General features: G+C 38.7%; 2 protein-coding genes across 2 annotated transcripts; one reads left to right on the top strand and one right to left on the bottom strand.

Moving 5' to 3' along the window:
• The first annotated feature begins 31780 nt into the window (after positions 1–31780).
• LOC139716535 (vang-like protein 1) lies at positions 31781–79787 on the top strand. Its single transcript, XM_071628073.1, has 4 exons — positions 31781–32117; positions 57593–57752; positions 60778–61017; positions 77840–79787. The coding sequence occupies exons 2-4, from the start codon at positions 57690–57692 to the stop codon at positions 79229–79231; spliced, it is 1695 nt and encodes a 564-aa protein (XP_071484174.1). The 5' UTR covers positions 31781–32117; positions 57593–57689; the 3' UTR covers positions 79232–79787.
• A 15606-nt stretch (positions 79788–95393) lies between these two features.
• On the bottom strand, positions 95394–121304 carry LOC139716534 (ubiquitin conjugation factor E4 A-like). The gene is made up of 20 exons (XM_071628072.1): positions 121207–121304; positions 118282–118390; positions 116878–116968; positions 116035–116156; positions 114982–115146; positions 112931–113078; positions 111973–112175; positions 110380–110562; positions 108903–109020; positions 108058–108279; positions 106606–106875; positions 105081–105344; positions 103656–103809; positions 102140–102332; positions 101594–101707; positions 100739–100913; positions 99815–99891; positions 98362–98613; positions 96815–96972; positions 95394–96169 (listed from the first exon to the last, which is right to left on the bottom strand). Exons 2-20 carry the CDS (start codon positions 118354–118356, stop codon positions 96052–96054), a joined length of 3102 nt encoding a protein of 1033 aa, XP_071484173.1. The 5' UTR covers positions 118357–118390; positions 121207–121304; the 3' UTR covers positions 95394–96051.
• Positions 121305–131954: the final 10650 nt, after the last annotated feature.

Here is a 131954-nt window from a genome sequence, read left to right as displayed (position 1 = left end):
TTACCGACACGAATATTGTACACTGTCTGATGTGGAATAAGAATTGATGTGGTAAATACGATCACTAACTTGAAGGTTTTCATGCACTAGAAGAATTTATCGATCTAGTTTAAACCGCGGTTTTCATGACCTTATTCTGTAACACAATTTTCATATACAAGAATACACTGTTTGCATGTCGGATATTGTCATTGTCTTTATAAACTATAGGAAGCGTATATGACTGATGCAAACACTCGAACGACTGGTAATTCCGTAAAGTGACGTATAAAAGGAATGGATTATGTCTTTACACACTATCTTCTTTATGTTCGAAATGGATCCATCATATAACAGCGTGCTGAATAGGCATAAGCTAAGGGTTTCGAAGAAAAAACAAACACGATACAAGTGCACATAAAACGACTACAATATTTTTTGTGGAACAACTTAGGCCTACGCATAAAACAAAACATGTAAAAGTCATAGCAAGTTTTCTTTCTTGTCAATATTAGGAATGTATGAGACGTTTTACTCGTGCCATGTGAGGTGAATAAAGAAAAAGAAAAGAACAAGACAACTTATAGCGCAAGCCATTGGTATTGTAATCTTCCATTATGATAGAGCATGCGACCCTCGCCACAAGGCCATAACCGTATCCTCAATCGAGGAATTCTCAACTTCAATTTCATAGTCTCCTTATTGTTTTGCTCTTCCAAAAGATCATAAGATTTTGAACACTATGTTATGATTGTAACCATTTGAGAGTGTATCAATCATTTGTTTTCAAAGTATTTTTTCCTTTTTTTTTCCTTTTCACGTACACTTTACATGGGTTTTTTCTTTGTTTTGTTTTGTACTTTAATAACTTTCTGTAGAATACCTAAGTTAACCATCTTCGTTTCCCATACGTCACTGTATTCTTGCTAATACAAGAATGAACATTTTTTAACGATGGCACTCTTGACATTGAAATTAGGAAATGTTTCGTGTCGGTGTGTGCCGTCCAGCTGTCGAGGGGTCGCTTGAGTGGCTGGAGTGTAAAATGGCGTGCTGCAAACGCTGCACAAGTTTGCCCCTGTCATGAAGTCACCGCTAGGTGGCGTCTTACTGCATGGAGCCGTTGAGCACATGGATTTGAGTGACTGAGATGTCGAGGAAAACACAGGCCAATCGTAGAATCCAGTTTGTTCGCCTTCTAATTCTATCCCCCTCCCCCGATTCTGTCAGTTCTTCCTCCCTTCTTTCTCTCTATCAAAATGTACTCTTATTTTACTATATTTTCTCTTTTTCTGTCACTCTTTTATCTTTCTCTCCGTCTCCCAATCGTCTTTCACATCTCTTGTTTTCTAATACACGAGCAGATTATGAGAGTAATTCCACTTATATCCTTCGCTTTACAAAACGAATAGCAGAATGAGTAGGGAGAGAGAAATAGTCAGAGTGATACACATAATATATTGAGTGCAATCATAAGCTGCCATGAGCTGCTAAAAACGCATAGAGAGCACGGAAAGATCCTTTCTTTTTTAGTCCTTTATACTTCATTTCGAATTATCTAATTATGATATCGTCGGCACAGCCTGCCGCTGCCAGTATAGTCGCATCACTAACTCGCCGGCGCATATTTTGAGCGCTTATTGCTAGTATTTAGTTGTAGATCAGCTGTGCGTCAAATCTGTCTAACAAGCGTTAATAATGTGCACACACATTCACTGCATGCTTGATCACGTCATCATGTACGCTCCAGTTTTCAGTGTGAAACGTTTGTAATTTCCATGCAGGGGATGTTTTATTTGATGAATAATGTGGATGGTACAGTGTAATTACGATTTCCAAATAGTGGTCCTGAGATTGTTAAATTGCTTATGCTAATATTCTTGCACTTGAAAAATATTGAAGGTACTGTCATTATGAGGATTAATTGTATGTATTTATAATGTAAATGAACACATGACCTGCCTATTACGAAGAGACTGTATTATAAATATGAGTGTGTGATTCCAACCAATGATTAATCTGACTAATTACAGTCCTACTCTTACTATGCCTTGTTATGACTATCTGTATCAATGTGTGTGTTGACGAACATTTATTTGAATTATTGGCGTAAATGATAAACAGTTTTGTATCTGACTGTTCTAGTGGTTGTGTAATATGTCCAGTAAATACTTTTTTTTGTTGGTATTGGTTTATAAGATAATGATATGAATAAGTTTGGAAAGCTAAGTGGAATGCTTTGCACTCTGCAGTCTTGTTTTCTCCGTTTTTTGAATCGTTTGTGTGTTTTCGATTTAGTTCTGTAATCGTTCGATTCGATGCCTTTAAGACTTGCGTATTCCGTCGTAAGAATGATTTTTTTTTTCTTCCTTAGATAAGATTACTCTTGCCTATCTTCGTGGAGTGGAATCTACCTTAACGAAAAAAGAAAAAATGACACTCGTAGAGTATACAAATCTATGAAAAAATATCACACTGAATATAATATTGTCAGTATACAATGATACTATTATACAGGGCTCGACATTAGCAATTGTCCAGGATCACTAAAAATCGATGTCGGGCCACCAAATTTCGAAAGGGTTATCTTTTGGTGGCGCGATCGGACAACTATATAGGACGGACGGATATCCTTATTATACGTTTGCTCTTATTTCTGACCACTACATTTCTTTTTCGGGCCACCGAAATTTCAGATTAAAGATTTTAGTAACCCAACCGGGCCACCAGAGAAAAATGTTAATGTCGAGCCCTGTATTGTGTTCTGCAAAACATAAAGATGTTATATTCAATATTACATAGTGCATGTGGGCCAGAATTTGCTAACAATGCATGTCAGGCATATTATGCACGGCCCATTTTCTAATTTTTCTGAAGACCATTCTTGATATAACTAATTTGTTCTGCCTTACAGCTAGTTTTGAACTTCGGTGTGCTTGGCACTTGTCATAATATAGTGAAAGAAAAAAAAGAATGATGTACTTATGTGTTATACATCCAGTCGCATGCTTAGTCGTATACGAGATTTTCATACCCATCTATAGTTTTCCTTAAATGAGATGAATAATTCAAAATATTGTGATGTGTATTCCAAAAAAGTCAAAAGATTGCTAAATTTATTTGCTAGATAATGTTATACACATGTTAACACGTTGTGCACCTAACACTTCACAATAAATGTGTGTGCCAATGAAACGAACAACAACAAAGAAATGAAACTGGAAATAAAACGATGACTAAACAGTCCTCAGGTACTAAAGAAAATAATAATGCATATTATATAACAATTACTTTGCGTTCGAATCCGTATATTAAAAAAAATGATAGTGTATTCAATCGAATAGTCCGTGATGTAGACTAGTTGTTTACAGTAGGTAAGTCTTCTTCCTATTTATGCTATAATGGAAACATTTATGTTTACTTGATGTTTTTTCACGTGCATTTAGTGACAGATTGGAAACATCCGTTGTGGATGAAATCCCCAGGTTGAAAATCGACTCTCTAGAGTTATTTCAACTAATTGATGTTTATACTGTCAATGCTTTTGGCTATAATAATCATTGGCTGCGAGGTATAGCCGTGAATCCATCAACACATTTTTTTTTTAAAGCTTGAGCAACGTTAAATTTATCAATTTAGAAAAAAGGAAAAGCCCAAGACAACTATTTATGTGGTTTTGCGATCAAAATCTAATATGTCATATTTCTCTTAAACCGGCATTAGGGTCTATCTTCATCAAATATGACAACATAAGAAAGCCTGATTAATTATCTTAAAGATGACACCTCACTTGCTATGACTGGGACCGTTCCCAGAATGTGCAAAACAGCTGAGTATGGGGACATATAAAAAGTGAAAAGTTGTAACAATTCTGGTGTTGATAATGACTATTTCGATTAAAAAGGGCTACTGGCGAATTAAGGCCAATTAATCCGGCTTTCTTGTGACGTCACATTTGAATGAAAATGATGTAGTTTTAAGAGAAAATAATGTGATACATCAAACTGGAATTGCAGGAGGTTTTGAGAGGTTTATAACCTATGAGGGTCTTTACCGTTTTTGTGTGCTCCCCTTTGACTACCTGTTGGCACAGAAAACCCCTATTGCATTTTCCCCACCATCTAAATATAATCCCTGTTATAATATGGCACGGAAAGGGGTTAGGACATTGTGTTATATATTGACAATATCATTGTTCGTGTAGTTGACAAATTAGGAATGTCATTGTTTGATTGGAGGCATGGCAAAAACTGAGTAGATAATAATTGCACTGCTTATGAAATTGCATGGCTTGATTATGCTTATTGATACAAACAAAACAAAACAAAACAAAGCAAAACAAAACAAAACAAAACAAACAAAAAAGAACACTGTTTTCCTAACGTGTTCTTTGGATATATTTGCAATTGGCGATGGTTGATGTTTGCGCAATATAATTAGCATATTAACTGTTTTTGCTTCTGATATTAAAGTCCCCTCGACGTCAGCATGTATGAAAAATCATTTAATATTTACAAATGTGCAATCACTTTTCAAACGCTGCGTATGCCGAGGTGTTTCGAAATAAAAACACCGTGTTATCTTGGACAAATCAGTAGCCCCAACGGAATTTATTTCAAAATGCCTCTTATATGAATTTTACGGTTCAAACAGTCTAACGTGATGTTCGCGAGCTCTATGACATCACACAGGAGTGAATGCCGGACTTTCGCTTTTCGTAAAGGACAGTGACCTGTACAACTTAGTGTAGTGTAAACAGTTTACTCGCTTAAGAAAAAGAAAAAGAAGTTTAGGTAATCGCTATGATAGGATATTTATTTATACTTTTTTGTATTGATATTTGTTTTATTGTATATACCTATTGATGTATGAAACACTTCCACATTAAACATTCACAGTGAATACATTATGATCAAGAAATTTACGTGTTTGACATCAATTCCTTGCCTCCCTTATCTTGTTTCTGTGGCTGTTCAGAGTACAAGTCAGTCACGTCAGTGCGGCTAAGTTAGTTCTTCAACATTAAAATACATCATAAATTTCGCCATTCACTGCATATCGGTTAACAGCAGTACAGGCTGTACACAGGGTGTGCAGTGCTGTGAAGTGTGCGTTGTGTTGTGACGATGCTGATCTATAGAACATGTTCAAGGTATGTTGGTGTGATATGAGAATTGATGCAGGTTCTCCTCTTTCTGCATCATAACAATAGTATATGAAGAGTTTAATCGCAAAATGAGCTAAGCGAAATTTGTCAACATTTCAAAGTAAGCCCATAATCAGATAGAGCAAAATGAAACCTTAATTCCCAGTAATACTTCACTTGCAACCTAACAAGGAATATTCTAGAAGTTGTGATTAAAAGTATCCTGTATTTTCGTATTATTTTCTTTGTATTTAAGCAACTTTTATCACAAATATCTCAACTTAGCAAGAATGGAGTTAGCTTGTTTTGCGATAAAACTCTTCATATTTGAAACAAGAGTCATCGCAGAGATCTCATTCTAATGATGACAAGGTTATCATTTCATTAGTTTGATCGCATGATAGCATTATATGAGTGCCATTTTTATGCAAGCATTTTTAAAATTGAATCAATCAGCATAGAAAGAGAGAGAGAGAGAGAGAGCAAAATAGAATCTTTCCAGCTATACCTCAATTGTGTTAACAAGGGATATTCTTGAAGTTACAGGGGTGGTATAGTTTTGGTTGAGATGGGGGATTCAGATTTTGAAATATTTTGCGAGATAGTTATAAACCACTTCTAAGAGGAAATCTAGGAGTAATTCAAAGTTTATTTGACGAAAGTTAGTTTCGAAATGGCTGAGATATCCAAAAACAGAGTAAAACAAAAGGGTCCTTATGAAAGGTGGGTTCCATCTGTTAATAGGACCTCTTTGTTTTGGATATAATATTATCAGCCATTTCAAAGCCAAGTCGAATAAACTTTGAATTCCTCTTTGAATTATAGGCTCTTTCATAAGAGGTTTCTCATTATCTCACAAAAAAGTTGGAAACCTGAAGCCCCATCTCAACCAAAACTATACCATCACTTTAAATTTAAAAGTTCCAGAAATTTTCTTATCATTTGCATAGTTTTCTATCAGATTTGATTTTAGATATCTCAAATAATTAACAAGAATGGAGTTGATTCTCCATTTCTTCATCAATGTTTCCCCAGGGCGTTTATTCGTTAATAGGATTGTCAAGCTGGCTTGTTCCCTCGTGGAGTCCAATTTGAGACGACACATTGGAGATTGACGTGTGGCGTCTACAAGTAAAGCGTATTTTAGATGCACACCTTGAAGGGATGGTACTCTTTAAAAAAATCGAGTGAAAATTTTCACTCTAAAAAGAGTGAATACAAAAAAGAGTGAATTTCGAGTGAAATTGGAGTGAATTTTGAGTGAAAATGCTCATTTTCACTCATTTTGGAGTGACGTCAGGGATCACTCCAAAATCTTCGAGTGATTGACGTTTGAGTTGAGCATTTTCAGAGTAGATGAGTATCGGTAGAGATGAGGTCCGGGCTTTTAACTTTTTGCGAGATACTAAGAAAGTACTTATAAAATAGTACAGAGCATACCATTCTGAGAGGAATTCAAAGTTTATTTGATGAAAATTGGATTTTGGAATGGCCGCGACATCCAAAAACAAAGTAAAACAAAGTGATCGTAATAAACGGTGGGTTCCCCCTTTTATTAGAATTGCTCTGTTTTGGATATCTCGGTCATTTCAAAACCAATTTTCATAAAGTAAACATTGAGTTCCTCTTGGAATTACATGCTCTTTCATATTTTATGAGAGGTTTCTCATTAAAAAATGTTTCTTACCAAAAATTTTAGAAACCTGAATTTTGGTCTCAACCAAAACTATACAATCACTTTAACAATATGAAGCATTGCGTGCCAAGTACAATGTACACTAAAAGAAGCATGTGTATGCAGATTGAGTGAATGCAGAAATATTAATACGACAAATCAGTGAAGTATGAGGAAAATCAAAAGATATTTGAATTTTCAAAGTAACACCATCTCAGGATCAGAAGACTATAACATTCAACAGTTCATGATGTCACAGTCGGACGAGGATATTAAAAAGTTCTGATGAGAATTCCACAAAAAATGTTCTTTTTTTTTTAAATGAAAAGTATACAGACATTCCTTCTACTTATTATATACTGACCCATTATGTTGATTGTAATAGTGTATTCCCCCTGCTTTTTGAAAGAGGTATAAAGCCAGGTGCTCCTTCATTATACTTGAGGGGCCCACATTCTACAAGCAATGTCTTTTTAGTGGGTCCCTCCATTTTTCGATGTCTTACGTATTATATCGTCTTTATCACTTCAGTCAATTTTCATTACAACGTATTTCTTATCCCAAGGTTCCTCGATTATATTTTTCTCAATTTACTTTGTTTTGACTATGCAACCTTATTCTCTGTTACCAAAGAAAGTGAAATGTTTATGTTCTTTTCGAAAAATGAACTAAAGCATGAACTGAAATGAATTGAAAATTATAGTGAATATAACAATGTTGAATTCTCTGTCGGGATGTTTTCTCATATCGTGATCCAAATCGAAATGTGACGTCACGATACTGGCTGTATACTAGTAGTCTCCTTATCCTGCGATGATGACACGGAAACTCTAAAAATTCATAAAGTTTGAACGAATTTTTCTCAAACTTTGCTTGTGCATAATTTCTGCATTTATTGCACTCAATCCACAAAATGATTTAGGTTCATGTATTCAGAGCGTGCGTGTATTAAAGCAAGTGTAATATTTAGGATGATGCGTGTGCATTAGAATGTGTACTGTATGTGCGAAGTTTTTGTGTGAATGTGTGCGTTTGTAATTATTTGTATGTACGTATATGTATGTATGTTTATGTATAATGTGTAGGTCACTGTAGGCTCTATCTGTTTGTATATGTGTGTGTTTGCGTGTGCACGTAATAGTGTGACTATAATCAACATGTATGTATCATGTAATTAAGTACTCTTTTTTTATGCCACGCCATTCATCATTGTTCATTATGACACAGTTTTACAGGTCCATATACAACATGACAAAGGAACACACACACGCACACAACAACAACAACAACAACCAAAAAACCCCAACAAACACTAACACCAATTTAGTCCCCCCCCCCATACTAGTATAAATGAAAGTTTGTGTGTTAACATTTCACTCTTCTTCTTCTTCTTCTTCTTTTTCTTGTTTCGAAGAAAGCATTTAGCGAGTGCATTATAGTAGGCCTATTGATTTCACGCAAGATATTCAGACAGTGTATACTCATGTCGCTTTTAGAATATAATGTGGAATGTGAATAACTTTTATTTCATTTAATTTCATTTCAAAATGTGCATATGCCCAATGCGTTTTTTAATATATTTTGCAATGGCGCCACCTCTTGTGTTTGCGGATGTGGTGACGACGCTATGCAGCTCTACCATGTACCAATGCACCTGTGCATCCAGTCGCATCCTATTACCCATGCACGGATTGCCACCAACGCAGCAGGAAACTCAACCGCTCGATACGCGTCACTGGTTACCTCCATCGAGAAGCCCTTCCAACAGTCCGACACCTTCTGTTTGGTGTGTGTGTGCCAGAACCGAGCATCCATCCAGTGATCGAGAGAGACAAAAGTTCAACCCTCTGTGATTCAACTGCTTTCTCTCGTCAAAAGCGGTGAGTATGACTAAATATTGAAAGTCCCGAAAATTCCCATGAAGTATCGTGGGTTATTTTGTGACAGCCGTTTCGCATTTCTGATGTACCGGGACCGTAGATCTACTTTCTTTCAAGTTAGCAAGTGCCAAGTGAAGTAGCAAGTAGCAACAGACCAACTTGTCGCCCAGTCGGTTAATGTCGCATTATTTTAGTCTGTCCATCAATCCATTATCATCGTCATCATCATCATCATCATCATCATCATCATCATCATCATCATCATCATCTGTAGCTTCTTCCTTCGTTTCCTTAAGCTACATGATGAGGTTAATCGGAATGCATCGCACGCACTCGGTTGTAATGAAAACTTAGCAACATTCGATCATTAAGTTAACAGTCCAGTTTATTAATAATTGGGTATTATCCAGAGCTACCAAGTCTCACGCATTCTGCGTGAGACTCAAGCATTTAGGGGCCGTCTCACGATCTCACGCATGGCACCCATTTTTCTCACGCAACGGGCGAAGTCTGCAACTTTGGCCTATAATAATGAGCATAGCTCAAAAGATTAAAGTGATAGTTGCGATTGAAGGTACATTTCCCTTTTGTCTTTCAAAATAAGTAAAAAATGGTCACTTAAGTATGCACCTGATCGCACCATTAAGAGCTAAAAATTGAAAAAGCTCCCTACTGTGGGAGGCCACAGGGGAGAAAAACCCCTCCCACACCCTCGCTCGCTGGCACATTCGCGCGCCGAGATGCCGAGCGATGCCGAGTCATGAAAATCTCACTCATAAAATTTTTTTGAACGTGGCATCCCTGTATTATCACTGTTGAGTATGGCAAAACATCAGTCAAACATCATATAGCATACAATGTATGTTGAGTCGGGCGTAATCATGTGTAAAGGAAAGATTTGAGTGTAGAAAAGCGTAGAGTGTTGTTGACTCAGAGTGTCGGTGACGGTGTAGATAACGTAGAGTGTTTTAAACGAAGAGTGGTTCACTGAAATGCAATAGACATGTATACAGTCATGATGAGGATAATGATAAAGAATTACTAATCAATGATTAACTACATTACTTATATATTCAATATGAACACTATTAAACTGAAGACATACGTATATATCATACTTGTTATACTGCATCATAATGTATACTTCATCTTGTATTTGATCCTCAACTATATCGGTACTAACTTTCATCTGAATACAACAGCTTAAACTACTGTGTGAACAAGCCCTCACTTCTCAGAAGGCCGTCCCCATGGCAACGCTATCAATTCTTGTCACTACGAGAATATAGAGCAGTGCAAGCGCACCGTGAAACAAAGGACCTACTGGTACAATCTCTAACCCTAAACACAATAAGTATGGAACACACAAATAAGTCAAGAGAGGCTACAAATTCTGCCTTTTTCTGAACTTACCTTCAACATTAAACACAGTGTTAATACATTATACAGTAGTGAATGCTTAGGTAGATATTTCCTCCTTCTTCTACACAATCATCACACAGCAGCATTACCTTTACAACAGGAAACTTTGATATACAGTTCTCAACTGATCTGTCTCTCCCTGTCTCTCCCAGCTCTCTCTCTCCCTCTCTGACTCTCACACACACACAAACACACACACACACACACTCTCTCTCTCTTTCTATCTCTCTCTCTCTCCGTAGAGTGCATCTCTTATGGGTCATCTACGTATTGGGTGTGTATTGTACTTGACCATATGTACACAATGTTTGCCAAACTTTCCCAAGGCTAGGAAGTTTCTCAACTTTCTTGGGTCTATGTCTAATAAATGACAGTTGTATACATGATTATACATTACACACAAATGCAAGCATTGAATATAAAAAATCTATAGTGAAATATTTGACATACCAATTGTTTGTCACTCTAGAAATCTCCAATTTTGCTGAACATTCCAAGATAGTGGTGGGATAGATGTACTTTACCGTTGAACTTCCTTTTGCTTTGTGATGCCGTGCAAGGTGAAGGTTGGCATCTCCCCTCTGCCTTGGAGCTAATCTGCATGTTTGCCCAAGGTGTTAGCCAATAGATAAACTGTTGCTATGCCTAATTGAACTTGCTGAGGTGAAACTGACCAGCCACAGGTCCTATCATTATCAGCTGGACTGTGGAATACTGTAAGGGAAAGTGGGTTTCTTTGGCCAACTTGTATTGTCTTTATCTTAAATTAATACATAGTACATATTAATTAAAACTGTCAAACTGATAGTCCTGATTTTCAGCACTTATGCCGCAACATCATCATCATCATCATCATCGTCATCATCATCATCATCATCATCATCATCAGTATATGGAAGTAAGGTAGTCATGTCAAGACTTCCGGTTGTTCCTTCGGATTGTACATGAGCCTACCTAAAACTTGATGTACATGCGTGTGGGTGAACAGACTATACATTTTTAGGGAAGAGATTGGAGTAGGGAGGACCAGTGCTTGTCCAACCCAAACTAGAAGGAGCTAGGATTACCGATGAAGGGAGACTGTTCCAAGAGTCGACCACTCTTTGACTGAGTGATCCTCATGATCACGATGATCACTCATACTCAGCATCAGATCATGTTACATGCGTTCACCACCAAGTCTAGAATAAAACACAATGTTTAATAGAATTTTAGAGCTGTCCTTGTCATCTTTTCTAATAAATATCAGGCCATTCAATTGAAAAACAACAAAGTTTCAATGAGCATTCATAATTTGACTTTCATAAACAAAGTATTTAAATACCGATCATCAAAATCAGTCACAACGATCGGATTTCTGTTTTTGGAATACTCGTAGTTGTTTGTAGTGTAATGTATCGCCTATCATCTGCCGAAATTTCGAAGTATTTATGATCAAAGGAAAGGCAAGAAATTCGCGTTTTTCAGGGCCATGATTTTCTGACTTTCAACAGATCAGAAATGTGTCTGAATCTTTGGATTTAGCACTGCAGATAGACTCTGCCCCTAGCAATGAGGGAGTGATCTTATTTGTCAGTGCATGGCACCCTGGTTACCATGATTGGTCATGCATAGACTGCTAGCGCTAAGCTTGAATGAACATCGCGGAGGTTGCTATGAGCAGACCTTCTACTGTCAAGACGTGAAAACTGTCTTACCTCCCCTTGATCACGATTGCGTCGGAAAGAAAACTTTAAAGGCGGTTTCCTTGAAATGCTAATTTCCTAGACCACTCGACATGGCCTCCTAAAATCACCAATATCTCTGCAACTGAGTACCTTTATGAGTCGTGATATATACGAAATTAAAGCGGAAGAGAAAGGGAATAATGTAATGTCATTTTTGGAAAATCATCCTCCGGCCGGCCCCTGCCTTTACTGTAGGATCCTATTGTTGTTGCGGGTCACACTTTGAGTACCGTGGTGGGGTATCATGTACTGGGTATATCTCAGTACACTATTATAGATCAAGGTGCTACATAGTGAAGTCAAGACTGGCTCCTATGAACTTTTGTATCCATGTGGATATCTTGAATTCTGTATGCCAAAATTTGCACCAAAATCACAAGAAATACTATATTACTTTCAATCACTGACATTAGTTTTAACCAAACTGATCACAGGGAAATGTTCATTTTGACATTGACTTTCATGTCATCACTCAAAACAAGTCACTCTTCACAAGCAATGGTGATATACGGTGTACACTGTCTACACACTCTGAAACTAATGTTAGCCATGTAAATATTATGCGAGATATATCTTTCAAGTAGGATACCTAACTGGGAGCTAAAAATCAGCGCACAATTTAATGACTTAAATGGCAACTTGAATGACGTCATCCTCAGTTGAGACATTTTCAATGCAGTTCCGAAAGTGCACATGAACACACAAAGACAGACCTATGGACAGACAAACACACACAGGCAGATGCATGTGTGTGTACACACGCACACATTTCTCAACCAACTTCTTTCAACTTGCCATAATCATTGTACACTGATTTCTGTTGAACTTCTTTACTAGAGACGAGGTATGAACCTTAATTTGGGTATGGTAGATCATTTTTGTACTTTGTGCAGTGCTGAGAAACTTGTGTGCTATGGTGCATTGTTTGACCCTCAGTAAAAATTCATTAGGTTACCAGGCATGGCCATACGGAGCAAATTTTAACTCGCCAAAAGCAATACACCTCGAAGCCTCATTTGCATAAAGTAGACAGCTTGTGTATAATGCAAAACCACTGGGGAAGTGTTGCAGGACAATCGCAATATCTCACCTCAGAAGCCATCAAATGATTAAATCTATACAGCAAATTGAAGGAGAAACTATTCTCTAACTCGCAATGTTAGTTATTTTGGGTTTATTGAGGATAAGGCCAAGTAAAAAAAGAAACCAGTTTCTCGTCCTCGCGCGCATCGATTTTGGCCGCCGCATCGATTTTTTTACTATTTACTATTTTCAAAATGGCGCTGAAAATACCAAGAAATTCATAATTCTCGTCCCAGCCCGCTCCCCGCCCGCATCGATTTTCAGTTGCCGCATCGACTTTTTTGATATTTACTATTTTTTCGGCCGCCGAAAAAAAAAAAATTCGACAATTCACCTACCAATCGTGATGTCTCATTTCTAATTTAATACGCCTTTCGTCTTCTACTTAGCTGGAGTACAGCTATAGCTTCTGTAGTGCGTATGTAATGCGAGCTCGGCAAGAAGGAATGACCCACAAAGCAGTCGAACTGTAGTTGGATGGGCGCGCGGGCCTGCGCCTGGGCTGTGATGTACAGCGCACTCGGTACGTCGTGAACGCGACAGCGGCAACATCTTTTGCGAACAATCGCTGATATTCTACGCATATTTCGCACATTGTTCGTATTTTTCCCCGTTTCTCATATTTTAAGCGGATGAATTGTACTGTACAAATGCTTGTGAGGATTGTATCGAGTTTGTATAAATGTATACATTTTCATGTCATTGTGACTATGTGCATGTGTGTGCAGTGTCGGAAGGTACGGTGCCAGTGCAGTGGCCGTGCCGGCCGCGTATACGTATGCGTGTCTGTAGCTGTCGGGGTCCCCATCCTCCTCATCTATCAGCTGTCTGCACGCACGCATGAACACATTCGAATGTGCGATAGGCCCAAACACTCTGCTCTGTAACGTTGCATCTGACGGCGATGTATTGTTCTATTTTGAAGAGAAAATGAATGCGCTTTTCCAGCAAATGTAGAATTATTAAATGGGTGTATCTACAAAATAAATAACTTTTCCAAGGACTCTGGTTTGTCTCGTATTTCTGCGGGATACTTTTCTTTACGATGTAAATTCACGGACACGGCCGTGAGTCGTATCACCTGTAGTGTGATACAATCATTCATCATCCAAATGATGAGTGATTATCAAATGTCTTTTTAGAACATGAAGAAACATCTTTAAATGTTTAATGCTATAATGCCATATCAGTATCATTTTGACATCCATCTGCAATTGTACCAGCCAATTTCCAGTTGAATGTGCTACAATTGTGCTGTGAAGAGATGCAGATACATACCAGCTGTGTGGACATAAAAAGTCACAAACACCAATGATAAATAAAGCAGTGTTTTGAATATCATGGAATTTATTTCAGTCGTACATTTGTTGATAGAATGTTTTATACCTGTTTCAATTAATAGCACAATACATCAGAATTGCAAGTACACTGGTATCAGAAATGCCATTACAACACTAAATATCAGTATTAAGATGGTCATTTTCCCTTGACATCTATAGTGTATGTAGTGGAAAGAAAAAGCAAATGTATTTCTGCATGCATGAAGTTTCATATCAAGTATGGTACATATTATGTCTTTTTGTTTGAAAGTGCACAGAGTGCAGGCAAGACATATACACTTGGGACCTGGTCTCTCATAACACAGCTACCACAGTGATATTTCATTTCATAAATTGGATATAGAAAATAGTAAAGCCCTCTCTCGTTACCTTTCTCAGAATTACCGGACGAGAAACACATATTACTTTCATTTTGACAATCCTCGAAAAAATAGTAAGATATCAAATAGTAAGGGCCTCCCTCATCGCCTTGCTCAAAAAACCCGGACGAGAAACTACTTTCTTTTTTTACTTGGCCTAAACCTGTGAAAATAACATCTAAACTTAGCTTCCAAAACAGACAATTTGGTCTCAAAACAAGTATTTTTTTTTTCACATTTTCCTTTATTGCTCCACAATGATACTTCGTTATGATTTGTGGTGGTATATCCATACTGTGTTCCAAATATCTTTTCTGTATCATTTGGCGCACAGATATGTCCAGAAAAAATTGAGATCACTGTCACTTGTGACCCACATAAAATCCATAGCGTAAGCAGTACGCAGTCCGATGTATCGGTTTTTGTGCTGTGTGAAACAGTTGAAGCACATTGCAGGGTTCCTCTCTTGCCCACTCACCACCCTGTGGACCGAAAACCGAAACCTGTCGCATTGCGCCGAACCTGACACCGCTGATTGGCTAAGCGTGCACTGACCAGTAGAGAGCGCATGCACAGGAGGATGATCTAGTTGTGCATGTCCAGTATTTTCTCTTAAATTTGGTTGCCTTTTTCGCTTATTTTCACCTAACTACTAATTGCTCCAACACAAAACTTTGCAGACTGTAGTTAGTCTGGTGTACTGTAGAAGTGGAAATTTTCGTGGTGTTGAAATTTTCATGCATTTCGTGCAATCAGAAATTAGCGCGAAAATAAAAGCACGCGAATATTTCTGCTTGCCGTATGTTCCTGTAGTTAATGTCTAGATACCGCGGAATTAAAAACACACGAAACTCTTCTTATCCGGCCGAGCGCGAAAAATTAGTCACGTAAAAATATCAACTTTTACAGTATACAGACTAGCAATATAGCTATTCAAATGCATATTCATGCAGGCCCAGACTTATGTCCAGAAAAAAATCGTAACCCTTTCCCACGGTCGACTCAAAGAGAAAAACACACATATCTCGAAAGATACACCAGCACTTTCACCCAAAAATCATATGAAGGATGATATATATATCCATATTAGATATATGTGTGAAGTTTCAAGAGATTTGGTGGTAAAATAAGGGAGATACGAGGAGGTGAACTTCCAAAATTTTTTTGTCCTTCCCTCCGCACAGTGCTTTGGCCTCTTGTCAGTGAGTTAATTGCACCGTATAGGCGGGGCTGTTACTGTACAAATGTCTCATTTACAATGAAATAAAAACTGCTCCTTGTGCAAGTAAAAAAAATTAGAGCTCATCTTGCAGGTTTGAGGCTGTGGCATCTGAACCAGCTGCCTCTTAAACTGTTCTAGGGAAGAAGCAGCTGTCACCCTGAAAAAAAGAAAAAGGTGGGGGGGGGGGTCTCCTCCACTGATGTTTTGTTTTTAGCATCGTAAAAATCAAAGCAATGTTTAGTTTGGTTACATGACACTATATTGACCAATCGCTGATCAGGATTTCACCAATGAGGGATGTATAATTGTACATGCCAATATCTGATGACCCCCAGCGTATCACCTATACTCGTCTTCAAGTGACACGTTTCATATCTTGGTTTTTGTTCTTTTTCTACTTCTTTTTTTTTTTTTTTGGGGGGGGGGGGTAGCACATTTGTCTTTGCCAGCTGCGAAAAATCTTTGCTGAGGGTATGACTATAAAAGCATGTGAAGAGTGAAATTATGGAAAATCTTTTTAATGCTATACTTTAAAGCTGTTTGTTTATTCAACACTCATTTACATGTAGATAGAGACAGGAGCTTGAAAATACAGGTCATAGATATATCCTATGTAAAATGGAAATTAGATGCATATGATTGCATCATAAGACAAACATGACATAAAAAGACAATCTGTCATGATGGCATTCCATTATACATAAAACCGCAGGCCCAATGACACTTGCATGCCTGAGATTTCAATACAACACCATCAATTGCAGCACTGCATGTATGAAAGCTCCACAAATTAATGCTAATTTCAACACATCAAGAGTGGCACTCAAGTGGTTGTAGAAAATGCAAATCTTCATCACAAGGGAAAGGCCACAGCTGTCTCTTTCTCTCTCTCCCCCTTTCTAGTCTTCATTGCACTCGAACCCTGGAGGGTCCAACCACAAGAAAGCAAAATATGCATTTTGTTCTCGCCATCGTGATTGTAGGTGTGAACTCATACAATGTATGCACTACTGTCTGGCACCAAGCAAAGCTGCACAGACATTCTGAAGTGTCACTGTTTTGACAAGCTTTTCGTTGCACTTTCTGAAGATCAGTGTTTCTTGATGTTGTCATCGTAATCATTATCATAATTGCTATCATTATCATCAATATTATTATCATTATCAGTAGCATCATTATTTAGTAAAAAGACATATCAGCTAAATGGCTAGAGTGAATATGATAATAGTGCTTCTTTACCCAGTTTTCATTTCTGCTGCACAGCATTGTTCAAAAATTATTTGTTGTATAGAAAAGTGCAATGAAAATTCTGTTATCCAAATTTCAGTGTTGAAGCATATTTGTGAAAGTTTATTTTGTCATAAAGACATGCATACATTGTACATTCATAGATCCATTTCATTGCATCAACTCATTTAATGTCAAGATGTAGTCATTGGAGTTTACTGTAGCTCTGGCAGAAAATTGCCACTTTCTGTGATTTCTTTTCTTTTTTTAAATTTTATTTCCCTTTATACACATGAGTTTTTATTGATTACCGGTACTTGATTGTTTTGATTTGCCTTTATTTTGCTGTTTATTCAAGTAGTAACATAACCGCAGCGCATATCTTACCTTTGGAATGTGCATTATCATATTCCAGGAATTGGATGCCATGAGAGAGAATGTTGGTGGAGTCTGCTCAGCTGCTCCCAAAATTTTAGATTGAAGTCATTTCAATCCAGGCACTCCTCTGTGGTAAGAGTCACCAAACATGGTGATAAACCGTCAAAAATCCCCCCCCCCCCCCCCCCCCCCCCGTTCTCGTACTCTTTATATTCCCCCATCCCTCTCTCTCTCTTTCAATCTTTCTCTCTTATTGAAAAGATTACAATGAATTCATGACCTGCGAAAGGAGAGGGATGGTGCATTCATTCCGCGCTGCAAAGAAAAATATTGGAAGTGGGGGTGAAATATCGAATACCTTACTTAGGCCTTTATTCGACGTTATTTGAGGGCACAATACCCCTTAACCCCAGGGCCTCAGCGGCTTTGTCGCTCAAATTCAAGAGTGCTTTCTCTTCCTCAAATAGGAGCTGTCGCGGTGTTTTGATAGCCTCGCTAGTGCAGGGTATTTTAGCAGATTTCCACATAATTTGCTGGAATGGTACTGGGACGTGTGAGAAGATGTGGTAAAACGCTGGCATGCAGCGGTCAAGAGCACCTTTAACATATAATGTGCAAGGATACAAGGCTGTCCTGATATCCTTTTTCCTGTGTGAGGATACCATATTTGTGTCAAGATGAAATAAAAGTCAAGGACACTACAATAATTTTGCGCAATTTTGACTTCAAGTCGTTTCACGCAATAACTTAAGAAGAGTGTAGCAATACTAGTATGCGTATTCAATGTTCATCAAGCTGTTTGATGTCAGTTTCAATTTTGTAGAAACATTAAATTCATTCATTCATTCATTTTTTTTTTCGTTTCCAACAGAAAATATATATATTTACAGGAATTTAATACATGAATTACATCACAATACATAATAAATGATAAGTTTACAGAATATCGTAAGTATTAAAATGATATATATTTTAAAATAATATTGCATACGGTACAACAGAGCTATCAAGTCTCTGTAACTCAGCAGAGGGCTCCCCGAAAACTTGAAAATATCTTCATATCCTTTCAAATATGCAATAATGTAAAAGCCTCCCTGGATTTGATTTTTTTTTTCAATTTTTTTATTATTAAATATCAAAATATCCAAATCTATTTAACACATTAACTGTCCTTTGAAACCTCTTTGATTTTGAATGGTGAATGTTGACAGCGCTGTATTCATAATACAGATAGTTATTCAAGCAGATCACTGCACCTCAGTTCCTTTCTGCTTTGTTTTGAGAACCTGAGTACAGTTGTAGTCAGTTCCTGACATCATTTTTATCCTGAGTGGCATTTAAAGGACAAGTCCACCTTCATATACATGTGGTTTGAGTGAAAGCAACAATATTAGTAGAACACATCAGTGAAAGTTTGGTGAAAATCAGACAATCCGTTCAAAAGTTATGAACTTTTAAAGTATCTGTGCAATCACTGCTGGAGGAGAAGACTACTATAGTGTATGATGTCACATGCGTACAACAATGTAAGGAAAATAAAAAGAGAATTTCACAAAACTTAACTTTTTGAATGAAGTGCACATTTCTTCGACGTGTTACTGACTTATGTTAGGGGTAATATTATTTCCCCTGCTTTCTGAAAGAGAGAAGTCGAGTGTCCTTTTATTATGTGAGAAAAGTGAGAATATCTTGAATTTTCTTTATACTTTCTTTATATAGTTGTACTCATATGACATCACAAGCTATAGTAGTCTTCTCATCCAGCCGTGACTAAGCAGAAACTTCAAAAATTCATAACTTTTGAACGGATTGTCCGATTTTCCCCAAACTCTCATTGATGTGGTGGTGGAGTGGAGTGCCCGTTATGCCTCTATTGGCATGTAGGGCAGCAACGAACATCCTCCACTTCTGACGGTCCTGGGCGAGTTTCTGGATAGATCCCCATGTATGTTTTAGGGCCTTTAATTCTCCTTCCACTGTTCTTCTCCAGGTGGTCTTGGGACGTCCCCGCTTTCTCTTCCCTTCGGGTGTCCAGTGAAGTGCCACATGAGTGATATTTTGAGCATCCATCCTGAGTACATGCCCAATCCATTTCCATCGTCGTCTCAGAACAATAGTACTCATGTCTTCTTGGTTGCATTTGGAGAGCAGTTCTTCATTAGATATCTTGTTGGGCCAGAAAATTGATCTCATTGATGTGCTCTACTGATATTGCTGCATTCACTCAACCCACATGTCTATGAAGGTGAACTTGTCCTTTAAAGATAATAAAGGCCCTCAGTATGTGTACTGTGATGCAGCAGCATGCATTGATGTAGCTAAATACACACTCATAGCAGTGTGCCCATGAGAGCATTAATGCTGCTGAGTGCAGGGAGCAAAGTTTTGCTTTAATTATGATGTCATCAGAATGAAATGATGATCATTAGATCCTCACTGCTCGTTATAATTATAGTCATCAAATCTCAGAGATTTTACTGGTTTGGTGCCGGACATATCACAGAGTGCCCTGCCAACAAGTATGGTTTTACAATCAGTAGACCTATTTCATTTTTTTTTTAATTTATCTCAGCCATAACTGAGGAATGGGGGGGGGGGGGGTTCTAACAAAATACAGAGTGTAAGATGAAAAGACAATTCAGTGGGTTATGCAATGAGTCAGGTGCATTCATTGCTACATCAGTGCATAAATCCCCTATTGTTAGGCAAACTGAACCCCCCCCCCCCCCCCCCCCATTAACCAGCAGTTGTGACTGAAATAGAGAAAATCATTAACCCAAAGAGCAATGTAGAAAACAGCACCTGATCTGAACAGGTACAGTATATATTTAGTCTGAATTTTCTTTATCGAAAATGAGAAAATCTTTTTTTTTAGATAAAAGATATATTTTTGTATATTTAAATTTCACTGATGTGTTCATAATCACTCAATCCACATTGTATCTTCCCTTTAAAGCATAATAAAGCAATTTTAAGATTGATATTAATTCCAAAATACGATTATTGCTTGAGCTCTTTGAGTGCCACAGTGAAAACCCCCTGTGTACTGTATTATTCTGATACCACAACTCAAAGCCATGCTGATGACTTATTATGGAAGCATTTATGCGAGAAATGTAGTACCAACACTCACACCATAATTGTATAGAAAATTGCAAGCTTTCCTGTGATGTAGATTTTATGAGAATGCTGTGCCTGTTTTCCTTCTAAATGGCCAATCTTCTAAACGAATTGGATTGGGCATGGTTGTGCAGTTGTGCATCACTATACTTTTTGATCTGCAACTGGTAGCAAACATAACCTGATAAATCCGATAAGTTTGACATTTTGTATTTACAGAAATTATAGAATGATTGTGTTTCAGGAAGATGTAGAATTATTTTGTTTCTGGAATATGTAGAATTATTTTGTTTTGATGGTTATTCAGTTTTTAATTGACTATTTTTGTCATTTGGCTTGTCACCAATATTAGTAAGTAATTGAGCAAAGAGAAGAAGTGAATATTTGCACCATTCCAGATGAAAAAAGCTGTGAAATCATGAGTAAAATTCAGAAGGCTCATGGGTTAAATGACAAATGAAGAACTTTAAATGTTTAGATAATATTTTCTCAGTTCCAATCAGGGTGGATTTAGAGCCTTTTTGAATCAAGCTCATTTGATACAGGTTGTAGGCAGAACTTGAGGGCACACTACATATCAATATATATTTCACAGACCCAAAGAGTTTCTTGCGAAATAAAAGCCAGTTCAAATATAATGTCAGCTCCTAAGAATAACAAGCACCATCATAATATGATCCATAACTCATGCGCTCAATACACATACCAGACATGTCAGGACCTAGTCTTCTACAGGGACTGCAGTATTCATCGCACTACATGTATAGTGTGTCTGAATTTTAGACTACAACCGGTGTACTTCAGTACATTTATGGCATTCACCTATGCACAATGATAAGGAATTCTGTTTTGCTTTTGTTAACCTTAGAACATGAAAGAACTTCATTGTGCTTTTCTGTCAACAGAATTCACAGGATGATGATACTAATAGTAAAAATAATTATTAATGGAAAGAAAGCTCTTGATGAAAGACTAACTGACATCAGTGGTAGAGAGAAGAGCTGGAGGGGAAGATCTGCTAGCATCAACAAATACATAAATCACACAATTTATCACACAATTTATAGGCATAATCTCCTATTCAAGGGTCCCACTGAATTACAGCATGTATTCATTGATGCTTCATTTACTGCCAGGACCATTTTTCTGAAAATCAACAAAAAGTGAGATCTCTTTTTCTGTTGTTTTTGTTGTTGTCCAGGTATGTTTAAGTTTGGAAAAGAGGTAGAGAGAGGTTTTGGGGATGGAAAGGATATTATATTCCAAATCATCATGCAGCCCATTAGATAACAACAGTCCAAATATTCAGGGGTGAGAAGGGGAGAAATATGGTGCGGCAAGTTTAGAATTCTTCATGTCAGGAATTTTTGATATCTCATGTTACCTCTCTTGTTGTTTGCTTGCACATATTTCCTTTAAGTAGTATTATAGGGACCATCAAGTCAAATATATATCCCTCCGTGTTGTTGTTATCATTTAAAATATGACGGAATTCCAAAGCCTTCAGTAACAGCATCTACATTCTAGCTAGCATATTATATGACATTTAGGTTTCAAGAATATCTACTTTTTATAACAATTTTGATAGCTCATTACTCTACAGAGTGATACATCTCTATGCTCACAGGTACAGATGAGATATACTGCAATTTCTTGTTTATTAGAATACTCTGTAGAATTTAATAACAGATAACAGAAAAACAACTGAAGTCAGTACTTCATGACTAGAGGACTCTTTGCAATGTTTGAGTTTACAAGTTTCTCATATTGATATCTTTCGAACATTCTGCAACCAAAACAAAGAATTATGCCAAACAAATGGCTCAAATGAAATAAATATTTTACACTGTCTCATGACACACAAATGTATCAATAAATAATAATATGTTGTCAAGAGTATAATTTCTTCTTGAATTTATTCAAAAATTCATTTAAAAAAAAATAATTTGTGTGCCTGCCAGTGGTGGAGTTGAGAAGGATTTACATTGTTAACTTAATAAATCTTTTACTGTTTTCACTCATTTTACATTTAGAAGTACCGGTATGCATTATACATAACTTCCTTTATTGGTGTGATTTGAAAGAAACTGTCACTGTTCAAAGTAAAACTGAATGTCAAGTAGAATCATGAGATTTATATTGTAAATGCTTCGAAATCATTCATCAAAAGCTAGAGCAGAAGTAGCCATGCCTCATCGCATCAGTTTTTGCAATGATATTGAGTTCAGTTGTTATTGCTCATTTCGTTCGCTACTCAAACGGTTCATTTGACTATCTTCTAGCATATACAATGTATATGCGCTTGTTGGTAGCACTGGATGAACAATGACTCACATAGCCCTATAAGTTGACATTGTTGTGTTAGCCTTCGTGGTTATGTGCATAACATTTACATCAATAGGAATTTGACTTTCAAATCAAGTACTGGATATATCTGGGCAGTAGACATGAAGGACCCCTCCCCCCCCCCCCCCCAAAAAAAAAAAAGATCTAATAAAGAATGTTGGCAATATCTCATCTCTAAAACAACTTTCTGTATGTGCGGCTGAATTGATCGAAAATTGACACTTCCTATTTAGATACCTCTGGCAATCAACCAGTGCAATTTGCGAAGGGAAGTGGGGGGGGGGGGGGGGGGGAGGGACATGGGGATGAAAAATGGCAGGACTCGAAAATGAGTTTATGGAACTATGTGCATCTTGAATCCTCACAGAATGCCCCACTTTAAGGAAGACACTCGAGATGTTATGTAAACATTGAGAGCTGGGATGACTCACCCCAAATGGATGGAGGAACTGTACGCCTTCATCTCTCTCATCCATCCATCGTCCTCCTTCCCTCCTCCTTCTCTTCCTCTGGGAGGAGCAGTGGCAGTGGGGGGGGGGGGGGGGGGGGGGGGGGGGGCCTCCGGACCGACTAAGTGGAACATTCAATCTCATTACCTGCCCTGCTGCATCGTTAAACATTCGCCATGAATTACAGGCCCTGTAGAGGCATGTACAGTATGCTCTTTCGCCCCGATCTGCTGTCCGAGCTTTTTGACACCTAAAACAGAGAGACGATATTTGTGTGGTTTGGTGCTGTATCTTTTAATCATCATTTTCACTATCAATTATTTGTGTTTCATGGACTAGAATCAACATCTTTCTTTCACTAGGGCCCTCTTTCACTGGTAGAGCACCCTTTGGGATCGTGAGGTCTAAAGTATTCCAAGCTTTGGCTCAGAATGCAAATCAATGGATGAACATCAGGCCAACAGCACAACTCTGCCCCCTGGTTCTGACATTACATCAACATGACATGATTTGCTCATCGATGTATACCCTCATGATGGCACCACCATCTTGAAATTCTATTGACACTTTATAAAACATTTTGTCCATGGGACTGACTGAGAGTTATTAAAGCCCTTCTTTGCTATTACATTCACCAGAAAAAGCTCAACAGATCCTTTAGTGCCTTGGCTACAAAATGAATCACATAGTTAGGGGAAGAAAACAGTCTTTGATGAGATGCAGGGAGCAGACTCATTTTTTTCTTCAGTAGTTTGTTGAATGTTGTGGTACTGTGATACAAAATGGAACAATAGCATTGACCAAACAACCCAAATCCCCTGAACTAGTCTAACAAAACCTCTTGAAGAATCCTCCCTCCCAAGAAAATGAAATGAAACAACAACAACAGAAGACTATGTTCGCAAAAGCCGATAAGTCCTTATTTGCCAAATGGAGATATTTGCGATTAAATGTCAAGAAAAATAAAGAGAATAATAAGAAAATTTTTGCTTCTTTTGACCATAACTTCAAAAATATACCTTTATATGTAGTGACCAATATATCATTTAAAAGGTATTATTTTGTACTTTATGACAGAGACCGTACTTCAAAATCTTCAAAAATGGACTTATCGGTTTTTGCGAACAAACTCTTCAGGGTTACAACAATAAAACAGCGGTATGCTTTCATTTTGAATCTGATGTCATAACAGAAACTCACAAACAGAAAAATCATGTTTTTTCTCTTACTTTAACCACAGTTTTTTTAATCCCAACACATTGCTGTACCTGCCCCCCCAAACTTTGATGCATTTATGGCTGCATTTATCTAACTTGAGAGAGAGAATCACGTTTCAAAACGCGTTTGGAATGGTGTTCGCAAACGTGGTTTGAAACGTGATTCTCAGGGTGTAGCGTTTATCTAACCATCATCCAATCGCGATTCGAGTGGTGTCACTGCGCAGCTGCTTTGCGCTGTTTGACCCGGGAAGTTAAGGTCAACTGCATACCACCAAACATGCCTCCTCAGTCACACACAAATAATGGGTAGAGAGCACAACCGCAAACAGCAGGGATTTGACCTTGAGATACTGTATAAACGTGTTTCAAAACGGCATTGCGTTTATCTACTCACAGAACGGCGATCGTGCTCTCAAACGCGTTTCAAAACGCCCTTGGAAAGACTTTCAAAACGGCGTTTCTAAACGCGTTTGAAAACACGGTTGCGTTTATCTAACCCCTGAAAATGCCTCAAACGCGTTTAGGATCGTGATTCTGCCTCAGACAATTTTTAGATAAACGCAGCCTATGATTACATTGTCTGTCAGCCACTTGACACAAGTCCACCCCTGTGATGACTGTACCTTGGTAAATTATGGTGATTTTGAGATGGCGCCACATTGTCATGAGCTACAGGTCTTGCATTTAACAGGGCCTATTGGGCGTGGTGGGAGTATGTATGGGTGGTTTGTTATGTGGGGTGTAAAGATGTGTGGGTTTATGGGTACATGGAGGGAAAGGGGTTGCAAAGGTTTAGAGTTGGGTGGATTTTTATTCGAGAGTATTATGCAAAGATTATTGGTTACCAATCTGTAGGATAATCCAGAATATGACTCTGGAGGGACCGATGCAGCAATGCAATGCATCCCAACAATTATACAATCATGTGTACATGTGAACAATTGCCTAATTGTACACATTATACAATTGTACATTTTTAATGCAATTGTACACAATTGCAATACAATTGGTCACAATCAACACTAACATTCGAGTGTCGCTCAGGGCTGCCATGAAGTTGGCAACTTGGAGAAGGTGGGTTTAAAGTAGAGGGGGAAGTGAAAAAAAAAGGGATGGCTTCAAAACTTCTTGCTTGCCCTATTCCGGGCAATCGGGCAACCACTTATGTAGCACCGTGGTAATTGTGGATGATTCACTGTATGGGTGGCTAGCTGCACGTAGATGTGATTGAATGGAACGGGGATGGGGTCGGGAGAGTGCTGTCAATGTCGTTTCCAGAACATCATTACAACTTGAATTCTATGTTAAGCATTGCTATGATAATATTTGTCTGCCATCCACTTGATACAATCAAACCTTCCTAAAGGACGACTATACCTTCGAAATTGTGCCAATTTCCTCGAGGGCGCCACTCAGCGAGCAACAGGTTTTGCACAGTTATTTTTCGTTTTCCTTTCTTAAATTTCCTTTAACAACTACACTATTATTGGCCTCTGCTAACTCTCACTCTATCTTTCTGCCATTTTCTCTACCGGAGCCAATTTTTCCCCCTCTGAATCATACCCTTTATCTCAATTGATGAAGAAATTGGAGTTGATGTTTCCCCCTGCTGGGGAGAGACCCCGAAGCTTACTTCGATTATCATCGTTATGCCGGCCACTGTATGCCGTAGACATTTGTAGCAAAAGTTACTCTTCGGGAGTCGATTTCAGATGTACGTGTTCCATGCCCTGCCACCACAAACTTGTTTACGATTGTAGTATCGATGCTATTTTTGAAGCCTCTGCAATACACATCCATACATTCACAACACACAGGAAGGGGCTAAAGTTGTTAGATGTTCTGAGTCCAGTATCAGGGATAGGACATGGATCAAAACTGTGTTTCACCGTGTCAGGTGAAAAAGAAATTTTAGAAAGAAATCTTAATCTTTCTATCAAAGCCATTTTGCTGGACAGAATAACAATGTATAAACATGAATTTAGGCCATGAATGCAGACACTTTTGCCTAATGTACATTATGGGAATCTGGTATACCAGGTTCCTGTATATCAGTTGATGCCACAGGAACCTGGTATATCAGGTTCCTGTAAGGAACAGGTCAATTACATAGAGTGATGATTTCATTCTGTAGAATGATACTACTATGTATAAGCTGTTATTTTCACATACAGATATTTTCACAAACGAGGAGATGACAGACATTTTTGCGAGGTGTTGTTATTTGTGAATTGACACAAAGGCTATTGTAAATGCGCTATTACCCTAGCGTGTGGTGACATTTTCGTATGTTGTTAAATTCGCGGTCCAACTGTGATTCGTGAAATTCATGAAAATTAAACCCTCATGAAAATAATAGCTTATACAGTAATAGATGAATGATAATTTCAATATAAATGTATAATCTAGTGTTTTAGTTACATGAGCTGAAGGACATTACTTGACTGATAACGCTAAATTTTCCTGAGGAAGATACTTGCGACAGTAATTTGTCGGACGTTATGGTCAGTGGATTGTAGATCACCTCCCTGATTACACCATGGACCATGCTACTTTGTGGTAGGGTCCATGATTACATCAAGAGCAACTAGCATCCTTTTTTCCCCTCCTAGACTCTTTTGAATCCTTTTTACTTTGTCTATTTCATTCATCCCTCACTGCTGACCACTTTTACCTCACAATCCAACCCATAATGACTTCCTGTCTATCAAAGGAGGTCATCTCATGTCAGCCAATAGGATTAACTTTTCTATTGAGATACTTCAAATAGTCCTCCCATACCCAATCCAGGAAATAGGTTTGTGTCCTGAGTGTTGCTGAGATTTAGTTGAGATGGAGATTCAGGTTTTAAAGGGTTGGTATAGTTTTGGTTGAGCAGGAGCTCCAGGTTTCCACCTTTTCTGTGATACAATTTTCAATGATGAGAAACCTCTTATGAAATATGAAAGAGCATACAATTCTAAAGAGGAATTTGAAGCTTATTTGATGAAAATTGGCTTTGAAATGGCTGAGATATCCAAAATCAAAGAGGTCCAAATAAAAGGTACAACCCACATTTCATAAGGACCTCTTTGTCTTTTGTTTTTGGATATCTCAGCCATTTTATATCCGATTTTCATCAAATAGACTTTGGATTCCTCTTACAATAATTGTATGCTATGCTCTTTAATATTTCATGTATGTGGTTTCCAATAAACACACAGTAAGTTAAAGTCTGATTCACCATCTCAACCAAAACTATACCCTCCCTTTAAAGGTTCCTGGAAATAGGATTAGCATTTACTGTCACTCTCATTTTGCTGGAGTCTACCAATAACCAAATTCATAATGTCTGAGGGTTAATTAAATTTAAATCTACTGTGTTAGCTTCTTCAGTCTCACAGGCAATATCGTTGCATATAGCAAGCATGCTGCAATGCTTTATGGTCCCAAGATACCGCTTGGTATTAAAAAGAGGAATTCTGTTATTTAATAGCCATAATGTAAAAGCAGTAAAACAATGTCATCATAACATAAGCATTGTTCAAAAGTGGGTGCAAAGGATTTACAGAAAACTGTATTTTTTAATAAACATGGTTTATCTGTGGACTTTCTGATGTGTTTATAGCCATCCTGTTTTTGGACTTTTGAGTGTTTGTACCTGTCTCGCATATTTTCAGAGATCAAATTACTGAACCTCTCAACAGCTCACATATTTTCATCCAAAATAGCTCAAATTCATCTAGATATGCATGGGACCAATATGTTTCTCAAGTTTAGTCTTCTATATTAGGGTGTAGCAATACTTTATGATCCCAATGTATGAGAAAGTTGGAGAGATATAGGACAGCTGTGTTCTCTCTCTCTCTCTCTTAGGTTTATCTCTCACTCATTTTTTCTCTAATCCCATCTCCTTTTCCTGATGTTTTCGTCTGTCTCCATTTATGCCCTTCATGTTTAAATGTGTATGTTTATATATTTGCTTGTGTATCTGTGTGTGTCTGTCTGTTTGTACATCTATGTATCTGCTTATTTTGTGTGTGTGTATATATGTGCCAGTCTGAATTTGGTTGTCTTTTTGCCTAGCTGCGTGTCTGTCAATCTATTTGTAAAAGTGTGTTGCTTGTTTGTCATCGTAGTTTGTGTATGTCTGTTTTTTGGCCATCTGTTACCTTGTTGAGTGTTTTTCTGTATTGCACTTGTGTATGTCTATAATATCTGACAGCATTTGTCCATATAGTTGTTTGTATTGTATATGTTTAACCATGATTGTTTACTCTATATAGATCTGTATGTCTGTCTGTATCAATCTGTTTTTGTGTCTTCTGTGTTTTCGATCATTCCTCTGGATGTAAGTTTTGATGCTACAAGTTTGTCTACATATATCTATTTGTTCTCCCTATTTATCTCTTTCTCTCCCTCATTTTCTACTCTTTGTCATATCTGTCTGTCCATATATTTATATATAAATATGTAGGTATCTGTCGATCTGTCTATTCATTTTTTGTCTATTTGTGTACTAGTGCGTATGTCTATCTTTCTATCCTATAGATCTATCTCTATATCTGTCTATGTACACCCAGGGTAACAGGTATATTCACCTATCTATTAATATTGTTTCTCTACTTATCATTTCATCTATCCTGCCAAAGTATCTGTGTCTCTCTATCTATAAATCTATTCTATATATCTATCCTATATCTATCTCTCTCTATATCTACATGTATATATTCATCTATCATGTCTGTCCATGTATGTATCTCTTTCTATCTCTATCTATCTACAAACTGTATAATCTGCCTATGCATGTATCTCTCTTTATCTATCTACTCATATCTCTATCTGTCTGTGTATCTATCTATCTATCTATCTATCTATCTATCTATCTATCTATCTATCTATATGTCCCTCTCTTCATCTTTCTAGTCACATATCCATCTATCTATGTATCTACCTATCTATCTGTCTCTCTCCACTGACCCTATGCCTGATTAACCTCTATAAATTAAACCAGTCTGCTTTTTAACAAAGGAACCAATATGAACTCAAGCGTGGCCAAGAGTCCCATTGTGTTGACTTGACTGTGTACACAAAGAGTTGGATTGGGCATTGAGCTGCCATTTTTATTCAAATGTGAACAAACCTATTATGCCAGTTAATTCTGATTCTAGTCTCTGTGTTTTACCTGATTCAGACCCCAGTTCTTCTCCAGCAACAGCGGGGCCCTGTTGCATCAAAAGTTCTGAATACTCAATTAGCTGATACTTGAGTGACTTATGTTTGACTTTCAGACTCACATTTGATTTCATCTTTTTATTCAACATGGTCCTGAACATATCTTTTTTTCCCCTAAAGTTTAATCGATTCAGAATTCAACTAATGATGATACTAATGCCAAACTTGGAATGGCAATCAAGACAGAGTAGACAATAGTGTATTCTCTGACTCATATTTCATTGTATGTCCTCTGCATTTATTGTGGATTTTTTTCTAGATTCTATTGAAAGTGAAATACATCATGATGCACTTGTATGGAATAAAAGAAGATTTTTAGTTTTTCTTTAATAACCTTGGGCAAACCTCTGTTTAATACTGGCTGTTCAAGCGGGGTTGACAGTATGGAAATGAGACTAGATGTTGTAAATGTTGACCTCTTAAAGTTCACAAAGGACTGTTGCTTTCAGAAAGTGAAGTATGATGTCCTTTGAAACATGTGTCATACAGAGTAACACAAGACTTTGTGTATTTTGTCTTGGATCACTGATTATACCTCCTTCTCCCCTCCCCCCCCCCACTTTCCTAATATAATGTGGCAGAGCCATAGATTGCAAACAGGTTTTAGTAGCTGTCATTGTGCTTTATACCTTGCCAATATTCACATTAAAATTTCTCTCATCTCTAAAGACCACATACATTGTACTTGAGTGGTATAACCCAGTGCAACCTGGGCTAGGTCATTTATGCCCAGATATTTATTGTTTTTTATAATTGAAAATATCTGTGGATTTGTTCATATTTAATCATGTCTTGTCATTAAGTGAGAAACTACAGTACATTCCAGTCAGTGAGGCTGCTTACTTTAGAGTGGATAGCATTAATGAGCAAACTTGGTCAAACAAAATGTATTATAACCCTTTAAAGAATATTAGTAGTTTTATTTGATTTTTCAAAAGTTTGAATGTTTGACTTGTTTGTTGCAGTTTTGATTTCATAATAATCAGGGCTGAACATGACCTGGATTCCCCAAATTTTCTTCCTAGTGGCCTGATTGGGCATTTAAAATTCAAAAGGAATTTTCATATTTCTTTATATTTCGGGTCACCAAAACTTCAGATTTGAAGATTTTAGTGGCCCAAATGGGCCACTAGAGAAAAACTAAGTGCCAAGACCTGATAATGATTTTGAAATAGTGTATAAAATATGTATTATTATGATTTGTAGTTATTATTATCAAATCTATTTCCTCTTCTTTTTCTTCATAATCATAACTAGTATTGTTTTTATCATTAGTGACTACTGTTGCTCTGCAGACCTTCAGTATTGTAGAAATAAGTCATGTACCATACTCAAAGTATTTTTCATGTGCCATACATCTTTATCCCAATGAATTGTGATACCCAGATTTTTAAAGGCAATATATTTTAGCAATCATGTAATCATGCTCTTTCTTAAGGGATAAGAGCACATTGTAAAACAAAGAATTCAGGAGAAGACACATTATTGCACAAGGTAGGCCCTATAGAATTTCAAGCATGTATTCAAAAGTAAAGTCAAGAGCTTCATAAATTTGCAAGTATATCTAGAGATACAGTTTGTAGATGGAATCTGCAAGTTCTCAATCTTATTTTCCTCTGTCAGTTTTTATCCCTTTGAGAAAGATATACTCGTATATATATAGAGAGAGAGAGGGAGAGAGAGAATTGGAGACAGGTATATTGATGGAGAGACAAGGGTAGAGAGAAAGAGAATATATGGGAGAGGGAAGATATATGATGCCTTCTTGTAATACCAGAGACTGAAGTATGTATGACAGTCTGTATGACAATGACGTTCTATTAAAGGTGAGATGGAGTGTTGAAAAGACTGCCAAAGAGACTAATTGTTCCTGATGACTTCACAGACACCGAAACCTGTGCAAACTGGTGTGTCAATAACCTCTTTTCTCTTTTTCCCTTCCCCCCTCTCTCCTTTTCTTTTTATGCCAATAGTTATCCCTCCCTCTGAGCTGTCCTACACGCACCCCTGCTAGTGCCTGCTGAGTGGTACAATCCAGGCTCCGCAGGCCTTTGTCACGCTCGGAGACACACACTGCTCATGCCAGTGTGCGCTTCAGTGAAGTGCGCGAGCCCGCCGATCGAGCTGGGGTGTAGTTGTTGTACCCATCAGCCAGAGAAGACAAGAGACGAGTGGAAGCCGCCCTTGCCTTGTCGCTAGCTGGATGAGGAACTCTTCTGCAAGCTAGCCGCCGTGCCGCGGACAGCTAAACTGGGACTTTATTATCTCGGATATTCTCACACCTTCCATCTTGCCACGGATGAAACATTTTATGGGGTTCTGCTGAATAGGTGAGTCTTTTACAACTTCAGTGTGCTCAGACTCCATGAAAATATGTGTTATTCCTCCCCTCTGCTTGGGCTGTAGTGGAGTATTTGATCAAATGATTGCCACATCTTAGTGGTATCAAGACGGTACGGTGTAGAGCTGGGGGAGGGTGAGGCCGCCCCATTGCCCGCGTTTCCCCGTGCCTTTAACAAGCGAGCAACGGAGTATGTCTGTGTGTGTGTGTGTGTGTGTGTGTGTCATGTGTGAGTCGGCCCAGAGGGGTGGCTGTGCAGAGCTCTACAAGAGATTGGGTTCTCACACAGGGTGAAGATGCCGGGATCGAGATGCGGGGGTTGGGGTGCATTTTTCTCACACCCAAGCTGAGGCATACTATTACTACTAGTGAAAAGGAGCTTTTGCTTTGAACTCCATTACAATGTGCTATGGATAAAGTACTGAAAGGAAAACTAAAGAGAGGGTGAAAAACATGAAACAGATGGAACTTAAACTTCATTGGTGTATTTTGTGTTTTGAAAAATTATCAAAATTGATATCTGTAGAGAAAGATCTACAGTGTACATGCAATCAGCAAACTGTTCCATACCATGGCAGCACAAGGTAATATGTTACACACTGTCATGTTAATATCCCTGATAACTGTTCATGTTTAGATCAAATCAAAATTTTATAATTGTATGATTATATGATCTTACTGTATCGTATGTTAACATATAGTTGCTCTGATTATGTTGCAGATAATAATTCCAAGTAGGCCTAGTCCAAATTTTTAGTATTCCAGAGCTTAAAAAAAGAAATCTGCTAGTCATTAAACAAAGAGGAAAGAGAACATACAATGTATTTGCCAAATTGTAAAAAGGTGTATGGATTATTATTACAGTTCGACCTTGATTATCCGGCCTCCTATCATCCGGAAATCTCTATTATCCGGATGCGTTCACGCAGTGAAGGACTTTTTTTTTTCATCCAAAAATTGAGAAAAACAAGTGACCTTAAACTCAATCAAAATTTCTACACAACTCACGATTAACCTACAATATTCCCGACAGAACTAACATAAATTCACATCACATTATCATCGTAAAAGTAAGCAGTCATGATCTATAAATTCACCATAAGAATATGGATGGAAAACTTGTCAGTAAATCACGGCGCAGTCGAGGCCATATCGCGATTGGTCAGCTTGGACGGCAGCTATATACATTAACATTGTGTCTCCCATATCCGGCCAATTCGCTTATCCGGATGAGCGCCGGTCCCGACATGGCCGGATAATGGAGGTCGAACTGTATTATAATTTTTTTTTTTAAGTAGAGCAGTAGTCTGATTAAGGAGTGCTTTCCACCAACAATATAGCCTAATGTTTTGAACTGTAGTCCCTATAGCCTATCAGATTTCCAGAAAAGATTTCTAATTCTCCTGCTCCACACATTCACCATGTATGCCTACTTTTTTTTTTTCGAAATACACTGCCAAAGACATTGAATAGTCATGTAACGATTTGAATAGCATTTGTGTGGAGATTTTCTCTTAGGAATGCAAAATTATCTCAGAAAAATAGGGAGGGCCTACTGTATATAGCTAATTCAGCATCATCCATGGACCCATTGAAAAACAGCTATTGCTGAATGGGTCTTTCCCTGTTGAAATAAATAAATGAAATTAAATGAAATCCTGACCACCTTTTTGGGATATGGGACTGATATAGAATGGGTTATTATCCTTTTTATTTACAGCACACTATATACAATTGTCATGGCAAGATAAACTGTCGTTTAACATGGTTATAACCAATTGGTTGAGTGTTCTTATCTCTGTGAAGGGATATACACTGTAGTATTGGTTGAGATGAGGATTGAGCTTTTAACTTTGCAAGATACCGTTAAGAAACCACTTATGAAATATTACAGAGCATACAATGCTAAGAGGAATTCAGAATATATTTGATGAAAATCAGTTTTGAAATGGTGGAGATATATCCAAAAAGAAATAAAACAAAGCAATCCTAATAAAAGGTGGGTCCCACCTTTTGTAGGATCCCTTTGTTTTGGATATATATCTTAGCCATTTCAAAACCAGTTTTCATCAACTAAACCTTGAATCCCTCTTTAATAGAATTACATGCTTATTCATATTTCATGGGAAGTTTTTAATTATCTCACCAAAAATTTGGAAACCTGAAGCACCAAACTAAAACAATAGCATCCCTTTAAGCAAGTCTCTATAACACCAAACACCCCAAATTAACACCATAACACCAGAGTGTAGTCCCCATAGTGTCCTGATGAGTTCTATAGTGGACTGCTACCTTCAAGAATCGCCTGACCCATTAATAGGTGTAGTCTGTACATTAATTAGCCTGATTTAGTTGATGCGTCAACGATGCCCCCGATGTCCACAAAGCACCCCAATTATCCAGTTGAGTGGGATTGGATGAGATGGAGTAGAATGTTTTAATTAGCCGAGAATGCGACCGAAGTAGTCGTGCCCCACTTGCTGGATCCCACTTTAAAGTGCTCCCTCAAACCCAAAAGTCAGTGTAATGCATATTTCTAATCAATACTTCTCTGGCATACACCATTGGTACATATATCCACCTGCATTTGCTTATCGGGGACAGCTGTCTAGGTCATTAGCAATAACAATAAATGTACTTAAGTACTAATATCATTAGGCCAGTATTTGAAGGCAACCTGCCATGCGAAAATATCATCACATGTATCCATATATGTCACCTTGAGATGATTTTGCTTTGTTATATTCACATTTTCACACAACTGTGCTTACAGGGATTTTTTGTTCTCGTCTGCCATGTACAGGCTTAACCCATTGAGGACGGGCTGATTTTGCCATAACATGCATTTTCTGTAGACGGCTACCCGAGTATTCTTGGGACTCTTCTTTAGTTTGCAAGGTAGACAGATTTTCGTAGAGAACTAGTTAATGTTCTTGTGTAGGGGTGTGTTTATCTAGTCACTTCTTCCCTCTGGCGTAGGATTAAGGTTTCCAAGCAACTTTTAGGGAGATTTAGGCAGTGAGTTACACATTTCTGAAATAGCAGTAAAAGTGTGATCACAAATGTGTTTGAGCCAGAAATGCATTTCTGCAGAGCTGATGAAAGCAACTTTTTAGGCATTTTGAAATGCACTTTTAGCTCTGACCTGTGTATGCCAACCACTGCCAACTACACATCTCCACTCCTCAGGTCAAACTGGCGCAATGGAGAGCTCTGCACAGTGACAAGGCCTCCCAATCGACTCATCACATGGAGTCGATAAATGCAACAACTCAAGAAGCGCAATCTGAAAGGCATTTACAAACCCGTTTTGATTGTGGATAAATTGAAATGTGTTTCAAACATGGGAAAGTTGGTACAGTGCTTGTAAATGCAGCCTAGGTTTCTCAAACTGAAACTCTGTAAGAAGCAGTGCTTCTTCTTTTCTCAGGGCTCAAATTCACCTTGATGATACCTTGATGACCAGGGTAGCGTCAGAAATCCGGAGAAGGATGCATAATGCAGATGTGGGTGATTAATCTGAACTCATCGCATCTAGTCGAGAATTGATTTCTCAGGAGGGCTTCGCTTGAAAGTGCTAGCGTATCGCCCGTTGCAAATCAGCTCTGCAGATGAATGTGTGTCAGTGATTATGTTTGTGTGTGTGTCTGTGTGTATGTGAGAGATGGCTAAAGTGTCAGAGGAAGAGATAAAAAAAGGGAAAAAGTAGAGAAAAAGCATAGGATCATAGGATGCCGAGACCCTTTCATCTACTTAAAGGTGAAATGTACAGAGTGCATAGTAGTTCTCAGAAGGGCTCAAAATTCATCTGCCACCACTTTGAATTTGCTTGTGCACAGTATATTGATAGAGTCTACCAAGAAGCTTTAGAAAGAGAAAGAAAAGAGATAGCAAGTAGGATGCTATCAAAGATCCTTTCATCTACAAATCATCCAAATTTGTGTGTAAGAACAGTAAGATTCCATTACATACATGTGTGTGCTGTGAGTATAAAAAAGGACAGTATACAAGTACAATCATAGTCTTGGTTGAAAAAAGGGGCTTCAAGTTTCCAATTTTTTGTGAGATAGTGAGAAACCTGTTCGGAAATATGAAAGAGCATACAATTTTAAGAAGAATTCAAAGTTTATTTGATGAAAACTAGTTTTGAAGTGGCTGAGATGACCAAAAACAGAAGGTCCTAATACGAGGTTGGACCCACCTTTCATCACAACCACTACATTTTACTTTATGCTTGGATACCTCAGCTGTTTCAAAACCAATTTTCATCAAATAAGATTGGAATTAATCTTAGAACTGTATGCTCTTTAATATTTCTTAAGTGTTTTTCAAATTATCTTACAAAAAGTGAAAAACTGATGCCCACCTCAACCAAAACTATACCATCCCTTTAAAGAGAGAGAGAGGGGGAAAAAAGAAAGATGATGAGATTCCATTTGTTTGCTCAGCGAGCTCATACTGGAGTTTTAATGATACCTCTGCTGTCAATAAAGATCATGTATTTTCTGGCAGGGAAGATGTACATAATGCCCGCTGGTATTAATCGACACTGACTCACGCACCCACTCGCATAGTAAATGGATGCCCTGCTCTTGTGGCATCGTGCGAGTAAGTATTGAGCATGGATGTTGTGCATAAAAAGGAGCAGCACCCCCATGTCTCTTTCAGAATCTACCTGTTGGGCCTCCGTCAATCTCAGAATGCTAAATGAGAAACATAAATCTGCCGGGAGCATACTATGTAAAACACTTGCCTATTGCCTCTTGTATGTACAGTTGATGCTATGCACATACATGTACCATTGTAATCAGTGGTAGTGTATAGGGTATACATGTGAAATGCCGTCAATGCAAGAGTTAATCATGTGTAAGGATTTCTGCAGGTTGTCATGGTAATTAGCTGCTGTTTTCAAGTTTATGATTACCCACAGAACAATGTAGTGGGCAGGATAGAATTCCTGTATATTAGATATATTTCTTTATATCCATTATATATTTCAGTGTTCTAAAAATGCAATTCGTCAGTATCACTGTGTTCATTTGACTAATTTCCATCTCAGCTTTGGAAGAGAAAGGGATGGAAAGTGGAGAAGTATTAAATGGAAAGTAGTATCTGTCCATAGCTTAGGGGTGAGTGGTAAAGTGAGTTTAAAAGGAAGGAGATATGCTCTACATAATTATACGGTATGTATTCTCTTGGAAGATCGATCCAGAATACACAGTACAGACTATTCCAAAGCCACAAGCCATTTTGTGAGATACAATGTACATTTGTAGTACAGACTGAAAAGAATATGAAACTCGCAGGAAGCAGGGGAAATGTGTCGTTAATCTAAAATCAGCGATACCCTGAAAATTAATCACCTGTGATTGTGTTCATAATACACATTCCTTGGAAATAGCAAAGTTCTATACTTGCTGACTCAAGGATCCCTGAACCCTCCATCCATCTCTCTCTTTTTCTTCTTCATCTGTCTTCTTCTTTTTCTCCTTCTCCTTCTTCTTCTTCTTCTTCTTCTCCTCCTCCTCCTCCTCCTCCATTTTCTTCTTCTTCTTCTTCTTCTTCTTTTCCTCCTCCTCCTCCTCCTTCTCCATTTTCTTCTTCTTCTTCTTCTCCTCCTCCTTCTTCTCCATTTTCTTCTTCTTCTTCTTCTTTTGCTTCTTCTTCTTCTTCTCCTCCTCCTCCTCCTCCTTCTTCTCCTTTTTCTTCTTCTTCTTCTTCTTCTCCTCCTCCTCCTCCTTCTTCTCCATTTTCTTCTTCTTCATTTCAGTTTCCCCTTCCTTTCCTCCTCCTTTTCCTTCTCCTTTTACTAAAATTTGGTGGTATCTTTTCCTTGCCTCTTTCTTCCAGCTATTCTATCACTCCGTCTTTCTTCTTCATTTACCTTCCTCTTGTTTACTTTCCTCTTCTTTCTCTTCCTTTTCCCTCTCTTTTCTGTACTATTTTCCTCTTTTCCTACCATCTTTCTTCCATAGCTACGGATTTTGTGCTCTGTCCCTCTCTATCTCTCCTTTTGCTATATAATTATCTGTCTTTCTTTCCCTCTATCTATCCTTCCCTCTCTATCTCTCTTTCAATCCTTCTCTCCCTCTGTCTCTCCCCCTCCGTCCCCCTCCATCTTCCCTCTCTCCCTCACCATCTCTCCTTCTCTCTCCTTTGATCAAAATCCTAACCATTACTCTCCAGTATCACTTGTCAGACCTCGTTCTTCCGGCCAATATTTGCTGCCGGCGACTGTTAACGTTGTTGGCTAGCGGCAAAATTGCCCAAAACTCCTTCCCAAATTGCTTCGAGTGGAGCACTCCCAGAGCATGGCAAATATCAACGGCAGGCAGACTCTGGAATTAGCTGCGGAGAAGGCGGAGCAGGCTGGAGGAGGGGAGGGGAAGGGTACCACTTCATCCTGTTCTGGTTGCTATGGAAACTGAGATGATGTATCGTAATTTTGTTACATTTACAAACTGCAGGTTCAGTCATGGTGTAGACCTAGTAACTTATCTACGTATACAGATAGTTGAAACTCTCACAATAGTCCAAATGAATTTAGTTTACTAGGATACATCATATATGTTTGTGTGTATGTGTGTGTGCTTATGTGTAATTTTATGTGAATTAATTCCTTTTCTAATTCAGAGCAGCCGAGTCTCTGTGATTTTGCCAAGGCTTCTCGAAAACTCAAATATTTCTTCCATCTTCTGTTTGAAGATCGTGGATATCCCTCTGATTCAGGAATTATCATTAAAATACGTCATTCCTACGTATGTATACACATATAATGTGCCAAAAACGAGAACAGACAAACAAACCATATGTGTGTTCAAGTCTTATTTTTTTATATACAGGACTTCCAAACAATTTCCTGAGTAGTTAAGTTTGGAGTGTAGCAATGAACAAAGAAATTTATATTTGTACACACGCGTATGTCACATTCATGTTGGGGTCAGAGTTTATATTTTCACATTGAGACATTGTAAAATGTGCAAATACATGTAGCACCCAATGCAAGAAATTTGCAAAAACGAAAGCCATGTGAAATATATGGCGTATATTTAATACTCCCAGATTCCTTTGTGGAATCTCCCTGACTTTGAAGGCTAAATGTTAATACTAGCCTTGCTAATTGTATCTTTAGACTCAGTTGAACTCCCTCGCATGAGGATTACACTGTACGAGCTGAAATTTTTGCGTACAGATATTTTCGCGAATTGCTACTTGGAGGACATTTTCACGTGTTGTTAATTTCGCGGTTGCGAGGGTCTAACTGAACTTAGTTATTCGCGCGTCGTTATTTTCGCGTGTTGTTATTTTCGCAGTTCAAAGGCGATTCGCGAAATTCGTGAAAATAAAACCATCGCGAAAATTTCAGCTCGTACAGTATGTGTTTATGATATATTATATATCAGGTGCTAATAAATGCAACACTGAGGAATGCTGCTGAAAATAATTTTCAGCTGGCAGGACAGTCTGCCACTGCATAGTTTACAGATTTCCAAGGCTACTGTAAAACGTGATATATTCGCGGCACAAAATTTTCGTGAATTGGAGCTGACGGCCTTTTTCGTGGCATGAAATTTTCATGATTTGCCACTGGCGTTCAATGCATATAGTGTAGACAAGAAATTTCGCGTGCATTTTAATTTTGCAAATCTTGGCGCTCGCGAAATTCGCAAAATTAAAATGCATGCGAACATTCCTCGTTTTACAGTATTACTGGATGCCCATTGCATTAGTTGAAACTCTTGATTTCTTGGCCTGCATGTACAGTAGTGTGGTGTAACCACACAGTTTTTTTTTTCATTTCGGTGTGAACAACAATGTCAAATATTGTGAATTTTTATGTCACAATTTTTCCCACATGAGAATAGGCCTGGGTATTGACGCCCAAGTTTCAAATTTCATTTCATTGACCGGCCTGGGAATGGAAGTCAAAAAACGTCTGCCGGCAACGACATTCCAGGACCGAGTGCTCTTTGGATTTTAGTCGAAACGATGGATAATATCAAACATGCACTATACAAACTGTATGTCTGCACAGTGATGCATCATACAAAATTAGTGCATTGCGCAGTCTCCTCAAAGTGTTTGCTTTTGCAAAAAGGGACTTTGGTCACATTTCTATGTTTGCAGGCACACAGGTTCGAAGTAGATTATTCCATTGTGAAGAAAAAAATCAAGTCTGTTCGCCGCTCGCGGGCAAACAAGGGCCGAGGCAAGGCGGTCAAAGGCAGATGATTAGGGGCAATGTGTGATGCATATCACACGCTGATCAAACAGTCACAATGTGTGGACTTCCTGTACGTTGCTATGTGTTTGTTTGTATGCTAGTGTGTCTTTACACTGTAAAAAACCATACATTTTCGCATGCTGGAGTTTCGCCAGGAGCCAAGATTCGCCTCAGTAAAATGTGCACCTAAAGGTTTTGTATAGACACAATGCATTGAATGCCAGTCGAAATTTGTGACAGTTTCATGCCCCAAGAGTTTTTGGTTTTACAGCAGTCTGAGTGTCCTCAGGGCTCAAAATAAATGCTTATAATTTGTTGTATAATACAAGAGAAGTTTACTCAACCATTTGTGTTGATTCATGGAGTAGGAATATTCACTAGGACTCAATAGGGAAACACTCTGAGACCGCAGTGAGAGTTTGAGGAAGATTGGACAAATCTTCAGTGTATTAAAGGGACTGTACAGTACTGGTTGAGGTAGGGATTCATGTTTTGAACATTCCTAAGTGAGATAATGAAAAGCCTCTTAAGAAATATGAAAGAGCATGTAATTTTAAGAAGGATTCAACGTTTATTTGATGAAAATTGGTTTTCAAATGGCTGAGATATCCAAAAAAGTGCTAATAATAAAAGGCGACATGCCACAACTGTTTCACCTTGTTTTTGGATATCTCAGCCATTTTAAAACCGATTTTCATCGAATAAACTTTTGATACCCCTTAGAACTGCTTGCTCTTTGACATCTCATAGAGTGGTTTCTGAGTATCTCGCAAAAATGTTAAAAGCTAAATCTTCACCTCGACCAGAACTGTACACACCCTTTAAAGTTTTATGTAAGTCTTTTTGCTGTCTCTGCTATATGGGAGCTCTACAACAAGTTGTGATGTGACAGTACTGTAGGATTTTTAAAAGAAAATTTAAAATAAAGTTCATAAACATTTCTTTTCCTCAGACAAAGATAGAGCACTTGACTGACAACTCTGCCTCCTCTGATAGAAGCAGCTCGAAAATGATGTTTGTCGTATAACGTTTCTCATCTCATGTCAAAGGAATGTAATGCCTACTTTTTTTAACATGGATATATACCATGTGTGAAATTCCTTGTACAAACACTAGAGTTATTACACCTGCACCCCACAAAAGTAGAATAAAATGATTTTACTGATTACAATTAGGTAACGTTAGGTATTTGGTAGTTTTTATTGCAAATTGTTAGCAGTGTTCACAAGTACTGTACGTCATGGAAGACTTGCCCTATACATACATATTTACAACTACAAAGTATTTGAAAAGACTACGAGTAATCAGACTTCCTTCCTATTACAATACCTCTAACCTGAAAGTTATCTTACGGAAGCACAGAGGTTGCCTCAAATCAATAAAAGGCATCAATATAAGATGTCTTGGGAGATCCCATGCACTCTCTTTACCAAAGGTACATTCCACCTTGTAAACTAATGCGCCCTGCTGGTCATTGGACCGTGTTATTAAAAGAGAATTGCAGTATTACTTTACAATTACATGTGCCTGGCCAACAGAGTTTTTTTTTTCCCCAAGTGTCATTAAATCAGTTTCTTGATTATAAAGAGGGTCCAGAATTTAATGAACGTGACATTGTCAGAGATTAGTGTGAAATTTTTACATTGCGCCCTCCTCCAATCTTGCTCTCGCCACATACAAAATTGTACAAACGACTGACTCTGACTGCACTGCAATCTACATTACAGTACATCATCACCCGAGAACTAGAAAGGCTCTATCGCGTTCTGAGATTTGAGAATAAATAAAAAATGAAACAATCAATTTTCATGACATTAAAAGTTCAAATTCAATCAAAAGTGGGTAGATTAATGTTCCAAATATAGGTCAAATTAGTCCCTTTGTGGTTTTAACTTTTAACATTGTACTGAAAATAAAAATAATTTGAGATTGAAACCATTATGTATCTAGATTTATACAGTAGCTCTGCAACATGATACTATCAACTCAGCAGGCCCTACCCCCAAAATTGCAATAAAGCCCTTCTTGTTCTCAGCTGACAATATATGTGCATCATACATATTTCAAGTTCCCATCTGTGATACAAACTCACAGAGTATTTTGTTGTTGCTGTTTGTTTTTTTTCCTAGGATGGTGTATGATTCTTGCTTTGGACGATTACTACACATGCAAATGACAGGGTATGGTGAAAAAAAAAAAAATCAATGATTGTGCATGCAGTACTTGGAGTCTGAACACAGAGCTTGTCTATATCTGGAGGATCAAAGGCACATTGTTGTGTGTTGGTTCAGTTCACACAGCAAAAAGTCTTAATTGAGAAGCGGTGGGCGATGCTGTGAAAGACGTACTAATGTGACGTGCGAGGAATATCCAATTATGAGCACAAAGGGTATACAGGTGCAGTGAGCCTCAATCCATTGTAGGCTAAAGACCTGAGTATTGATTGCTGATTCAGTCTGCTTTACTGGCATGATCTTAATAACAGGATGTCGAAGTCCTACCTTGAACGCTCATTGTATAGTGATATTGTACATGAGATATTGTGCATCAACTACTAGTAGACAGAATGTAGGTTTTGTATGTTTGTTTGTTTGTTTTTTGCATCGAAAGTGCAAAAAAAAAAAAATCTTGTGCCAGTCCATGTAAGGATAATCAAGGAGCTTCAAACAGAAGCTCCTTGGGATAGTAGATCTGGAATTAAAGTGATTTTATATTGGATAACCAAAGCTTGACTGCATCAGTATTCACATCTTATGCATACCCATCAGAGATTATCAAATTGTGCATGATGTGATTCTTGTGTACATTGGTGGACGTACATCTCATTTCGGAGTATGCATGGGACTGATGAAGTGATGCGGGGATCCAGGGAGTGTATCATGTGACACATTCCTTGCATTTCCTGTCAGGGGGAGTCCTTTTGCTGTTCTCAGCGCACGTTGAACTTTGACCCCACAAACATGGGCAAGAGGCAAAAGCATTCTGTTTATGATGTTTGATGGAGAAGAGAGCATCTACATTTGTTTAACACACAATGTTTACATGACCTATATAGCCCATATTCTGCGGATTAAACATGACTTTAATCAACCGTTACAGGCTCTGTATAAAGGCGTATATGTGACCCTGCACCTCAAAACAAACAAAAAGTCGCCAGACATGAATTTTTAGTTAAGACCATATTCTGAAAGAGCGGACTTTAAGCTTTAAAATGATGTATAACTCAAATCAAATAGACTCTCCTAACCTATCTAGATATTGGAAAGAAAACACAAACTCAGGAAAAGTGTGAACTGAGAAAAGAGGCTCCGAAGTACAGTGTCTATTCAAGCGCTTTAATCTTTACCAAACCATGCTGGCTGTGCGATGAATGGGACAAAAAACAGGAAGTAAACCACCAGAGTAACAACAATGAAGATATTATCAGATTAAACTGAAATCAAGCATGCCTCATTAACACATACTGTCCATAATTAACGCCAACTCTCAAAGCAGTAGCACCATCCTTTCAAAAGTTATTAGAGTGGAAAGTGAAGAGTGTGGACAAGGTTTTTCAGAAATGAAAAAAGGGATTCTAAAGACACACCTAATCACACTATTCTACCAAAAATAAACTGCTAAAAAAACATACTTTCCTGCCCGTTTTATGATACCAAATTTTAGCATAATGTAAAAGAAGACCCGCTCTTTCAGAAAATATGAAAAAGTCAAGTTCGGCTAGGTTGACCCATTTCACTTATTTTCCGTCCTCATGCAAAATCAGTGTGTGCGACTTTATGTTCGTTTTGAGGTGCACGGTCACATATGATGTGTGTGTGTGTTTGTGTTTGTGTGTTTCCATGTGTGTTTCCATGTGTGTGTATTTTCTTTTTCGCTAATGCACCAAGCACCTACTGTACATTTAGACCCGTATGCATACACATAGGATCATACAACCTTCCAGGAAGTTTGAAAGGCTCTATTGGAATCTTTTTCGATGTTACAGCATGGACTTCAGATATATTTGGTAATGAGTAGAATTACAGTGGCTTTAGCCATTAAAAATACATATATTTAACCTGCTCCATACTAAATTCTGAAATCCCCATAGGTTTAATACACAGGCCACCAGGTTCCCGTATGGAACGGGTTAAGACTCGATACTATCTGTTTTGTTTGGTGGCCCATTCAGGCCACTGAAATCTTAAAACATGAAATTTTGGTGGCTAGAAAAAGATGTAGTGGCCGAAATATATTCTAAGCAAAAATGACAATCCATTTTGAATCTTAGATGTGCGATCAGACCGCCAAAAGATAAATTTGGTAGCCTGACACCAACTTGTAGTGGCCCCAGGGCACTGCCAATGTTTAGCCCTGTTATTACTGGTGGTGCGTGAATTATGAATCTTATGAGTCAAACCATGTAGGCATTGAATTTGCTGATTCATATTGCATTCATAATGATGGGTTGAAATTTTATAATGGTGTGAAGTCACCTCTAGAATTTCAGAATCAAAAAGTATGATTTTAAATATGGTTGTATATGGTTATATGGAGTAATCCCAACCCAACTCCCCCCCCCCCTTCCTCTGCTGATGGTGCCAATACGGACCCGTGTCTAGCAAGTGTCTTAAATCTGAGAAGAGATATTCTAGACTGTGGGAATATTCTAGAATGTGTGAAGTATGCCAGAACTGTATAATATTCCTCATTAACATATTCATGATCAGGCGGTAGAGAGGATACAAGGAGATATTGGGGGACAAAGAGGAAATGGCTAATGATGATGAAGAGGAGGAGGAAGATTTAGGATGGTGGGGGGGGGGGAGGGAGAGGATGATGCGAGCAGTAAGATAATGAATAAGAAAGTGAGAGATGTCGCTGCTTTGTGACGGCGAGAGGAATGACTTCATCAACATACCTCTCATCCTCCTGATGAGTGCGAGTGGTAATCAGTGTAAAATGACTCATAATTTATCAGACCCCGCATGCTCACCCTCCTCCGAGAGAGATTCTATAAGCCGTCTTCCCCTATCTCTCCCCCTCCCTCCCTTCATCCTTCGCTCCCTCCCTCCCTCCCCGGAGCGCTTGACTTTAGTCAGCTCCGGTGGCTCCGATGGTCGCCACGGTGACAAACTGTCGGCTGGAAGATGGATGGTTCTTCCAGGCGGAGCCCAGTACATCCTGAGCTGCACTGAGCTGCGTTGCGCTGGACGTTTCCTTCTTGTTGCATTTTGTGAGACGATTGCGATGAGGGGAGAACACTTTGATGGATGAAATTACTCCATGCAAAATTTTTGAAAAACGGAAGTGAGCAATTCTACGTTCAGAGGCAGAACGTGTCCCGGATTTTGATAGAAAAAAAGAGTAAAGACTTTTGGAGTTAGTGTGATTCTCATATTGAATGATTGTATCAGTGCTTATACTATCAATCAATGAAATGTAAGATTCACAAAATCAATTGTTATAAAAATGTAGGGAGACATTATAGATATCACATTGTGGAAACGTTTTGACACTTGTAATTTTTTTTTCAGAATTATGGATATGACTGAACTGTATAAGAAAAGAGAGATGACAAAATGCTGACCATTTGTTTCAAGACTACACTGATAAAAAAAAAAAATGAATTTTGATATGCTGTACATGCACTGGATTCCATCTGCAAGAACAGAATAGTGCCTGGTTCTGCTGACTTCAACAAGCATTAGGTTCTAGCTTGATGTTCTAAAAGTGTGTAACGCAGTGTTTTTCAAGTTCTGCCCCTATGCGGATTATATACTAAGTAGATTGTTGGTAGACACAAAGGAATGTACAGGTGCGTCAGTAGTAGTGCTGTGGGGAGTGGTATTAACGGTGTTGCTGTAGAAACCACAGGAGTGACTCATGAATCGCCTTGGTCACCAGTGTGGAAGAAGTTGAAGCGTAATTTTTTTCCCTTTGTGTGTTGTCCACACATCATAACCAGTGTAGGTATATTACTTAAAGACCAGCCGGGTTTAGCCTGATTTTCAGACTTAAATAAAGGCATTATTTACCATGTGCAGGTGAAACAAAAACCCAGCTTTATATATAGTGCTTCACAATAGTTCTTAAATGTGAGTAACGGTTAGAAACAATCAATGTAAAAATGTTGATAAGACATAATCAGTGCTAAGTATTGCTGAATATATAGAATGTGAACAATAATTATAATAGAATTGTTTGTGCTAGAATAAACCATCTACAGTTTTATTGAGAAATATAGCAATATCTCCTAAATTATGTTTTAGGCTTGATTACAAAATCTTTATATGGTAGGATGTTTTATGATACAACTGACCTACTCATATATGCATCAAACGTGATAACTCGAACACTTTTAAAGTCACTGCCCCCAATGGTAAACAGTACCTTTAATCATTTATATGCCCTTTTCTCTCTCTCCCTCTCTCTTTCTCTCTCTCTCTCTCTCTCTCTCTCTCTCTACCAGAATTCTAATTGATAGTCTTCAATCCGGCTGAATCCTTAATATGCTTCCTTCATGGTACGGTAGTCCAGATTTTCATCTTGTATGCGAGTCTCAGAATATGTTCAGGCTGTCATCGCTATTTACGATGATAGATTCCTTGTGCAAATATTCTTATCAAAGTGAGTCAATAAACTTTAACAGCTTCAATTCCTTTGTTGGGTTCCTTATCAAAATGTCTGTAATGTGCGCAGAAAAGCAACTGAATCTTTATACTCATGAATAGTGATCATTATAGAAAATGGAGATATGTTCATTACCAAGAATCAACAATTCTGTTTTGTTAAGCTTTTTCGTAAGTTACTTCACAAATTTTGATATGGTTACTGTGCACTTTCATTTGAAGATATAGGCCTACAGTATGATGGCTAAAAGTATGTTGTATAGCCCTACATGTACATACAATGTAGTTCTACTTTACATTTGTATCTCAGTGAACCAAGTATGGGATATAAAGCAGTAGTAGTGTAGGTTTTGATTCTGAGTAGATGAATGATTTAGTAATGAACAAGAAAAAAAAAAATCACAGATAGTATGGGATAAGACTAGTCAATGATGAAGCTGAATGGTTGGTGAGCCAGAAAATGAGAGGGCAGATGGTGAGTGGGAAGTAATTTAATAATGGATGGGATTCAACTCTATGGGATTTTGTAAGGAGATGCCAGTCTAGAAATGAATACAGGTAGTTTGGCTCTTTGGCCAACCTGTTATACTCTCAGTCATCTAAACAAAGATTAGTTTGACAGGTAGCAGAAAACAAGAAGTGTGATTTAATGGTAATGTTGGTTCTACACCTGTAACTGTTTTAAAGGGACTGTACAGTACTGGTTGAGGTAGGGATTCATGGTTTGAACATTCCTAAGTGAGATAATGAAAAGCCTCTTATGAAATATGAAAGAGCATGTAATTTTAGGAAGGATTCAACGTTTATTTGATGAAAATTGGTTTTCAAATGGCTGAGATATCAAAAAAGTGCTAATAATAAAAGGCGACATGCCACAACTTTATTAGGATCTCTTTTTTTCACCTTGTTTTTGGATATCTCAGCCATTTCAAAACCGATTTTCATCAAGTAAAGTTTTGATACCCTTTAGAATTACATGCTCTTTGACATCTCATAGAGTGGTTTCTGAATATCTCGCAAAATGTTAAATGCTAAATCCTCACCTCGACCAGAACTGTACACACCCTTTAAGATTAGATTGACAGGTAGCAGAAAACAAGAAGTGTGATTTAATGGTAATGTTGGTTCCACACCTGTAACTATTTTTAATGTGGGAAAAAATGAAAGGTGCTCTTTGGCATCCCCATAGTTGTGTTTCTTTGTATGTGTGTGCTTCGTATGAACATTCCAGGCAGTACCTTTATCATTTTACAGGGTGATTCCATCTTGATATCTTGTTACTTTGTATTGTAATAGAAAAAAAATCAGGAAAGTCGATCGATACAAAGCAACATATTTTTAGATACGACCACAGAATTTTCTTTCTCCATCAGTATTCCTTTAATTGGCCCACAGTTTTCTAAGAATTGTATCCAATGGACAGTTTCATTCATAAATTTGCCCCCCCCCCCAAGAAAATATATATTATCAGTTGTTTGAGCCAAACTTTGACATGATAATTAACAAGATTTTGATTACTAGTGACACTGCTAATCATACACATATGCTATACTTTTATTGTTGAAACTTTTTTTTTTTAAATTGAGCAGAGAGGCTTTGTCAAAAAAACAAACTCCCTAATATCCCCATAAGGCTGTAGCGAGCTCTCTACCAAATTAATTTGTCAACATACACTTGTAAAAGTTAGCATCAAAATTGCATTTTTTTAATACTTAAAAAAATACATGTATCAAACAAACAGATGTTACATTTAGAGAACTTTGATGGAAATTCCTCATTATTTTCTTTTGTGTGTCCAAGATGCATCAATGTATTATTTGAGAACACACCAATTTTCAGCATCCTCTCTAAAATTGAGATAAAATTGTTTTAAGGACTGATAAATTATAGGGACTTTAGAGTTGTATGTTTTACTTTATGTAACAATTCATCAAGCCACGTGGGCAATATTGATTATTGCAACAGTCCTGAATCCCATTGTGGTATGTATGTATTTGTCTGTGAGTGTGAATACGTGACTGAGTGTGTGTCTAATAGTGTTTATAGTGTGATTAGAAGTATGTGTGTTTGTTTGTGCATTATCATGTGTCACACTGTGCCAGTTCATCGTCTACAAAATGGCGACAGTAGCTGTGGGGTTTACTTTTGAAATAAGGCGTAGTGTTCCCCACACTGTGGATGACACTTTCAGGGATACAACTATTGAAGTGAATTTCAGTGATTCATGGGAGATTGAAAGAGCAGCATTTGATGGGTTTCCGTGACCTCAGTCTGCAGCTCAGAGAAAAAAGAAGAAGAAGAGGAATCATAGAAATGTGTAGGTATAATGGAGGAAGGACATTTAAGATGACAATAGTTGTGGTGTTGGCGCGTAAAGAGAGAGTTATTTTGACTATTAGAATGTGCGAATGCAACATTCTACCAATATTGGAGGTTACGTGCACAGCAAGGATGTCTGTAGTTGTCATGGAAATATATTAAGTAAACCATACAATATGGCTGTATTCTGTGTCACCATGGAAACAAATCATGTTGGTCATCTGGCCATGATTGACATTTGCAAGTGCAATTCATTTGCTTAATGCATACATTCATAGAGTAGTGCACACATACTTTGTTTATTTTGTGAATCAGAACTTACAAAGATAATTTTGCACGTGGTTAAAGCAGCCAATTTAGAACCAAAGCGATCGAAATGAAAACTAACTGTTTATAGCTTTTCAAGAAGGAAAGACAGTGATATCCAACCCAGGAGATGATGCATCATAACTGGAGGCAATATTTTACCATGTCAACTTCATGAATGCTAGTTGACTCTAAAAATTCACGTGCACACTAAACAAACAAACACAAAACAAAAACATAAAAGCAAAATAGATGAATAGAATAAGAATACAAAAACATAACCCTTTCTAGATACAAACTTTATTCCTTCATGAAAATATGATCTCAGCAGTTGTGTAACAAATATGTTCAGCTCTTGATAAACTATCTAAAGCTATTCCACACTCAAACTGAATCCCCCTGAAGCTCTGTGAATGCTATGTACAATGTACACCTTTAAGCAATCACCGTGCACCATAGCTTCCTGTAGAAATTCTATAGCATCTGATGTTGGGAACCGGAGACACGCGGGCAGGAACCCTTCATTGATCAGAGCAGCGTCGGTGACACGCCAGATTCCAGTGTCGGATGTCTTCTCTGTTTCCGCTGGCAACGGGGGTCATCCTGGGTCTCCTCAAGAGATATGGTGAGGAGGATAAAAAGATGAGGAGGAGGAGGAGGAGGAGGAGGTTGAAGAGAAAAAAGAAGAGGAGAAAGGGGAATTCTATATTCTGAAAAATAACACTCAAGACCAAAGATTGCAGAGGCTGATCATGATGACCAGGTTTTCAAATTGGAACATTTCACCAGAAAGACAATATGATATTAGATTTTGGGAGGATACAAGAGAGGAAGTTTGAAGATTTTGAACCATGGAAAGGTACTGATGAAGGAAGATTAGAAACAGTGAGAATGAGACTGGAAAGGAGAAGGGGAGGATGGAATAGGAGCATTTGTTTGCCCCGCCCCTCTCCTTTGGCATCATCCGCCCGAATCCTAGCTGTCGATGACAATAAAGCTTATCAACAGGAGACATCGCGGTTTTGGATGGAGGATGTACCGAAAGCTTGGCAGATGGCTCAAAGGGGAGACAAGATTGGGAAGATGCAGATTGTAGATGCCGTCCCTCCGTGGATACGATTTGTCTCGCTAGGAGCTGGTATCGATTTGTCTCTGCGGTGACATCTTCCTCCACCTCATCCCGCCCTGTCTCTGCAATCTTCCGGTCCTCCCTCCAGCTGAGTTTGCATTCCTACCACGCCATAGAGAGTTGCGCTCTCTACTCCTGTTCACAGAACATTTATTATATGCCTTTGGAGGTTCGTCATAATCGATTGCTGTGATGAATTCTTGTGTATTGTATGTACCAATGTTTGTACCTACACTGTAGACAAGCGGGCATACAATGTCCGTTCTAGGGAGTCAATATTCACCCATGGGACACCAGTGATGGTTGCCTAGTAACGTAGCAGCAGCATCCACTGTCGCTTTAGCCTCATCTTTCAAAGATGCATTGAAAGCGAGTGTCATAACCTATAACATTGCCTGCGTGCAGTTGTGGATTTGATGCCACAGTCTTTGGATTCTCACATGTTCATTCTTCTCAAGAGTCTGCGGTACCCCTCCCCCCCCCCCCCCATCTCCACCCTATACAGTACATACCCTAACTGTCTTCCTCAATCAGGAATAGAATGGTTACATATTCACGCGGAGTGTTCAGTCACGCACTCAAATTTCTTGTTCTATCGAGCACAGAGCAAGCCTGAAGGGTACAATATGTATGATTGAAGCTCAGAGAATATTCATGGAGGATTGATTGACGTCATTGAGTATTTTTGCGAGTACAGTACTCTCCATATAGTCGGGTATCACGATAATCGCGTCCTCCACTCAATCGGTTAAGAAATGCTCTGCCAGACGCTACCCGATTATTAAAGTGGAGACTACTGTATGAACCATCCTGGGCTGTTGCCATAAAGTCACCTGCTTACTGTTGAGTACAAATCACTGTAGCGGTATAAACTGTGACTTCATCCATGTACATCCTATCTAGTCTGAAAAAAAAAGGAGCTTTCCGCATCAGAAGTTGCCAGATTCAAATACCTGCTCCCTTCCCACTCCATGCTCCCTGAAGCGAGAACCTCTGATGGCTTCGTCAATATTCCATGCCCCAAGATGGTGGGGGGGGGGGGGGGGGGGGGAGGGGGGGAGAATATCTGCACCCTGGCAACCCCCCACTCTTTACCCCTATGCCTGGAATTGTCAGGTTTCTTAGGTCATAGGAATGAAACAGCCCTATCTGCACTCTTTCATCTCTAAGCTGGTCCCTGTACTGTGAATACTGCTGCACAATCTTAGCATACTAAATGTTGGTTTGCCCACTCCTAGTATGTAAGCAGTAGCTGCTAAAACTTTATACTTTGTTGGCCATTCTGTATCTTTCCCAAAATGTGATCGTCTAAAACGAAAGTCAGTTGTCCCTCTGCTCCTCCTAACACCCCCCCTTAATAAACATTTAAACAGATAATCAACGACAACAACTAAATAAATGACTAACAACAAAACATAGAAATAAACAAACAAACATACAAAGTACAGACAAGGAGAGCAGTGTCATCTGTAGATAAATACAGACTTACTGTAGCATTACAATAGGGTAGTCTCCTGTTTTGTTTTGTTTTTTCACATTGAGCAAGCCGTTTTGTCAGGTGTGAATATGCATAGATCTAGAAAGACCTGTATATTGTATGAAAACACCAGGAATTCAAATTTGTTTGTCTTTTTTTTTTTGTCCCACTCGTATGTTGCACATTGGAAGTTCATTTTAGATGCTAAGAATTATCTTTTGCATGCAATCCATTCCCGAGGGTGGAAATTGTTAAATTTTGTTCTTTTGCTCAGGCAACAAAATTTATATCTAAATCTGTAAATTTGTACCATGTTGGATGGTCATTTTCTCTAGCTTCCTGTCCGACTGATGAAAGTCTCTTTAATATTTCTGTGCAAGTATCATCAATATCTTCAACCAAAACTCACCCTGCATGATGGCTGTATTTTAACTCTTTGGAATGAATACAGTGTCTTACTTGAACCCCATTATTCAGTATGTGGCACTGGCTCTGTTATGGGTGTTACGAGTGTCTGCTATGAGGGACAGTTAGATATGAATTTTTATTTAAATGCTCTCTTTTGATATGTACAATTTGTAGCATGCTGCACACGGCTGACACTGTCTTGAGTTTAGACTATGGCATGTATTTTTTTTTCCCTAAAGGAGAGAGATAATTCTTTTTGAACACATTGCTACAGTTGTTTGAGAAAGGGCTATGTTGTTTGTTCGCTGGCTGCTTTTATTATTTGGAGAGCACATTAGCAAGCAATTCAGCTAGGAGGCCAACTCCATATAAAGCTGTGTACCCAGAGGGCCATTTTCTATTTTGCAAGGGCCTTCAGTCCAAGGCACAAGGTTGACAAGAAGTCAGAAGTCTTTCTGTTGCGCCTTTCCTATAAAACACACACACACACACATTTGACAAACACACTCGCACAATATGCACATATTTTAAAGGTATGGTGCAGTATTGGTGGAGATGAGAATTGGGCTTTTAACTTTTTGCGAGATACCAAGAAAACACATGAAATAGTACAAAGCATACCATTTTAAGAGGAATTAAAAGTTTATTTGATGAAAATCAGGTTTGGAATGACTGAAACATCCAAAAATAAAGTAAAACAAAGCGATCATAATAAAGTGTGGGTCCCACACTTATTAGAATTGCTCTGTTTTGGATATCTCAGCCATTTCAAACAAATTGTCATCAAATAAACGTTGAATTCCTCATGAGATTACATGCTCTTTCATATTTCATAAGAGGTTTTATCTCACCAAAAAATGTTACAAACTTGAAATTAGGTCTCAACCAAAACTATATGATCCCTTTAGAATACCAAACATGCACTTGCACAATATGCACACATTTAACACACACACACTTGCAGGATACACTTTTCATGCAGCTGTCCTATACCCAGATGTACTACTGTATATAGACGCAAAGGCACAAGTGCAAGTGTGACACCCAACTATAAATTCTAATGATATGCAGCAGTTGTAAATCCAAACAACTTCCAAGCGTGCTGCGATGATGATGATGAGTGCACCCCAGAGTGTGGGGGAGCGTCCTCGCGATGCCTCACCAACTGCCGCTGACAGCGTGAGGGGGCTCTATTTATAATAAAATGGATGCTGAGGGCCTGCATGGAACATCACGATGATTGCAAGTCATACACTGTTTTCCAGCTACTGTGTCAATTGTGACAGTTTTTATTTCTCTCTCTCTGAAAGTCTTTAGGCCTACAATAAATGAAGGGTTAAAGACATGAATGCAAGAGACTATCACTCAAGGCATAGCGGAAAAGTTACCAAATTCAGGAAAGAATAAACAGTCGAGGCACGAACTGAAATGCAACCTCATCTTCATAGTGCATACAAATATAGGTGTAGTTCCCATCGCTGATTATTTGAGGGACAGTTGGTGTTATTTTCAACTGTACTAGTAAAACTGTAATTAATGATGACTTTGAGATAACAAGAAACAGAGGGATGGATTGAGATTTCTCTTTTGAACATTGTAATCATTTTTTTCTGCAAACTTCACTTTGCAAGATAATAATGATAGTAATAATAATAATCGTGTATACATCTATAATGTAACAATACATCAAGGAGGTGTGCAAGGCTCTTTCAAGCTTGATGGTCAAGAAAAAGAAGAAAATAATATTTAAAAAAATACCACACAATGACATGCTGTTCTGTTTTTTGTTCAGGAATGTCAAAATCGTCTTTACCACATTCCTCAGATAGTTTATAAAATGTAGCACTGCTGTATTCTTACAGTTTCCTTCACTGTCCTCATAGCTGTACCACATAGTTAACTTATAAAGGGCAATTTTGATCTTTGATTCTGTTTTTGTCAAATTTGTTGAATTTCAGAAGTCAAATGCCATGGCTATTCAATAAATATTGAGAATCACATAGGTACCTCTTTTAGGTCTTATCTCTTATTTTTCTCTATCTCTTTGAATACTCCTGTTGCTCACCTGCAGTGTCAGATACTGTATGCGCCGAATATTTCTCAAGGTTTTTATTTCCGTGAATTTCGCGATTTAGGTGCTATTCGCAAATTTAAAGAGACGCGAAAATAATGACTCTGATCCCGATATGAATGTGATGCACATTTCTCCATTCAACAAAACTCCACGATCGTGAATTTAACCACTCGCGAAATTGTTTGTAGTCCCGATTCGCGAAATTTAGACTCGATAAATATATGGCATATTTTATACATGTAGGCCCTACAGTTTTTTGTTTTTTGCAAAATCTGCCTCATTGCCCATTTTCTTTTCTTTTTTTTTTCTTTGAAGTGTGTAAAAATGTCTCTTTCTCCATGATATACAATGTGCTTAGATTTACCCAATTCAAGTTTGTGATGTACATATATAACCCTATGCATAGATACATGAAGGTAGGTGTAGGTGCATACTAATACATACTAGAGACATATCTTTGTATTAATTTCAGTGTTGTACTATAGATCTGCAAATAAGATTGTGCGAGTGTCCTGGTGGGGTCTCATTGTGCAGCCTTTATAGTCAAATTTGTTTTATAATGAACAAATGACACAATTTCAGAGATCCGTCACCATTGTGCAAACGTACTTTGAGTTTGCATGTTGAGCGCTGCATGGTGTGCTGACGTACATTATGAGATCTTATCTGCAGTGTATGTACATACCAAAGTTCTTTTTGGTTGGAAACCCCCTTACAGTCGTGATTTGAAAAAAGAAGAAAAAAAAAAGAAGAAGGTAATAAGAGCATAGAATTAAAGAAACAAAGTATGAATTGAGACTAGCTGTGTGGCTGCTTTTCAAAAAGAAAGAGGGGATTCAGCCGGCAATGCTTACAATATGCCTTACAGGGTTTTGATTGTTGCTTTGATTTTTTTCATTTGTTTAGAGTGCTATGTTTTCTTCCTCCTGTCTGTGCATTTTTCATTGACATTAACCCGTTGAGGACGGGCTTATTTTGCTACAACACGCATTTCCCATTGACCCCTGCCCGAGTATACTCGGGACTCGTCGTCAGCGGGTTAAGAAGTATTTCTGACAGGTTGTTATGAATGATGCTGGAAATGCATGATAGTGAAAGTTCCTATTCCATTGAAGTTGATCTGTTAACCGCACTAAGTATTTTCAAAATTTTCCTGACAGGGGAATTTAAAAGAATTTAAATTCCGATTTGTATCACGAACTGTCGGAAAATCTCTGCTATCGTGACTGTGAATACGTCAAGCCTGTTTTCTTTGGGAGGAAATTCCGGGCTGTCGCAGTTCATCAAGGCGTCACGTACAAACTTTCCAACCATAGCAACAATATTCTGCTTGATGTCTTGAAGACTTTACCTATTGACCTGTCAAACAAATTCATGTTATTCCATGTAAGACCCAGTGTAGTCTTTCTTCAAGGAGAATGATTTTTTTTCTCCAACTCCTCTCCAGAAACTGTCACTTGCATACATTTATTATCAGAGCTATTTACCTAGATTACTGTAAAATGAGGAATTTTCGCGTGCATTTTAATTTCGCAAATTTCGCGAGGGCCAAAATTCGCGAAATTAAAATGCACGCGAAAGTTTTTGTCTACATTACATGCATTGAACGCCAGTGGCACTTCGCGAAAATTTCATGCCATGAAAAAGGCTGTCAGCTCCAATTCGCGAAAATTTCATGCCGCAAATATATCATGTTTTACAGTATTGTAGTGTACATAACATAAATCATTTTGTGTTTGTTTGTTTATTTGTTTGTTTTTGCACAATTTCTGTTCCTTTTTCTTTTACCATCTATGGCTTGATAGTCTATATTTCAGACCTCCTCTCTATAACTGTTCATCATACTGTTTCTTTATTTCCTCTATTTTGGGGGGCAATGCCTACATTGGGCTTTGTAATAGAACACGAAATAAGTGAAATGATGTAGATTTAGATCAGGTGAACATACAATTCTTCAGACACCAATTTAAAAGCACTTCTTACTATTAATAAAGAGAAAATTCATTCTGGACATGATTTTTTTTTTTTTTTTTTTAATATATTCTTAAAAAGGAAAAGTCCAGCCGCAGCAGTGGCATAATACCACATTCATGAGTGAAAAACAAAAGAAGATAAAATGTTGTTGGCCTTGAATCTAGGCTAAGGTTAGGGCTGAGACGGCTCTGCAAAAGCTCATGGGATTTCTGAGGCTCCCAGCCAGGTCACATGACCAGCTGTTCAGGTCAAGAAGTGTTGAGCGAGAAAGAAGAGAAGGAGAATGATAGAGAGAAGAAAAAAAAAAGAGAGAAAGAGACATCTGAACAGTCATACAGACAGATGATAATAGACAGAGAAAGACAGACAGACAAACAGACAGACAGACGGACAAAAAGGCAGAAACATTTTGGAGAAGTGATGGAGGGGATGCCAGAGAGGTCTCATAATTTCTTGAATCAGAATTAAGCCATGTAAACTCATGTGTTGTGTTTGTGCTATGTGATGTGGATGGAGGCAGGCTGCTTGACCTGATGACATTTAAAAAATTAGCCACTGAAGACAGTTTGATGGTGTGCTGAGATATGTCCTATACTGACCCTGTTCAGATTTAATAGTCCTACAAGTCCAGAAAGAGAGAAAAATTTTGTCGTACACATTTCTTATTGAATATCATTTTCACACATGTTGATTGAAACTACTTCAATTAATGAGCTGCTATACAGAGGCCTGGGGGGCATTTCATGAAGCTGTATGATCGGATATTTTTCTGACAAACTGTTACGAGCTACTGAAATCCGTGGATCTGATTGGCTGAGAGCAAATTTGACAATTTTGTTGGACAAAATGCTTCATGAAATGCCCCCCTGATCATACATCTTACCATCGTGGAATGTATTGAACATAATTAGCTAGTAAAACGAATCTTCTTTGTCGTTACAGATGTTGAGGTAAATCTAGCAAACTGACGGTCACCGCGGTGTTCATCAAGACTGATTCGGCGCCAGGAACACCGCCCTCTGGAGCCCGCCTGCTGAAGATGGAGAACGAAAGTACTGGAGAGAATCCAGACGACAACGGGGGCTTCCCTGTCAAACTGCAGGTACGCGGGTCCTCATTTCAAATAGTAGTACTGTTGAAAACATTGTAGTACCCTACAATATCCACACTCCACACCTTTTTTTTTGTGTTGGATGCAAGAGAGCTGTACTTTAAAGGGAAAGTAAACCCAAAGAGCAATGTTGATTGAGTGAAAGCAGTAATATTAGTAGAACACATCAGTGAAAATTTGAGGAAAATCGGGCAGTCGATGCAAAAGTTATGAATTTTTAAAGTTTTGGTGTTGCAACTGCTGGATAAGGAGACTACTAGAGGTTATGACGTATGAGTGGACTACAATATAAAGAAAATAAAAAGGGAATTCAATGAAAATTCATTTTTCATGAAAATTACACATTCCATCAACTTGATACTGACATATGTTATAGGGGTAGCACTTATTTCCCCTGCTTTTTGAAAGCGGTTAGTCAAGAACTCTTTCATTTTGCTAGAAAAGTGAATTTTTGTGGAATTCCTTTTATATTTTCTTTATATTGTGGTCCTCTCATACGTCATAACCTCTAGTAGTCTCCTCATCCAGCGGTTCCAACACCAAAACTTTAAAAATTCATAACTTTTGCATCGATTGTCCGATTTTCCTCAAACTTTCACTGATGTGTTCTACTAATGTTACTGCTTTTACTCAATCCACATTGCTCTTTGGGTTTGTGTTCCCTTTAAAACCAGGAATGTTCGCGTGCATTTCAATTTTGTGAATTTTGCGAAAACCCTGATTCGTGACATTAGAATGCATGGGAAAGTTCTTGTCTACACTATATGCATGGAATGCCAGTGACAGTTTACAAAAATTTCACGTCGAGAAAAAAAGCTAAAGAAAAGCTACAATTTGCAGAAATGTTACGCCTCAGAAATATCTTGCTTTACGGTACTGTAAAAGTGGTTTCTTTTGCGGTGGTTTTATTTTCGCGCTTTTCGCGCTTTGAGGTTGAACCGCGAATTTAACATCACGCGAAAATGTTTTGAACTCGTCGCTTATTACAACGCTATCATTACCCACCGCGAATTTAAACACACGCGAAAAAGTAGGCACCGATGGAAACCGTGAAGGTTTCTGTACGCGAAAGAAACCACTTTTACAGTATTCAAGTGATTGAAATGCTTCCTCTTAATTACTGATTGGTACTTCTGAATTATGAGTGGGAGAATAAAGATTTTTGTGGTACATATAATAGTTTCTGTGTCAGCATTTTATGATCAAGTTTGGCCAGTTGATTCCATGGTCTACTGGCAGTATCTAACAGGTTCAAGCCTGTAGATTCTCTGTTTTCTCAATTTCATAAATTAGTAATTGATATGTGCTTCAGTTAATATCATTATTTCTTCAGTTAGTATCATAAAGGGACCACTGCATGAACCTCAAAGGATTTTAGTCATTACATGTTTAAAGGGTACAGTTTGCCATTGGGAGCAGTGATTTCAAAAATGTTCGAGTTATCACATTTGATGCATATGTGTAGGTCAGTTGTATCACAAAACATCCTACCATAATTAAAAAAAAAAATTGCCATAAAACCTAAAATGTAAAGAGATATCCATATTTTTCTCACTAAACCATAACTAGACCGTTTATTATGGAAACAATTTTATTATATATATTGTTTACATTTTGTGTGTTTAACAATACTTAACATTTATTATTCTGGTTCAATTTTTTGTATTGTATACTTCTATCGATAACTCACATTTTAGAACTATTTTGAAGCACTACAGCGGGGTTTTCGTTTTCGTCTGCAAATGGCAAATAATGCCTTTAATGTTGACTCATCAGTCAGGAAGAGGAAAAGTGAAGCAAGTATTAATACTGTGGAAGTTTCTATAAAATCAGACAAACAAAAAATGTGAATTCTAAAGTCCTAGGACAAAGCCATTATTGGTCAGGGTTACATATATGCAAATTAGACATAATCTTCTTTTTTTTCAAAACCCCAGATTACAGAAGTCCCCATATGTAAAACTCTCATACAAAACTTCTATCCTGCCATGAATTGCTGTGTAATACACTCACATTATTATGCAGCGGCTGGAAAAAAAAAAGAGACAACAACAAACAAGGAAAATACTTATCTAGTAGGAGGTCATTTGTTGAATATATCATATGAACACCGGGAACCAATTTCATATCTCCCTGTGGATCAATTGTTGAAATTTGAGGGTGCCATAAATTTCACCGTGTCTTTGACCGGCTATACCCCAATAAATACTTTGGGCCTCTCTATTCAAGTAGTTTCAGGTATTTCAGTCTCTGCCTGTGTTCCAAAGTTCAATGATTATTCTTCGCTGAAGTTTGAAAATGACATTGCCATCGCAAAAGGCATCTATAGACAGTTGAGGTCTATTCCCTGAAAGGTCCAAAAATTATGTCTTGTGTCAGCATAAGTGATCGTTGATTTTTGTTTTTTTAGGTGTGACATTTGTTTTCTATGTTCTAAATTTTGGATATAGAAAATTCAGTATGAGCAGAGTGTTTTAAATTTCATTGTTTTATTGTTGATTTTTAAGCAGCAAGAATTCTCCTGAAATGATTTATACTTTGAGCCTTTGGTTATTGTATAGCAACGCCTCCTGTTATAACAAAGTCCTGTGGACCTGCAGTTTGTTTGTTTTTTGATTGAAATTTAGTTATAACTGAACAAATAGTAAAAGATATAGAGCAGATAGTGTTGCAGCCTGAATGTTTATTTGTTTTTAAAATCAGAATTTTGTAATAACCATGTTCATATGATATAATCAACAGGAGTGCACTGTACAGTAAGTATTTCTTAACCTATTGAGGATGAATCCGGAGTATACTCGGGCAGATGTCTGTGGGAAATGTGTGTTATAGCAAAATCAGCTCGTCCTCAACTGGTTAAAGATGTAGCTGGAGTAATTGGCTGTAGTTTCAATGTAAAAAGAAATGAAGAAATCATCTTTTTTAAGAGCACTCAAACATATTCCTCTGTGAATTTTCTTAAACTTTCTTCTCATCTTCTGAACAACCTCTCTCCCTCCCCTCACCCCACCCCCAGGAGCCCCCCACCGCTCGTGGCAGCAGCCGCAGTTCCAAGAGCAAGTACCGCGACCGGGACACGGATGAAGAGAGCGAGCGGAGCCACAGGGGACGGCGGGGCCGGCGACACCGCAACCGCGACCAGGACTCGCAGAACGACGGCGACAGGAGGCGCAGCAAGCGAGTGTCTGGAGTGCCAGGAGAACGGTCGGTCACCATAGCGACGGCTGGCGCGACCACGGACGAAGATCGAGATGAGGTGGGTAGATGCTGGTCTATCCAGTGGCGCACAATGTGCGTATTGGAATTTTACCTCCGTCCTTTTGTTCCTTCTTCATTTCGTCTGTTCATCCTTGTTTCATCATTTCTCTCGCCATCATGATAACTTGACAACAAAGTGGATTGATACTTGGTGAAGTTTTTAGCAAGCATAGTATTACAATGTAGGATTAGTTGACTGGGTAAGGCAGGATTTGGTCAAAGGTGAAAGGATTGATGTCAAAGCTCAAGTTTTCATTTCACAAGCAGTAATCAATGAATATGAGAAAACGTGATCAGTTTATCACAGTTGAGCTGTAATGTGACTGTCATGTGACAAAGCCTCATTTCCTTCTGTGTTTTGATTACCAGGTAGATATGATTAGGATCAGAGGAAACTTTGCAATTTTAGTGATATGTACAAAACTGAAAGCCAATTTGACAGAATTTCATCACCAACCTAGATGCAAGTGACAGACCGGTGTCAGTGTATGGCACAGAATTGATTTTGAACCTCATGCGTCCAAAGTTGCAATTTGAGATGAAGCTTTCGGTGTTATTACGAAAATGAACAGATGTCTCACAGATCATTTGAAAGAATTCACCAGAATACCTGGTTTATCACCACAGGTTAGTGATGGTATGAAAAACACACAAAAAATGAGATATCAGAAATGTTAGATATGGAAACATGCCAGCCAGGGCCCTGTTTCATAAAGCTGTTTGTAAAGTTACGAACAACTTACGAGTGACTGGTGATCAGTTCTTGTGCTTAATTATGGAAATTCTGATAAGTATAGCACATCAAAACTGATCACCAGTCACTCGTGCAAACAGCTTTATGAAACTCCCCCCAGGGCTGTTTGTAGTGTCCATGTGTCAACTTTATCCCTGAATTGGCATTAACAGTTTTCTGCGTTTGCTGGTTACCATGAAGGAACGCTTGCACATGAACAACAAGAACAACACGCTCCTCAAGGACAGTCATTTTTCTATAAATGGTAATCAGTTGAGAAGGGAAATTTGTCTTTCAACATCTTCTGTGTGAGGTCAGATGTAGCAACACCACTAGTTTGTCCCCATTCAAAGTCTTTTGATGCAGGAACCATGGATGCTTTTAGCAGGTGGTTTTAAGAAAAACACACATGGATTTCAGATTCATACAGTCCCCAGAATTTGACCTCAGGCCATGGTCAAAGAGATGAAAATAGGATCTCTCAACAAGAAAAGGAAGGCAGTCATATAGTCAGTGATATTTCCTGTGTGATTTATGTAGGGTTTTTTTTCTCCAATTCTCTATCTTTGCCACTACTCAAAGGTTATGACCCATTGTATGCCTAACAAGTAACCATCACCATAAAAGTTGGCTTAGGTGATGACAGTCATAGTTTGCAAGAGAGCAAAAAAAAGCTATTTGAAATCTCTGGAGTAATTCCTCATTTTTGGAAATCACTGGGCATGTGTTACAACCACAGGTTCTCAGCCAGGCAGCCAGTGATGTGCATTTTTACAGCTGCTAGCCATAGAATTAAAAGCCCTTGATAGAGCACGTGCTAATGTTTGGGAATTTGCCAAAAAGAGATGTCAAGGAAGTGACCATTCCATGCCTTTTGATAGTCTGTGGTTCTGGTAAATATTTGTCCATTATTCGAGGAAGAGGAATCACTTTTAATATGATGTCTGTTTAAGTTTTTGTATCGAACAGTGGCTACGTTTATCATCTTTCCCCAGTTTGAAATGGCTTTCCATATCCACTATCAAAAGTCGTTTCCAAAGCCCTTTACAAACACCTTCCAAAATAAGTTGTGTTTATCAACTCAGCGCCAACACGAAAACTGGTCTTGTCACTGCACAGCTGCGTTGCGCTGTTGCATTGCGCTGTTTGATCCGAGGAGAAGGGGTCATATATGGCGCACGCAGTACAAAGTCGTTTCAAAATAGCTTTGCATTTATCTAGCTTCTAGAAACACGTTTCTAGCTGAAACCTGTTTCAGAAAGCACAAGTTTGCAGTTTCTAAAAAGACTTTATGAACCCCATCATCAAAACAGCTTTGCGTTTTAATATCATCCCTAAAAAAAATTCCCTGAAAGCTGTTTGGAAAACCTGATTCTGCCGAAAAAAAGAGTTGAAAAATGCACCCAGTGAGATGAGAATCTCTCAATAACAGTCAATGAATAAGACAAAGATGAGATGGGTGTTTGTTTGTTTGTTTGTGTGCTGTTTGGAGGGATGGGGCAGGATTTAAAGCAGGAAGAGCCTTAAAAGTTATTTTGATAGAGAGATCATGGAACATATAGGCCTAAACAGTAGGCATCTTCCTCCCCCTTCCAAACAGTAGTGTCTTAAGTTTGGTCTACCAGAATGTAAGATGCCTGTCCCGTAACCCCCCTCAGTAAATCTTCTGCCCAAAACTGCTGCGGATCTTCCAAATAGAATCCGTCCAGAAAGTGACTGCCTTTGACCTTTGCATTGTCGCTTGGGGACCCTGAAAACAGACCCATTAAAGTCAGCACCTCATGGTCGCGTCACGCTAAAGTGGAAACAGCTGGTTGAGCCGAAATGATTTTAGACAGCTTGGGATCTGTTAGCAAGTGAACTACTGCCGATAGCGCACTGAGCCATAGATTTCCAAAGCCCTGTTCAGACCCAAGAGTTATGCTGGTTTTTCTATAGTACAAGTCAGAAGTGTGCCTGGCTGCCGTGCCATTGACAGTGGTCAAGACAAACCATATACAAACCTGAGCCGTGATCATCTTCTGCTCAAGAAATAACTTCTGATGTTTTACTGTCAGATTCTCACAGCAAAATATCCCAAGGGTTAGCTCACTTGAGCTAAGGCTGGAGCTGAATTGGAAGGGTGAAAATGTATACAAAGATGAAAACAAAATTTTGATCGAAGTTGGTGTTCAAAGGGTTTAGAAAGGGAATAAGATCAATGTTATCATCTCTCTGTAGTACGATAAACCTGTCATTGTTGAGCAGTATCATGCTGGTATTCCAAAACGCCTACATGCATAAACCTCCTCCACTTAATATTCTATTTTCTTATTCAGTCAAAAATATTAAGTTAGATTCCTGTGTATCTTGTTTTGACAAAGCAGTGCAATTCTTGCTCTGATTCTATAATTTATGTCAGAAAGAAATGGTTGTCTGAAAGGGGTATGAGCAAATCGGGCAAAATTGTGATTTATGCCAAACTGTTAGGAGAAACTCTCCCTGCCCCTGTTGGTGTGAAGTGTCTATGGCAGTCAAAGCGCAGCTAGCGGGGACTCACATGTCGCAAAGGTTAAATCTGGGAAACACAGCGCCACTCTGGGAAGAATGTTATACCAGTGTATCCATCAATAAATTATATACACTCAAGAGCAGCAATTGAAACCTAGGTGGTTTAGGGAAGGGAGACTTGACAAGGATAAATGGAAGAGCAAGGAATAGTGAAGTTAACCCGTTGAGGATGAGTCCCAAGTATACTCAGGCAGGTGTCTATGGGAAATGCATGTTGTAGCAAAATCAGTCCGTCCTCAAGGGGTTAAGGGTTTAGATTCATGTTAACCCTTTCTGTACCAGGGACTTTGGACAGTGTGTACAATGCTATGGGGTTTTCTGTGCTAATCAGCACTCAAAGCACACTGAGGGTTAACATGGCATATAGACAGACAGGTGCACTGATAGATGAAAAGAAACATAGAAGAGAATATACAACTACCCCGGCCTCCTTTTACATCCCAGCTATCTTATAGGACCCTACTGCAAATTTCCAACTGTTAACCCGTTGAGGACGGACTGATTTTGCTACAACAAGCATTTCCCATAGATGCCTGCCCGAGTGTACTCGGGACTCGTCCTCAACGGGTTAATGACATTTAATAGTGATGTTGTATTGCGTGTCAACTGAATTTTTTTACAAGAGGGAGGAAGGGGAAAGAGAAAGGGAGAGTGGTGGGGTTGGATGGGGGGGGGGGGGGGGAGGTGTGGGGTAGGGAGTGACACTACAATGCCAAACACAGGGGACAAATGTAAACAAATAGACAAGAAAGACATGCAGACACAGTTTGTATACACAGACCGAAACAGATGTCTGTGAAAAGATGGATTGTAGATAGGCAGGAGACAGTAAGATATAAAAGGAGAGACACAGATAGGGAAAAGAGAAAGGGAAAAGGGGAAGAGAGATTTATAGAAAGAGAGAGAGATCACTACACAAAAAAGAGATATATGGAATGAAAGATAAAGGGGGAGTAAGTGATAGAAAAAGATAGGAAGAGATAGAGAAAGTACAGGCAGACAGATGAGATATTGTAGACAGAGAGAAGAAGATGCAGAAAAAAAAAAGATCAAGACAGGAAGAGACAAATTGAAAGAAAACAAGACACATTAGCCACGGTCAGAGTACATGAAACTATAGGGCCATTCTCATTGCAGGTGAAAACTCGCAATATTAGAAAAATCACGAAGTTACAGTGAAAGTTGCCTAGCAACTCTCACTAAACCATCACCCGAAAAATCGCAAGACGGGGTGCGATTTTTCTAGCTTTGAGCGAAACTTCGCAAGGAGTATTGCAATGAGAACGCGCGCAGCAGAAATATCGCGATATTAGTACCTACTCACGTGACTTCTGTATCCGCTTTACCCCCATAGAGCTGCATTTGCATACAGCTCTATATGTATTGTATGCGACATTTCAGTTTTGCGCGAACCGAACAGCATGCTGGGAATGATCGAGTGAGTAAACTGGGCATGCTCAGTACGTCATGAAAGATCGCGATTATTGGTACCGGAGCTAACTTCGCGATGTTTACCTGCGAATGTGGACACAAAGGTAAAACATCGCAAGTTTTCATATCGCGATTTTTTGCAATGAGAATGGCCCTTTTGCGTAGTTTGCTTCCCGATAACGTCCAGAAGCTTGAGCACGCGGTCACACTACAGACAAAACTGCGCATAGTTTCAGTGATAGGAAACTGCCCGTACTTTCATTCTCTCGCAGGAAAAAATGCAAATGTGTAGCCTAAATCAGCATACAAAAGAATGTACAATATGCATAAACAGCATGAATCGATGTGTTATCACATCGCAAACTTCTCAAAGTTTCAGCCAGCATGATCACCCTGCGCAAAACTATTTTGTAGTTTCGCAAGAAGTGAGAAACTTCCCAAGTGCATGCAGGAAGTTTCGCAGGAGACGCTTGGATTGTACTTTGTAGCTTCTCTAAAAGTTTGCGGTCACAGTGCCCAAACGACGCGAAGCAAAATACCGAGTAATGAAACTACATGTACACACCATTGTAGTTTTGCGTAGTGTGTTTGGGCATTGTGACCGCAAACTATGCGAAGCAAAATAGCGGGTTGTGAATCTACGTGTAGTTTCGTGTAGTGTGTTTGCGCCTAAAGAGATGGAAAGGAACATAGAGAAATATAGACAAACAGACAGACAAACAAAGAACAAGAGACAGACGGAGATAGAGTGAGAGAAGGAAGGATGGAGAAAGTCGCGCACACATTTTTAATGTTCAGACTTCACATACATGATATGGGAGGGGGAAGGTACAAAGGGTTAACTCCCAATTTATCCTGATGAAAATGCCCAGAAAACATACAATTACTCCTCAGTGTATTTCCTGTAACGAGATAGCCCATTTCAATTTCGCGTAGTCAAGGAATTGTGGTCTTGTGCCAAATTGGCACATATTTTTGAGGACTTCTAAAGAAAGGCTTGCTTTTTGATGTATGGCAACAGTAGCACTCGGTCATTGTTCTACATTTTGTATGGGCTTTGTTTGATTTCTTTCTGGTAGAAATATGTTTTGTTTTCGATGGGGGGAAATTCCCAGGAAATGTAACATCTCTCTTCAATTTGACTCATGTGCAGAATCATGTCTGGTCCCATGCCTTTCCTGAGACATTTCACATTCCAAGATAAGAATAGTCCCTCCCCATCTCCTTTCCACCCCCTCCCCCCCCCCCCCCCCCCCCCATCTCCATCCTCCTTGTGGAATAAGTCTGTTTTTTTTTTTTTTTTAGCTTTATCAATGTTTGCATGCATGAACAATTGTTGTGTCCATTTCAATTTCCCAAAGTATGTGTGCATATTTGTGTTCCTGTGTATGAGTGTGTGTGTGTGTTGTGTGTATGTGCCTGTAGGCATATACCAGAATATAGGAGCGTGTTTGTATGTGTGTGTGTGTACAATTTGTATATGTTCATTGCATCGATGCATACTTGTGGGGGCTGCCAGTGATCATATCAGACCCATTAATCATACCAAAGCAATAAACTAAACTGAGAAAGGGATGCTGTCTTGTGGCTCCCCAGTGGTACAGTCAGCTTCCAGAGGTCCCATCCACTCCCCCACCCCCTCCCCTTTTACCCCACTCCCCTCTTCATCTCTCTTCCAAATTCTTCCTCATCCCTTCTTTTCTTTTCAGCATCTCAACTTGCATCCAAATATTTCTGCTGTTTTCTCTACGTGCTTCCTTCAAGAAGTTCAGGTTCCATATTTTTGTGAGATATAATAAATTATTATATATAATCATATCATTCCTTTCCTGTATCATCAAACTATAAATCTTCAGCAGTATTTCTTTCTCTTTCCATGAGCATTCTACTATTTCTATCTCTGTGTGTCTGTTTCCCTCTCTCTCAATCTATTATAAAGTATGTGCCATAATGTCAAAGAAGTAGGTACATAATTATATAGCTGTGTCTTGAGCAATTCTCTTTCCACATATGTTTCTTGATATATATCTTACTTTTTTCTGCCTGTATTTGTATCTGTATCTGTATCTCTTTCTCTTTCTGAAGTGTATACCATACATCAGATTTCTTAGTAAATTTGTTAACCATTTTATCTTCCACATTGTATAGGCCCACATAATATCTTCCTCTTTTAATACCCATCTTTACTACTGTCTCTACCTCTAATTGTCTCTATGTCTGTCTGTCTGTCTGTCTATCTGTCTGTCTATCTGTCTGTCTTTCTGTCTATCTGTCTATCTGTCTGTTTGTCTGTCTGTCTGTCTATCTGTCTGTCTGTCTGTCTACTGATCTGTTTGTCTGTTTGTCTGTCTGGCTATCTGTCTGTCTGGCTATCTGTCTGTCTATCTATGTGTCTGTCTGTCTGTTTGTCTATCTCTCTGTCTGTCTGTCTATATATTTGCCTGCATGTGTGTCTGTCTGTCAGTCAGTCTGTCTGTCTCTCTCAATCTCTCTCTCTCTCTCTCTCTCCTATCCACTGTCCATCTCCAGCTCCTGTGTGCCATGCCCGCTGGCTGCCAGTCCATCATCCCGATCCGATATCGTCGAGATCTCTCCTTCCTCATTTCTTCTTTTCTTTTTAGGAGCATCTCTCCCCTGCCCTCTCTCTTCCTCTCTCCCTCTCTCTCTCTCCCTCTCTCTGTCTTTCTCTGTCACATCCCCCCCCCCCCACAAGTCCTCTCGGCTTCCTGTGAAATTTCCTATTCCCATGATTATTGGCATCGGAATCATACATGTCAATTTTTACATCAAACTGATTCTCAGTTTTTCAAGAAGGAGGAGGAGGAGAAAGGGGGAAAATGGTGTTGTTCATTGTGGCATCATTTTATCCTCTGAAATGCTTCAGGCATTGTTCAGTTGCATCTAGCCTACATGGGGATGAAGATTTTTCTTTCGTTCATTTATATGTGACCACAAATGTGTATGAGACAATTTCTGATTGAGTCATCATGTGTTGAAGCTCTCTGTAACAAAGAGATGATGATGAGTTTGGGATATTGGCAGCTTTGAGCTAGAAAGTTGTTGAGTTTTTTTGTTTTAATGCAATTAAGTTGACAGGAATTTTAACTAGATACAATGTCTGTATTGAGCAGTCACAGATGAAAGCCAGTGTTTTGCAATAAGTTTGTATGATTGTGCATGTCTACACAAGAACATGTAACACCCACGCACAAAACTCAGGGCGCCAATCTACACTTGTTGCTCTTTTTTCTTTTGTTGTTTGTTTTGTTTTGTTCTTGTAAAGGGTGGGGGGGGGGGCAACTAGTTTCAATCAAGGCATCGATCAATGGCAAGGCCCTGGATTGGGATACAAACCCCACAGAATTCGATGCCTGGTGCCGATACTGGACACCGTCTGGTGACCGTAGCACTGCGATTGAGATTCAGCAATAGGCCTAGCGATTGATCACCCACGTTATTGGAAAGAGGCCCGGGCGATAATTGCTTTCTTTCCAGAGGGGGGAGCCGTACAATCTTGGAGAATATTGGTTTCACCTTGACCTTTGACCCCCTAGACCATGCAGAGAGTATGCGAAATTTGCGCCATGCCATAAAGAAGCCTCTCTTTGGGTGTGGTGTGGACGAAGAGACACTCTCCCAGCAGAAGTTTGATGGAAAGTTTTATGATAGTGATCAAGATGTTCTTTGCCAAATCCATATATACTATATGTGACCCGCTACAACAAAAGGATCCGAAAGTCGGGGAAGGACAATTTTCTGAAAATGGCATGATATTATTCCCTTCCTCTCCTTCTTTAATTTCATATATAGCACAACTCATAAAAGTACTCGATTGCAGAGATATCGATGATTTTATTAGCGCATGTCAAGTAGTTGAGGAAATCAGAGTTTCGAGAAAAACGCCTTCAAAGTTTTCCTTCCGACACTATCAGGATCAAGGGGAGGCGAGACAGTTCGGCCGTGATTTGGCAAAACAACGTATCTGCATTCTGGTACTTTCGAGATATTCGCGATTTTAGATTTTGAAGCCTCAGAGTACTAGAATTGCTCCCATTTCTCTCCAGTCGATTAATTTTCCAAGAAACTTTTTTTAAAAACATGGCTTATATCATTCTTGTAGTATCTAGTCAGAATTTAAGTCAAAAAGAGCTTTTTTGTTCAAAATATCAAAGATTTTTTGTAGTTACGTTCTTTTGCCAAAACACCCAAACTTCGGACCACGTGCGTGGTTTGGCAAAACAACGCAAGTTGTTCTGCGCACCACGGCATTAGCACGGCAGAACAACGTATCTTACCCACAGAACTCTTACACATGTGTAAGAGTTCTGTGATCTTACCTCGCACTGAGCAGTAACGAGGCAGAACAACGTATCTGCAGCGTGCAGCCTGCAGCCTCTCTGCGCATCATTCTGCGCAGGGAATGTGATTTGGCAAAACAACGTATCTGCATTTTGGTACTCGGCTGTAGCAAGGCAGAACAACGTATCTGCAACGTGCAGCGTGAAGCCTCTCTGCGCATCATCCTGCGCAGGGAATGTGATTTGGCAAAACAACGTATCTGCGTTTTGGTACTCGGCAGTTAATCTGCTGCACTGCACTCTGCATGTGCGGCATGCATAAGACCGGGCGCGGCGGCGGTTCAGTTCAGTCCGAGGCAACGCATCTTCGTTGTGTGACATGGCAAAACAACGTAACTGCAGCAGTTACGTTGTTCTGCCATGTCACACAAAGAAGATGCGTCATTCTGCCAGAAAAACCGGAAGCTCAAATGAGATTCAGGGACAGCAACTGTTTTGGCAGAACAACGTAAGTAAGTTACGTTGTTTTGCCAAATTATTTGGACTTATTTTGAAAAATCGCTGAAATTCAAATGCATTTTTCTAAAACTTGATATCACTTTCAGAGTTGAAATTTTGACAGATGATAAAAAATGGCGTAATTTATCTAATAAGCTAAAAACCTGACAAACCACAAATTTTCAGATGCGTTGTTTTGCCAAATCACGGCCGAGTTTTCACCGCTTGACAATAGAAGGCATGCTCGTAGCGACCCCTGTGATGTTCATTCAAGCTGAGCGCCAGCGGTCTATGCACGACCAATCAGCAATCAGGATGCAACGCCCTGACCAATAAGATCACTCCCTCATTGTTAGGGGCGGAGTCTAGCTGCTGCGCTAAATCCAAATCTTCGGACAAGTTTCTGTTATGTTGAAAGTCAGAAAATCATGGCTCAGAAAAACGCTGATTTCTTCATTTAGCTTCGAAATTTCAGCACATGATAGACAAAAGCATTAGACAACAAAATAATGCCAAAAACAGATATCCGATTGTTTTGACCAGTTTTGATGATGCGACTTCAAACTTGATTTTCTCGGCTCAGCGACTTTAGGATCCTTTTGTTGTAGCTGGTCACATATACTAACGGTGATGACTTCTTGGGGAACAGGTTGCAAGTATAAGGTCCACATAAAGCTGTCCTTTAGGCTGTGTTGCCAGAGTGAAGTTACATGCTGCAAAGTTTTCAAGCAACCAATAGGAAGAAAGAGATTGTGGGAAAGAATTCTTTAATTTGAATGCTGCAAAACCAATTGCACTCATTTTGTCATCCTATTTGCATCTCATTCATCTTTGATAGAAGGAAGGAAGTGAAAATGCTGTGATGTTTGAAGATTCCAGAATGGAAAAAGTAAAGCAGCATTCAAAGGAAGGGCACAAAATATAAAACTTAGTAATGGCATTGCTGTTGAGTGGGGTACATGGGGTATTTGAATCATGGTGTGGGGAAATACATTCAAGTTATTACAGACTCAGTCCAGGTTACTGTTAAAACCAGTGATTTTTGCGTGCATGAAACATTTGCAAAATTTTACAAAGAGCTAGGATTTAAGTAAAATACATATGAAAGTTTAAGGGCTACACAATGCATTGAATGCCAGTGGCAGTTCACGAAAATTTCATGATGCGAAAAATGCAGTTGGCTTATATTTGTGAAAGTCTCATGCTGTGAATATTTCTGGTTTTCAGTACACCCAGCTTTGCTCACAGTAGTACCATGTACTGTAGCTACATGGTAGGCATACTTCCTCACCTTTACTTCAATGTATTCCAGTAGCTGTTATCCACAAGAATGTGGATATGACCAATATTCCCCATACCTCTCAGACAGGACTTTAACATGGTGAGCCGAAAACATCATCAATCATAGAACGTTTCTCCCCAGGAGAAACTGTCAAGTTGTATGTTTTCTCAGAGGGTACGACCCACTTTTAGTGTGGCTAGCATCCCGCCCTTTACCCCCTTTTTGACAGTGGGTTGGAAAGAGAGAGACATGGCTGATATCTGCCACTGTATGTAGGGACCAGTTTCACTTTCTCTGTGCATGTATCCCTCCCCCCTCCATCTCTACCCTCCATCTTTCTTGAAATTATTTCTCTCCTATTTGTCCCTCTCTCTCTATCCTCCGTATTCTGTCTCCCTCTTCTCCTCATTTCCTAGGAAGCATCATGTTTCTCTCTTTTCACTGTCTTTCTCTTTCCCTAGCAACCATGTGTCATTTTCTCCCGTCTCTCTATTTCCCTAGCAACCATGTATCTGTTTCTGCCAATCCTCTTCATCTCTCCCATCATTCCACTTTCTCCCTTCCCCAGCAAACATGACTTGTATTTCCTTTCAAAAATCTATTCCTCATTCCTCCAATTTCTCTTCCTTCTCCTTTTCCTTCAACAGTGCAGCTTTTTTCCTCTTCTTTCTCCCTTTCCGTACAATAGCCCTGCTCCCTTTTTCATGTCATGTTGTCTCTTCTGCCCCCTTTCTGTCACTCCTGCTTCCCCTGTTGCCTAGCAACCATCCCCATCCCTTTCTGATATCTCCCTTTTTCTTTCCTCTCCTTTTTTTCTCTTGTCTCTCCCTTTCTTGACAATTACATTTTATGCTGCTTTTTGCATCCTTTTTTGTCATATTTGTCTCTCCTGCCCCCTTTCTGTCACTCCTGCTTCTTCCATTGCCTAGCAACCATCCACATCCCTTTCTACCATCTCTACCACTTTTACTCCCGTTCTCTACAATGTATCACTCTTCTTGACATGTTTCCTACTTTCTACTTCATTCATTCTGTCTCTCATTTTACAGTATCTCCTCTTCACCCCCTTCTCTTTCATCATCTCTCTTTCTCTCTCCGCCATCTCATCCTCCCACTACTACTTTCTTATGTCTATTCATTTTTTTCATCCCCCCTTCTTCCACTTTTTATTTTCTCACTCCATCTTTGGATCACCTGCAATTACACATACTGTAGGCTACTTCTCTGTCTTTCTCTCAATACTCAGTTTGTTATTGTGTTTTTTTTTCCTGCCATCATTTCTTTCTTTCTTTCTTTCTTTCTTTCTTTCTTTCTCTCTTTCCTTGTCTTTTTCCCTCTGAGATGAGCGCAAACCTGTCATTCCTTCTATGATCTTTAAATACTATGGAGATGTAAACTCTCAGGGAAGGTATGCTGATGCGGTTGGCCCAGTTTCAACCTCAAATGTCCGACCCCTGTTCAGGGATTTAAACCTCCGTGCATGTTTGAGGTTGTCTCTCAGTTTACTTCTGTGAAGAAACCATGAGATGGTGTGCCCCCCCCCCCTCCCCTCCATCCGCCCCTTTAAATGGGGTGGGGTCAACATCTGAAGATGTGAGCCATGACATTGTGTCAGTGGCTGCTTGTTGAATACAATAAAAGATTGAAGTAAAATAGGACCCACTCCTTTTTTTTCGTTAAAGGTTTAGAGCTGGGTATGGTGACTGAACTTCATCACAATACTGTAGATTAAGGGAAGTGGAACGGAGTGCTCTTTTGATATTTAAAAAGAGATATCTGTGAAAATAGAAAATTACAGAATTTATACCATTGTTGAGATGTTTTAAATGCAAACGTTTGTGCAAGTTTCTATTTGCATGCATCATATTTGTACGCTATTAAGAAGCTAACTCTGTGGAGAAGGGTTTTCCTTCGGTAGTACTACACAGGATTTACAGAATTAGGGAGATGAGACACCTCCCTGGTTTATTTCATCGTGTCTATGTCTACTCATTCACATCTCTGCCTCTCTGATTATGTAGCCATTCCCTCTGTCTGCTGTGATAGTGTCCGTGATTATTCATTCAGCTTTTTTCTTTGCTGTATACAGCTCAAATTGATAAAAGTTGTCCTTCACGTATCTTTACCTCCCTAATTGGTATAATTGTTTAGATTATCATGATTATGTTCCCTGCATCTATAAACTGAATGGCATAGCTGTTCAGAATGTATTCTGTCTTTCATAGACTATTGCTCTCGTTGTACACTGCATGATGTGATAGATGTATAGCCTGTATAATATAGAGCCTACATTTGTATATCGATACAGGTATATCTCATCTTTAAGTAGTATTGTATGTTTTTCTCTCTCTCCCTCTCTATATAATTTTTCTCTCTCTTTTGCATTCTGTTCCCTATGACCTCATCTATCTCTTCTCGCACTATTACTCCTTTAACAAGTCTTCAACATTTGGGCCTTCTTTTATTTCCTTTCATTTTTTTCTTTATGAATGAAAATGAAAAGTTGGCCTGAAGTGCCATTCTCACCTTTTCTTTTGTGTGAATGTGAGCGTGTGTGTGTGTGTGTGTCTGTGTGTCTGTGTTTGTGTGTATATAAACATTACTCACTGGAAGCTTGGTAGAATATGAAAGGGGGGCTTTTCTGTGGGGTCATGAGAGGGTCAGTAACAGCTATTTTTTCGAAAGCGGGAGAAACATTGGCACAATGCTTCCAAGTAGATTGGCATGTTGAGGGGTAAAAGGTCTCAACTCACTAGCTTCACATGGTCCCCCCCCCCCAAAAAAAAAAGTGACTGAGATCTCTACAGATAATTCTCATGGGCAAAAGCAGTGCTGCTTAGTGATGAATTATGAGCCAGTGCTCTTTGCATAATGCATGTATTGAGGGACCATCAATTTTGGTGCTAATGTCAGTCACCTTGCAGAGAGTGAATGGAATAACTTGCTACATTTCCTACTAATGTATGCATCATTGTAAAGGGTTTTTGTTTTTTTGATGGATTGAAACTTGGTCAAAAAGTTTTCATTCTCTATTCTGTTTTTTCATCTCTGTAATTTTCCAAGTGCTCTGAGCCATAATATGGCGAGATCAGAGGGTAAGAATCATTAACAATATTGAATTGTATTTCATTTTTCTATGTTTTTTATGTTTTTATCATATTTTATTTAATTTCAACAACATGGGAAAATATTGCAACATGTAGAGTATTAGCGCACTTATGATGGCCTCGTCATCGCGGCATGACATTTATGCGGAATGGAGCCAACAGCTATTTTGGTGGCATGAAATTTTCATGAATCGCCACTGGTGTCCAATGCATTACTAGTATAATGCAGACAAGAACTTTTGCCTGCATATTAATTTCGCGAATCTTGGCTCTCGGGAAATTCACGAAATTAAAATGCTCGTGAAAATTTCTAGTTTTACAGTGATCTGCCGTGAAGAGTTTTGAAAGGATCAAAGGCAAATGAAACCCCCAAAATGGTGAGGAAGAGAGGTTTGAGGTAACACCATGTGTATGTAGTCCTTGATGAAAAGAGTGCTGTTTGGTGAGAGAGAGCCATTAAAGGGCAAGTTCACCTTCATAGACATGTGGGTTGAGTGAATGCAGCAATATTAGTAGAACACATCAGTGAGAGTTTGAGCAAAATCGGACAATCTGTAAAAAAGATATGAATTTTTGAAGTTTCTGCTAAGTCACGGCTGGATGAAAAGACTACTATAGCTTGTGATGTCACATGAGTACAACGATATAAAAAAAGAATAAAGAAAATTCAACATATTTCCATTTTTCTCCCATAACAAAAGAACACTCGACTTCTCTCTTTCAAAAGGCAGGGGGAATGATATCACCCTTAACATACGTCAGTAGCAAGTCGAAGAACTGTGCACTTTATTCAAAAAGTAAAGTTTTGTGAAATTCTCTTTTTATTTTCCTTATGTAGTTGTACGCATGTGACATCATACACTGTAGTAGTCTTCTCTTCCAGCAGTGACTGCGCAGATACTTAAAATATTTGTAACTTTTGAACGGATTGTCCAATTTTCCTCAAACTTTCACTGATGTGCTCTACTAATATTGCTGCATTCTCTCAATCCTTATGTATATGAAGGTGGACTTGTCCTTTAAAGAGGAGAGTTGAGGAGGGAAGTGACATAGGGAGTATGTAGGGAAGGCAAGTAGTGACAATCAAAGGGCAGATGGGAGAGTCTGAAAGTTGAAGTTGCACGGGTGGGGATGGGATGGGTGGAATAAGAGATGGACAGTTGTAAGGGAGAATAGAGTGAGAATCAGGAAAGGTATTGACAGTCGGTTGAAGGCAGTGGTGTTTGTTTTTTCTTTTTTTGTTAATCCAAGTAAAAGAGAAAGAATTAGAAATATCAAGATACAGTCTAAACCAGTGAGAATGAGACTTATGTTTGAAGTAGCAGTCCCCTGAATTTATGACCTTCTGCAAGTAATGCCCACCTCACAGCTTCATATCGGATACATCTCAATGGCCCTTTACAGTCGTGCGGTAGGATAAGGTTGCATCTCTGGGCTATTCATTTGAAATATGACCTCCTTTCTTTGTGCTCTGCTGATTCACCCCATTCAAGTCCACTGTCAAGATTGTCGGTGATCGAGTCTCGTTGCATTCCCGAGCAGCCCCGCATTCAAGTGCCATTTCAGCTTCTCATAACATCCAGGGTTTACTGCCCGTCTTAATTTCGACATGTCTGCAAAGAATTGCCCATTCGTGTTATCCATTAGAGCTGTTTGCTGGCAAGCCTTCACTCACACACACAAAAAAGAGAAAACTAACGTGATTCCTTGATAATGGTGGCTTAATGGACATGCATCCACTTAGAACGTTATTAAACTGATTGTGTGTGCGTGTGTGTGTATGTGTATACCCGTAAGATTCCACACAATTTGTCTTTGTGCTATAAAAAAGCCATGTCTCAAGAATGCTTTCTAGTAATAACTGCTATTACTCATGTCATGCACATATATGCATACACACACAAACACAAAATAACAGTGTACATGTATGTATGTGTACAGATACTCGTAGCATTAAATGTAAAATTATCTCATTACCCATATTGTTCTCACAGGCACTACGTTTCAATATCGAACTATTCAGACAGACAGATGCACATGCATACTTACATACATATACATACACACTATACATAAATACCCACAATATACATTGAAATGATATGCATACATACAAGACATACATACAATGTATGTGTAAAAACTCAAATACACATATACTGTTACTAATGTACACAGTATGTACAATGTACACATGTAAACATACACACTTTACATGTACAGTGTATATCTGTGAGAGTCTGTAGGCCCTACTCGTATATGTTTCTATCTCAAAAAGATCCTCAACCCCCCCCCCCCCCCACACACACACACACACACAACCCCCCCCCCAAACAAAAAACAAAAAACAAAAAACAAAAAACAAAAAACAAAAAAACAAAACAAACAAACCAAAACAAAACAAAACCAAAATGCAACATTCTAACATTTGTATGTACTGTATGATGACAACGACCCCTTCTTTTGTTTTGATAGACTTCAATCCTTATTAAACATTGTGGTCATTGGTTGGAATGAAATGAGGAGAATACCCTATGCCTGTTCTTAGCATGAGAAGCTCTGTTGTGAGTATTTCAGTGGATATGAGGAGAAGCTGTGTGTGAGGGTTCCATGACATTTGCTCCTGCAACAATTGCTCACATGAAATATCCACATGCTAAGCCAAACATAAATTCTACCCACAAACATAACCTTAACCCTAATGCGAATCCTCAAGTCAAACTAAACCCTAAGTCCTTGGAAAAAATAAGACTAGAGGAATTGTTGCAGGAGCAAATGTTGTGTCACCGTATCTTAGATCTACACAACTGGTATGTCAATATTGACTTGGACCATGTTACCAGTATATTAAAATATGAGAGGAAGACTTTGTTCTTGTTGGTTTCATTATATGCTCTCTTCTCTCTGTCTGTCTCACACAGGTGATCGAGGTTCAAATTCTTCCCCAAGATGACAACTGGGGTGAAAACACCACAGCCATCACTGGCACGTCGGACCGATCATCTCAGGAGGATCTCACCAGGTTGGCCAAGGACATGGATGGGAGTGTCGGCCTCGACTGCACCCGCTACTTCAGCATCATCATCGCTGGGGCTCTTTCCCTCGCCGCCTTCCTGTCTCCCATCGCATTCGTGGTGCTGCCCAGCGTTATGTGGGTGGTGGATGAGTGTGGAACGTCCTGTGACGGCCTCTTCATCAGCATGGCCTTCAAGCTCTTCATCCTCCTCATCGGAAGCTGGGCGGTGTTCTTCCGGAAGCCCAAGGCCACGCTGCCGCGCATCTACCTCTTCCGCCTCACCATGATGGGCCTCATCTTCACCCTACTCCTGGCCTACTGGCTCTTCTTTGTCATGCGCGTCATCACGCCCCAGGAGCCCAAGTACGAGGGCATCGTCACGTACGCCGTCTCCTTGACAGACGCTCTCCTGTTCCTGCACTATATCGCCGTGATCCTCTTTGAGCTACGGCACATCCACCCTGTTTTCATGCTGAAAGTCGTCCGATCGCCAGACGGCCTGAGCCGTTTTTACTCCATAGGTCAGCTGAGCATCCAGCGCTCGGCGACGTTTGTCTTAGAACAATACTATCGTGACTTTCAAATCTACAATTCGCACTTGCTCCGCGTGCCGACAACGTCGCGCGTGGCACAGAAGCTGAGTAACTTTAAGTTTTATGACGTGGACGGGGTCGGCAATGATACCGTGACGGGCCACTCAAGAGCCATTATGACAACGGCAGCACATCGGCGCGACCAGAGCCGCAACGAGCGATTCTACGAGGAGCAGGAGTATGAACGGCGCATGAAGAAGCGCAAGGCAAGGCTAGTGGTGGCCACTGAAGAAGCGTTCACGCATATCAAGCGCGTCCACGAGGACACCCACCCAGGGAGCCATGCCATGGACCCCACGGAGGCAGCCCAGTCTATCTTCCCGTCGATAGCCCGCCCCCTGCAGAAGTACCTGCGGATCACCAGGCAGCAGCCCCGATGGCCGATGGAGGCCGTCATCGAGCACCTGGCCCTCTGCGTCAGCTACAACCTGGCCCCCAGGAGCTTCCTGGAGGCTTTCTTCGAGCCGGGACCTTCCATCATGCTGTCGGAGCACTGCCACCAGCCCACCCAGGGCTGGGAGCTGGTCTCCGACACCATGGTTAACCGACCACTCAAGGAGGGCACAACGTTTCAACTCAGGCAGGGAGAAGTCTCCCTCCAGGTCTTTGTCATGAAAGCGCCACACTACAAACTCAAGGAAGAGGTCTACGACTACAAGCGGAATCGCTTTGCCCTCAGGCTCCAGTCAGAGACATCTGTGTAAATGAACACGTATCGCACTTCGCTGCTGCAGAAGGAGACGAGGATGTTATCTTTAGAATTGGTCAAGCCTTTTGTGCAAGGGTCGTATCTTGAGTTACTGTATTGTGCATCTTTCGTGATCTGTGTTGAGCCCACTGCTGCTTGACACGCACTGTGCTGCACATTTTGCGAGAGCGCGTACATCGTGCATGCTAAAGTGTGCAGAGGTTGGTAGAAATTTCCCCGAGGATCACATTTCTGCAAGGGATCCCAGCAAACAAGGGGTCCTGGTGGTGTGGCCGATCAGTCTCCTGCGCGAGTTCAGACTCTACCCCAACTTGATTGTCCACTTCTTTGAAGAGCACTTGCAAAGGCCACTCATTGGAGCTCCTTGTAGAGATGCCAATTCTTGGATTTCCCACGTCACAAAGTAAATGAACAAGGGGTGCTAACATTTAAAGCATACGATGTACGTGACAATCTTGAAGTGTCCTCATTGTTTTACTCTTCAGCCGTCGACTACAATTTGACAATTCTCTTGCACAAGACACCCACTGGAAGACTCCATAGAAATGTCATCTCAGAAACCAGAAACCAGAAACTAGAAGCCATTGTTGCACCTGTAACTTCTTTGTCCAGTTTGACTTGACTATGAAGGAGTTCCTCTCTGAACAGTGTATGGCCTATTTCACCACAGTAATGCTAATCATGTTAGACTGTGCTACCAATGGCGCAAGAAAATAGTCTACTGTAGCGTATAGGCCAGTGTGGAACTCCCTTCATGGTGCGAATTAGTGTTTGGAAGTACAATCTATCACATCTGCATGCATTATTGTGACAAGTTGTGGATACACCAAACTTCTTTGCTGTACACCTTGTACACTGTCTCGCAAACCTCTGCTGCGAATGGCTCAAACGTTAAAGTTGTCTGTGCATTTGAATTTCTATCAACATTTAGGAATATTGCCGTCTGCATCTTGATGCGTTTCATTTTTTGGAAGGTGTTTTTGTTGTGTCTACTTGAGGTAGCATTAACTTATCTTCCAACCCTAAAGTTGCCTATTGTCAAAGAGGAAACGTCATGACCACCTTTTTGTAAATAGCATCCTTAAAATCGCCCCTTCCATCTAGGCATCTGAAAAGTTATTATGACCTCCATTTCTCACTACATCAAGTTTTCTCGGTCAAGCTTTATTTGGTAGCTCTTTCCAGATTTTAATCTTAGCCCCTTACTTGTGAGTTTTTCTTGATCATTTTAGGGTACTATGTGGTGTAAAGTCGCATTTGTGTGTATCATGAAACTGTAACAAATGCAAACAGAAGGAAACTGACCGGAAATGAATATATATGTGTTGTTAAAACTGGGCATAAGATATGTCAACAAATTGGCAAGTCTCTGACTGTCATACACACTATGTTTCCCGCAAAGGTACCGGTAATGTTGTCGTATAATGACTTGCCTTTTGGCATGAAGAAATGGCACTTCCTTACATCATGTAAGGCGATACTCAAAACTTAATCTCAGATTTACTGATGGGAGGAAAAACAAAACAAAACAAAAATTTAAAAAACGGAGAGGATTATTCAGACACCTACTACTCGTTTGTCAATCTAGTCCATGTCCAAACACGTTAGGTGTGTACATACCATGTATTTATCGTGTAGACATATATTTTCATGTTAGATTCAAACTACTGGACAATTTTTCTTTTTTTTTCTACTTCTTTTTTCAGGCTAGAGTTAAACTATCGGACAAATTTTCATATTTTTCTTTTGTTCTACTTGTAATTGAGTAATTCAGGTGTCTTCCAGCAGTTAACAGGATAAGATGAATATCATTCCAGTTATCAGATTGTCAATTATGGACCACACATTGAATTTTATGGTAACATTAGCAGAGGAATTCCCCAGTCAGTAGTAAGTATCCATTTTAGGCAAAGTAGTCTCATCACCCTTTTAATATAGTAGGTGAAAAGACATCCCCTGAAGCCCAGCTGATGAAAGTGCCTACTTATATAGATATTACACATACACATGTATGTATGGTATTGGCTCTATTAGTAATCATATCGGCTGTATTTAGTAATGGACTACACAGGCTTCGATGGCCAACAACATCATGCTTGTGTAACTTGTGTTTCGACAGTGCCAAGTTGTGCCATAGGTGAGGTACGAGTTATGAGGCTACTGGTGGCCAAGCAGTGCGATAATATGCACATCTGTTGTAAATGCTCGCATCAGATGTATGTGCAAGTATAATATAATCTGGGTCAAAGGACAATCTCAATTCTAGTTGGCTGCATGAACATCTGTTCTCAAAAAGGGAAATGATAACGAAAAAGTTATAACAGACACCTGTTACCTCACCTGTCCCATTTCATGGTAGATGGATTTTGACAAGCAGATATTTTTGGATTGCTCAGATGTAATGCATAGGAGAGAGTACGTAGGTGTCTATCATGCATCAAATTGTTCACTACATGGTAGAAAAAAAGAAATGATGGTCCAGACTTGAAAGAGAAGCAAATGAAGAACATAATTTAGTCATGCGTGCATTTCGATATCAAGGCAGCTGGAATTTAAGAAAGCGTCTTCGCACGAGTGTCAACTGGAGGTCCGCTCTCACTTCACTTTTCTAAAACAAATGACTTACATTGATTCCATGTGCCCTGGAAGCAATTAGCTCCTAACCAATCAGCTCTGAGCATTTTAATTGCTGCCATGGTAACTGCAATTATAATATATAACTCTCAGTAATTGCAATATCTTTGGGATGGAATGCACCCCGAGAAGAAGAACTGGCAGATAAAGCACTGATTTGTAAATAGAAGTCTAAAGTGTTCTCAAGTTTGGTCGTAGAGGTTACGTGTATCGCAATGAGCGTCTTTTGTCGTCTATGTTCAGTTTGGTAAAGAAGCATGCAAGAGAGAGTGCACCGAAACCAGGGGGGCATTTCATGAAGGAACTTGTCGGATAAAATGTCCGACAAGTCAATTATATCCGACAAGTTCAGAGAAATCAGCCAGTCAGACTAAAGAATTTCTCAAAACTTGTCGGATATAATTGACTTGTCAGATATTTTATCTGACAAGTTCTTTCATGAAAAGCCCCCCCTGATGATAAGGAGAAAGAGATTTATACACTGTAGTCTTGATTCCATTCTGCATTAATAGATTTTGAATGTGCACTGGCGTGGCTCTGGACTCTTTCTAATGATGCAACCACTGAAAACGGGATTGTCAAAGATCTGGCAGTGATTTCAGACAATTTGAAAAAGAAAAACAATTGAAGATAATGGCATTTTGATTGCAATTGTACCTCATGTACACTATTGTAAAATGACTGTAACAAATTGATGTAATTATTTTAAAGAGGGAAAACAGATGCTTGTCATAGCTTATTAAAGAGTACTGCAAAGACAGATAAAAATAAAGTGAATTGCGAGTTATGGATTATTGATGTTTTCTTCATTAGATGTAAGCAATGCTTTGTTGTGCCATCTTTGTTCATGTGAAGGCAAACGAATCAGTTTAAACCCTCCGGTACGTGTATTCCGTGTTCTGTGCAGATTGTATTCCTGTTTGTCTTAATCACTTAAATCTTGTTTTATGTCAGTTATCAGACAGTGGCGAAGACGTACAAAGTGTTTATTTTTCTTCTGTTCCGGTTTCTTTGTTTAAATTGTTGTTGGTCAGAACAGGTCTTAGATCAAACTGTTTTTTTGACATTCTTGTATTCTAGAGATGTATTCGAGTGTTAATACCACCAGTGTTGTGCTTCAAAAAGTGTCCGTATTGTGTCTACGAGTGCTGTCATCGAACGACGTCGGAACCTGTTGGATTCAAACGGTGATGCCCTTTCCCCGAGAGATTCTTCGCGATCTGTGGAGTTTGCACGCTGTTTCAACTCGATATGTTTTGAACACCACATGCATGTACAGTATAAGACTTGACCGTGGAAGAAAGTAAATACTTGCGATACGTCATATATGAGAACCAGCACAATTGGAACGGTGCATTAAAAGGGCCTGACCCTACCATCTTACAATGTACTATTGTTTGAAATGGACTTTTAAAACATGTCACCTTGTATGTTTGTACTTTTAAGAGTTTAGTACTCCTAATTTGTCTTTTTGTCCTGTTCTCATGTTTGCCATGTACATTTTCAATCTTTTTTGCAGCCTGTATATTCATTCTTCAGTTGTGGAGAATTAAGTGTATATTCATCAGAACTGTACAAACTGTTAATCGTGCAAATCATGCCTGTAAATATACATCACATGTAGAACTTGTTTGCATATATGATTATAAGGAAAGAAAAAAAAAAGAAGAAGACTGTGGTATACAATCTATGTACTTGTGTGCAAGTTATTAACTTTCTGGTGTAGCCTTTTTCCTTGTTCGATAGAAACGCGAAAACTGTAAATCTTTCGGGAAAATTTTATGATGTTGCATCAAAAGCACTTTTCGTTGCTTTCTAGTGTTCGTACATGTGGACCTTAAACTGATTGTGTAATGCAGATATTGTCAAGAAATGAGCCTAGATAAAACTTTGATGAAATAAAGCATCCTCAACAAGCACAAGCAGTACTCACTAGTTCTATTAGCAGTTCAAAGTAACCTTAGGTCTATAAATTTATGCAAAAGTGCATGGCTGCTTTCTTAATACCTGTTTCTGCTGTTCAGGCTATCTGAAAATGCTTTGTCCGACAATAGAGTAAAAATTGCAGACTTGTTTGAAATCATGTTGCAACAATTCTCTTTTTTTTTGTTGCAAATTTTAACCCCAGTTTTTGCTAAAAACTTTTGAACAGAATAGCCTTCAATATTATCACCTGTGCTGTGTAGCGTTTAGTACTAACTTTATATGGGATGATCATGGGTAATATTTATGGAGTCCAGCAAGTATGTACTGTAGCTGCAGAGACCTGAAATAAAATTTAATGAATTGCGCCATCTTTCAGAACAGAGTTTTGCGAAATTTTTCCATCGGTATCGTGTAACACTCATGTCAAAGACAAAATGCATATTTGGTAGTGCGTGTACATTTTGTTTGCATCTAATATAGAATTTGCCACAATACATTTACATTGTATGTCAGATATAATTCTGGTTATGTTGCTTGATGATACTTAATGTCAGAACAGTACCCTTTAATGAAGAATGGTCCATTGTATACACTGTATATGTTCTTGTACTAACTTTCTAGTAGAAAATAAGTACTGCCATGAAATGACCTGAAATCTTATATTAAAAGGAGTTTGATAAAACTAACAGGGAAAGATGTATTCACTTCTGATCTTGTGCCCATTGTGGTCATAAGCAAAAAAAGAAAGCCTGTTTCTTTTTCCCAACCTTTCCTGCCATACAGGCTTAATATGTTTTTCATAAAGGGTATTCATTCCTAGTATATGAGCAAAGCTCCAGTAATTTTCGAACTAATCATAAAAAGTACCTTTATCTCACAAGTACCAGGGACTACTTTAATAGATAGTGAGGTACTGTCTCAGTTCACTGACCCATTGTAATTTTGAAGTCGTAATTTGTTTTTGCATACGTGGGGCCTGTTTCATAAAGAGTTCCGATTGATCTTACGCTCGATTTACTGAGCGTAAGATCAATACTGATCGTAAATCTGTTTCATATTCAAGATACTTCTGCTTGATTTAAAACACAGTTTTAATAGCAGATCAAGCGTAACTTTTGTTTTGATGCTTTTTTTGTAAGTATTTTGTCCGTCACAGATTATATTCATATTTGCACAGTTTATAGTTTGTCTTTGCTTTACCATTTCCTGTGGAAGGCCAGGGTAAAAGACTGACCAGCCCATGTTCAGGAGGTTGTTTTGTTTTAGCCAAAAATATCAAAGTCTTCACTCTTGTCTGTTTTGATTCTTTCAAATTCATTTGAATTCTTCCATTTTGCTAGTTTTTTGTGTTTGTGTTTGAAATGAGTTTGAATTGAGGACTTTTATTTGTGGTATACTGGCCAGAAGTCATCAAGTGTTAAAGTTGTTTCCTCATTCAGTTTTTTTTTCCTTTAAAAAAAGTGAGAAAATAAAGAATGAAAGAAGGTGTTGCCCAGATGTACAGTGTGTGGAAAGGATGAATGCCATTTTTAATATTTATGGTAGAGTACAATAGCACAAAAGAAAGGAAACTTCTATCTAATGCAAGGCAAGTCTGGTAAGATATTGCAAAGCAAACCAGGTCCCATAATGAGATAAAAACCCCAAAATAGAAATAAATTTTCATTACTATCTGTGTGATTATTAATGTTGTTTTTAAGATAATTATCATCATCGTTATTGTCAAAATCAGTCACTGCTCTTTGAACTGTTTCGGAAATTCACAAGAACTCTATAGAGTTGATAAATGGAATTCACAGCACAAGTACACCACACATATTTAAAAGTGTCAGCTCTAATAGTGAACAGCTTGTAAGCATTGTACTGAATGTTGTTGGTGGTGTTTTTGTTTTTTTTTTCCTCCAAATTCATACGTCAAGTATGGCAGTGGGACAATGGGCCAGTATAATGGGAAGAACGGTAGCGAGCCATTTGGAAGCGTCGATGTGATGTATATGTTGTATGCCATCGCAAAAAAAAATAAAAAATAGACATAAATGCTTTACTCAAAGAAAAGTTAATGTCATCAGCACAAGTGAGTGCATTCATTTTTGTGGATATCATTTTGATATCTTAGCAGTCATGTTGTAAGTGAAAAGCTGTTTTTTTATGATTTATGTATTTATTTCCTTTCTATGTTGTACAAATCATAGGGAGGTTTTTGAGTAAAAGCGAAACATTTTTTTCTTTCTTTCTTTCTGAAACCAAAGCCTCGGACTTCATTGATTGATGATTTTTAACCATGTGAATGTGCAGCATCGTTTACTAACTTTATTTGTGTGTATAAGCATCTTTTTCTCCATGTGTTTCAAATGCAACTGGTATACATTGCTCGCTTAAATCATTTTTGATATAAAGAAATTGTAATTACGTCAGTGTCAGTACCGAGCAAGCCACTGGTTAGTGTAATGGAGATTTAAAAGAAAAACGATAACAGATTTCTGAAATTCAATATGTGATTATGTTTATGCATTGCTTATGTTTTTTTGTGACATTGATTAAATTCATGAAAAGGGCACATGATGCTTGGTGATGTGCAGTTATTATTATTGTGAGAGTTCAAAGGTCAAATTGAGTGATCATCAGATCTTGGGCTTGTCACTTCCAATGTTGATGATTCCTCTTTTCACATTATGTTACTTGTGATATTGAACTTGTTAAAGGGATGTTATAGGTTTGGTTGAGATGGAGATCCAGGTTTTAACTTTTTGTGAAATGATTAGAAATTACCTATAGGAAATATTAAAGAGCATACGATTCTGAGAGGAATGAAAAGTTTATCTGATAAATGAATATCAAGTAATAAGTATCAAGATGTTAAGTTATAAAAAATATTGTTTTGTTCTGCCTCACAGATATTTCTCACTTGTCAAAATTCTTTTATCAAATTGACACTTGCCATTTCAATAGAAGTTATATATGTTGTATTCAAAACAAGACTTACAGAACATAAATAGACAATTATCAACTTAGCTAAATACTTTTGGCTTATCAAGGGAGACAACTGCATTTTGGGTGTGTATATGATAACCCTTTATAGGGTTGAGGAACAATGTCAGAAAAAGTAATATTTTGCATATTTCAATGAAGAAGAATGCATGATCTAAATGTAACACATCATACAAATACTTAGGAGATGCATTTTCCGAAATTTTGATGAAATAGAAAGGACTCGTCTGAATATTTGAGTGCGGTAGGAGATATCTGTAAGACATCAAATTTAGAAAAGGAGGAGGAACTTATTATCACCATCACTACCATCACATCTATCATCATCATCATCATCATCATCATCATCATCATCATCATCATCATCATCAGTATGCCCTATCATAATCATCATCATCACCATCATCATGATCATCATTATCATCATCATTATTGTTTTTATCATCATCATCATAATCATTACCACCATCATCATCATCAATATCATCGTCATCATCGTCATCATCATAGTCATCTTGTCTTCAGCATCTTTACCAGATGTTCTAACATGTGCAGAGCTGACACCTAGTGGTAGGTCTTGGTTACACCACTTGGTCAGAGCTAACCAGAGTGCACTGCTCCTGGAAGGATATCATCTCTCCGTCTCTTGAGGAACTTGAAAACATCTTGCGCTGGCAACATCCAACCGCAAAGATGATGCTCCCCCATTGCTCCATCTTCTTCCTCCATCCCCTCTTCTTCTTCCTCCTCCTCTTCCACCTTCCCTACTCCTCCTCCCCATCCTTCTCCTCCTCCCGCTCTTACACATCTTCCTTTTCCTCCACCTCTTCCTCCTCCTCTTCTATCTCCACCTCCCTCGCCTCTTCGTTTTCCTCTTCCTCCCTTCCTGTACGTCCTCTTTTTCTTCCTCCTCTTCTCCTTCGTCCTCTTCTTCGTTTTCTTCCCATCCTTCCACATCCTCCTCCATCTCTTCCTCCTCCTCCCCTTCCACCTCCTCATCCTCTTCCTTCTCATCCTCTTCATCATCCTCTACCTCCACCTCCTCCCCCTCCACCTCTTCCCCTTCCCCCTCCTCCTCTTCTTCCTCCTCCTCCTCTTCCTCTTCCTCCTCCTCCTCCTCCTCCTCCTCCTCCCCTTCTTCCTCCCCTCCTCCTCCTCCTCCTCTTCCTTTTCCTCCTCCTCTTCCTCCTCAACAGTGGAATGATTTATTGGAGAGGTGTCTGCCAGAATAAATACACACCATCTGCATCATGTGTATGTGAGTGTGTGTGTATGTTTGTATGTTCTGTGTGTCTCTGTTTCAGCCAAGATGATGCTCCTGCAGAAGATGATGCTACTCAGCTTCCTCAGAGAGAGTGAGAGTGAGAGAGAGAGAGCTGGATTAACCTCCCTGACACCAGTGTTTACATTACTGTGCAGGCGTGGAACCCGTTTTCACAGGATGCAGAGAACAGTTCCCACAATTCTCACACACTGCACAATGTTTAATGTCAGATATACTGAATGACTGAGATTGAACAAAAGACTGCATAACTGAGGTGAGTATGAAGGACAGACATACACGTGTACAGCTGTATGCCATTTTAACCCTGTTGTCTGCTCTGAGTGCCAATAGGCCCAGAAAACCCTGTAGCATTGTACATACTGTCCAAATTTAGTCCCTCGCGCAGAAAAGGATAAAATGAGTGTCATTCTTTGGGATGTACATTAAACATGTATTTGCCTCTGTGAGATCGTCCTGAAACCTTTTTTTTTTTTTAATTACCAATAACTGTTATTTCCTAAGCACAAATTACAATTCGCTTCATTGAAATTGTGTACATCAACCATAAAAAAAAACTTTTCTTGCTATGCAGAATTAATGGACATTTAATTGAAGGAATGTTCTTTCTACCCCCCCCCCCCCAAAAAAAAAAACGGAAAAAAAATCTGAATTCCCGATAGGGCCCACAATATATCAAACCCTTATGGAAAGTTAGTGGCCGGACAGGACTTTTGAGTGGACCCGCGCCATCACACAGCGATGCTGCTAATGTCAAGCTCGAGCCTCTACCTGCTCTACAGACATCATACAGCAGGGATGCCAAGTTCAAAAAAGTTCTATGAGTGAGATTTTCATGACTTGGCATCTCGGCGAGCGAATGTGCGCGCAAGCGAGGGTGTGGGAAGGGTCCCGGCCCGCCTCCCCCCTGTGGCGCCTCCCACGGTAGGGAGCTTTTTCAATTTTTAGCTCTTATGGTGCGATCAGGTGCATACTTAAGTGACTATTTTTTACTTATTTTGAAAGACAAAAGGAAAATATACCTTCAATTTGACCTACATGTATGCTCCTTATTATGGGCCCAAATTGCAAACTTTGCCCGATGCGTGAGAAAAATGGGTGCCATGCGTGAGATCGTGAGACGACCCCTAAATGATTGAGTCTCACTCAGAATGCGTGAGACTTGGTAGCTCTGCATACAGTCTTACAGAAGCACAGCAATTACTTGACCGAAAGATCGGTCTGTATCTGGTCGTTGTGAATATGTTCCGCGGAGTCTACGTCTGGCTTCATGGAATCCCCCCCCCCCCCTCCATGTCTATGGAGGAGAGCCGTAAAAGTAAAATATGATAAAATGATTTTAAAAACTCCTCCTGACAGACAGATTTTTCTGTCTGTAGCTATTACATACTAGCTGATGCTGAAACAAAGGAGCCAAGTTCCTGTGCAAACTGCCCCCTCTCTTGATAGCATTCAAGAACCCGTAATGTGTGAGGTCCCATGCAGACAAAGGGGCATAAACTGTACGTTGCAAAGCTGAACAGCATGAAATGGCACATATGGGGCTGTGGAAAGATGCCTTTGTATACTCAATACAAGAGATCTGTAGATTGCAGTTAAAGGGAAGCTAGACATTATTGTTCGAAGGAACTATTATAAAGGCCTCCTGACATTCATTTACGGTAATGTGTCGATATAGCTTCTGCTATGTGAATGGGTCTTAATGTCTCAAATTCAGTAATTATTATCCCATTGGAGACTACATGTAGTCCCGAGTAGGGCAGATGTCTATGAGAAATGTGTGTTCAACAAAAATCAGCTCATTTTCAATGGGTTGATTACATTGATTTTTATGTATGAGAATATTTTTTATATATAATTACATTAAGTTTTCATTATTTTTAAATTGCCCCCTAAAAAGAAAAAGAAAAAGAAATCTGATGATGTTTTCACCAGTAAAGTCAGCTGAAGTGAACACAAGAATAGGGCCTACTGATTATACGCACTTTGCCAAATCCTGGAACACTTTCCACATAGAAATGACTACTGTATCATGCCATCATACTATCTGAGGTGTAGTTTTATATGACACCTGTCTTGTTAATTAATTGTAAATTTGTGGATTTATAGTCTTAAAGAGACGCAGATCATTATAAGGCATTGCGATGCCTATAATTCAGCTAAATTTCCGCTTGATGACTGCACAAAAGGCAAGAGCGATTTTCAAGGGATGCAGAAAAAAAGAACAAGAAAATTATGCAAAATCTGCAAAAAATATTATTTTTAAATAGTTCCAAAATTTGTGATTCGCAGACCTTTCCACATCAACTGCCATCCCAGGAGTCAACATGTAATCACGGTAAGGGGACATCTAAGTTTAAAAAGGGGGAGAGAGAATAGAATTCAAAAATATACAGATCAAGAAAAGCTTATTACGTTAAAGGGACTACCAGGTATGCATTGCAATTGCATTGTATTGATTCATAATACCCTGATCATCACTTCTGTGGCCAAAAGAATAGCTATGTATGTGCCACATATTTTACAGTAATGTTCTTACTATTTTTTTCTTCACATCACTTGGATACCTCCACCAAAAAAAGAGCACACACACACACACACATATGCATCTATGGTGGAAACGAGGACCTGTTTTACCCATAAGAATTTTACCACATAACCGAGGACCTGCGTGTCAGTAGGACTCTTGTCAACCGAGGACTCATTCGTATATTACCATCCAACAGAGGACTTATTACAATAATGCTAATCGAGGACCTACAAACATGTACCCCTACATGCAAAAGCATGCAAAAGCAGACCGTTTGGAATGGTCTGCGTACCGAGGACATCCTAGGTTCTCTGTGTGTCCTCGGTTTAAATGTAAAGTTCGTATGTGTGCCCTCGTAGCGACAGCATCTGTCAAGCAATGATAAAGTATTCATTCATGTATGCTGGTCATATATTAGCAACAATTAAAAGAGAAAGCACCTTCCCTTAGACCTAGCATTTTGATAGCTTACGTGTTTCTGTGCAATATTTTTTTGTTAACCCGTTGAGGACGGCCTGATTTTGCTACAACACGCATTTCCCATAGACACCTGCCCGAGTATACCCGCGACTCACCCTCAATAGGTTATTTACACTGAGTAAAACATGAAAACACTATATCTGGGTACAGAAGCAAAGAAATATTAAAGACTTCAGACCAGCAAAATAACATTGCTCTAAGAGGGTTTTATTAGATATCTGACCTCTTTTCAACAAAGTTCCACTTCCTACTTTCCAAAACAAACTCTACTGCATTTTCATTCACATGGCTCATCAGGGGGGCGTTTCATCAACGAGTTCGTCGGAGGTTTTCACCGACAAATTTGCTATCAGCCAAGCAGACGCAAGGATTTTAGTAGCTTTTAACAGTTGTCAGTGTAAATCACTAACAAAAAGTTTCATGAAACGGTCCCCAGAACAAACTCACATTGCAGGAAGACAAAGCAACAGAGGAGGATGCAGAGTGCATTGCACTTTTTTGATCTCTTTTATTGCTAGCAAAATTTCTTTTCATCAAAAAAAAATCTTGAGTTACTTGTGGCTGTCAACAGATATCAGGCTGAGAGACAGTTCATTATGTAATGTGTACCTCACAAGAGTAGAATTATAATCCAACCACCAACAACACAGCTACAACTGTATCACCACGAATTGTAACAAGTATGTGATATATGATTAATATGGTATTTCAGAAATGAAAATGATTACCATGGTAACCTTTTTATGTACAATAATCTTCAGAATGCAGGAAAATATAACAATGCAGAAATCAACTTTCTGTTTTTAATTGCTGAAATATTTTTGCATGTTTTTTTAATGCATGTATAGAAAAGCAGACCCCATTAAACCCAGTTAGAACAAACATCGAAACAGTGAGCTAGTACAAGACATTTTGACGACGACTAAAAAATTGTTTGAATATTATTTTTCTTTATATCTACTTCTTCCATCCTATAAACTCTGATCAGGCTGGTCTTTGAGGCTATGCTATATCTGGGGCGTGTAACAACCATCAAATTTGGCACATATATTGTCTGCGATGTAATATCCAAGAATATGTCGGGATTTCCTAAATCAATTATTTTTTCATGAACAATTATTTATGCTAATTTATGCAAGAAATTGGTATTTGGGCTTGAACTGCTCATGCAAGCTACGGGAATGATCTTTTGGAGGAAATATATGATATAATACCAGGCTAACATTGTAAATATGAAAAACAGCTATATTCAAATTGATTCTTTTGTATTTTTTTTTCTATGCAATTTCTCATGTATCTCATGTATCTCAAAACAAAATCTTTAGTGTACAACACACTGTGACCTTGACCTTGAAAACTTTCATAAAATTTCAAGCATACAGAATACATGATGATATATTTGAATAACAAATCAAAAGAGTGATTATGATATAGTTCCTCTCATTCCATGGAAATTTATGTGTTATATTCAAGCGGAAAATTTCATTTTCGACCCACAAACTCCAGTAAAATGCCCTGTGACATGGTAAGCCTAACTATTAGTCCAAATTTTAAAAATTTGGAATCAGGAGATGCACAAGACTCTACGCCCAAAAGTCACGAAAGACCAAGGTGCAATATTTCTCAGTTGAGAAATGATTGCGAAAAAACAACAGGGGCGGATTCACCAATTCCCTCCATTCAACTCATTATATAATGAGTTTCTACAATTTACAATTGATCATGAGGAATGATTCATATTGCTATATCATTTTCAATATTCATGCACAAGTATTATACGCACTTGACATGACGACACTGATTAATAAAAATGATACCGCAGCGCACAGGGGACATAATCATTTTCCCATTCATTTTAGATGTTGGCTTCCTTTAATACAAGGTATGCTACCATCTTACCAGTGGCATTAACCTTCCTAGTTTGTGGAGATTTTAGTCAATTTTTGACTCATTTTCAAATAATTGTTGTTGTTGTTTTTGTTGTTATATTATGCACATAATGCTGTATTCTAATTCAATATTTTTTCCGTACTAATGTGCTTTGAAACATCAGTATTAAGCGATATATAAGTTATTAGCATTATCATCATTATAATTATCATTATTATTATCATTATTATCATTATTGCTATAATTATCATTATTATTAGCATTATTATTATAACAGCATTGATGGTTCTGATCCTCACGCGAGTCTAGCACGGTACATGAATGGCAAGGGCAAAAGGCCGAATTGCAGAGTGAAGAAGCTTGTTTTCAAAGGATCTGGTGGAAAACCTACACCTCATCTGTGTTTCTTTGCTCTGGATGATCTAGAAGAGAACACAGAGCTGGGATATGATTATGGCCTACGAGATTTTCCATGGCGAAAAGTGTGAAAATAGGCCTCCGCAGCCTCGAACATTTCATTCATATGATCCATTTGCTGTGAATCCTGGTTAGGAACATAAGTATTCTGCTTAACCCTTCATTTGCCCACCTACTTAGCATAATGTACCAAGCTTTTTTTTATTCAGTAATACATCCATGCATCTGGATGCGGTTGCCATGGTTACAAGACTGCGACCCAGCTTGCATCATGCCACTGAATCCGTTTTGTGCGAGAACTGTCACCTATTACAATATTTATAAAGTAGTTTTCAAAATTCCTTCATCCTAAAACAACTTGCTACATTGTAATTGTTACAAAATTACTTTTGTCTATCCTCCTACCATTCCCTTATGGAGAACGACACCACCGTTACATATTTTACACACTTATTGCACATTTTAGCGACTATTTGCGGCTGTAAACATACAGACATGTTTGTTGCTTACTAATTAATAAACATTAAAGGTCTGGAGAGCTTTAACATGTAATGAAAGAAACAATAACAAATACGCTGCACTTTACACCGACAACCGCCTAGATTAACGATCGAATGCGATCATTCACTTGACACACATGCTAGTACTGCTTACAGTGTATATGATAAATCTTTCATACCCAGACAAGTTTGTTCAATCACTCATCAGCTACAAATTCTTTTTATCTTGATATGTTTCAGACACCTCATTTTCTTTGTAAGAATACAGTTAGATGAGGATTCTCTTAAAATAATTTGTATCAATTGTACAGTATCAACACTTCAGTCTCGCCCCTTTTAAATCTCTCCTTAAAAGTTTTGTTTGTCCCGACTTCATTCGTTCCAATGGGCAGACAGAATTCAAAATAAAGAGTTCAGAAAGAGTCACATATACTATATTCTCTATGTGTTTGCTTGCAAGAGTACATTAAAAAAGCAAAGAGAAAATCCAATACTGCCATAAAAAAAAATGGAAAAGTAATGATTTTCACGATTCAGAATTCAAAAGCCAATTACAAAAGAGAGTGGTCAGTTACCGTCGGTCACTGCAAAGCCTTTCTTCTGCAGTGATTGCAGCAGTAAGATCATGAGAATAAATCATATAGAAGAAAAAAAATATCTAGAAGTATTATCTCATGAAATAACAAAATCAAGATATTCCATTCCACCTTAATGCTCTTTCATTTTACTCCATATCCATAGCCCTGTCTCGAAAATGCTGTGGATGAATAGAACAAAGGGCAAAATAAGCATTGTTGGATCTCGGAATACCACAACACGTCTTTGTCCTAGTACAAAATATTGATATCTGCAGTGAATTCAATGTCCTCGAACATACACCTTCAGTCCTATAATATATGGCTTAATACTCCAACATTGTGCGCATGGGGACTTCACTGGGACAGGCTTAACTACTGGAATAAATAATATCTATATCAGGATACATGCACTTGTAAACACCACACAAAGTTTAGACTCTACCAATTTTTGAAGCTTGCTATGCAACAGCTTTTAATATAGATATACATGTACATATAAACTGTCTTCATTGGCAGAACATGCAATGGTTTGTATTCCTCTTTTCTATACATAAAGTCTCTGTTTTAAGTTGAGAATCAGTCACTCTAGTATTGTCTCCAATATATTTTTAAAAAAGAATCTCACAACAATTTATCAGCTGTTTGATTTAAAATACAAAACATCAGCATTAAGTTGAATACAAAAATTCAAATTACACTGCACTTCTGTTATAATGAGCATGGTTAAAACGTAATTTTGATACTACTCAAAATTTAGGTCTGAAAATCATTATCCAGATTGCTTTATCCACTTTATTTGTTCAGATATAATGAAATTTCGATATAACAAAAGAAAACTTCTGAGAACTTCATTATAACAGGAGTCCACAGTATGAAATATTTAAAGATAACATAAAGAAAGCACACACCATGTGTGCAGTTTGATACCCATCAAAAATAGTAAATTCAGAGATTACTTTGCATGACTCCAGCATAAAACAACAACAACCATAAAACAAAGATGGAAAAAGGATACCTCATTGGAAAGGAGTGTAATGATAAAAGAGTTATTCCCAAATGGGTTTGGAGAGTCTACCTTGTACAAGGCAGGACAATATGAAAAATAGAATCTACTCTTTTGTAACTTCTACATGTACCTGCCAAACGCATAGAAATCGCTTGTCACCATTAAAAGGAGAGGTGCGCTCTTGGAGAACTTCTCCGATTCCTCCAAGATATCGTCACAAGCCCAGCAGCAAAGGAGCACAACACCAACAGACGTCTCTCACAAGAAACATTCATCACATTTCTAGAGGAATGTTGCCACTCATGTCTGGATCATCAACTCGATCAGAGTTTGAAACTTTCTGCGGGTTGATGCGTGACAAGCGGCGATTTGTCTGCCCCACTGTCTGTGGCTGTGAGTTATTTCTTCTTCTCATTCTGCTCTCGTTTCCGCCGCTCGATCAACCGTGTCAGTTCCATGATCTGTATCCCCTCCACCTCAGAATCCCAAATGCCGTTGCCGCTCGCCTGGTTTGTTAACTCAAGGTTTGAAACTTTTCCTTGGGTTGATGAATGATAAGCGACTCAAATGTCTTCGACCGCGGGTTATTTCTTTTTCTCCCTCTGTTCAAGTTTCCACCTCTCGATCTGCTTCTTCAGTTCCGTGTTCGGTATTACCTCCTCCATGGTGAGTGGCTTCCTGTTGAACGGGTCGATTTGATCACTGCAAAAAGACCGGGAAACAGGGGGAAACGTGACTGGCAAAACTTATATGAAATTCATCAATACTTCCACCGAGGTAAAGAAAAGTGACCCTTACAAATCATCCAATCATTACAGAAATAAACTAATTTTAAAAGTCATCTAAAAATGACAACAGGAATAAGACAGGCATAAATCTAAAAAATGAAAGACTTAACATTCTTCTGTGCATAGATTGTATACATCATTCTTATATTGGCTGACATGAAATATATTCATATACTTGTTTCCTTGGTATATACTCATATTTCTCTCATTGTGACATATCTACACACCTATTTTTTATGTTATATATCTATATATTTATCTCAATGTAAAAGTGGACATTTTCACGCATTTTCGCAGAAGAACCAGCAACTGGCGCAAAAATAAAAGCATGCAATTATTTTTGCTTGCCACTCATTCCAGTAGTTAATGCCTTTATTCCATGGAATTACAAACATGCGGAATTCATCTTACCTGGTCACGTGCGAAAACTACTAATGCAAAAATATCCACTTTTACAGTATATCTATTTCTCTCTGGATGTTAAGTCATCTAACCAAATCTTTGGCTCCTGGATATCACAAAGGTATGGTACTCTGCTGGTGATACACTTCATACACACCTTAGAAGATGCCGAGCTATTGTGGCCCTATCGATGCTCATTCCAGATGTTGGCAGGGTCACTGGGTCAGTCATGAGGGTAAAGGTCAAGGGGTCAACGAACTCGTCTGGGGCATCCGCAAACAGTTCCTCTTCAACTTCTTTCTTCTCACTCAGTTCCTGCATTTTAGAGAGAAACATAACACATGCAAATATAGATGAATATATATGGAAAGAGACAGATAGTACGATAGGTAGACAGACAGACAGACAGATAGATGAATACAGATAGACAAACAGATAGATCAATGAACAGATAGATTGATAGATGGAGAGATAAACAAATTGACAGATAAATGAATACACATAGACAGAGATATAGATGATTTAAGTGTCTGGTACGAAACAGATTGAAGAATTTAAGTGGACCCAAGTCAGAGAGGTGTTTCCTTTTCTCATGTTTCATAATCCATGTTCCACCAACATCCATACAACAAGATGCATATTTTCCCACTTCTGGGTCGCCGTCAAAGAGATATACACTAAAGGCAATAAGGTACATGTGTATACCGCTCCAATGCAGTACTGAAACTGTTACAATGATATGATCACAACAGCCGTTTCCATGATGGCAGAGGCAGCAAGTGAGTTTCACAGAACGAAAGTTGACCGATTGAAGAACTAGACAAGCACTCAGAGAGCACAGACTTCCGCCAAGCTAGCAACTCATTTCCACCCTTACACGCAGGATATTTCCCAAAATAGAAGCATTTTGTTTACTTCATTGCACGTTGCCTTGCCCGAGCAGAGCACACATTTTAGTGGGCGTACAACTTTTGTATGTAAACCTCCAGTATGCACAGCTTGAACCCTAAGTCCGTTGACCTTATATGCCAAAAGATGAAAAATCCTTCAAAAATCCATAAAAATTCCTGGATCACTACTAAAATTGAATGAGGTGTTCCATGTGTCAATATCAACTTTTTATGCAAGTTTCACTTTAATCCGTACTCAATTTTTTGAGTTAGTTTGCAAACAGACAAACCAACGCCCATGATCACTTAACCTCCTCCTTCCTTGACGGAGGTACATAAATATTGAACTTACCATGGCATTCCACTAGAATGGAAAAAGAAGGATGAGTTAGTAAAACTAGCACGAACAGCATTTCTGGATCTGTCTAGCCTAGCTATCATTGCTAACCCGTCTCCCAGAAAGAACCACATACGGGCACATGGATTGCGAGATGCGAGAATTGAATGCTACGTGGTCGTCTCTTACACTGCACTCACTGCGGTCTGCTTTGCAGAACCATCTTCAATATCGCGAGGTTCTTATTTCCGCAACTTTTCTGAGGCAGGTGTTACTCGGGAATTGAACAACATGCGATAAAAATATTTGGTCTAATCCCGATATGAAAGCGACATGCACATGTACATTTTTCCAATCATTACTATATTCCATGCTTGCCAATTTTAACCACTCATGAAATTGTCTGGAAGTTCCGATTCACAAAAAATTAGAATTGCTAAATACATGTATTATGTCATATATAGTAATCCCACACACCTTTACTCTCTTGGCAAACTGCGCCAGTCCCTCGATGACCTCCAGGTTTGTGCCGATCTTCTGCAGGACGCGGTCGGCGCGGACGAACAGCATCGGCGTGTAGTTGCCCTCGTCCTGGGCGGTGGCCTGGCAGAAGCTCTCGGCCGCCCCGAGGTGGATGTACAGCTGGCAGATGTCCTTGACCAGCTGCTTGGGGTTGAACTCCACCTCCTCGAAGTCGTTGACCTTCAGGGTGATCTTGTTGGGACCAACCTTGATTGATTGACAGGCAATCCAATTCAATTTCAATTAAATTCAAAATCTATTTCATGTTCAAATGATTTATTTCACTTTCCAATTATCTACTTAGTTTTCCAATTTACAACACAAATTAACAAAGTATACAGGTCAGATAACGATATAGTCAAATCAAGTGGCGAATATCATTATTTTAAGACAAAAATATTTCCCATAATTCTGCCAAAATTGGAGGAACACACACGCACATACACGCAAAGAGCAGTAAAAGTAGTGCTTGTAATGTGCGGTTTCTTCAAATAAAATTGAAAGAAACAGATGTCATGCAAAACACTTTAAAACAATGTCAGCATCAGCACAAGACCCAATGTGCATGCAACCAAGGGTCTAAAGAGGAAAAAGTTTTCAAGACGATAATTCCTTTATTTAATTGTTAATATTCATTACTTTTATTACCTCTAAAGCATTTTGTAATAGGTGCTTTAGAAGATTTACAGATTACTATCATTATCATCATCATTACTACTGATATGCACGTATGAAGACCAAACAGGGATACAAAAAAAAAAAAAAAAATCTATACGAGCTTTAAAGAAGAGAGGTTGGAAAACAATGAGGGAATTCAAATTTACACTTTTGAATGTGCAATCTTTACGTCCTTGTAAAAAAAAGAAGATGCACTTTGATTTTCTTCCCATTTTAACCAATTGGCTATGGGCACCTCATGGAGGAAAGGAGACTCCACATCATTCTCAACCTGCTCAAAAGAGAAGGGAATTATGTGGAAAGCTTGATCGCAAAACAGATTTAGCCCCATTTATTTTAAATTCAAACGAAGACCACCATCACCTAGAGCAAAATAGATCTTTTCCAGTGATACCATTGTGCCTCACTTGTTGTATAATGCAGAATATTCTCAAAGTAGCTATGAAAAGATATCCCATATTTTCTTAGGTAGCACTTTCTTTGGTTTTCAATAGGTTCAATTTCAAATATCTAAAATTGGCTAGAATGGAGATAACTTGTTTTGCAGTCAAACTCTTCATGTGTTGACATGGATGTATGTACACAACATCATTTAACGTGTTGAGGACGAGTCCCGAGCTTACTCGGGCAAGTGTCTATGGGAAACGTGTGTTGTAGCAATCAGCCTGTCCTCAACAGGTTAAGAAAAAAAAACCCGCAATCAAAAGTCACAGATGTGATCACCTCTTACCAATTTATGAAGGAAATTGTTGAACATCATGGCTACCCTCTGTACCATCACAGGGTGGGTAAAGATAGTGGTGATTTCTGGGAAAGATATGAAAGGTCAGTGATTTCTGTAATTCAATTTTTTCAAGTTGATGTAGGGCAATTTGTCAATCAGTTGCAATTCAATTTTTAATTCCAAACTCTACATACAATCAAATACATTCTATAAACACGAGCTTACGAGAGTACACAATGACTTACGGGCTCGTACAAAATAAAATCATAATTTCTATTCTCTGAATATTAATGCATGTCAGTAAACGTTGCCTTATATGATTACAGAAAATACTTTCACCATTTTTGTTTATGTCATTTTACTTTTTGCTATGACTTTTTAACCCACTGCATACCACATTAATCACCTGTTCATTGGTATGTGTGTGAAATTTGTACACGGTTCACTCATTGGCATAGAACGGGTAAAATAACTGTACTCTGTTAACATTTTCATAGGGTCATGATACATACATTTCATGCCAGTTGAAACTTTTCCTTTCTGTATACTCCTGTATTCCCCTGTATACTACTGTATCCACCGTATGAATCCTGTTTTCACATCTTGGAAATCTCTGAAGGCTTCCGTGGCGGTAGAACGTTGAGTGGTAGAAGGCTTAATGGGGCACCACATACTCTTTCTTCGGTGTGTATGTAGCCCTGAAAAGGGCCTACCCACTCCTGACGTTTTGGCAAGCATGTTGTTGCCATTCTTAAGAGAATGAAAGAGAATTCTCCTTAAAACGGCATGAACATCCTTGTCAAAAAGTTGGGAGCAAGTAGACCCTTTTCAGGGCCACATACAACGTACATACAAAAGAAAGAATATGTGGTTCACTGTTTAACCTTCTACCATTCAATTTTTACTTCATTACTCTACATTTTTGCTCACCACTCGTGATGTAGACCAGTGTGCTCATGGTCTCGTTCGACATGATGTTGTAGAACCGCGCGATGCCACACGTCTGTCTCAGCGCCTCCTCCTGCTGGCGCCGATCGGTCGGCGACAGTTGCATCCACTCCCCGGATTCTCTCTGCCCCTGGAGCACTTTGATCTGCTTCACATACTATGATGTTGTCAAGGCCAAAAAAAAAAAAGAGTTAAGACAAATCATTATTCGTATCATTGTATCTATACAAGTCCATGAGACAATGTTATCTCCAGACTACAGTTTACATTCTCTGTTCTACGAATTAACAAGTGGGGCTTCAAAAAAGACATAGGATTACATGTAGCTAAAGAAAGTTGTCCATTTTTTGTTTTGTGTAACAATTGTGAGATCAATATGGATAAAGAGCCTGAAAACATCATCCATCAAATTTCAGACCATCAGAATCTTTGATTAAAATGCAGCACAAAATGCTAACATTGTAGACTGACTACTACTGATGGTTTTATAAAAAGCATCTATTCTGTGTCTAAGAGTATAATCAGATCTGTCAAATAGATAAGTCATGTCTCAATTCAGAAGATGTTTGTTTCATTTGATACTCTTATCACTACCATTGCAACTCCATCCCCATCTTAATCACACTACTCATCATTATCATCCTCATCATCATCATCATTCATTAAATACTCTATCATTACCATGGTAACTCAATCTCCAACCTAATCATATTACTCATCATCATCATCATCCTTTATTTCATTACATACTCTATCATTACCATGGCAACTCCATCAACATCCTAATCACACTACCCATCATCTTCATCATCATCATCATCATCACTGCATACTTACATCGAGGGCCTCGTCGAGAAGGAAGATGGAGTCGTTGATGAGATGGTTGACGAATTTCAGAAACAGAGGTGCCACGGCGTCCTCCATGTGAGCTATGGCCTCCTCTGCTACTATCTGAGGTGTAATGGAGAAATTTTAGAATGCACTATAGACATTACAGAATGTATCATAGACATTTCAGAATGTATTATAGACATCTCAGAATGCATTATAGACATTTCAGAATGCATTATAGGCATTTCAGAATGCATTACTGACATTTCAGAATGCATTACACATTTCAGAATGCATTACAAATGAAAGGGTAGCCACTGAGCAAATGTATATCATAGGCACAGTTTTGACCATGACTGTTTGAATAGAAAGATAAAACCATATTTCTAAACATGTTTTGAAAGCTTTATAAAAACCTGCTTGAAATGTATTTCTCAGGATGCCTAGCTTATCTAAAACAAATCAATGCCAAGATAAACAAATCAATGCCAACAAAAAATAACCTCCTTGGCAGAGATAATCAATCAATCAACTCCTGTCACTGAGTCTCACCTTTATTTGGTTCCTGTGCTGCGGCATGCTCCAGAGGTACTTGAGCACTTTGTACATGGGGCGTCGATAGTTGAACTTCTGCTCAAACTGGTGGGGGTCGCCGGTGAACTCGATGTCGACGAAGATGCTGATGAGGGAGCGGGAGATGTGCTCCCCGAGAGGGTGGGCGTTGAAGGCTTTCTGCCGGTGGAAGCTGTCGAAGGAAAAAATATCCCCAAAATGCACCATCAGTATGATAATCACAAGTCCTTGTTGGAGCTTTATCTCTATTCATTTGTCAACATAGTACACAAATTATGACACTCTCTTTTGTCACTCCTATCAAACATCACGTAGTTATCTGTTAACTTGGCAACTGTAAATCTCTCCATATTATAAATTCTCACAGTCTTGACTGAAAAAATGCAGTTGAACTCTAATGCAGTATGAATGCAAGTGGTTATAATAGATTGAGTTTCGTTGTGTGTGACATCCGATCTACAAAAAAATGGCCAAGCATTTTTGGGTGTCAAGGACCTGAATTGTATTCTCCCATCCCCTCACTGCCCCCCCCCCCCACCCCCTACTGGAGCAATGGAGGGTGGAGTCACAGAAGGTGGAGCCATGGCAAGTGGAGCCATAGAGGGTGGAATCATGGAGGGTGGAGCCATGGAGAGTGGAAAAATGGAGGGTGGAGCCATGGAGGGTTGAGCCATGGAGGGAAGAGCCATGGAGAGTGAAGAAATGGAGGGTGGAGCCATGGAGGGTTGAGCCATGGAGAGTGAAGAAATGGAGGGTGGAGCCATGGAGGGTGGAGCCATGGAGGGAGGAGCCATGGAGAGTGAAGAAATGGGGGGTGGAGCCATGGAGGGAGGAGCCATGGATAGAGATTGGAGTCATAGAGAGTGGAGTCAAAATGGGAGGAGCCAGGGAGGGTGGAGCCATGGAGAGTGAAGAAATGGAGGGTGGAGCCACAGAGGGTGGAGCCAAGGAGGGTGGAGAAATGGAGGGTGGAGCCATGGAGAGTGAAGAAATGGAGGGTGGAGCCATGGAGGGTGGAGCCATGGAGGGAGGAGCCATGGAGAGTGAAGAAATGGGGGGTGGAGCCATGGAGGGAGGAGCCATGGATAGAGATTGGTGTCATAGAGAGTGGAGTCACGATGGGAGGAGCCAGGGAGGGTGGAGCCATGGAGAGTGAAGAAATGGAGGGTGGAGCCATGGAGGGTGGAGCCATGGAGGGAGGAGCCATGGAGAGTGAAGAAATGGAGGGTGGAGCCATGGAGGGAGGAGCCAAGGAGGGTGGAGAAATGGAGGGTGGAGCCAAAGAAGCTGGAGCAATGGAGGCTGGAGCCATGGAACAAAAGGAAGGAATGGATTGGGAGGAAAACATGTTGGAGGAGAAACTAAAGGAGGAGTGAGAGGGTGAGGAGCAAAGCCAAACTTGTAGGTGCAAAGAGGAGAGGAGCTGGGGGGGGGGGGGGGGGGGGGATGAGTGGAGATGGGCAAATGGGTGAGAAAGGCACTGAAAGCAACTCACACTGGGATGACAATACCACGACTGCCTGGCTTCTCCTCAGGCATAAGACCTTCCAGAATCTCGGCCAACTTGGCCCGTTGATGGGGGTTGGTCATGTGACTCTTATTGCCCATGAATACAGTCACAAAGGTCATCAAGTCTTTGAGTGATTCACCTGATGCAAGGGAAATACAATGATTGATTGATTGAGGCTTATTAAGGCCATTTATTCGGCAAAATAATACGCAAAAACATAATAATAGTGGCGTTTACAATGAGAGCAAAGGCAGCCTTGAAAGCATCTTGTGCTTGTATTAGAATGCCTACACATGAAAATACTATATACTTTACAATAGCAACATATATCACAAATGATTCTGTGTGAAATCAAGTACCTGTAGATAAACAAAACACTATCACATTTAATAATACATACATATTATATACACTCATACAGATACACACACACACACACATGCAGTATACATAAGGATAGAAGACAGGATAGATAAAAAGTATGTTGTCTACTCAGTCATGGCTATTAAACTGTTCGAAAAAAAAGAGCGCTTCAGTAAGCACTTAAATCTAGAAAGAGTTGTGCTGCATTTCAAAGCAGTGCTTATCGAATTCCATTCACTTACACCGGTGAACTTAATAGAGTGGTATAAAGCTAACAAATGAATCTGGATTAAAATTGGGTCAAATCTCAGTTGAAGGATATAACAGATCACTGAAAAAGTGGATATATTTGCATGAGTAATTTTCCGTGCCCGTGCCTGTAAGATAAATTTCAAGTTTTTTGATTTTTTGGAATCAACACATTAGTGGAAGATATGACAAGCAAAAATATGCATGTGCATTCATCTTCATGCTAGTCTCTGGCTGCACAAAATGAAAAAAAAAATGAACTTTTACAGTATTCATTTTTTCAGAGGGAAGCATAGTGAGAAAAAAGTTCTCACTCCTTCATAATTCTTTATGTTTCAATCCATAGAGTAACAATGATGGAGAACATCCAAATATTAACATACATTTATGTAAAAGAGGAATTTTCTTCTGTTGAAGCTCAAATAAGTTTGGAAAAATGTGAACAATTATGTGAACAATTTTGCATGGCTATGCTTATATTCCATCAAATGAACTATTTATGCTTCTTAGTTGCTGTTTCTTTTTAAATTGGTTTGTATGGAAATTAATGATGCATGTAATTATGTCACAGATATATACTATTGTATATGTATAATGAAAATTGTTGAAATTGTAGGAAATAGCCATGGTGTCTAGTACCACTTATGTAAACATGTTTGATGATACTGCTTAACAATATGGAATTGTAAATTGATGCCATACAGGGAAAAATAAATCAAATCAAATCAAATTAAATGAGTTTTAGTCTAGTATGCAACCCCAGGGATGACATAGCAGTTAACACAGAGTGGCGCATACCTCCATCTTCAAACTTTGCCTCGTTGAATCTCCGCAGGAACTGGAGGTACGTGACGAGATTCTCAGCCAGAAACTCGGGGACGGTGCTCAGCTGGGCGGGAGGCTTAATCGGGAGGGGCAGGGAGGGAACGACGAAGGCGGAGGGATCGTCCGTTGTCGCGTACAGAGCGACGAGGCGGGCCGTGGCGACGTGGAGGTTGAAGGCCATGTCCAGGAGTTGGGGCTCAAGGAGGGCAGTCTTGATGCTCAGGAATAGCGACATCGCTGTGGAATAAGAAGGAACATTGAGACATTACAAGCTAGAGAAGCACTCCGAAAGCGTGGACCTCTGCCAAGCTCATTTCTTGAAAGTCGCCAGATTTCTCAACAGAACCTTTTGTTACCTACAGTTACATTATCAACTTCCAGCTGTGCAGCGTGCCTCGCCTTAGCAGGAACTAGAGCATACACTTTAGTGCACGCATCAAACTTCAAATATGCGCAGCTTGAACTCAAAAGTTCATTGACCATACCTGCCAATATATCGAATATCCTTCATAAAATCAATACAAATTCCCGGATCACTAACAAAATTCAATTATCTGTTCCTTGTGTCATTCCCAACCTTTCCTGTAAGTTTAGATCCAAATAAATTCATAACTTTTTGAGTAATTTTGCACACAGACAAACAAACAAACAAAAAAACCAACACACCAACGCCGATGAAAACATAACCTCCTCCCTTGGCGGAGGTAATGATAATGAAGCTGTCACATATCATTACTATGAAGAAGCTTAAAGGGATGGTATAGTTTTGGTTGAGATAAGTGATTCAGATTTAACTCTTTGAGATATAGTTAGAAACAACTTTCATGAAATATTAAAGGGCATACAATTCTAAGAGGAATTAAGAGTTTCTTTGATGGAAGTCAGTTTTGAAATGGCTGAGATATATCCACCTTTTATTAGGATTGCTTTGTTTGGATATCTTAGCCACTTCAAAACAAATTTTCATCAAATAAAACTTTAAATTCCTCTTAGAATTCTATGCTCTTTTACATTTCATAAGACATTTCTCATTATCTCAAAGAATTATCATCAAAAGAAGTTTGAAACCTGAAGTCCCATCTCAACCAAAACTGTACCATCCCTTTAAATGTGTGGCAAAGAGGCCAATTTGCATAAACACACTTTTAGATGCCTAATTCATAAAGATGAGAAGGCATGACAAGGTATCTTCTCAAAATTTCTCCTTGGCACTGGATTAGAATATAGAACTAGCCAAAGTAATTCACTGTCTCACACAGCAGCAAGTGTACCGAAGTTTTGAGAAGTAGCATTTGTGTGCTGAAAAAGGCACTTGGGCGAGGTTAAACAAGTGGCCTTATCAATCTGCACTGTTGTCCACCAGTACTACCCAGTGACACAGACTATATTTCATATACTACAACCTCTTTTTTTTTCTTTCTCTTTTATTTCCTTACGCACCTGTTGCATCCTACCCCCTCGCTTCCATGTAAAGCCCACCTAACAATACTGATATTACCTTTATCCATCCTGTCACGCAGCTGTACAACGACAGGGTTCCCCGTCGGTCCCCCCATCTGTTGGACCATCTCCTGAAAGGCCTGCTGTATGTGGTGCAGCTCCCGGTTGATGGCATAGAACCGATCGATGAGGGCTTGGAACCCCAGCTGCAGGCAGGACTGCGTCAGGAAGAAGATTCCCGAGGCAAAGTTGTACGGGGGACGGGTGGGGACCTCGCCCCCCTCATCCCCCTCCTCCCTACGGACCATCCTGGTTTCTTTTGGAAGACCTGCCAGAGATGAATCAAAAGAAATACTTTGTGAATGTTCCACCTTTTGTGCAAAGCCCTCTTTTATCCATTTTTCTACCGCATTTGGCAATCTTTCAAGTATGCAGCGCTTGAAAAACATCAATGTCATCATGACAAATATCACAGAATTTACTTTATTTTTTCAAACGGGAAGATAAATATGAGAAAGACCCCGATGAAATGTAAAAAACATTTATGCATTCTCTCTCGACGTTAATTTCAACAGAAGCATGTCAGCTGAAAAAGTAGGAACAAAATGAATATTTTGATGAAGGATTCTTCTATTGATAAGTATCATTTCAATCAAAGAAGCTCAACATACATGAAATAAAAAAATCAGTGAAGTGCTTGGGACAACACAGCTACGAAAGTTACGCTGCACAAAACATCACAAGCTTTTTTCCATGAAGAGACAATGTCAAGAAAAGAGAGACAGAATTAGGGAGGGAGGATGGCATCATTTGAGGTCAAAGTCTGAATGTTTGTGACGTCTGGACCATGGACACATTCAGAGAATAATTTTAGCATGTGACTTCACAATGTGATAGGTACTGTTGGCAAATTAACTCAGCATTTCCATTTGACCATCTTTTCTTATATAGGAACCGCGCAATGAACAGACAGATGAATGATGAACGATAGGGTTGAAAAAGTGAAATCATATGGCAATAGCCAAGGCAAAAATATCAAATCAATTCCCTCCAAAGTACTGTAAAACGAGGAATTTTCGCCTGCATTTTAATTTCGCGAATTTCGCGAGCGCCAAGATTCGCAAAATTAAAATGCACGCGAAAGTTCTTGTCCACATTATATGTACTGAATGCCAGTGGCAGTTCGCAAAAATTTTATGCCGCAAATAAGGCTGTCGGCTCCAATTCGCAAAAAATTCATGCCGCGAATATATCATGTTTTACAGTAACCATCTTTCCAGAACTTCTAAATGCCTAACAACAACACAATGAAATAATTCTTTAGATTCTGCAAATTTTTTTCAGACTAAGTTTGTTCTTTCTCTCTTCATTCTCTCTCTCTCTCCTTCTCTCTCTTGCTCACTCCTTGTCCAGAAAGAGAGAAAGAGAAAAGAGTAAAAAGATCGGAAAGAAAATAGAAGAAAAGACAGCGATCGTACAAAGAGAAACAGAAGCTAAATTAATGAATGACCTAGAAGATGAACTCCAGCCTCGTTCATCTGTTCATCCGTGGCGTCCTGCGGGAGATTGACGCTGGCGTAGCTCAGGTCAACTGACAAAATGGCCGTCGTGTCCGGCTTGGTGAAGGGTCCGCAGAAGCGGAGGAGCACGGACGCGAGGTTGATGAAAAAGGCATCGCTGGCAAAGGCGATGCCAAACGTCGGCAGTTGCCTGGCCCACATCTTCTTGCGGCCTGACGAGAAATAAAGAAAGGAAAGCAAAGAGTAATGGTGATGACACTTTACATGATTCCGATAACCCTTACCGTGCATCCTTCCCTGACCAGAGGAACAAATCCACTGGACCGTTTTATTTCCATTAGGCACAAACGACCGGAAATTAGATCTTGATTAATTCAAATTTAGTAATTTCTCTTAACATAGCTTGGAAATCCAATTTGGAAACCAAAGATTTCATGACCAGGTTGACGACAAATAGCCCTTGCTTGAAGAGTTGCATAGAGTATTCCTACCCCAAGGACAATAATAATCACTCGTATTAATCATTACTCAATTCTTATTACTATTACTTATCATTAAATGTAGTAGAATAGTTTATATTATCATCATAATCATAAAAGTGGTCATTATCATTATTACAAAATACTACTAACACAACTTTATGACTGTCATCACTATTATCGTCACAGTTATCACTTTCATAAAAGTGGCAAAGGTAGCAAGGAAAGGTTATAAGCATTCAAGGTACATTGTATATGATTTATATTCTGCTTGATTCTACCATAAAACTGTCAAACTCTGTGACGTTCTAGTCACTGTAAACATCTCACTGTCTTGAGACAGGGACGCCGCCCACCTGTGTTGGCGTGGATGCATTGGCCGATCCAAGCGAGGAGGCGATTCTTGTTCTCCGGCGAGGACTTGAAGAGGGCGCGCATGATTCTGTAGACATGATCCGCCAGCTTGCCGATTGGCTGGTTTGGAAGGGACAAGACAAGATTAAGTCGATATCATTTTGGTGCACTGTTACATCGTAAAACCTCTTGATTCCTGCTTGTCTGATTTTCCTCCATTTTGCACCAAAATTACAAGTGGGTCTCCACATATAATTTACCTTGGAATGATGAATTTAACCCGTTGAGGACAGTTTGATTTTGCTACAACACACATTTCCCATAGACGCTTTCCCAGGTATACTCAGGACTCGTCCTCAACAGGTTAAAAAAAAGGGGGTTCTGGTTGCCAAATTTTATTATTGATCAAAGGTATGATATTCTATCATAATTTCATGTACAAAACAGTGGATACAATAGTAATACTGACTACAATAGTCACAAAGACAATCAGAGGCTGGAAGTCACCCAGTCATAACAATTACTTTTTGTTTGTGTAAGCAGGGATATAAACTCTTGTCATTTGTAGGGGAGCTTGCGTGGCTGAGAAGTGAAGACTACACAAATAAGACTGCAGGCTTCCATGCACATATGATGAGGCTCAAGACCCAGCCCAGCAGTAATGCACATTGATAAACCACTTGATCATCATTGTCAATTCTTTTCAAAGGGACTTTATTGGAAACCTCCAGATAATTTTCTGACTTTTGCATTTGAACAACTAATTATTGGTTATACTGAGTACAGAGTTTTAGAATTTATAGTGGCTAGGATGAGGAATAGGAATGTTGTCAAAATCTATAACAAATCACAATGAACAAGGATGATGACATGGCAACTTCACCATAAAATACAGGACTGGGGGCTCAAGGAAGAACGATAAAAGAAGCATACATAAATTCTACACAGGTGAATTTGTCTTTAAAACAAGCCTCATATGTCATCTTTGTTCAGTGTGACTTGTTTAGGTTTTTTTTTTTTCAGAGTATTGGTTTCTCTGCTCAAGAAGCACAATAAATTCAAATAAATCAATACATGGCGCTATCAATTTATGTGCTACATGATGTGAAATTATGAAAATTGTCTGAAATTCCCCTTTCAACTGTTGGTCCTGCTTGCAGGAGAGCTATATACATCATTCTCGCATTGAAAGAACTCTCTTCACTTATTCTCTCCTAAAGAGCATGCGGTAACCATCTGAAGTGTTCACAGATGCATGTACAAAAAGGCGGATATCTGAAATAATCTTCAGGACTGATGTACAAATTTGTAGGCAGAGTACCCTGAAGAAGAAGCAGAAGAAGCAGAAGTAGGAGGAGGAGGAGGAGGAGGAGGAGGAGAAGGAGGAGGAGAAAAAGAAGAAGAAGATTGGAAGAAGAAGAAGAAAAAAAAATGAATACGATGAAAAAGAAGAAGAAGAAGAAGAAGCACCAGCCTCACTTTCCAGACGTATTCTTGCGTGGCCTGGTGCTCCCTGGCCGACGTCCTTGACGGCTTGTCAAAGAAATCCATCAAGCCGTTATCTCGCGGCAGACAGGAGAGGGAGAGGATACAGCCAATGAGAGTCTTCTCGTAGCTCTTGGCATTCTTGGGCTCCTCTGGCGTGATGTGGTCCATCAGGAGCTGTGATACAACAAATAATATGAATTAGCCAAGGGAGGTCAAAGGTCAAGCCTTTGCCACCCCACACCTTGACACCAACTGGGGACCGTTTCATGAAAGTTGTCAGCCCTGACAAGTTGTCAGTCGTTAACAATCACCATGGTAACAAGTCAGTGACAAAAGCTTCTCAGCCAATCAAATCCACAGATTTTGCTGAAATTGTCAGAGACTCACCACTTGTCAGCGCTGACTGAATTGATGAAACACCCCCCTGGTTTCCCACAGAACCAAACTCTACTCACTGAAGAATATGTGACCGTGCACCACAATAAGCAACAAAAAGTCACACACACTGATTTTGTGTGAGGACTGAAAAAAGTTAGAATGGTACAACCTAGCTAATCTGGAGTAAAATGAACATGAAATTGTGGTTTTAACACTTTTTAATAGAATAGTGTGATTAGGTTTGTCTTTAATATAGAGTCCCCTTTTCATTTCTTAAAAACCCTGTATATACTCTTTACTTTCAACTCTAATAAAGTTAGAAAGGATGATGCTTCTGCTTTGAAATTTTGCAGTAATTATAGAAAAAATGTATGTTTATAAAGCATGCTCAATTTCAGCTTAATCTGATAATCCCTTCATTGTTGTTGCTCCTGTGGTTTAGATCCCGTTTTTGTCCAATTCATCGCACAGCCAGCATGCCTTGGAAAAGAATAATAACCGCTCGAATAGACCCTGTACTTCAGAGCCTCTTTTCTCAGTTTACTTTTCTGGAGTGTGCGCTTTCTTTCCAATATTAAGATAGATTAGGAGAGTCCATTGGAATTGAGATATACATCATTTTAAAGCTTAAAGATTGCCTTTTCAGAATCTGCTCTTCACTAAAAATCCATGTCTGGCAACTTTTGGGTGATTTTGTGATGCAGGGTCACATATAGTAAAGTTTACATTACATTCGGCATGAGTAAAGACAAATTGATCATATGTGTAGGGAGCTTTAAGGAAACCTATTGGCAGATATATTGTGCTTCTTCAATTGAATAAATCTTCATTCACTGCTCAGCCTGAGTACATTCAAAAGTGCAGGTCTGCATTTGTGACCCGCCACAACAAAAGGATCTGAAAGTCGCTGACAGCTGAGCCGAGAAAATCGAGTTTGAAGTCAGATCATCAAAATCGGTCAAAACCATTGAATTTCTGTTGTTGGCATAATGTTGTAGTGTACGTAATGTTTCGTCTATCATCTGCCAAAATTTCAAGGCATTAATGATCAAAGGGAAGGCAAGAAATTAGCGTTTTTCTTGGCCATGAATTTCCGACTTTCAACGGAACAGAAACGTGTCCGAAGATTTGGATTTAGTGCCGCAGATAGACTCCGCTCCTAGCAACGAGGGAGTGATCTAATTGGTCAGTGCGTGGCAAACATACCTGTGCCAGCTGAGGGTGTCTGGCGTAGAAGCCTAGAATCTCGCAGTAGGCAAAGTTCATGGGGTTGACCAGTTGGGGGCTGTGGCTCATCTGCTTGTAGAGAAGATCAAGGATGGGGGTGAACGCCTCGCCGATGGGGAGCGAGTCATCGAGTTGGATGGCATCGGCCACCTCGTGGAAGAACTTGACAGCGGTGTCTCCACCTGAAAGTATAGAAAAAGGGGCATTCCTAATTGTGAATGAAGTATGATTGTTACAATTTGATGATGTTTTGTACATATTACTGCATCATTAGTATATGTTTGGTTTTTCTTATGTTCCAACATCAATTTTGTCATGTGTAAGTGGCATTTTGTTTTGTTTTTGTATTTCATTTGTTCCGATAAGTTATCTTATTTGATTATGGTATGGTTGTTTTATGTACTGTTCATGCTGATTAAGTGTATGTAACAGTGCCATGAGCATTATTTTTGATGGACTTTGGTGCTTTATAGGAGGCCACTATATTATTATTGTTTATTAATGATTTGTGACTGCCTGCTCAAAACAAACGAAAAAATAGGCCAAATGACTTTTAATATTTCTACAGAGTTTGAAAGAGTAAGGTCAACCATTAAAATGATATATAGCTTGTTTTAATAAAATCCAATCATTCTAATCCATTCGACAAGTGACTGAAAAGACAGAGTAAGGAGGTGCAGTTTCATAGAAAAGGGAGAAAAGAGAATAGGGTCACTCAGGCTTACTGTGCAGAAGTATTGCTGAATATAATATACATTTTCCAGTGAAAGCAGTGCCTGTCCCCAAAAATTTAGTCCAGAAAAACAAGATATCTTAATTTTGATCTTGTTTTCAGCCCCCAAATTTTGACAATGGGTGAAGAAAAGATTACACACACACACACACACACACACACACACACACACACATAGACAAACCTAAAAAAAAATTGACATACCCTCCTCTCTAGTGAAAGACTGTAGTAGAAGATCCAGGACTTGCTGCCTGGTGTTCTGGTCATTGTACACTTCCGGCGTCAGCAGGCAGGTGGCCGCGTTTGACACGCAAATCCTCTGGCAGCGCTCTGCAAAGTCGGCAACAGCGGACTGCGATCAAACATATGGAAAGAATTGAATCAGTGCAGCTTGTGGCCCTACGTATACAACTCAAATTTATTACCTAGACGTTGAATAATGTAAATTTGAAAGTACATACAGTAAGAATGCAATAATCCATTACATTACCCAATAATCTTGATCCAGATACTCTGAAAATTATTTCTCTCAAAAGTCAACTCATATATTAAAGTGATTGAAACAGAAGGTCTAATACCAGAACAGCGATTGTGACTTGCATAAACACAGCAAAAAGCAATGTCGGCAGGTATATCTTATGTATGCAACGTTTCATGGTTATTACTACCTACCGTGTATCTGTTCGATAGATCAATACATTTAATTTTGATGTCTGATATTAATGAAGGTAGCGTTTACAGGAGTGTAAGGTAAACACATGTCAAAACTCTATTCTTTATCATTTTATTCATTTTTTTTTTATTTTGGAAACTTACATTTGTAGCTGGGGCAGACTCTCATAAGGCAAACTTCTTTGTCTACTGGGTATAAAAGTCTTTAGAAAAACACCACTTCTTTCTTTTTTTCAGGGCAGATGCTCAAAAAGAACACTACCAGTACTTTCTCCCAGGGTTGATAATCGAGATATCTGCTAACAAAAGCAAAATCCTGTCGGTTTGATTGGGTGTGCTTTAGACTCCAAATGTGACTGCCTAGCCCCAAACCCACAATAGGTTGCAAATTAGAATCCTCTGTAATGGACCAAAATATGTCATCTGGGTTGACTGACTCAATTTGTTTTATGTGCCATGGTGGAAACCCTCTGTGTGCCACATTATTCTAGGATACCAACGTAGTCATGCTTTGAGAAAGCATTCTGCTTTTCAAATCTATGTTACTGCTATATAGATTTCTGTTAAGCTGGACATGTAGTGAGCAAGGCTGTTGAAAAAATTCCCAGCTTTGCGTGGATGAAAATTGTATTAGAAATCGATGATTGTTTTTGTTTGAATGACCAGTAGCTATATTACTGTAAAGACATGACTTTTGCACACAAAATACAGACATAAACTTAGAATTTACATGCAAATCTATCAGAGAACATCGCTTGATAGTCAATAACCACATAAAATGCAAGCTACATGTGAGACGAACGGAAGCGCGAGAAAAGCTTTCATTGTATTACAGCATTTGGCGATTTATCGATTGGTTTGGGCGGGTTTGTGGGTTTGAGCAGAATATGCGAAGTTGGCACGCCGTCGACTGAGTCAGATGTGCAAACGTGGCACAAAAAGAGTTAAAGTTTGTCTTGCAAGAGAGAGCTACCTTATCTCTATCTCCTGTCAAAATTTGGTGGCTTAAAACAATACGGAAATTGAGATGTTAGCAGCTTTTCTGAACCCTATCTTTTTTTTTTCCCCCCATGAGTGCCTCTTTCACTGTCAAAGAGAACGTTTTCACAGATAACTCCCACACTTACGCCTGAGTGACCCTTATCTTCAAATCCTCTCTTTTCCCTTTTCTAGGAAACTGCACCTCCTTAGACCCTTCCATATTTCAATCACTTTTTGAATTGATTAGGATGGTCCAATATTAACAAGTTATTCATCATTTCAAAACTTTGAGCTTACTCTTTTACTATACAATAGAAAAGTGGAATTTCATTTGGGCTACTTGAGCGGGTTTTGAACTGGACAGTCGCAAATATGAAGAGGACCACGTTCATTATGAAATGTGACTCTCAGAAGCTTGTAGTATTTAAGCCGCTGATGACGAGTCCAGAGTATACTCGGGCAGTTGTGGTGTTTTAAAGAAAGAAGAAAAAGAGAAAAAAATGGGGCCCTATATGTACTCAGGCAGGTGTCTATGGGAAACGCATGCTATAGCAACATCAGCCCGTCCTCAATGGGTTCAGAGTCTTTTTTGGGGGGCTCACATCTTTCTTGAGCATGTCTGCTGCCCTCTGGTGGGAGTCCAGCAGGTAGTTGATGATGGATTTCTCCCCGGCCATTCTTGTGTCATCCAGGCAAGGCTTGCTGGAGTCTGTCATGTGGATGATGTGGAAGGAGGGGTCTGGGAGGAGCAGTCTCTCAAAGAGGGCCTAAATGGAATGGATGAGAACAATTATAACAATTATAATATTAATAATAATGATGATGATAATAATAATACTAATAATAATAATAACAATAATAACAATAAGAATACTAATAATGATGATAATTAAAACTAGAAAAAAATTGAAGAGATCTGCACTCTCCGGGTGCATTCATCATTAAGGCTTCCCATCTCTGGGTGTTATCTGGGTATCTCTGGGTGCTTTCGAGTGCTCTCCTAAAGCAAACCATACCGTACCGTAATGGCGCCAGAGGAGCATTCGAACGCTCCTAAAGTGTACCGTACCGTACTGTACCGAGCCAAACGTGGACCACTTCCCGATGTCCTCCAAAAATGTACCAAAAGCGTACCAAAAGTTTGATGTAAAGCCTGCGCGTATCATGTGCATGTGTCACAATGCAAAGACATCATTCTCTTTGTTCTGGACAGCTGAAGTAGTTCAAGTGCACAAGGTGAATGACCCTTTAGCTACAAAATGCTTGACCTCTTCTAAAAATAGCTCATGAGGTACACTTCTCAACAGAGTGCTCAAAGTTTCAAAATCTGGCACAGTACGGTATGGTACGCTTTACTTCAGTTCGGTACAGTCCGCTTTAGAGCGCTCGAACACACCCTCTGTGCCCAATTCAAGCTGTACAAATAATTGAAGTCGCTGCGCAGCCATCTTTACCAGGCACACTCTATGGGGACTTGCACACATTTTCCAATATAGACTGTCACCAAGACCGTATGATGTAGTGAGCAAAGACATGGGCGATATGCGTGGTAAGACGGCAGCGCAGTAGCTTCAAAGCAATTGGCCATTGATATATCCAGCTACCTTTTGTAGAGATCAATGGTTTAGGCATGAGAAGATGACCTTTGACCTCACCATGTCAATGTTCTCCCAAGAGAGCCAAGACCACTGCTCCCCGTGTTCCTTCTCCAGCTGGTCAGCCATGTCAACCAGGTATACACAGCGGGCAGGCATTCCAGCATCCAGGGTTATGCCATCTACAAAGGGGGGGGGGGGGGGGGGGGGAGGGGGAGGGGTATGGATGCAAGACATAGCATGGTATCATCAAATCATATATTTCATGACTTAGGGCTGCCAACATTCATCCACCAAAGTCAGGGAGGTTTAAAATAGCAATCAGGAAGATCCCTGCATGCCACATGCAACTCATTGGGGGAAAAAAAGTTCCAAGATCAACGAGATCTTATGTAGTCTCATATCCAGACATGAAGTAATATTAAAGTTTCAGGAAGGTTCTTGCAGAATCCATGAGGACATGGCAGCCCTGCATAATGTCATCAAAAAGAAACGTTTTGAAAACCTGAAACCTTGAACTTTACAGAGGCAATAAAAATCAATAAGCACCTGCCATATTTAAGCTAGATACATTCCATATGAATGGCCAATGGCACAAGTACAACTGTATACTGGTAAACTGTACTTTAGATTCCAGAATTAAATTTTACTAGATACCCCCGACTGGCAAATGCAAGGTTGAACTTGTGGATTCAAGCAGACATGGGTATGTCGAGCTCGTGGGGCAAATTATTTGTACATAGCCCCATTTTACTCTCTCTTTCTTTAAAACAACATGTCGCGCTCATAACTATGCGAACTACCAAAGTTTGCACTCAACATGCAAAACCTAGAGTACTGTCCACATCATTACTGCAAAAGCTCCTATGTAACGATTTGTTAGAAAGCTGCCTGTATGCTCACCTTGATCAACGGTAATAAGGAAGACTTTCTGGATGACCGAGTCCACTAGACTGATCTCTCTGGCCGTTGAAGTGACCTCGATGACACTAGCCTTCTCGCAGACAATGCATGAAGACAAGATGGGATGAGAGAGAGAGAAGAGAGGACACAAATACAACCATTTCACATTAAGCTCCAAACATTCACCCTTCAAAATTCTTCCAGTGGATATGCACAAGGATGGCAATGTGAGCAGGGCATTGATGATTTATGTCACTGTGCTTTCTCTTCTTCTTTTTTCATAAGTGGTTATGCATTGAAATACAAAAATTCATACAAACAGCAAAACAAACAATTTAGAATTTTAGGCATTTTTGTCCATTTGATTTAAACTTTGTTTGCAAGACAAACAAAAACATTCAGATGAGTGAAACAGTGAGGAATTATGAAGTCTCTTCCGTCTGGCTGGTATGATGTTCTTAAACTGCTAGCAAATATTAACCCGTTCCTTCCGCAATTCTCTGAGTGCCTTAAATGCCCCCAAACGATATTCTTTTCGCCCGTCGACAGAGAGGCACACAGGTTGGTAATCCAGCTGTGTGAAGGCAGTCAAGCGGTTCATTGTTTCCCCCTACATGTGCCAGTGAACAATGGAAATATCGATCGGGAACGAGGTATGAATAGAGCGTGCGCTGATGAGCTCTCAGAATCTTTTGTTCTACACAAAATCAGGTACCTGAATGAGGTGACTGGAGTCAGCGAACCCGCATTTCTAACTGATCTCAGCCTTGATCGCTATGTACATGTTCGTAAGAGTTTACAGCAGAACAAGCAAAAAACTAAATCAGGAAAAGGTACATAATACTGTAAAACACACATTTTTCAAACAGAAGGAGAACAAATCCTGATAGAGTAAACTCTGATCTTTTTATCAAACTCACTTTCCTGAGCATTTTAACACAAAGAAACATGAATTTAGGCCACTGAAACAGGCACCCTTGTCTTCATTTTGTATATCAGTTGCTCCCACGGGAACCTGGTTTACCAGGTTCCCGTAAGGAACGGGTTAAGTCAACTTCAACTCACACACCACCACACAATACTTAAATTCATTAACTTGTAACTTCACAATATCAAGTGAACTCAACTCACAAACCACCACACACTACTTAAATTCATTAACTTGTAACTTCACAACATGCTTGAAGACAAAGGGTTTAGTTGATTGCACGGGTATGATTATCTATTTCACTCTCTCACGCCAACCATATAAAAATGCCACTGACATTATTCATGAACAGCTTGTCAATGATGTAAAGTTTAAGATATGTGCAATCTCATTCTGAGAACATTTTCAAAGCATCCAAAAGCCCCAAGATCATACTAATGAAACCTGTAAAAATCAAATCAAGGTCAGAATCTCACTTTTGGTGCCTCTGCGCTGCCGGCATCCTGACCCGGAGTCAAGAGAAGGGAGAAGGGATTGGCCTCAGACGCCATGGCAACCAGCGATCTCTCTGATAGCGACAATCACCTACAGCACGTAAAGGAGAAGAGCAAATTATAATAACACATACTGTGTAAGATGGCTACACAAGCAGCATAACATACCTGCCCTCAAAGTAAGCTCCTTGTTAGACATAAAAATGCATGTATGTCAGTTTGGAGGTTTTTGTAATCATTTTTTGACATAATTATGGCTCTCCTCCAAAGAAGGGGATTTCTCAGAGCCAGATACAGTCTCCGCGGAACATATCCCCAGAAACCAGGTACAGGTATAGACTGATCTTTTGGTCAAGCCTGACTTTACAACAGCAATTTCAGGTACCACAGCAAATAACCTGAATTATTGTTCACTGCCAATTACAGTACATAGGTAGCTGTGGCCAAGTTGCTGTAGTTGTAATTTACAGTTGTGAACTACAATGATCATTACCTACCTCAGTCAAAGAGGTCATGTTTTTGCCAGCGCTGGTTTTCTTGACTATTTGCTTATAATCTAATATTCTGTTTGCAAAATAACTGAGAAAAATAGACAGATTTAAATAAAATTTTAAAGAAAATTGATACTGCCACAAGGAACAGCTTGAACTTGTATACCCAGTCATTGGGTGTCCGGACAGGTTGTGGGACCAGATGCGTACTGTAAAGTGCGTCTGGTTTGACAATGACGTGCCTACATAAACAGTTGTTTGTCAGTGAGGAGCTGCGCGTAAATGCGTATTCACAGTATCACATCACATCACATCACATCTGATACGGAAGTAGAGGACTGGTCCTGTAGTATTCCGGTCTCATCATCTTCAACTTTGTTGCTTTATGTGCGTTGAGGAGCAGAGGTTTTGAATTTTTCCCCCCTCCAATGTCTGTCTAATAAATCTTTGAAATTATTAATCGAGGAAGCTTCAACAACATTAGCAGGCAATCTGTTCCAGTCGGCAACTACTCTCTGGCTGAAAAATGTACTTCTCAGTTCTAATCTTGAACGTTTGGTGAAGAGCTTGTATCTATGACCTCTTGTTGATGAGTGGATGGCTGGTTCGAAAAACATGTCACCAGAAATCCCCAACTTTCCATTGAGCAATTCATAAACAGTAATCATGTCGCCTCTTCGTCTCCTGTAGTATAATGAGTGTAGGTTGAGTTTTTCCAGGCGTTGTTCATATGACAAACATTTGAGTTCAGGAATCATACGAGTGGCTCTTCTCTGCACTCTTTCAACTTTGTAAGAGTCCATTTTATATCTCAAGTGCCACAAGTAGAATAAGCAAGTCAGTACGTGAGAGTCTTAAGTGTCTGGACACCCAACCCCCCATCCTACAGATGACTACATTTTGGTAGGATATCATTCATTGTCTGGATCTAGGAATAGGATATTTTTTGATTTTTTGAAGTATTCATTGTATAAATTGGGAAACACGGCCATTTGCAGGGTACGTCATTATGACATTAGTCAGTCAGTAACAGTTAGACTCTACTAACAGTTAGGTACCGGTAGCACGTCTGCCTCTCGTAATGGACCCCGGTTCCATTTCCAAGTCCCACTGCTCAGCAATGACAATGACAATGTTATGTACAAAGTATCGTCCCCTCTTCTACATACAGTCTGTAGTAGGCCTAACTGCGACAGCCGCCACACGCAGTGTGGCGGCTGTGCCGTGCTCCCATTTCAGATCTTCATGTTGAACAAACGGGTGCCTTTGCGGCGCTATATTTCCTTAAATTTTCAACAGAAACTACTAGGAATACTTACATGGGTCGATGAAACCTAAATGACTATCATCGGCGACTGTTTGAGGCATTTCATTGCTTGTGATGCACAAAATGATGTCTTATAAGCAGCTCACCGATGTTCACAGAATTCACAATCACTCGCACCAGCACACAGAATAGGGGAGCTCTCACATTAGCGAAACTGGGGGGAAGCCGCCAGGACCGCGCCTGGCGGCGCGGTCTCTGGGGCTATAGTAGGCCCTACTAGTAGATTCTAGTACGTAGTAGTAAAATTTATTCAGGTAGCTGTTAGATCTAAGCGGCAAAACACTCTGTCCCTCAGATAGGACATAAAATTAAAAGGCAAATTAAAATGGAGGTCCCATAGGCCAAACCCCAGCGCGGGGCGCTGTAACATGGTAACAGTATGTCAGTACGTATTGGGGTCGCTGCTGCGCGGTTACCATAGCCTAGGCCATGTCATGTCATGTGTGAGAGACTCACAACTCATGTAACGTTAGGGCCTAGCCTAGGGCCTACGTGAATTTACTACAAAAGACCCCGCTTCATTTAGGTCCCTACCGCTATTTAGTAAATTTATTCTACATAGCTCTAGTTGATAGTAGGGCCTACAGTAAGACAAGCAAGGCCAAGGCCAAAAAGGGCAAGCAGGGCCAAGGGCCAAGGGCAAGGCAGCTAAAAGTAAAATAACCCGATCAGTGAATGAATGCAGAATGGAATTGGAACCGCCTTAAATTTACTACAATTTGTATTTTCTACATCCAACTTAACTGGACACCATGAGAGACCAGCTGAATCATGTGGGTTACACAGCCATCTTTTCAGATAGAAATGAAACATACAAATCGTTCCTTCATTCACTCATTGCAATAGCAACGCAACGTAGTTTACAGTGTCAGTGCAGTGAAGCAGTACACTACACTACGAGTGAGCGAGTGTGAACGTCCGCCGGAGGTTGGGCGTGTATAGGTTGAGCGTGTGCGCTCACACCGGCACTACGGGCCGGTTGTACATCGAACAGTCGGCTAGAAACCCATAGCATTTAGGAAATAAAACTCATTACAAGGCAGCAGATACAGTTGAAAAGGAAAATTTTAGCAACTCAACAGTGTTTACCTTGAAATCACGCAGAAATGTGATCTTCTTCCTCGCAGGATTGGAATCGTTGCCTACTACAGCAGCGTGCTATGCTCCAAAACGACCATAATATGCATACGTGCAATGCAATGCCCTCAGTCGCAGTGGCCGCCGCGCCGTGGAATGATGACGAGTCAATCTTCTTCCGTAACAGTGAATGCCGTCACTTCTACTTCCGGGGTCGCGACAAACCAGTACGTTGCGTAATAGTGGAGGTCATATCTCTTATTTGACTTTTTAACATCATAAATGTGTTTTTGATGATATTTGCCCCTACATCATATGGGAAATTACACATTTAGGGGTTATAAAGCTTCTCAAAGAGACACTTTTAAAAATGATGCCCTTTGGAGTTTTTTCAAAAATAAATCTTGCAGTTTTGATTAGTTTTTCATAAGATGAATACATAGATGCAGGTAGCTATCCTTGATTAAGGGTGTGTCATCATCACCTTATTGCCTAGTAAAGTACTGTAAACCACTTTTATTCATCAAACAGATTAACTTGATGTATTTTGAGCTGTTTCAGTGGTAGCCCAAACAAAGAAATACATTAAGATGACACAATCATTCAAAGTTGTGTGATACTGATGACTATAGTTTCTATATACCATGATCTATAGTACCACAAGAACATAATAAGAAAACAAATAGTAGTTAAGCAGAGTTTGGGGGGAGGGGTAGAGGGGTAGGGGTAATATGGGGAGGGGAGTAGGGAGAGGGGAGGGATGGATTTGACAGAATGGATCAACATAAACCAGCAGAGCTTGTATGGGACGAATACTTCCCATTGACTTGTGTGCATTGCGTGCCTTCTCTATAATGGAGGTCATATCTCTTATTTGACTTTTAAACATCATAAATGTGTTTTTGATGATATTCACCCCTACATCATATGGGAAATTACACATTTAAGGGTTATAAAGCTTCTCAAAGAGACACTTAAAAAAAAGATACCCTTTGGAGTTTTTTTCAAAAATAAATCTTGCAGTTTTGATTAGTTTTTCATAAGATGAATTATAGATGCAGGTAGTTATCCTTGATTAAGGGTGTGTCATCATCACCATATTGCCTATAAAGTACTGTAAACCACTTTTATTTATCAAACAGATTAACTTGATGTATTTTGAGCTGTTTCAGTGGTAGCCCAAACAAAGAAATACATTTAAATGACACAATCATTCAAAGTTGTGTGATACTGATGACTAGTTTCTACCAAGATCCCTACCACAAGAACATAATAAGAAAACAAATAGTAGTTAAGCAGAGTTTGTTTGTTTGCTTGTTTGTTTGTTTGTTTGTTTGGTTTTTTTTTTTGGGGGGGGGGGGGGGGTAGAGGGGTAGGGGTAAGGGGAGGGGGTAGGGAGAGGGGAGGGATGAATTTGACAGAATGGATCAACATAAACCAGCAGAGCTTATTGGATGAATACTTCCCATTGACTTGTGTGCATTGCGTGCATTCTCTATAGGGCTCACACGGGTAAATAATTCCCCATAGAGACGTGTGTTAAAATTCAAATTTCACAAAAAAAATCTGTAAATTAGCTGGAAGAAATGAGGTGTTTCATCTTCACTAACCTGAATAAGTGAACTATACCCTAGCTGCCATCCATCAAATTTGCAAGGCAGATTCTTCGGCTCAAACTCTGTCCAAGGGGTCCGCAAAGCCAGACTACGAGTTCTTGTCACTCAAAATATCACCTATTTTCCGTACACGTACCCAATGAAATATGGTCCCTTCAAATTCCTTGAGAAAAGCTTTCATCATCAAACCAAAATGCAGTTTATAGAGGAATTCATACTCAATATCTACAGCTATTCAGTTTTGTGCCAACTCTGCATTAATGATTTTTAATTAATTTTTTTCTTCATTTATTTTGGTATCTTTGGTACGAATTTGTGAAGGGATCTGCACGGGACATTCCATTTTATTTACAGGTGTGAGCCCAATACTGGTTCATTTTGTACCTATATTCTGGGTCACAGTATACCTTGGTATCCGGTTGTTTTTACATGTGTACTTTGATCCGAGTCCCTTTACTTCGGATCAAGACTGTTTGTGCTAACCTTTGAATAAAACATTATGCAAAGCGTCCTACGGGTGTATGATAATTCGTTAAACTTCAGACGAAAGTGATCAAAATACTGATCTTAGTATGCCTATACTTCCAGCTGTATTCAACACAACTCGCTTCTAAAGGAATGTTCACTGAAAGTGTTGGGGAGCGCCTAAAAAAGACTACACCATAGCATCAGATGAGGTAAAAAAAATGATAATCAATCGATTGTTTCAATGTTTTACAAAATGAACCAATTAAATTGATATTAAGTTACATCCAACCATAATTGAAAGTTGTGGGAATCAACTCCCTATTAAGTTTGCTTTGAGCATGTTGACAACTAGAATACGGAAGGCACACAAAAGGAAACCCGTCACTACACTCGGGCATACTGTGTGAACACTTTTCTTTCAAGTTCGAAATTTAGTTCACCAGGCTGTGATTGGTCATAAACACTTAATACTATCGTGTGTAAATAATCCCATGACAGTAAAATTGGAGAGAAAGAGTGATATTATTGCCTCCTATATCTGACCATGACATTTTATTTCACTGGGTTTTCTTCGGTGACATGATAAGAGCTGATACGTCGTTACCGTCATATCAAATGATAAAAAAATAAAATAAAAAATCAAGTTCCGCAGTGTGCTTGCAGTGATAGGTTTTGGCTGCGTAAAGGCCACTCCAAAATTTCCTATACAGAACGTTTCGAAAATGACAGGAATCTGACAAGAAATAAGGAAGATTATGACATTTTGAGATTTTACATTTTTCGGAAAACATTTCAAGATCAGTCTTATAAATTCAAATTCAAATTCAAATGTTTTATTTCCAAAGCGATATACATAACGCTACACTGTAAAAACATCGGTGTTAGATTTAACACCTCGGGTGTTAAATCTAACACCGATCAAACTTCAATAAAGGACCACACCCACAGGTGTTAAAAATGCACTGTGATGGTGTTGAAAAGTGTTCACCTGACACTTCGTGGTGTTAATTTGACACTGTACCTGGTGTTATTTTGACACTGTACTGGTGTTAATTCAAAAATGACACCACATGGTGTTGATTTGATATTTGCTGGTGTTGATATCAATGGTTTAACACCCGTCCAGCTTCAATAAGGGACCACACCAGCTGGTGTTACTTTGGTGTAAATTTACTTTCACATTTTTTTCAAAAATCTAGTATTTTAATGTAAAATTCTTGATCGTCTTGTTTAAATTAAAAATCAACAAGAAGTGCAGTTACTAAGAAACTCTTCAAAAAACAGTTTAAAATTTGGAAATGACAACCGTAGGTGTTAATTTAACACCATAAATGAGCACCGAAAATTTAACACCAGTTCGGTGTTCACTATTTAACACCGGACTTTTTGCAGTGTAGTGTTAACATGAGTTCATAATATTTAACGAACTTTGAATCACATAAGTTTCAACAAAACATGCATACAATTATAGTGATATCAACTTTATTTTCAGATAAATAAACAAGTAAGCAATACAATTTTATTTTGTAACTCTATATGGAAAAGAGGAATTCACAAGAGAAGCATAGCTTGTAAATTTTGTGAGGAGATGTCGGCATCTCAAGATCCGTCAAGGACTTCATGCATGAAAATTTAGATATCATGACACCATGAATGTTCAAATGAGCATGCTGATGATGTCATGCCTTCACACTTTTAATGGATCTTAGAAATTTGGAAAAATTATTGCTTTTTAAAAAAAATAAAAAACAGGTGTAAGCATAATATTCCATACCAAAATATATCAGAATTAACATTTGAAGAGTTTAAAACAAAACGAGCTAACTCCATTTTGTTAAGTTGAGATATCTGTGATTAAAGCTGCCAAAGAAAAGAAAATATGATAAAATATATAAAGATTTTAATCATAACTTCTAGAATATTCCTTGTTATGTCACAATTAGTGAGGTATTACTGAAAAGGTTTAATTTTGCTCTATCTGATGATGAACCTACTTTGAAATGTTTGAAAATAGTGCTTAGCTCAATTTTCAATAAAACACTTCATTATTAGTTCAATTCAATTCAATAGTTTATTTATTTCCATCATCACAAAGAAAAGAAAAGAAAAAGTTGACATAGTCCAAAGTGATACAATTTTTTTTTCATTTCTCTTACACTCGTCCGATAAAGGATTTTTTTTTTCAATACAATATAAATTATACACGAATGATGTCGTAAAAAAGAAACAATGCACTTTGTCATGGCAAAAAAAAAAAATAGTAAATAATCACAATGATGGAAAACAGTGTTCCACTAAAAAAGCCACGCTTGTAAAACGTGGAACACTGGAACAAAACAACAACAGCACCAATTTGTTATACCAATAAGACATATTCATTTTAAATTCTTCTATATACTATTGTACATTTTACTCATTGATATAATGATGTTGATACTATGAACAATACTTACTAGGATTTTAGGATGCAAACGTATAAACTATATAACATATCACATTTGTGGCACAGACACTATGGGGCCAGGTGTGCCAGGAAAATTGAACTGAAAGGAAGATATGCAATCGGCCACAAAAAAAAACATAACGACGACAACAACAACAACAATAACACAATACACAGAAACAACAGAATTTGAGGAAATGCACTCAGACAGATACTGGACAACGAAGAACGAGGAAAAAGGAGCAGGGAAGAATAGAGAAGGAAAAGGAGAGGGATGGAAAAGGTCTGTGGACACACTACAAAATCTCAAGGAAAAGTGAAACATGACGGGTTTTTTCATTGAACAGAATTAACTGGTATATTTAGAAAACAAATATTTTTTGAGTTTATACCTAAATGTAATTAACTTCACAGATTCTTTTAGATCATTATCTAAGCTATTCCAAAATCTGGGTCCGGTATAAACAAATGTATTTTGAGTGTGTACAGTTCTAACTAAGGGAAAATGAAATTCTTTAGATTGTCTAGTGGGATAGTTATGTACGTGGCTGTTACGGTGAAATAAAGAATAAAATATTTTGGGTAGATGATTGCAGTTGTAATTAAACATAAATTGACCAAGTTGAAACAAATACAACTCTTTTATTTTCAGAATTTTGTGCTCAAGGAAAAGCTTGTCAGTATGTGCTCGGATATGAAGGTTAAAAACGATTCTGAGCGCCATCTTTTGCAGAAGAAAAAGTTTATCTAACAATGTCGAATATGTATTCCCCCAAGCAAGAATTCCGTAATTCAAGTACGGCAATATCAAACTTGAATAAAGCGTAATCAAAGCCGAAGAAGGAAGATAATATTTCAATCTATTCATTATGCCTATGTTACGTGCAATTACTTTACAAATATTGTTTATGTGACACTTCCATGATAACTTATTATCAACACAAACACCTAAGAATTTAATAGACGAAACCTCTTCTAGGGGAGTAGTGTCAAATATAACATTACCTGGTAATCTATCTAAAGAATTACTGAAAAACATATACTTTGTCTTCTCAATATTCAGTGACAATTTATTTGCATATATCCATTGTGAGACATTCTTCAATTCATCATTCACTGTACTAATCAAAGTATTAGGGTCAGGGTGGGAATAAAAAAGATTGGAATCATCCGCGAATAATATGAAAGAGAGTTTATCTGAAGATCTATAAAAATCATTAATGTAAACTATAAATAACAGTGGGCCTAACAAACTTCCTTGCGGAACACCACATTCTATTTTCTTCATAGAAGAATCAAAACTGTTCACATGTACATATTGAAATCTGTCAGATAAATAACTCGTAAACCATTGCAAGGCTTTTCCGCGAATACCATAATGGGATAACTTAGAAAGAAGTATACCGTGATTAATCGTATCAAAAGCCTTTGAGAAGTCCAGGAAGATGCCTATTGTATGCGAGAATGTATCAAGTGCATGTGTAATCTTTTCCACAAAGGTAAGTAAAGCGTGGGTGGTGTTGTGATTTTCTCTGAATCCAAATTGAAAATTCGTAAATATATTAGTCATATTGAAAAATTTTACAGTTCGGATATATACTATTCTTTCCAAAATTTTAGAAATTGAAGTTAATAACTATATTGGTCTGTAATTATTGACATCATTTTCTCCCCTTTCTTATATATAGGTATAACTTTGGCAGTCTTCATTTGACTTGGTACAAGCCCAGTACTAAGTGATAGATTAATAATATATACTAAAGGATCTATTATTTGAAGAATTATATTTTTCAACAAATAATTATCGATTCCATCACAACCTGGGCTTTTCCCTTCTTTCAAATTATTAATAATATCAATAACTTCTTCGTTATACGTAGGGTCCAAGAATATAGTTTTAGGATTAGGTATATCTAAAAAATCAAAAAACACTTTATTAGATGAAGGGATACTTTGTGATAAATTTTTCCCAATCGATGCAAAAAAATCATTAAAAATTTCGGCCATACCAGCAGGTACATTGCTTGAGGTATTACCCCATCGTACTTCTGAAATACTAGATGCATCATTAGATGTATTCATAACATCTTTATTGTTTTCCAAGTATTCTTTGTATCATTTTTATATTTCATTATCTGGTTGACATAAAATTTTCTCTTTTGTAAACGCAATAAATTAGTAAGCGTGTTTTTGTAAGTCACATATTTTTGTCTGTTTTTATCCGTAGGGTTATTCCTGTATTTATAAAACAAATTATTTTTTCTATTAATCGATCTTAAAAGTGATTGGGTTATCCACGGGAGTCTTGGAGTTCTTTTATAAGAACTTTTCCTTGTGCAAAACGGAATATGTTCATCAATTTTAGAAGTGATAGTTTTCATAAAATAATCATAACACAAATCAAGATCGGTATTGTTGTATACAAAAAACCAATCAATATCTTTTAAACTATTTTGCAAATTAATAAGATTATTGGCCGTAATCTTACGACGTCTCTGATAATTATTTTGCCTAGGAGATAACTTAATTGGCACTTGTGTAAAGATTGGATAATGATCAGAGATGTCAGATAAAACAATACCAGACTCGGGAATTGGGAGAATATTACAAAAAATATTATCAATCAAAGTGGCAGATCGGTCAGTAACACGGGTCGGCTTAGAAATTAACGGTAATAAAGAAACAGACATTAAGGTTTCTACAAATTCTTGCGAAATATGTTGGGAGTTACATTTCATAAGATCAATATTGAAATCACCCATTAAATATACATGTTTATTTGTAAAGATAGAGTTCTGCATTAAATTTTGTACATACAACAAAAAATCATTCGGATTCGATCCAGGGGGTCTGTAAACAACTCCAATCAGTATGTTTTTCCCATTCGGGTTTACCATTTCAACAAAAAGAGATTCAACTACATCAGTCATGACATTCAATTCTTCGTGGATAGAATATTCAAATTTGTTGGGGATGTATAAACCCACGCCACCACCCATTCTTTCTTTTCTATTTCTGTACACGAAATCAAAGCCGGATATAGAAAATAAATGACTTATATTGGGAGTCAACCATGTTTCGGTCAGACCTATAACAGAACAGTTATTACCAGAGTTTTCTAAAAATAATCGCAACTTATCAAAATTTCTACTTATGCTTCGTATATTCAAATGAGCTAACAAAAGATTGTCATCATCACTATTCATAACATATTGTTCATACTGATTTACAGTCAGATAAACACATGATGAACTTTGCACAGGATCTTCAGGATCAAAATTATATTCAAATTCTTGTGCTGAAGCATTAAGTTTGTTCGATATGTATGCTTCATATAAGGTGCGTGCAATATGTTGGGTGCAATATGCTGGGTGAACTTGCAGCGTCTTATGACATTCCTAAAGTCGACAACTAAAGGGTCTTTAACACTCAAAGCAGGTCTTATTGAATGATAGTGTATATTTAATCTTACCGAAGATGACCTTTTTGTGGTTGTATTTTTTTAAAATCTGGTCAGCAGGAAGCCTTCCACTGTTAAAAGCTACGGAAAAATAAACAAGCATAAATCCCTCGATGCAAGGGAACTAGTAAAAAAAAAAAACAACGTTAGGAACATAGAACAGCGAACGAGAGAACTCAAGTGAGCTGCACAAGTACAGAGTTTATGGGGTCGGCGAGCAGCGAGATAGTTAATAAGTTAGTAACATTGGGCGAAGATCAACCAGTGAAGGCTTATCGTTGAGTTGATACAATGATTAAACACAGCTTCTCCTCCTCGTAATTGTTTCTCGAACAGCAATAGTAATATAAGCGCTGTCTCGGACCCTGAAGTGCATTCTTCGTCTTAGTAGGGCCTTTAGAAACAGGTTGGCTATACACGAGTGGACTACGCGCGTTGCACCTTTATAAAGTGTAAAATCACATTACTACTGTAGCACCAAAATCTCAGTCAGACGCAATGGAATTGCACGGCGCCAAACTGCAACTATATGCCTCCGTTTTGGCAGCATTTTTCACAGTAGCAAATGCAGGACTTGGTAAGTGATGATGGTTTCATTACGGAGGAATTGATTTATCAAACTCCAGAGGTAGAGAATCGATTTTTTCTAATCTATTCATCCATTTTCTGAAAGTGTATATTGCTTCTCCATATTTGAATTAATTTGGATTAGATTCGCATACATTTTAGCATCAATAAGGGACATATCCTACAAATTGATAATCATACACCATCTGTGACAATTAATAAGACGAAGTAGAAATCATGCAAGGTGACAAGAATGCTTTTAAAAGTAAGGATTATGGTAGCTCAATGGTATGGGCTGATTGACTTGACAGAACTGTATGATTTTTTTCTTCTTTTGTAACTCAGGGATATTTACATGTAGTGTAATACAGAAAACAAACGTTGAATGCAACAGTAAACGTATATATTGGAAATCACGAACCCATCGCCATTAGCAGGTGCTTGAAATCGATGGACGACTTGAATTTTATTCAATTCAAATCAATTCTGGTCATTTCAAATCCAATTTAATCTTAATATTCATTTCTTTCTCGACAGAATATTAAAAGTAACGTGTCAAATTGGACATGCATTTTATGAGATTGAAGTAAAGAGAAAAAAGAAATTTAGGAGAGGATATGCAGGGTATCTATTTTTCAAATCACATATAGCAAAATCAAACAATGAGATATGATATAATATAATATGATATGATATAATATGATATAATATAATATAATACAATATAATGAGATGAGATAATGTAATGGGTGTCACTTATACGATAGTGCTGTCAGTCGTAAACCTATTGCATGCTATATCTTATAAAATGATGTCTTCCCCTAGTAGACACTTAGGGCATTATTTACCATTTGCAGATGAAATACATACCCAGCTTTAGTGCTTCAAAATAATTCTAAAATGTGAGTTAAGGATAGAAACAGCCAACATTGATTATATAATGTTTATATAATCAATGTCAAGTATTGTTGATTATACAAAATGTGAACAATAGTTATCATAACATTGTTTCTCGAATAAACGGTCTACAGTTATGGTTTATTTAGAAAATGTTATATCTCGTTATGTTTTAGGTTTCATTGCAAAGTTTTTGTATGGTAGCATGTTTTGTGATACAACTGACATTCACATATGCATCAAATGCGATAACTTGTACATTTTGCTCCCAATAGTAAACAATGCCTTTGACTGAACACTGAAAAAAGGAGTTTCTTGTCAATGCTTTCGTCATAAAGTATATTTTATACAATCACCTTTAAAATTCATCGGTGTTGGGTTTTTGCAACGCCAGTCACCATAATCTGATTAAAAGAAAAAGTATATTCTCTGTTTATCTCATTTATACATAAAATTCAAATGAAGATTTGCGTATAGGACAATAAGAGAATGAACATAAAGATGCATTTTCTTAACAAGATTCAAGATTCAACTTTATTTTCACTTCCATCAAATAAACAAAGAAGTTATATACATTGCATATGTACAGGATATTTATAATAACTCATCTATGCGTATGCTTGTGATTGTAAAACATACCATTTTTCTGCAATATCCCTATGCTAGCTGTAAGTAAGTCTAATACACACGGTAGTTCATCTTTGGCGGTAAAAGCTATAGTAGTCATTAGACACCTATCCAATAATTTAATAAAGGTTCCCTAAAAAGAAAGACAGAAGGTCTTGGAGAAGGCACAGTAACTTGCATTTAGGTGTATTATGAGAGTATGGAGTATAGGCTGAGCAATTACATTAGACCTTCATCTAACGCTATACCTTGACATCACGAGTGACGATCGAAATTAATGTATATTTGGATAGGGCCCCTTCGCTATCAGAATTTTTATAGTGTTCAGCATTATTAACGTGGTTGATGTACAAAACAAAAACAATAACAAAACAAGTTCTTCGTTTCATAGGATTGAGAATAAACAATATTCTAGACTTTATGACATCTTATAAGATTTCCTTAATGTACACTATCGATAATTATAATCATGCAAATATGAATGAATTGACATTAATATCTATTTCAATACGTTGGCAAGGATCAGCAGAAATACGGTATTACGACAGTGTATACCTCTACTGCTTGCAAGTGCGATTCTCTTTTCACCTATTATGTCATTCTGTACACTCTAAGTATGGGTACCATCATTACCAATAAATTTGCAATCAAATGTAAAAAAAAAAAGAATGTGTTGAAAACC

Source organism: Diadema antillarum, unplaced genomic scaffold, assembly GCF_040938485.1.
Source record: "Diadema antillarum isolate AM-2024a unplaced genomic scaffold, OU_Dant_1.0 scf00000066, whole genome shotgun sequence".
NCBI classification, from domain to species: Eukaryota; Metazoa; Echinodermata; class Echinoidea; order Diadematoida; family Diadematidae; genus Diadema; species Diadema antillarum.
This window is presented reverse-complemented; position numbering and strand designations above follow the sequence as displayed.

Bases quoted from the DNA above. Each gene is read 5' to 3' on its own strand.
- LOC139716535 (XM_071628073.1), top strand. From the start codon at position 57,690: ATGGAGAACGAAAGTACTGGAGAGAATCCAGACGACAACGGGGGCTTC. The intron at 57,753-60,777 runs GTACGCGGGTCC...CCCCACCCCCAG, and splicing joins GCTTCCCTGTCAAACTGCAG to GAGCCCCCCACCGCTCGTGG. The intron at 61,018-77,839 runs GTGGGTAGATGC...TGTCTCACACAG, and splicing joins CGGACGAAGATCGAGATGAG to GTGATCGAGGTTCAAATTCT.
- LOC139716534 (XM_071628072.1), bottom strand. From the start codon at position 118,356: ATGGCGTCTGAGGCCAATCCCTTCTCCCTTCTCTTGACTCCGGGTCAG. The intron at 116,157-116,877 runs GTGAGCATACAG...CCCCCTTTGTAG, and splicing joins CCTTATTACCGTTGATCAAG to ATGGCATAACCCTGGATGCT. The intron at 112,176-112,930 runs GTATGTCAATTT...CTATACTTTCAG, and splicing joins GTCTTTCACTAGAGAGGAGG to GTGGAGACACCGCTGTCAAG.